At 49.7% G+C, this 126,887-nt stretch overlaps 5 protein-coding genes across 9 annotated transcripts; 3 read left to right on the top strand and 2 right to left on the bottom strand.

The window, feature by feature from the left end:
• Positions 1-48,011: 48,011 nt before the first annotated feature.
• SHF (Src homology 2 domain containing F) lies at positions 48,012-67,786 on the top strand (the record flags this gene model as incomplete). 4 transcript variants are annotated; one of them, XM_082648439.1, is made up of 7 exons in its annotated part: positions 48,012-48,512; positions 57,243-57,384; positions 59,979-60,188; positions 61,608-61,748; positions 62,997-63,168; positions 63,312-63,431; positions 67,090-67,786. In XM_082648439.1, 7 exons carry the CDS (start codon positions 48,012-48,014, stop codon positions 67,274-67,276), a joined length of 1,473 nt encoding a protein of 490 aa, XP_082504565.1. In that variant the 3' UTR covers positions 67,277-67,786. The 4 variants fall into 4 exon arrangements, with proteins under 4 accessions (XP_082504565.1, XP_082504566.1, XP_082504567.1 ...); XM_082648440.1 differs by having other exon boundaries at positions 48,012-48,516; positions 57,247-57,384; XM_082648441.1 differs by lacking the exon at positions 61,608-61,748.
• Positions 67,787-70,118: 2,332 nt separating this feature from the next.
• On the bottom strand, positions 70,119-88,310 carry LOC309818499 (dual oxidase 1-like; the record flags this gene model as incomplete). Its single annotated transcript, XM_082648242.1, is given in 24 exon segments — positions 70,119-70,241; positions 70,915-70,962; positions 70,968-71,039; positions 71,186-71,341; positions 72,480-72,516; positions 72,518-72,630; positions 72,879-73,111; positions 73,506-73,551; positions 73,553-73,660; positions 77,424-77,551; positions 79,005-79,054; positions 79,321-79,412; positions 80,445-80,649; positions 80,893-80,957; positions 81,988-82,055; positions 82,058-82,077; positions 83,482-83,578; positions 83,726-83,786; positions 84,167-84,333; positions 84,432-84,633; positions 84,788-84,975; positions 85,722-85,919; positions 86,114-86,197; positions 88,253-88,310. Coding segments are annotated over 24 exon segments (2,619 nt in total).
• A 3,776-nt stretch (positions 88,311-92,086) lies between these two features.
• DUOXA1 (dual oxidase maturation factor 1) lies at positions 92,087-101,728 on the top strand (the record flags this gene model as incomplete). Its single annotated transcript, XM_082648241.1, is given in 10 exon segments — positions 92,087-92,194; positions 97,237-97,415; positions 97,735-97,792; positions 98,461-98,598; positions 98,853-98,875; positions 98,877-99,067; positions 99,316-99,533; positions 100,255-100,318; positions 100,320-100,492; positions 101,655-101,728. Coding segments are annotated over 9 exon segments (1,086 nt in total). The 5' UTR covers positions 92,087-92,194; positions 97,237-97,268.
• LOC309818221 (dual oxidase maturation factor 2-like) lies at positions 101,641-105,046 on the bottom strand (the record flags this gene model as incomplete). Its single annotated transcript, XM_082647759.1, has 6 exons — positions 101,641-101,943; positions 102,300-102,514; positions 102,873-103,086; positions 103,346-103,480; positions 103,775-103,832; positions 104,900-105,046. The coding sequence occupies 6 exons, from the start codon at positions 105,044-105,046 to the stop codon at positions 101,750-101,752; spliced, it is 963 nt and encodes a 320-aa protein (XP_082503885.1). The 3' UTR covers positions 101,641-101,749.
• Positions 105,047-106,165: 1,119 nt separating this feature from the next.
• On the top strand, positions 106,166-123,496 carry LOC309839790 (dual oxidase 2; the record flags this gene model as incomplete). 2 transcript variants are annotated; one of them, XM_082681717.1, is made up of 33 exons in its annotated part: positions 106,166-106,238; positions 106,526-106,615; positions 106,867-107,031; positions 107,630-107,817; positions 107,972-108,173; positions 108,272-108,438; positions 108,819-108,879; positions 109,027-109,123; positions 109,567-109,657; positions 109,932-110,034; positions 110,521-110,684; positions 111,219-111,394; positions 111,596-111,714; positions 112,076-112,213; positions 112,436-112,549; positions 112,747-112,949; positions 113,245-113,430; positions 114,206-114,431; positions 114,511-114,604; positions 116,203-116,390; positions 116,912-116,981; positions 117,406-117,489; positions 118,025-118,203; positions 118,361-118,591; positions 118,752-118,851; positions 119,558-119,607; positions 119,899-120,026; positions 120,278-120,431; positions 121,708-121,940; positions 122,166-122,324; positions 122,648-122,803; positions 122,954-123,082; positions 123,360-123,496. In XM_082681717.1, 33 exons carry the CDS (start codon positions 106,169-106,171, stop codon positions 123,480-123,482), a joined length of 4,638 nt encoding a protein of 1,545 aa, XP_082537843.1. In that variant the 3' UTR covers positions 123,483-123,496. The 2 variants fall into 2 exon arrangements, with proteins under 2 accessions (XP_082537843.1, XP_082537842.1); XM_082681716.1 differs by having other exon boundaries at positions 106,169-106,238; positions 116,203-116,394; positions 116,895-116,981.
• Positions 123,497-126,887: the final 3,391 nt, after the last annotated feature.

Here is a 126,887-nt window from a genome sequence, read left to right as displayed (position 1 = left end):
CTAGCACACACTTTATCTCTGTTTTCATTTTTACCTTAGAAAATTGCCAGTTCTGGGGTCAAGCCCAGGTATAGTTATAGGCACAGAGCCTAGCGTTCAGTCCAGGTGAAATGATGCCAGTGATCACACCTGTCTTCTCTTGCCCTTCCTCTTCCCTCTTTCTTTTTCCTCTAGAAGGCGTGAAAAATCCATGTTCATCTTCTAAATGCAGGCTACAGCACTCATCTCACTTGTCCAGCAGATCCAAGTTTCCTTTAAATGCAGGTACAATTGATAACACCCAACTGCGGAGAGGAAGAGAATTAATCCGGCTGATACCTCCCCTTGAGTAACTGCTGGCTCACAGGCTTGGGCTTCATTGTTTAAATGTTTTCTTTTTCTCTTATCATTTACAGTTTGATAAATTCTCAAAGTACAGATCAGGAAGAATGAAATGATTTACCCAGAGTCAACAGCTAGTTAGTGGCTAAGCCAAACCAATATCCTGGGATCCTCACTCTTGGTTCTGTGCTATTTCTGGGCTGTAGGGTGAAACATAAGAGATGCTCTGTCTCTGCAGACTTTTACAGTTTTTCAAAAGATTTTCCTGTACTTTCACTGCTCATCCTCATAATATTCCTGTAAGCAAGTCAACTACTAATCCTATTTTAGGTACAGAGAAAATTATATTCAAAGAAAACGAGCAATTTGTCTAAAGTCATACAGCTGGTTAGGGCAGAGTCAGGACTGGAGGCTAGCTATGGTCATTTCCATGGAAGCTTGGCCTCAGAGCTCTCCTAAAGTCTAGGGGTTGCTCCTGGAAAACCAGGTGGCCTGCCACAAACCCATCTGGGAAATAAGTAGGGTATAAATAATAAATGATTTTATCCTTCCTGCTTTGCCCTCTCCTTGATTACTAGTACAAGCAAGGGAACTAGAGAGCATATAGAAACTTCCAGTTTTGGTCTTACTGAAGTAACTTACACTTAACTAACTCTCCTGCTGAGAACAACTAAAAAGGCTAGACAAATATATAAATCAACAGGTGAAAGCACTGCAGAGCAATCAATGGAAGCAGGACTTGGAGGTTTTTGATTCTTGAGAGAAGGGAAGCATACCAGTTGAGTTCCACATTCATCCTAGCTCTTTTCCTGAAGGCATTTTATTTTTCAAAATCACAATGCAGAGAAATAATGCTCAAGCAGTCTTTTTGAAGGAAAAAAGAAAAGAATAATGAAGAAAGAGCCTAAAAACCTGCAACCAAATTTCAAAGTCATTGGCCAACTCAAAAATTTTAGATGCTCAAAACAAGACACCAAGAAACTCAGTGAAAAACAGTATTTGGAGTGCTTAAAGACCTGAGCAGACGGACTTCCCTGGTGGCACAGTGGTTAAGAATCCGCCTGCCAATGCAGGGGACACGGGTTTGAGCCCTGGTCAGGAAAGATCCCATATGCCATGGAGCAACTAAGCCCATGTGCCACCACTACTGAGCCTGTGCTCTAGAGCCCACAAGCCACAGCTACTGAGCCCACGTGCCACAACTACTGAAGCCCATGAGCTTAGAGCCCATGCTCCCCAACAAAGAGAAGCCAGCTCAATGAGAAGCCCGGGCACCGCAACGAAGAGTAGCCCCCGCTCGCTGCAACTAGAGAAAGCCCACGCGCAGCAACGAAGACCAAACACAGCCAAAAATAAATAAATAAAATAAATATACTAAAAAAAAAAAGACCTGAGCAGAGATTTCAGCAACTATGTGGTACTGGAGAGACAAATGTTTGTTTTCGACCTTGGTAAACACATCAGGCTTTCTATTGAGACCCTAAAGGGGCCATAGCCTAGTAATAAGAAACATGCCTTAAGAATAAACACTGTGCCCTAGGGGAAAGACAAAGCCGAAATAACAAACATAAAACAAAGGCTCAACAGAAATAAGTCAGTCTATTTCTACCCTATCTTCCTGACAAAAGAAATGCTAACCTTCTTTAAGCATATATAACATATCATCCAGAGCCTCTACAAAATGTTCAATTACAATGTCCAGCATCTAATTTAAAAGAACAACACATTCTTAAAAAAAAAAACAACACCAGATAATAGAAACAAATCCGTAAACGACTCAGATATTAGAAATATCAAACAGGGGCTTTAACATAACTATGATTAATCTTTTCAAGAAAATAAGGGGAAAGGTGGAGAAATAGATGAAAAGATGGAGATTTAGAAAAGACAATTAAAATTTGTAAAAAATAAATGCACATTCTAGGGATTAAAATTAAGAACTAACTGGGCTTCCCTGGTGGCACAGTGGTTAAGAATCCGCCTGCCAATGCAGGGGACAATGGTTCGAGCCCTGGTTTGGGAAGATCCCACATGCCGCGGAGCAACTAAGCCTGTGCGCCACAACTACTGAGCCTGCATGCCACAACTACTGAAGCCCGCGTGCCTAGAGCCCGTGCTCCACAACAAGAGAAGCCACTGCAATGAGAAGCCCGGGCACCGCAACGAAGAGTAGCCCCCACTCGCTGCAACTAGAGAAAGCCCACACGCAGCAACAAAGACCAAACACAGCCAAAAATAAAAAATAAAATAAAATAAAAAGAACTAACTAAAATGGTTTAACGAACTGGATAAAACAGAAGACAAGGTGAGTGAACTCAAGGAGTGGTCAACAGAAAATATCTGAACAGCACAGAGAGAAAAATTTAGGGGAAAAAAGCAGAATAAAACTTCTATGTTCCATTTAGGATGTAGAAAGCTGGAAAAGTCTTGCTCTCATCTTCATAACAATTTTAAAAATTCAGATAATCTGAAAATTTACAATTTTCTTTAACCCATCAGTGACCTGAGGTTGCAGGGCAACCAATTATCCCCAAATCTAAGGAAAGACAAGTTGACTGAAAAAAAAATACACAACCTAAAAGTTGAAAATTAGTTGAAATTAGTTGAAAATTTGGTGGGCCTACTGAGGACTTAAGTCCAGGATACAGCCTCTCAGATAACTCTGAGGGACTGTTGCAAAGAGGTAAGGGAGGTGCCAGGATATAGAGGAGTTTTTGCAAAAAAACAAACATAAAGAAAGAGGTAATCAGAACATCAAAAGATTACTGCTAATTAAAGAAAACCAGGCATTGCAAGCTAATGAATTTAGCCTTTTTCTGTGAATAGGAAGAGGCAAGAGTCTGGAGTTATTGAAATTATTCCTTTGATATGAACCTTAACAATCTAGGGTCAGCAACCTGTTTTTTTCTACATCCTGAATTCCCTCCAGGTGCGCCATCAGGAGCAGCTGCAGTGGCTGATGGCTTGATGGCCTCAACATCCTTTATTTACTATAATAAAATGGCTGGTGACATTCTTTGTCCACAGCACCCTCTCTTGGACATAAATCTGACCAACATTTGGTAGGCATTTCATGACCAATTTTGCCCCACTACCCTAGGAAGGCTCACTGCTGGATCAGGTGAGGATTCTGTTGATAGGCCACTCAATGTGCTGCGGTATTTTTTGGATTAGGCCCTGTTGGTAATCTGAAATTCTCTGGCTCTCTTTTCTTACTAGCCTCTTATAATCCAGGAAGTATTTTCCCTTGTTGCTTCTTCCCATGTCTAGAGTTGCTCTATTATAATTATTCTATGTAGAGATAAATATATGATCAACTGCCTCAACATGTTTAGCCAGTATATTTCAGAAAAAAGTCATAACATTATAAACCATATTTATCAGTTCATTCAGCCCCAGGTAATTAATTCCTATTGATCTGGATGAAGTCATCGTGTTTTTCATTAGAGTTTTGTAATTTCTTACCTAGTTCAGTGGTATTGTAAGCAGATAGGGGAGGGGGTCCCCGGAGAAAGAGAACCAGGTATGGCTTTCCTAACATAAGAGAAGCCATTGTGGGCCTAAGTCAATTTGTGGTCTAAGCCTGGCCACAGTGCTTGCCCTTAAACATGTCTCAGTAATTAATGATCTTAAGGGAAGTGAGAGAATACAGGAACAAAGGAAAAACAGTCAAGAAACGATAGTTCAGGGATAAAATAGATCCTAGTTCCTTCTCAAGGGATGTACATAACAATCTGATACATATCTTTGAGTTCTGCAGGAACTAAGGACCCCACCCAGATAGAGGATGGAATGATGATGTTGACCTTTTCTGATTTCAATCAACTGAAGCTTGGACTCTGTTGAACTTTGCCCCAATTCTATGCTGAATTCTCCTCTGCTCAAGCCCCTTCATGAATACGCATACACCACCCAAGCCCCTTCGTGAATATGCATGTACCCTTAGCTTAAAAATTCCCCAATTTTGCTGTTTGGGGAGACAGTGCTTTGGAAAAGATCCCTGATGTTCTCTCTACTTGCTGCAAGTAATAAATCCTTCCTTCTCCCAGTCTTTGGCTTGGTTGTATCTTTTGGCTCAAGAGGCAAACACGGTTTTTTGAGTAACAGTATTATCTAAAAGTTATCAGGGACTTCCCTGGTGGCGCAGTGGTTAAGAATCCGCCTGCCAATGCAGGGAACACGGATTCGAAGATCTCACATGCCGTGGAGCAACTAAGCTGGTGCGCCACAACTACTGAGCCTGCGTGCCGCAACTACTGAGCCCACGTGCTGCAACAACTGAAGCCCACGCGTCTAGAGCCCCATGCTCCGCAACAAGCACCATGAGAAGCCTGCTCACTGCAATGAAGAGTAGCCCCCACTCACTGCAACTAGAGAAAGCCCACGTGCAGCAATGAAGACCCAACACAGCCAAAAAAAAAAAAAAAAAATCTGCAGAAACTATTTTACGTAGACACACCCAAAACATAATTATTCCTAGAGTGTACATTGAAAATTCTTACCTCATTTATCTTTATTTTATAACTTATGAAAATATCATCATACCAAAGTTAATTTTTTTCTTTTTTCTGTTTTTTTTGCTGATAAACTCTGCAATAGAAATAACATGAACTTACTGACCTTCAGTATACCTAGGTACAATAAAAGTAAGACATGTCTATATTGATTAAATCAACAAGCTTAAGCTAGCTTTAATACCAGATATTAATTTAATATTAATATTTCCTAGATTATGTGAACCTGAAAGTCATTCTGGCCTGCTTCCTTTATATTTAGAAACATTTAATTTGTAAGCACTTACTTTTAAGTCAGTTAGATAGAACTCTTTTATAAATTCAGTTTTGATAATATTTTCTGTAGGTAGATACATCTCATATGTATAATGTACATACAGACATATAAACAGACAAAACTAGAGATCTCATAGCTTCACTTTAACACTTAGTTATGAATCAGGTATTACAATATAAACTTACCAGTTTGTAAATAACAGTTGGAATAAGTTAAATTTATTTACTCAGATGACTAAGGCTTTTACTATTTGTGGAAAAGACTTTTAAGATTTGTATTTGTCCTTGATAAACCATTAAGGAGGCTATGAATCAGATTTGGGCTGAGGGAGCCTTTCCAGTGGTTTGAGTTTAAAAAGGCCTTATTTCCCTTTTTTGTTCTCCCTTGGTTTCAGGTTCTATCTGATTGAGTGAATTAGGCTCAGTCTCAGGTCACTGTGGACTGTATTTACATTTCTGATTTGTAGAGATTTGCAAGACAAAAACAGTTACTTTTCATTCTCCAAAAAACTGGTCTGCCACCTAAATGATATTAAAAGATTGACTTGCCCAGCTATATTTTCTTTAATTTGTATCAGTGAGATGATCTCCAACTAAACTGAAAATTAAGAGTTCTGGGAATTCCCTGTTTAGAATCCCAGTCTATTCAACTGACTGCCAAATGTTTCTGAAGAGTTGTTTTATCAAGCCGGCTTTCTCTAACTTAACTGCAAACACAATAAAGAGCTCCATCTTAGTCATTTTCAGGGTGAGATTTCCTTTAATTCCCAATTAAGTAAGTACTTGTAAGTATAAGTTTTGTACGTACATAAACCTGGTTGGGATGTTAGTTGGAGGCTGACAATCTGTCGCTCCTTTTTCTTTTAGTTTGAAAGCTTTGTTCCCCATTCCAAAGTTGGTCTGTTGAGAAAAAATCACTAGTGAAGATCCTGCGGTGGGCCAACGTACTGTTTGTGACCTTAACTCCTCTAGGTTTCACTCTAGAGTCCTTTCAGCCTGCCATTTCAGTAAACAAAGGATGTTGAGGCCATCAAGACAACAGCCTCTGCAGCCACCCCAGCGGTGCACCCTGAGGGGATTCAGGATGGGAAAGAACAGGATACTGGCTCTAGATAGTTGACGTGCATAACAAAGGAATAATTTCAGTAAGCCCAGACTCTTGCATCTTCCCATACATAGAAAAGCGCTAAATTCAAAGTCTGGCTTTCTTTAATTAGCAGTAATCTTTTGATGTTCTGACTACCTGTTTTTTCTTTTTTTTTCTTTTTCAAAAACTCCTATACATCCTGGCTCTTCCCTTACCTCTTCAGAACAATCCCTCAAAGCTATCTGAGAAGCTGTATTATCCTGGGCTTATATCCTCAGTAAGTCTACCGAATAAAACATAATTTTCAACTTTTGGGTTGTGCTTTTTTTTTTCAGTCAACACATGTCAATAGTTATATAAATAGTTTAAACTCTGCAATAAACCAAAAAATACAGAGATTGTCAGATTGGATTAAAAAAAAAAGCAAGACCCAACTATATGCTGTCTATAGGAACCCATTTTAAATATAAAAACACAGAATAAAAGTAAAAAGATGGGAAAAGACATATCATGTTAACACCAAAAAAAAAGGCTGGAGTGTCTATATTAATATTAGAAAGGTAGACTTCAGAACAAAGAATATTGCCAGAGATAAAGAGGAACATTACATTAATGGAAAGGAGTCAGTTCACCAAGACTATATCACAATCCTAAATATGTATGTGAAACCACGCAACTCAGATTGGGCCTTGAACACACTGTCTTTTAATTGAGGTCACACAACTGGTCTCAGGACTTAACAAAGCTCAGATTCTTTATGTCTCATCACAGAAAGCATTCAGTGAAAGACTAAGTGGTAGGTAAGAAGTGGATTTATTTAGAGAGATACACATTCCATAGACAGAATACAGTCCCTCTAAAAAGGCAAGAATGGCTTTGGGAGAAACACACTCCAAAGACAGAGTGTGGGTCATCTCAGAAGGCAAGAGGCCCCAAAATATGGGGTGGTTAGTTTTTATGGGCTGGGTAATTTCATAGGCTAATGAGTGGGAGGATTATTCCAACTATTTTGGGGAAGGGGCGGATATTTCCAGGAATTGAGCCACCACCCACTTTTCAGCCTTTTATGGTCAGCCTTGGAACAGTCATGGTGCTGGTGGGTGTGTCATTTAGCATGTTAATATATTACAATGAGTGTATAATGAGGCTCAAGGTCCACTGGAAGTTGAATCTTCCACCATCTTGGACCTAGTTGGTTCTAACCAGTTTATGTCACATCTTCAACAGCTATGTCATTCTTTTAAAGGTTGTGCCCTGCCCCCTTCCCTACTGTTTCATATGGACTAAATAATGTAGCTTCAAAGGATACAAGGCAAAAATGGATAAAGCTGAAAGGAGAAATAGACAAGTACAAAACTATGGCTGGAGAGTTTAATACTCTTCTCTAAATAATTGATAGTATAAATAGAAAAAAATATGAGAAAACAGAAGATCTAAACAACATCATCAATTTACTTGACCTGACATATTTAAACATTTCACCTGACAAGTGCAGAATATACATTGACTTTAGGAGTATACAGAATATTCACCAAGGCAGACCATATTCTAGGGGAAAAAAAAAAACTTGGAATATTTAAAATAATTGAAATCATACAAAATATATTCTAAGGCAATTAAGGAGTTAAACTAGGAATGTTTAACAAAAAAATACCTTGAAAGTCCCCAAATATTTGGAAATTAGACAAGATAGTTGTAAATAACCCATGACTCAAGGAAGAACTCACAAGGGAAATTAGAAACATTTTAATTGATCAAAATTTTAAAATATCAAAATCCAGGACTTCCCTGGTGGGGCAGTGATTAAGACTCCATGCTCCTGATGCAGGGGGCCTTGCTTCGATCCCTAGTCAGGGAACGAGATCCCACATGCATGCCACAACTAAGAGTTCACATGACAAAACTAAGTAACCCTCATGCCACAACTAAGGAGCCCACTTGCCGCAACTAAGACCCAGCACAACCAAATAAATTTTAAAATAAATAAAATTAAAACCTATGGGGGGGACTTCCCTGGCAGTCCAGTGATTAAGACTTCGCCTTCCAATGCAGGGGGTACAGGTTTGATCCCTTGTCAGGGAGCTAGGATCCCACATGCCTCACAGCCAAAAAACCAAAACAGAAAACAGAAGCAATATTGTAACAAATTCAATAAACACTTTAAAAATAGTCCACATCAAAAAAAAATCTTAAATCAAAATCTATGGGATGCAACTGAAGCAGTACTTATATTAGAAAACAAACCCACAGCAAGGTCTAAAATCAATTATCTAAAACGTCACCTCAAGAAACTGGAAATAGAAGAGTAAATCAAACCCGACACAGACTGAAGGAAATAATTAAGAGCAGAAAACAAGGAAAGTGAGACCAGGAGAAAAAAAATATAAAGAAGATCAATGAAATGAAAAGCTTGATTCTTTGAAAAGATCAATTAAATTGATAAGCATCTAGCTAGAATGGTGAAGGAAAAAAAGAGAAGAAACAAGTTACAAATATCAGGAGTAAGAGGGGACACCACTATAGTTCCTACATACATTAAAAAGATAAGGGAATAATAAAAACGAGTCTATGCTCACAAATTCAAAAATTTAAATGAAACAAATTCCATGAGACTCAAAACTGCCAAAGTTCACTTCAGAAGAAATAGATTATTAGCATAGTCTTATATCTATTAAAGAATGTACACTTAAAAACCTTCCAACACAGAAAACTTAGGCCCAGATGTCTTCAAATATTAAAATTCTACCAAATATCTAAGTGAGAAATAAAATATTGCCTGCCATATCTGTAAACAAAGAAATGCACAGTCATCAGCGATTGCAGCCACCTCCAATGATGAGCTGGTAAGCCCTGAGGGAACTCAGGATGAGAACACACAGGATACTGGCCCCAGATAGCTGAGGTGCATATCAAAGGAATGATTTCAGAGAGCCAGGACTCTTGCATATTCCCATAGAAAAGCGCTAAATTCCTTAACTTGAGATATCTGGTTTTCCTTAATTAACAATAATCTATTGACTTCCGACTACCTGCCCTTTGCTGCAAAACTCCTACATATCCTAGCTCCCCCCTCGCCCTCTCGGAGTTTCTCAGGGTTAATTGAGATCCTGCCTCCTGGGCTTGAAGTCCTAAGAATGTCCGCCAAATAAAACATAACTCTCAACTTTTAGGTTGTGCATTTTTTTTCAGAGGACAGAAGGAAGAAATAATACCAGTTTTCATAACTCTTCCAGACTGTAAAAGAGGAGGGAACACTGATGACTCATTTAGGAGGCCAGCAATACCCTGATACAAAAACCAGATGGTAACATAAAAAAAAAAACTACAGATCAACATTCCACATGAACATAACATGAAGAAAATTCTCAACAAAACACTAGTAAATCAAATCTAGCAACGCATAAAAAGAATAATGTATAATAACAAAGTGGAATTTATCCCAGGAATGAAAGGCTATTCAACATTTGAAAATCAATCTAATTTACCACATCAACGGACTAAAGATGAAAAGCCACATTATTACCCCCGTAGATGCAGAAAAAGGATTTAACGAAGTTCTATATTTGTTTATGATAAAAACTTATAGCAAACTAGGAATAGAGGCAACTTTTTCAATCTGACAAAGAAGGTAAACAAAAAACCCTACAACTAGCATCATTTTTGATCATGAAAAACTAAATAAACGTTTTCTCCCTAAGATCAGGAACAAGAATGCTCTCACCACTCCCATTTAACAACATACTGGAGGTCTAGAGAGTACAATAAGACAAGAAAAGACCTAAAAGACATATGGATTGGAAAGAAGAAAGAAAATTATCTCTATTCACAGACAATATGCTTTTCTACATAGAAAATCTCAAAATATCTACAAACAAAACAAAAACAACCAGAACTTATAAGCGAGTTTAATTAGGCTACAGGATACAAGATCAATAAATAAAATCTACTGTATTTCTACATTCCAGCAATGAACAATTGGAAACTGAATTTTAAAAAGAGTACCATTTATAAGAGCACCAAAAAAACGTGAAATACTTAGGTTTATTTTATTTTATTTTTATTTATATTTTTATTGGAGTAAAATTGCTTTACAATGTTGTGTTAGTTTCTGCTGTACAATGAAGTGAATCAGCTATATGTATACCTATATCCCCTCCCTCTTGGACCTCCCTCCCACACCCATCCCCATCCTGTATGCTGAAAACTATAAAACCCTGGTGAACGAAATCAAAGAAAACAAATAATTGGAGACATATTCTATGTTCATGAATTAAAAGACTCAATACTGTTAAAATGTCAATTCTTCTCAAAGATTTTAAATAAAAATTGACAAACTGATTTTAAAAGTTATATGGAGAGTCAAAGGAACTAGCATAGTCAAAACAATTTTGAAAAAGAACAACAAGATGGGAAGATTCATAGTACTTGTTTTCAAGGTTGTTATGGACTGACTGTGTCCCTCCAAAATTCATATGTTGAAACCATAAGCTCCAATATGATGGTATTTGGAAATGGGGCCTTGGTGAAGTAGTTAGGGTTAGATTAGGTCATGAGAGTACTGTCTTCATGATGGGATTAGTGGTCTTATAAAACGAGGAAAAAAGAGAAGTATCTCTTTCTGTGTAAGCACAAAGGCCATGTGAGGATGCAGTAAGAACATGGCTGATTGCACGCCAGGTAGAAAACTATCACCAGAACCTGATCATGCTAGCATCCTGATCTCAAACTTCTAGCCTCCAGAACTATGAGAATATAAATTTCTTGTTTAAGCCACCCAGTCTATGGCATTTTGTTATGGCAGCCTGAGCAGATTAAGGCAAAGGCTTATTATAAATAGACAGTAATTAAGACAGTGTGGTATCAGAGAAAGCACTGACACAGTTCAATGGAATAAAGAGTCCAGAAATAGACCCACAAATATATGGTGAATTGATTTTCCACAATGTTGTAAAGGCAATGCAATGTAAAAAGGATAATGTTTTCAACAAATGGCACCAGGACAATTAGGTATCCATATGCAAAAAAGATAAATTAATGTCAATTCATAACTTGTGCCCTATTTTAAAAGCAACTCAAAATGGATCATAGACCGAAATCCAAAATCAGAAACTATAAAGCTTCTAGGAAAAAAAAAAATAAGAGCAAACCTTTGTGATCTTGGATTAGGCAAAAAATTTTTACATATAATGTCAAAAGCACAATCCATAAAAGAAAAATTAATAAGGTGGATTTCATCAAAATTAAGACCCTCTGTTCTTCAAAAGACACTATAAAGAGAATGAAAAGATACACCACAAATAGGTAGAAAACATTTGCAAATTACATATCTGATAATGAACTTATATCCAGCATATATTTAAAAGTCTCAAAACTGAATATTAAGAAAAAAACAACCAAACAACTTGATAAATGGGCAAAAGACTTAGATCTTTCACCAAAGAAAATATCAGATGGCAAAAAAGCTTATGGAAAGATGCTACATCATTAGTCATCAGGAAAAGGTAAATTAAAACCACAATGAGATACCAGTATACACCCATTAGAATGGCTAAAACCAAAAAAGAGAGAGAGAGAGAGAGAGAGAGAGAGAGGAAAAGGAAAAGAAAGAAAGTAAAGAAAAAAATGGGGCTTCCCTGGTGTCGCAGTGGTTAAGAATCCATCTGCCAATAAAGGGGACACGGGTTCAAGTCCTGGTCCGGGATGATCCCACATGTCGCAGAGCAACTAAGCCCGTGCGCCACAACTACTGAGCCTGCGCTCTAGAACCCACAAGCCACAACTACTGAAGCCTGTGCACCTAGAGCCCGTGCTCTGCAACAAGAGAGGCCACCGCAATGAGAAGCCCGCATACCGCAACAAAGAGTAGCCCTGGCTCACCACAACTAGAGAAAGTCCGTGTGCAGCTACGAAGACCCAACGCAGCCAAAATTAAAATAAATTAAAAAAATAAATTTTTTTTAAAAAGAAAAAAATGACAATACCAAGTACTGATGAGTTTGCAGAGCAACTGGAATTCTCATACACTGCTGGTGGGAATGATCTCCACAAGAGTATGCAAAAACAAAATACAAAAATCAACTATATTTCTATGTACCAAAAAAATGAATTTTAATGAAAGATACTTTACCATACAATTTTTAAAACAGTGTATCTTCAAATACTTTTCTGTCTCCACCATCTATTCTCTCTTTCTGGGACTCCAATTAGATATATATCAGGCCCTTGAAGATATTCCACAGATCTCTAATACAGTGTTCTCTCTCTCTCTCTCCTCTATGTTTCATTTCAGATAGTTTCTATTGCTATGTCTTCAAGTTCACTAATCTTTTCATCCTCAGTGTGCAAACTGCTATTAATCCCATCCAGGGTACTTTTCATTTCAGATAGTGTATTTTTTTAATCTCTAGAGGCTTAATTTCAAACATATCTTTTTTATAATTTCTATTTTTTTAATATCTTCTCTTTCTCTACTCATTAAGCTCATTACTTTCTCCACCTTCTTGAACATATTTTAATACATGTGGGATGTATTAAAATACTTGTTTTAATGATTTTGTCCTCTAAATCTATCATGGGTCATTTCTGTGTTTTTTCTATTGATTGATTTTCCCCCTTGTTATGAGCCTTATTTTTATGCTTCATTACATAAAGTAAATTAAATTTTTTTTAAAGTAAGATGGTACTTTAAAGTCAGATGACAGTTAATATGAGTTTTACATAGTTGGGTGCTGTATTTTCTGTATTCCTTTAAATATTTTTGGACTTCATTCTAGGCTGTAGCTAAGTTATTACTTGGAAACAGCTTGAATCTAGCAAGTCTTGTCTTTTTCTGGGTTGTTATATAGGTCCAAAACAGCCTTTAAAGGGACTTCTCTGGCAGTTAAGACTCTGCATGTCCACTGCAGGGGGTGTGGGTTCAATCCCTGGTCAGGGAACTAAGAACCCACATGGAACTAAGATCCCACATGCCACGTGGCCAAAACAGCCTTCAAACTAGGACTAATTTGGCTCTACTATGAGGCAGTCCTTTTCTGAGAACTTTACTCAGTGCCCTAAGAATTAGGAGGTCTTTCCACTTGGGTTAATAGTTTCCCAGTTCTACGTGAGCTCTGAGGATTTTTCTGCCTGCTCTTTTCCAGTTCATCTTTCTCAGGCCTCATTGGTTTCCTCACATGCATGTCCTTATCAGCTTTCTATTACTCTCTCCTCCTCAGTACTCTGCCCTGTGAATTCCAGCCACCTTGAACTGAACTCTGAACTCCACGAGATCACTGGGCCCTTTTGCACTTCTCTGAGCTACGGCCTGGAAACGCTCTCCAGGCAGTAAGCTGAGACAATCATAGGGTTCATTTTATCACCCTTCTTTCAAGGATCACCATCCTGTGCTGCCTGCTGTCCAACAGCTGAAAATCATTGTTCCATATATTTGGTCAGGACTTTTTAGTTGTTTAGAATGAGAGAGTAAGTCTGGTCCCTGTTACTCCATCTTGGCCAGAAGTGGAACCCTCTAAGTAATACCTGAGTGCCTACTAATTGTGCTGGATGCAGCCTTAGATGCTGAGCATACAGTAGTGACCCACACAGACAAGGGTCCTGTCCTCTGGGAAGAGGCATTTTAACAAAGGCCTGTGAAGACAAGTATTGGGTTCTAGAGCAGGAATGGATACAATTGAAAGGTCTTCACTTCTACCTTCCAGACTTCCAGATCTAAAGCTGTAGCTGAAAACAATAGCAGATTACACTGGAGGGCTGAGCGGAGGGGTAGAGCTGGAGCAGACATCTATATAAAAAAATGTTGCCTGTCATTTTGTAAATAGAATGGTAGTTGGCCGAAACAAAATAGCATTAGTTTAAGAGCTAACATGGGTAACTATAGTGCCCATTCAATAGAATCCTAAATTGAGTTAATTCATGTGAAGTACTTACTTAGCTCAATGCTCGATGGGGGCTGCTCTTCTACTCACTTCAACTCAATTTGTCAAATAATTATGCACAAAACCACAGCTCAGAGTAGTGTTTGGTGCCTTTTCTCCCACTCCTATGCAACTTCTATTATTATTCCTACAGTCTTCTGTCCCCAGATGCAGAATTCTCTCCAGAAAAATCTACCTTATTCAAGACCAGCTACATAATTTGTGGGGCCCAGTGTGCAATGAAAATGTGGCCCTCCTTGTTCAGAAATATTAAGAATATCCAGATGTTGACAGCAGAGTATTAAACCAAGCACAGGACCCTTCTCAGAGTGGGCCTTATGTGACTGCCTAGGTCACACACCCATGAAACCATTCCTGCTCCTGTCTCACCTGCAGACAAATTCCAGTCTCCTCTGTGACGCCCTCAACCACCTGTTAGACAGACAGAAAGGCTCTCCAGCAGCCCAGTAACACAGTTAGCACAAACAAGCAAACCAATCAACACACTCATCACTCCCAGCTCAAATGCACAGTGCTTCTCCTAGTGTTGTGACACAGCAGGCATTTAATAAACACTGTTGGATAATAAATAATGAAGAAGATGGAAGAAATCATGCCCTAAGGAAAGGAGCTAGAAAAGCTTTGATCACCAGGATTTTTCCGGCACCCATGCAATCTTCCCACGTGGGTTATCCCTTTTTGAGCTCTAAGGATAGGTCTGCCAGGGTTCATACTGTGCTAATGTCATTTAGCAACCTTTGGAGAAAATGCAGAAAAAAATTTGTTTAAAATGAAGAAATTGGGGCTTCCCTGGTGACGCAGTGGTTGAGAGTCCGCCTGCTGATGCAGGGGACATGGGTTCATGTCCCGGTCTGGGAAGATCCCACATGCCGCGGAGCGGATAGGCCCATGAGCCATGGCCGCTGAGCCTGCGCGTCCGGAGCCTGTACTCCGCAACAGGAGAGGCCACAACGGTAAGAGCCCCGCGTACCGCAAAAAAAAAAAAAAAAAAGAAGAAGAAGAAATTATATTTAGAGGAAAGGCAGAGAACCAACAAACTGAAAATTTCAACTTTCTAATCATTGGCTGAGCTAATGTTAAGAGGATATACTATTACCTTGTTACCACCTAATGAAGAGAACAGATTTGGAAATTATCCTGCTTCCAAGAGGGTGATTGAAGAAATCAAAGTTCCAAGGAGAAGAACTTCTAGGCCCTCCCATTCCTCCCTTGCTCAATTCCATCTGGACTTGGTGCCAGCCAGGGTCATAAAATAGCTGCTGTCTGGAGGGCTGGAGCAGGTTATCTTGTAGAATCTTATAGATTTTTAGAGCAAAATGGACCTTTAAGATCTTCCTATTAACCACAACTGAACTGACTGTGGGTAATGCCAGCCATCAAGCTGCAAGCAGCTGCCTGGTGAGCATGGTGTAAGGACCCTGTGCTCTGCTGGTGGTGTACTCAGGCCCTCAGTGAGCCCGACAGCCTATTACACACCTTCCACTTCATGGAGATGACATCCAGTCCCTCTCTCTAACGGTGACCTTGAGAAGTCTCCCCTCATTCTCCTGTCTTCCCCAAAACCTTTCCACTTAGATGATCCACTGATGTCTCAGCACTAATTGTTCTAAACACAAAATTACAGTTACAAAATTACAGTTATCTTCTCAGATGCCATCTCCTCCCAAATCCCCTCTGTTACCCACTAGGTAAAGCATTCCTTTTACTTACTTTTCTCCTTCTGTGCCCCCAGTGGTACTTTCCTCACTTGGCCCTGTGTAGAAGTAGTCATGTGTTAGAGCCAGGTATAGAGCTTGAGTTAGAGCTAGGGCCTTTGTTCCCTCTCACCAGAGAGAAGACCTTGTGAAGGAGAAAACAAGACATGGAGTAGGGTGCAAAGGAAAGCATTTAAAGATCCACTTCTTCAATGTCACAATTTTTAAAAGGGTTGACCCTGAACACCAGGCTACATGAATTACTGGGGACAGTTAAAACGGCAGGTTTAGGGACTTCCCTAGCAGTCCAGTGGTTAAGACTCCACGCTTCCAATGCAGGGGGCATGGGGTTTGATCCCTGGTTGGGGAACTAAGATCCCACGTGCCCTGCATTATGGCCAAAAAAAAAGGCAGGTTTAGGGACTTCCCTGGCGGTCCAGTGGTTAAGACCACGCTCCCAGTACAGGAGGTGGGGGTTCAATCCCTGGTTGGGTAACTAAGATCCCCCAGGCCGCACAGTATGACCAAAGGGGAAAAAAAAAAAAAAAAAAAAAGATCTTATTGGGACTTCCCTGGTGCCTGGTGGCTAAGTGGTTAAGATTCCGTGCTTCCATTGCAGGGGGTAGGGGTTCAATCCTCGGTCAGGGAACTAAGATCCTGCATGCTGTGTGACATGGCCAAAAAAAAATGTTGCTTTCAACAAGGACCTACTGTATAGCACAGGGAACTCTGCTCAGTGTTACGTGGCAGCCTGGATGGGAGGAGAGGCTGGATGGGACTCCCTGGTTGGGAGTTTGGGGGAGAATGGATACATGTATATGTATGGCTGAGTCGCTTTGCTGTGTACCTGAAACTATCACAACATTGCTAATCGGCTATACACCAATATAAAATTAAAAGTTAAAAAAAAAAGGCAGGTTTAAAGGGGTGGTGATGACTAGTGTTTTCCAAACACCCCCTTATTTTTTAATGTCTTATACATCCACCTATGATTTATTTTTTGAAATGTTTGCCATTTTTCATGGAATTCTGCTGCTTTTTAAAATTTTGCCTATGAGAAATTTAAGGTTTTTTTCTCTCTAGCTTTGTCTCCCACGCGGGTTCCTTTCAGCATAGTGAGACACTGACTGTGTGGAGGCTGTGGAAATAGAGGAGGGAGATGATAAATACCCTTCCGTTCCGCAGCACTAGTCTTGGCCAATTCAATGACCGAGTGCTGGATAACCTGCTTTTTCAGTAAAGAGTTTCTAGAAATACCTAATTGAAAGATCAACCAAATGTTATCTCACCACAGAAAGCAGAGTGAAAATATGGTTAAATCCTAAGGAATTATATAACCTCTCCGCCCTGGTGTTAAGGAATCCTATTCCTAAAGATTCTTTCCCAACATCCTGTTTGTAATTTCTCTATCTCTCTGACTCTACCTCCCTTCCTCTTTCATCTCTCTCTCTCTCAAACCCCTTCCTCTCTGTTTCCCACCTCTCCTACTTATACCTTGCAGTGCTTTGCCTGAGAAAGCTGTGATAGAGAGAACTCAAACAGCCTCAGGAATGCCTGCGGGGGCCTCCTCAGTCCTTGCAGAGTGGAGCTGGTGACTGAGGCAGACAGTGCTAAGGGCATGTTTGTCACGGAGCAGGTGGATGAGCAGTCAAGGCTTTATGACGGGAATGGATGATGCTTGTGGAGAACCCAGTGAGGCCCTGTGAGCACGCTCATGTGTTCTAGAGATTCAGCATTAACAACTACCTCCCACAATTAGCCTTACAGGACTGGGACTGGAATCTTTCTTCTCTATTTGCTGAACTTCTTGGGAGACTTTTAGCTTGGGTTTTGATTAGAAAAGTCTGACCTCTAGTATTCCTTATTGATTTATAGTTGGCTAATTATTTTCCATGGCTAAATTGTGAGGTGGCCAAAGTCTAGGAAAGTTGATGTTGGTTTCTCACTCGTGACCCTCCCCCTAGATGCTCTAACTATATCCCATTGGTAAAAGTCTATCCTTGTTTGGAAAACAAGTAATAAGAAAGTAATCCTTGGCCAAATTATTTGTTATTAACCACTTCAGAGTTTGTCTCTTTGGGTTTTTGTGTGTGTGTTTTGGTTTTTGTGTGGGGGGGGTTTTGTTTGTTTGTTTTGTTTTGTTTTACTTTTAAGGCAGGATTAGAAAGATTTGGAGTCAGAAGCTCCATGAGCAAAGTGACCTCATGCCTTTGGGGAAAGTATTTAACTTTCTTGAATCTTGATTCTGCAAAATGGAAGTGATGATAAGCACATCTGCCTACAAGATTTGGAAACTGCCTACTAAATGAACAAAAGGAAAAGGAAAAAAAACATTTGTATAAATGGTAAGATGATCCCAAAATTTTAATAGCTGACGTATAAAGATCCTAATATAGATCCTTTGCTTGTTTTTTAAAACCATTTTGTTCACTTATCATATTTCAGGCATTACTCCAAGCCTGAAATGCATTTCATGCATTTTCTCATTTAATCGTGACCACACACCTTTGAGGAAAGTACTGTTGCTAGCCCAGTTTTCCAGATGAGGAAACTCAGGCTTAGAGAGATGAAACAATCTGCCAAAGTCCCAGAGTAAGCAAATGACAGACCTGAGTTTGCGCCCAGAGTCCTTGCTCTTAAACATGACTCTCTACTGCTCATCCTGCCCTAGCCTCCCATGCCTTCCTCCTCTCTTCCTATTTTCTTTTTTTTTGGCCTTGCTGCATGGTGTGTGGGATCTTAATTCCCCAACCAGGGATTGAACCCGCGTCCCCTGCATTGGAAGCTCAGAGTCTTAGCCACTGGACCGCCAGGGAAGTCTCTCTCTTCCTATTTTCATGCCACCCATCCTTTAAGATCCAGCATAGATGACTCCCCCTTTTCCTGAAAGCCTTTGGACTCTATTTCAGTCCCCAATGAATTCACTGTCCTCTTTTACTGCCTGAGCTACTCATATGTCAATCACGTGGCATTGTTTATATTTTTCTCTAATATTGCTGTTTGTCATAATGTTGTCTTAAATTGTAGTCCAGAGGGAAAAAAGTTTGTATAAAAGTAGCAGTAGAATTCCTCATTGAGAATTGTGGGGGTTTTTTGGGGTTTTTTAGCAAATTATCTTGACTGGCTCTTTGGCTATGAAACTCCGTTAGAGCAAAGATCCCAGCACCTAGCACGTAAAAGTTGTGTAAAATTTATTTGTTGAAAAAAATAGAAGCTCCTAGGATATGTGCCTGGATTGTCTGGAGCAAAGGAAAGTGAGAAGGTATGTTATTTGAGAAATGTAAAAGCACTTAGCATAGTGCCTGGTACAAAGTAAGCATTCAGTAGGTGGTGTGTCTATTTTGTCCCACTTAATATAGCATGAATTATTGGATCAACCTAGGAGGAGCAAGTAGAAGAGGGCAGGAGAAGAAGGAAATGGAGCAATAGGGTGGTTGCTGGATCTCTATGTAAAAAGTGGGCCAGTGAGGTCTTTTCAGGGGCAGTTAGGGAAAGGGACATTTAACATTTGCTGTACTGAGCTACAACTTCACCTTCCTTCCCTCAAGTCTTCAGTAAAATCTGCTACACATACAGCTCGGTGCCAGTGATGCTTGGAGAATTCAGGAAGCCAGATGGTGTTCAGGGCTGCTGGGGTGGAGATGGGGGCAGGGATATGATATTGAAAAAAAAAAAAAAAAAAAAGGCAGCCCACCCAGCAAAGCTAGAAAATTCAGCAGAAGTGTGCAAACAGTGCCAGAGACAACAAGGAGAGAGGCCCCAAGAATTCTCAGAAATATTGGGAATGATGGTGATTATTCTCACTCTACAGGAGATGGGGGTTCAAGACAATTTTATTTAAATATTAAAGGATGGGGGTTCCCAGTAGGCCAGAGGGCTTTGGGGACATCCAAGTGGCTAACACTTCAATCACATGTATACTGTTATCACTTGGTTTAAGTTATATCCCCTTAGCTGTATTGGAACCTCATTGGAACCTCTCTGAGCATAAATCTTGAAGCATTTCAAGGTGACAAGGTGTTGCACTGAATCTGTATGGCTTTTTTTCCTTGCATGGATTACATTCCTGTACATTGACACACTGGATCCTGGCAATAACTCTTTGAAATAGTACGGCAAGTATCAGTGTATATCCCCTATCTTCATAATAGGAGAATGCAGCCTTAGTGGTGACTGCCTGAGAGGTCTTGCTGAAGCTAGGCACCCAGGCACCACAGGCCCAGTCCAGACACTGATGAGGTTTTGTCAAGCTCCACGTCAGAGCACTGAATGAGCTCAGTAGAACTTGACAGAGGCCTTTAGTGAGGAGAGAGAAAAGGCTCATACAAAGCATGTCCTAATGTGATTACCAAAAACTCAGTTATTATTATTAATAAAAATAGTTAACCTTTATGGAGAGCTTACTTGGTTCCAAGCTCTGAGCCAAGGACCTTTCATGCATTATCTCACTGAATCCTCCCAACCCCCTCCAAGATAATTACTGTCTTTTGTTTTTTTTAATAAATTTACTTATTTATTTTTGGCTGTGTTGGGTCTTCATTGCTGTGTGTGGGCTTTCTCCAGTTACCGTGAGCTGGGGGTGCTACTCTTCGTTGCAGTGCATGGGCTTGTCATTGCAGTGGCTTCTCTTGTTGTGGAGCACGGGCTCTAGGCACGCGGGCTTCAGTAGTTGTGGCGCACAGGCTTAGTTGCTCCATGGCATGAGGGATCTTCCCGGACCAGGGCTTGAACCTGTGTCCCCTGCATTGGCAGGCGGATTCTTAACCACTGTGCCACCAGGGAAGTCCGATAGTTACTGCTTTTTAAAACCCCTATTTTATAAAAACCAGGACTTAGAGAGGTTAAGCAACTTGCCCAACTTCTGTTAAGTGGAAATCTTTGTTTTGAATCCAGACAGTTGGGTATTTCTCAAGGAGAATCACAAACTCCCAATCGGTAGGTTCCAAAATTGCTTTGTCTCCCGTAATCAGAGGGTGCTGATAGGGGCATTGTAGCTGGAGCACTGATTCAACCCCTCAGTTCACATCTCCTCAGGAAGCTTCTCTAGTTACTGATAAAGCCTTCCACAAGCAGTGAAGCAATGACGATAAGTATAACGGCATTCTCCTGAAGGGAATTAAGGCAATTCTGACAGTAGGGAAGGGCAGGCGGGCTGAGCTAGCTTTGAAGTCTGCAAACTCTGCCTGTGATTTAGTCTGTACGTCAAGTTCTCAAGAACTTTTCCAGTCCTGTTGACTCCATGGCCTAAAAGAGTAGGACCTGCCTGTGAGAAAGATGGAACAGAGTGGTTGCTACCATCTCCTCGCTTCCCTCCTCTCCTCTCCACCTCCGCAAGGCTTTCCAAGGAAACCATTGTGCATATCACCTGAGAGAAGGAGAGGGAAATGGGGTCCAACCTGGGTCAGACGGGGGCGTAGAGAGGAGGGGCCATTTCTGAGACATGCACTAAGGACAGCACAGATAAACAGGAAGCCAGAAAAGAGAGTCTTTGGAGGTAAAGGCCCCTCTCTCTTTTTCCTTTTCTCCATCCTCTGTCTTCCTCCTCTCCAGCCTGATCAAAATCTGTCCTCAGGAAAAGACCTGAGATTGGCTGCTTCCCTGGGAACCAAAGTCAGGAAGTAATCATATAGTTTCTGTGCTCTGTAAAGGGCTTTGAAGAATGATGAGCAAATGAGGGAGGTAGACTTTGTCTGATTCAGGATTACTTCCTCAGTGCCTAGATCATTGCCTGGCTCTTTAGTTGTTGACTAAATGAATATTGGAGGCCAGGAAGTCCTTCTCAAGACCCTAAAACTGAACATCTATTGGCCCCAGGCTGTGGACCTGTGGGCCACAGTTGTTAGAGCTTCTGAGCAAATGAACTTCTGATGCTGAGAGAGAGGCAGCAGAATGTGTGAAGTGAACACTAAATACTGTATCACTACATGTACCCAGGGTGCCCTTTAGCTCCTAGCAGGGATTTATAAGCCTCACCCCTGCCTCTAATCCCTGCTTCCAAAATAGTAGAATGCTGGCCCTACCATTGGAGGACATGCCCCCAACTTTCTGGGCACAGGGCAAGGGGTCTGGATTAAGCCTTCCCTGCTGCTAATGTGCTGAATTGTGTCCCTCCCCCACACCCCACACCAAATTCATATGTTGAACCCCTAAACCTTAATGTGACTATATTTACAGTAAGGAAGTAATTAAGGTTTAATAAGGTCATAAGGGCAGGGCCCTAATCCAATAGGATTAGCGTTCTTATAAGAAGAGACACCAGAGTGGTCACTCTCTCTCCACCATGTGAGGACAAAGCAAAAAGGTGGCCATCTGCAAGTCAGGCATGGAGTTCTCGCCAGAAAATAAATTGGCCAGCACAAATTAATTTCTGTTGTTTAGCCACCCAGTCTATGGTATTTTGTTATGACAACCTGAGCAGAACAAGACACCTGCTTCCTCTATAATGCTTCAAGATTTATGCTCAGAGAGGTTCCAATGAGCAGACATACCTTCTAGGCCCCCTCTTACCCAAGCCAAATTTCTTCCTGTTATATATCTTTTATTTCACACAAATGGACACAACACTGCTTTTTCTCACACTCCATTTCTCCTTTGCCATGTCTTAAATATTAAGTCACAAATGAGGCAGATTCTGCATGACAAGAATGCTTTGAAGATCCAGGTATACTATGAAGCCCTGGTGGTACAGAGAGTCTTCTCTCTTAGTCTGTCTTTGTCTCAGGGTCTCAGCATCAAGGAGGTGGGCTGGGCTTAAGATGTCTCCACTAACTCTGGAGCTATACTTCCCGGTTTCAAACCCAGGCTCTGCTACTTACTGGCGATGAGGCAAAAGCATGTTTGAAATAAGGATGTTAACAGTATCTATCTGAAAGGGGTTTTGTGAGGATTAAATCTAAAAAAAAAAAAAAAAAAAGATGTCTCCATTAAAATGATCATGTTACTTTGGGGTAGGAGGATAATATTGTTAACACCCTTCAACAACTTAGTAGGTCACCTGGCTCCTTCTGAAGGGAACTGGATAAAGAGATATATTTAATTGGAGGAAAGAATGTTCAAGAGCCCTGGGAGGGAGAGCTTAGGAACAAGAGCTGGTGTCTACAAGAGTATGAAGCTAAAATCAGCAAACCAGGTTGTTGATTTGATAGTTTTTCCCCTATTTCCCAGAAGATAGAAAACTACAATAAAGTACTTGATGCTGGCAAAGCATAATCCTCAGCAAAGGTTAATAAACTATTATAAAGATAAGATATTTAAGATAAGACCTTAAATGATTAACTGATTATCTTAGAAATTAAAGAACAGGGCCCCAGGGTATGGGACCTGATTAGAAAGTTATACATATATATGTGAGGGGGGGGCCAGGGTAGGAAGATGGTAGCAGGAGGGCACTCTATTAGAATAGGCTGAAGGGGGAGGGGAGGAGTATGTAAGTTGGCCAGAGACAGGAGGTGGGAGAACTCTGTTGACTGACAACTGTACCTGTATCACTGCCATGTCTTGGGGTAGCCATAGTGCTGGACATTAATCACAAAGACTACTGCCCTTTCCACACTGATACACAACCAACTGCTTAGGAGGGGACCTAGAAAGAGACCACTGGAAACATAAGGGTTTTTCTATGAAATTGTTAGGAAGTGTTATCAGACTTATTTTCTGCATATTTTCCAATCCCAACCTTCTGCATCATTAAAATGTTGGGCCTTTGCAACCTTGGAAATGTCTTAGGGTGAGTCACCAGCTGTTCTGTAGAATTTCAAGATACTCTGTTGTCAGGAGGAACCAAGATGGTGGAGCAGAAGGACGTGCTCTCACTCCTTCTGGTGAGAACACCAGAATCACAACTAGCTGCTGGACAATCATCGACAGGAAGACAATGGAACTCACCAAAAAAGATACCCCACATCCAAAGACAAAGGAGAAGCCACAATGAGACAGTAGGAGGGGTGCAATCACAGTAAAATCAAATCCCATAACTGCTGGGTGGGTGACTCATAGACTGGAGAACACTTATACCACAGAAGTCTACCCACTGGAGTGAAGGTTCTGAGCCCCACATCAGGCTTCCCAACCTGGGGGTCCAGCAACTGGAGGAGGAATTCCTAGAGAATCAGACTTCAAAGGTTAGTGGGATTTGATAGCAGGACTTCGACAGGACTGGGGGAAACAGAGACTCCACTCTTGGAGGGCACACACAAAGTAGTGTGCGCATCGGGACCCAGGGGAAAGAGCAGTGACCCCATGGGAGACTGAACCAGACCTACCTGCTAGTATTGGAGGGTCTCCTGCAGAGGCGGGGTATGGCTGTGGCTCACCGTGGGGACAAGGACACTGGCAGCAGAAGTTCTGGGAATTACTCCTTGGCATGAGCCCTCCCAGAGTCTGTCATTAGCCCCACCAAAGAGCCCAGGTAGGCTCCAGTGTTGGGTTGCCTCAGGTCAAAAAACCAACAGGGAAGGAACCCAGCCCCACCCATCCACAGTCAAGTGGATTAAAGTTTTACTGAGCTCTGCCCACCAGAGCAACAGTCAGCTCTACACACCACCAGTCCTTCCCACCAGGAAACTTACACAAGCCTCGTAGATAGCCTCATCCACCAGAGGGTAGACAGCAGAAGCAAGAAGAACTACAATCCTGCAGCCTGTGGAACAAAAACCACATTCACAGAAAGATACACAAGATGAAAAGGCAGAGGGCTATGTACCAGATGAAGGAACAATATAAAACCCCAGAAAAACAACTAAATGAAGTGGAGATAGGCAACCTTCCAGAAAAAGAATTCAGAATAATGATGGTGAAGATGATCCAGGACCTTGGAAAAAGAATGGGGGCAAAGATCGAGAAGATGCAAGAAATGTTTAACAAAAACTTAGAAGAATTAAAGAACAAACAAACAGAGATGAACAATACAATAACTGAAATGAAAACTACACTAGAAGGAATCAATAGCAGAATAACTGAGGCAGAAGAATGGATAAGTGACCTGGAAGACAGAATGGTGGAATTCACTGCTGTGGAACAGAATAAAGAAAAAAGAATGAAAAGAAATGAAGACAGCCTAAGAGACCTCTGGGACAGCATTAAACACAACAACATTCGCATTATAGGGGTCCAAGAGGAGAAGAGAGAGAGAAAGGACCAGAGAAAATATCTGAAGAGATAGATTATAGTCAAAAGCTTCCCTAACATGGGAAAGAAAATAGCCACCCAAGTCCAGGAAGCGCAGAGAGTCCCATACAGGATAAACCCAAGGAGAAACACGCCAAGACACATAGTAATCAAATTGGCAAAAATTAAAGACACAGAAAAACATTGAAAGCAGCAAGGGAAAAACGACCAATACAAGGGAACTCCCAGAAGGTTAACAGCTGATTTCTCAGCAGAAACTCTACAAGCCAGAAAGGAGTGGTATGATATACTTAAAGTGATGAAAGGGAAGAACCTACAACCAAGATTACTCCACCCAGCAAGGATCTCATTCAGATTCAATGGAGAAATCAAAAGCTTTACAGACAAGCAAAAGCTAAGAGAATTCAGCACCACCAAACCAGCTCTACAACAAATGCTAAAGGAACTTCTCTAAATGGGAAACACAAGAGAAGAAAAGGACCTACAAAAACAAACCCAAAACAATTAAGAAAATAGTCATAAGAACATACATATCAACAATTACCTTAAACGTGAAAGGATTAAATGCTCCATCCAAAAGACACAGGCTTGCTGAATGGATACAAAAACAAGACCCATATATATATTGTCTACAAGAGACCCACTTCAGACCTAGAGACACATACAGACTGAAAGTGAGCAGATGGAAAAAGATATTCCATGCAAATGGAAATCAAAAGAAAGCTGGAATAGCAATACTTATATCAGATAAAATAGACTTTAAAATAAAGAAAGTTACAAGAGACAAAGAAGGACACTGCATAATGATCAAGGGATCAATCCAAGAAGAAGATATAACAATTATAAACATATATGCACCCAACATAGGAGTACCTCAATACATAGGGCAACGGCTTAAGAGGAAATCAACAGCAACACAATAATAGTAGGGGACTTTAACACCTCACTTACACCAATGGACAGATCATCCAAAATGAAAATAAATAAGGAAACAGAAGCTTTAAATGACACAATAGACCAGATAGATTTAATTGATATTTATAGGACACTTAATCCAAAAACAGCAGAATACACTTTCTTCTCAAGCGCACATGGAAAATTCTCCAGGATAGATCACATCTTGGGTAACAAATCAAGCCTCAGTAAATTTAAGAAAATTGAAATCATATCAAGTATCTTTTCTGACCACAACGCTATGAGATTAGAAATGAATTACGGGGAAAAAAACGTAAAAAACACAAACACATGGAGGCTAAACAATATGTTATTAAATAACCAAGAGATCAATGAAGAAATCAAACAGGAAATCAAAAAATACCTAGAGACAAATGATAATGAAAACATGACGATCCAAAACCTATGGGATGCAGCAAAAGCAGTTCTAAGAGGGAAGGGTACAGGTATACAAGCCTACCTCAAGAAACAAGAAAAATCTCAAATAAACAATCTAGCCTTACACCTAAAGGAACCAGAGAAAGAAGAACAAAGGAAACCCAAAGTTAGCAGAAGGAAAGAAATCATAAATATCAGAGCAAAAATAAATGAAATAGAAACAAAGAAAACAATAGCAAAGATCAATGAAACTAAAAGCTAGTTCTTTGAGAAGATAAACAAAATTGATAAACCATTAGCCAGACTCAGCAAGAAAAAGAGGGAGAGGACTCAAATCAATAAAATTAGAAAGGAAAAAGGAGAAGTTACAACAGACACCGCAGAAATACAAAGCATCCTAAGAGACTACTACAAGCAACTCTATGCCAACAAAATGGACAACCTGGAAGAAATGGACAAATTCTTAGAAAGGTATAATCTTCTAAGACTGAACCAGAAAGAAATAGAAAATACGAACAGACCAATCACAAGTAATGAAATGGAAACTGTGATTAAAAATCTTCCTACTGGGCACCCCTGGTGGCGCAGTGGTTGAGAGTCCGCCTGCCGATGCAGGGGACACAGGTTCGTGCCCTGGTCCGGGAAGATCCCACATGCCGCGGAGCGGCTGGGCCCGTGAGCCATGGCCGCTGAGCCTGCACGTCCAGAGCCTGTGCTCTGCAACGGGAGAGGCCACAGCAGTGAGAGGCCCGCGAACCACAAAAAAAAAAAAAAAAAAAAATTCTTCCTACAAACAAAAGTCCAGGACCAGATGGCTTCACAGGTGAATTCTATCAAACATTTAGAGAAGAGCTAACACCCATCCTTCTCAAACTCTTCCAAAAAATTGCAGAGGAAGGAACACTCCCAAATTCATTCTATGAGGCCACCATCACCCTGATACCAAAACCAGACAACGATACTACAAAAAAAGAAAATTACAGACCAATACCACTGATGAATATAGATGCAAAAATCCTCAACAAAATACTAGCAAACAGAATCCAACAACACATTAAAAGGATCATACACCATCAAGTGGGATTTATCCCAGTGATGCAAGGATTCTTCAATATATGCAAATCAATCAATGTAATACACCATATTAACAAATTGAAGAAGAAAAACCATATGATCATCTCAATAGATGCATAAAAAGCCTTTGACGAAATTCAACATCTATTTATGATAAAAACTCTCCAGAAAGTGGGCATAGAGGGAACCTACCTCAACATAATAAAGGCGATATAAGACAAACCCACAGCAAACATCATTCTCAATGGTGAAAAACTGAAAGCATTTCCTCTAAGATCAGGAACAACACAAGGATGTCCACTCTCACCACTATTATTCAACATAGTTTTGGAAGTCCTAGCCATGGCAATCAGAGAAGAAAAAGATATAAAAGGAATATAAATTGGAAAAGAAGAAGTAAAGCTGTCACTGTTTGCAGATAACATGACACTATACATAGAGAATCCTAAAAATGCCACCAGAAAACTACTAGAGCTAATCAATGAATTTGGTAAAGTTGCAGGATACAAAATTAATGCACAGAAATCTCTTGGATTCCTATACACTAATGATGAAAAATCTGAAAGAGAAATTATGGAAACACTCCCATTTACCATTGCAACAAAAAGAATAAAATACCTAGGAATAGGGCTTCCCTGGTGGCGCAGTGGTTGAGAGTCCACCTGCCGATGCAGGGGACAGGGGCTCGTGCCCCGGTCTGGGAAGATCCCACATGCCGCAGAGCAGCTGGGGCCGTGAGCCATGACTGCTGAGCCTGCACGTCCGGAGCCTGTGCTCCACAATGGGAGAGGCCACAACAGTGAGAGGCCCGTGTACCACAAAAAAACAAAAAAAAACAAAAAAAAAACACCTAGGAATAAACCTGCCTAGGGAGACAAAAGACCTGTATGCAGAAAATTATAAGACACTGATGAAAGAAATTAAAGATGATACCAACAAATGGAGAGATATACCATGTTCTTGGATTGGAAGAATCAATATCATGAAAATGACTATACTACCCAAAGCAATCTACAGATTCAATGCAATCCCTATCAAATTACCAATGGCATTTTTTACAGAACTAGAACAAAAAATCTTAAAATTTGTATGGAGACACAAAGGACCCGGAATAGCCAAAGCAGTCTTGAGGGAACAAAATGGAGCTAGAGGAATCAGACTCCCTGACTTCAGACTATACTACAAAGCTACAGTAATCAAGACAATATGGTACTGGCACAAAAACAGAAACATAGATCAATGTAACAAGATAGAAAGCCTTTGGGCTTCCCTGGTGGCGCAGTGGTTGAGAGTCTGCCTGCCGATGCAGGGGACACGGGTTCGTGCCCCGGTCCGGGAAGATCCCACATTCCGTGGAGCGGCTGGGACCATGAGCCATGGCCGTTGAGCCTGCACGTCTGGAGCCTGTGCTCCACAACGGGAGAGACCACAACAGTGAGAGGCCCACATACCGCAAAAAAAAAAAAAAAAAAAAAGATAGAAAGTCCAGAGATAAACCCACGCACCTATGGTCAACTAATCTATGATAAAGGGGGCAAGGATATACAATAGAGAAAAGACAGTCTCTTCAATAAGTGGTGCTGGGAAAACTGGACAGCTACATGTAAAAGAATGAAATTAGAACACTCCCTAACACCATATACAAAAATAAACTCAAAATGGATTTGAGACCTAAATGTAAGACCAGACACTATAAAACTCTTAGAGGGAAACATAGGAAGAACACTCTTTGACATATATTACAGCAAGATCTTTTTTGATCCATCTCCTAGAGTAATGGAAATAAAAACAAAAATAAACAAATGGGACCTAATGAAACTTCAAAGCTTTTGCACAGCAAAGGAAACCATAAACAAGATGAAAAGACAACCCTCAGAATGGGAGAAAATATTTGCAAACGAATCAACGGACAAAGGATTAATCTCCAAAATATATAAGCAGCTCATGCAGCTCAATATTAAAGAAACAAACAACCCAATCCAAAAACGGGCAGAAGACCTAAATAGGCATTTCTCCAAAGAAGACATACAGATGGCCAAGAAGCACATGAAAAGCTGCTCAACATCACTAATTATTAGAGAAATGCAAATCAAAACTACAATGAGGTATCACCTCACACTGGTCAGGATGGCCATCATCAGAAAATCTACAAACAACAAATGCTGGAGAGGGTGTGGAATAAAAGGAACCCTCTTGCACTGTTGGTGGGAATGTAAATTGATACAGCCTCTAATGAGAACAGTATGGAGGTCGCTTAAAAAACTAAAAACAGAATTACCATATGATCCAGCAATCCCACTACCGGGCATATACCCAGAGAAAACTATAATTCAAAGAGACACATGCACCCCAATGTTCACTGCAGCACTATTTACAATAGCCAGGTCATGGAAGCAACCTAGATGCTCATCGACAGATGAATGGATAAAGAAAATGTGGTACATATATACAATGGAATATTACTCAGCCATAAAAAGGAACGAAATTGGGTCATTTGTTGAGACATGCATGGATCTAGAGACTGTCATACAGAGTGAAGTCAGTCAGAAAGAGAAAAACAAATATCGTATATTAACGCATATATGTAGAACCTAGAAAAATGGTACAGATAAACCGGTTTGCAGGGCAGTAATTGAGACACAGATGTAGAGAACAAATGTATGGACACCAAGCGGGGAAAGCGATGGGGGGGTGGTGGTGGTGGTGTGATGAATTGGGCAATTGGGATTGACATGTATACACTGATGTGTATAAAATTGATGACTAATAAGAACCTGCTGTATAAAAAAATAAAATAAAATTCAAAAATAAAAAAACAACTAATACTAAACTTTCTTTTCATGTTATTTGTATGGAAATATGTTAATATAAATGTTTCAGACATTGCATGAAATTCCTAAAAATCTTATATGTTCTGGTATAATGTTATAAGTCATAATTTTAGTTATTACTTTAAAATGTATATCTCAGAAATAACTAAATTTCCTTGTCAATTGCATTATTATGAACTTTCATCACATCTTTAACCATGGTCATTTTTAAGTCTTTTGTCATTTACAGACAGTTCTGGGTGCACTCTGATGCTTTTGCAAAAATGTTCCTATAAAAGGGTTTCATCTTCAAGGAATTCATGGAAAAGACTCTGACAAGTACAGGTTTCTGGTAACTGACTATACTGCTGAACTGAATAAATAAGCATTTTCAGAACTCTAATGGAAAACTGATGAATTCATAAAAGTGCTAACAGAAGATCAAGATGAAAAATAAATTACATGGGACTGAGTGAACTGATGAGGATGATTATAATTTTTGTGACCTTCTGTTTGAATTAAAAAAAAATGTGATGTTAAAAAAAAAAAAAAAAGATACTCTGTTGTCTAGTGGCTGAGCCTTCATTGCCTTGCTGGTTTCCAGGAAAGCAGGCCCCTAAATCGCTCAGCACAGACCCAACAATTGTTTCTTTAGGGCCCATTAAAAATTGCTGGGGTTTGCCCTGCCAAAATAGCCATTCATATATATCTGAATAACTTATGAATATGGTTTATATATAAATAAAGCATTCCAACAATTTTCTTTTCAAGAGTCATGAAATCTGTACTAAGGCATTCTGAGACCCAAGCAAATTAATGATAGTATTGTTAAGGAAACTGTCCACCCTGGCCAGGCACAACAATAAAAGATTTGCTTAAGTCTCCCACCTCAGGATGCTTGAAAAGAACACACAACCAGTGAAGGGTCCAAAATCAACCCAGGGAAAACCCACGAGGGGCCAAGAAGGGGAGGAGACACGAGTCCATAATATGTCTCGCCAACCTCCCAGAAACCCTCACGATGAAAACCATTGTGACTGAGAGATGCGCGCACCACCAGGAAGGGCCCTGAGCTGGACCAAATGAAGGCACAAGCAAGATGATTGGCCAGAAACGACGTGGAAAGCTAACCCCGCCACCATAAAACCTGAGACTGCAAGTCACAAGGCAGAGCAGTTCTCCTGGGTTCCCTTACCCTGCTGCTCTCCACTTGAGCGCCCCTTTTCAATAAAATCTCTTGCTTTGTCAGTACGTGTGTCTTCTTGGACAATTCATTTCTGAGTGTTGGACAAGAGCCCACTCTTGGGCCCCTGAAGGTGTCCCATCCAGTGACAGGATGACACTAGCAATATATACAAGGACAGAGATTTGTAAAATTCAGTGGTAAGAAGAAGAACAATTTTATTCTGGACCTTTTAGTTAAATCATTGAGGTGAAGAACGAATATAAAGAACCTTCATCTTTAACAAAGGACCAGCCTTTGTTAAAGAATCAGAAACCCCTACTCCTTTTGGGGCATGTGGTTGTGAGCTGTTGAAGCAACCTGTTAAAGGTAGAGCCAGCTTCAGTTTCCTGAGATTAAACCAGGCTGAAACTAGGTTTACAGACAGCACAAAAGTCAGGTGCAGGGCCTCTTGTCTCTGTTGTGGAGCTATGCCTTGGGGAATTATGCCTTGGGTCAGTTATTAGCTGTCTTCTATAACTACTTTGTTTAGGGTAATATTATTTATAGAACCTTGATTAGATAAAGATTAAGAGAATTATAAAATATTTAGGTATTCATCCAGCCCAACTCCTTCATTTTACAGATGGGGAGACTGAGGAAGCTAGTCTCTTCAAGGCTATTTGGACTTATACTAACACTCTCCTCAAAGTTTTTCCAGTGTCTGCCGAGTTCTAAAGCCACTTTCACGTTCTGGGTTTTTGTTATGGCAGCGCCCCACCTCTGGTAACAAAATCTGTATTAATTACCTATCACAGTGTAACAATTACCCGAAAATTTAGCAGCTTAAAATGACAAACATTGGTTATCTCACAGTTACTTAACTCAGGAATTTGGAAATGACTTAGATGAGTGGTTTTGGTTCAGGGTTTCTCATGAAATTGCAGTCAAGATGTCAGCCAGGGCTGCAGTCATCTGAAGGTCTGGCTGAGGCTGGAGGATCTGCTCTCAAGGTGGCTCACTCACATGGCTATTGGCCAAAAATCTCATTTCTTTGATGACTGTTGTGGCAGAAGGCCTCAGTTCCTCACCTCCTGGGTCTCTCCATGGGATTGCTTGAGTGTCCTCTTGACATGGCGGCTGGCTTCCTTCAGAGCTAGTGATCTGAGAGAGAGCAAAAAGGAAGCGACATGCACTTTATGACCTCATCTAGGAAGTGAAACACCAACACTTCTACTTCATTCTATTTGTTTGAAGGAGTCACTGAGTCCAGCCCTCAGTCCAGGGAGGGAAATAAAGCTCTACCTCTGGAAGAGAGGAGTATCAAAGAATTTGTGAACATATTTTAAAACCACAACAAGTTCTCTCAGAGCATTTGATCTAAAGAGAATTAAGTGGAAAAGGAGTTCTTAGTAGCTTTGATGATATGGTAAGAAAGGAATTCATCTAGACTCAGTCTGAGGCTACTGAACCAAAGAGCAGTCATGACACAGAAGTATTTTGACTCTGAAATTTATGAGGAAGTTGGGAAAAGTAAGGGTCAAGTCAGTTTGTTGCAACCTGTGCATGTGTTTCTCCCTCTTAACTTAAAGTTACATTTGAATTTGCATATCCACATCTCAATCCTAACAATATAGTATATATACATAAGGGTAACATGGATACATCTATTTTCATACTATTTGACTACTGTAATTCTAGAAAATATTCCACCCTTGATATTAGAGCTTTTCTCAAGCTTCACATTCATTCCCTTCATCCAACATGTCCATCCCCTTTACCTCTGAGCTCAAGAGGAAACACCTATGGGTGTGATGTGAGGGAAGAGCCTCTCCCCCTAGATTAGTCCCCAAGTCCCAACATCAACCACCAGACCAGGGGGCTGAGATCCTCTTCTATCTCTCCTTTGAATTAAGACTTTTGTCAATAATTACCCATTTACACCTCACCTTTCTAAAAGGAAGATGCGATTATGTCCCTCTTCTGCTTAGAACTGGAGATTTAAATGGTCCCACAATGCTTATAAGAGAGTCTCTGTGCATAGAACTATATCCAATCTCCTGGGATAAACCATAATGGAAAAGAATATTAAAAAAAAGCATGTCTCTATGTGTGTAACTGAGTCACTCTGCTGGACAGCAGAGACTGCCACAACATTGTAAATCAACTATGCTTCAATTAAAAAAAAAAAAGCCTCTATGAATTCCTGACACTCTATCATAGCTGCACTATTTTGGAGAACAAGCATATAACTTTCAAGGGATCCCCAAAGCAATAAGTTACCACAAAATGTCAAGATCCACCAGCCTCCAGGACAAAGGCCTGTCTCAATAGGGGCAAGAGATTCATCAATTTGGCTCCACCCTTGCTCTCTATTAAGAAAAAAAAATGTTGCCTGCCGTTCCAGTTCTACAAGGATCAGGCCATCAGCTACTGCAGTTGCCCACTGCCAGTGTGCCCTTAGGGGAATTCAGGATGAAGAAAAACAGGAAACATTCTATGCTTTGGGTACACTGGCCTTTAGATAGTTAAGATGCATATCTAAGAAAAATTTTCAAATGAATTCAGATGCTTGTATTTTCCCAGACACAGAAAAGCACTAAAATCGCTAACTTGAGATACCTGTTTGTTGTAATTAGCAGTAATCTTTTGATGCTTGACTACGTTTTCCCAGCAAAAAAGTTTATATATATCCTGGCTCCTCCCTTACCTCTTTGGAGCAGTTCCTCAGAGCTATCTGAAAGGCTGTTTCCTGGGCTATAGTCCTCAGTAAGGTCCTCAGATAAAAATTAATTCACAACTTACATTGTGTGTTTTTCTCTCAGTCCACATCTCCATCCACTCTCCCCTCCATATCTTATGTCACAGCTTTATCTTTCCTATGCTGTTTGTTCACACTTCCTGGCCTTTGTTTCTGCCTTTCTCTCTGCCTAGAATACCCTTTCCCCTTCTCTGCCAGGAAAACTACTCTGCATGCCTTGGAACCCAGCTCAAATGTCATATCCTGGAGGAATGAATAATTTAAGTTCCAATATACTTTGTATGTATATAGCTGTAATTACTTCTTCACTCATCTGATTAACCCTGCACTGACATGATCTCTAAGAATGTTTTATTCGAATTTGTATCTCCAAGGCCTAGCACAGATCATACTAGGGACTACTATTTGTTAGGTGGGTGGATAGGGGTTAGCCTGGACCATTGCCTGACAGAACAGGGACCCTTCTCCCTCGGAGCATTTCTCTGCAGAACCACTACAAACTGAGGACCATCTCTTCTCAGTCTGATGTTTTGCTCTCCAGGCTCTGTAGTGAGCTTTGTACTTTTAGATTTCACTGACCAGTAAAATTTCAAAAGTAATTTTGGAGACGAAAATAGGATTGCCAGTTTTTAATTTTTTCAAATTTAAAGACTTTAAAAAAATTATCATCTACTTTTTAAAAAGTCACTATAACACCTCAAAAGTAGGAAGACCATAACCTTAGCCTAGAGAATAGTTCTTTGAATTAAACACATTCAGCCTTTTGAAAAGCCTACCACATCAACCTTATTTTTTCTCATTCCATGATGAAAAATTCATCCCTGTTTTATCAGCTGTAGAATAATGTTTGGAAACCACTGATTTTGACCTTTGCTTCTGAGAGGTGGCTCCTGCAATCTTCTTGACTCAAGAATGAGTTTTAGGCCTCATGACAGGAATAGTCCTGTAGGATCTTCCCATGGCTTTTTCTTTTGTGGGTGTAGAGAGAAGTACCTGGGAACAAGAGACCAACTAACGTATATTGAGCACCTCTATGCTAGTCACTTGGCACGTATATGAGGTGCACATCTCAGTTAACAAACTCAAGAATGCAAAAAAAATGCAATTTTACTTCTTTGCTTACCAAATTTATTATCTATCCAAGTATGTTCGACCTAGTGACAGAAATACACCTTAATTCAGGGTCCCCTCCTCCCTTTCTTTCCCTAGGGGTTGCATCTCTGATCCAGGGGACTGATTTAGTGTGTCAACGGGGCTGGATTAAACTTCCCAAGGTCTTAAGCACTGAAAAAATTATGTTGCCTCATATGTAACTGAAAGTTTTTTAAATAATTATTTTATAGTTTATTTTATCCCAACAAGTTCTGGGGTTTTTTTCCTCCTGAAATTGATCACTTCACTGCTTTTTATTCATTCAAAAAATTTACTTACTTCTTGGGTGGATGTTTTGTTTTCCTTGTGCCCTTGGCAAGTTCTTGACCTACCTATGGGGTCATCTGGTCCTGCTCATTGGCCCTCAGCATCCACCTGCTTGTATTGGATTATATTGCAGGTCCACGCAGGTCACCACGGAGTCTTCCTCACGCTGTCCACACAAGACTGCCTCCCATCTGAAGGCTCTTTATGACACATGTGGGCCACTCTGGGTGAGAGTTTATCTTTTTAGTGTAAAACTTCCATCCCTATTAAAAGGTAACACTTATTATTATCAGTCATCTTACTTTGTACAGACAAAGGAGCTGAGGGGGTACATGGGTAGATAATAGGCAGGGAACAGCAGGACACTATATCACGTTATTTTCCATTGGCACACGTTCTTTTGTTTATTTTTTATTTAACATTCCTTTCTGATTCCTGCACTAGACTATAGGTCTATGAGAAAACCCATCTGTCTTATTCATTACTATAACCCCAGAACCCAGAACAGTGCCTAACACATAGTAGGCTGTTAGTAAATACTGTTGATCAAATGAACGAGAATGAATGAGATAAGGACAACACAAAGAGGTAGAAGGGGATCAGAATGAGGGTGCTGGAAGTGCTGAAAATAAACTTCAATTATTTTACAATTCTGGAAGTTTATGTTAGCTCTTCCTTGGAGAGTTTCCTTCCACTGCGGCAAGAGATGTCTCTTCTACAGCATTCCTTGTGTTGTTTTCTGACTGTTGCCTGTGGACTAGCATTTTCTTTCAGCTGGAAAATAAACTATTTTGGGCAAAAAGGATCATATACAGCTTTGTAGCTCCCCATGAGGTACAGCACTTTAAGAGCTAAAATATGCTAGTTTACTGAATGAATGAATGACTGGAACTTGAGTCCTAAATATCCAGAGAATCCCTGAGGAATGGGCTCAGTGTTATAGGGGGCTAAATCCAAAGTGGTATCTTCTAGACTAAGTTTTATCCAGCCTCAGCATTCTACATCCACTTCCTGGGGTGCAGTACCTCCTAGTGGAAATCCAGGGCTGCTGCCTCCTTCCTAGATGCTCCCAAACATGGGCCCTCGGTGTCTCCCTCCCAGAATTCCATCTTCTCCTCCTCAAAAACCTCAATGTCACCCTCATCAATGAAGCCCAGTAGACGATGAGGCCCAGCAGACTCAGGCAGGTCCTTCCTAGTAACCCCAAGTACTCACAAGGTAAATAATGAAGGGCTGCATCAGAGCCAGATAGTTCTCTAGAGCAGACCAGCACCTCAAAATTTAAGGTGCAAATGAATAATCTGGAGAGAATCTTGTTAAAATGAAGGTTCTGATGCAGTAGTTCTGGGTTGTGGACCAAGATTCTGAATCTGAACTAGCTTCCGGGTGACACCAAAGGATGCTGGTCCGGTCTATACTGCACCCTTGTGGTGACTGGCAGCTATAGCAGTAGCAGCTCCCAGATGTACCAAGTCTGACCAGCAAGCCATGGGGTTGATCATTTAAGTAAACACTCTGAAGCTTATGAAGTACTTTTCTCCCCTTCAAGGTTTGTCCCTTGAAGGTTTGCCTGCCTCTTTCCTGGTGCTGAAACCCTAGAGAAAAGCTCCGACCTCCAGCTGGAAGGGGTAGGGGAAAGGACACATTCCCTGAATCAGAAACTGCAAAACGTGGTTTAAATCAAGAGGTCAAGGGCAGGGAGCTGACTGACTGCTCAGAGGGTGTCCCAGAGCAGCAGTCTCTCATCCCAGGCCAGAGTCTCTAGCTCTCAGCTATGTCAGCCTGGAAACTCCATTTTGTCAGTACACCCAGAGATAAGCAGACTCAAGGGAAATGAATCATACCAGCCAGACTCTTAAGAGTCTAAACCAAATGCCAACAGTAAGAAGAACAAACGCCAACTAATCAGAAACTTGTTCAGAGCAATACTTTCCCGGCAGGAATGTCTACGTGGGCTGGCAAATCATTACCAAAAGTCTGTTTGGGGTCCTGAAATCAGAGCAAGGGGAATCAAGTGAGCGACCTGAAAAGAGGATATTATGACATTTTGATAGCTGGATGCACCCATCTCCATGGATAATTGCATACCTGCCAAGCAGAAGTTAGGAGAGCACCTTCCCCTTCTGCTACTCTTCCTGCAACTGGGAACTTTCTGTTCAGATTTCTTTAGTGCATTCCTGCCCTCAAATATACTTCAGTTGCCTTGGATGGGTGTGGATGGCTAGAGTGGGTTACCTCCATTGATGTATGTTTGTAGTTTTTATTTTCTTGGTTGACTGTTTTTACTCAAAATACTCTTAGGAAGTGATTGCCCCAGAATTTCTCCCCAGATTCTGAGAGCAGCTCATTGCCCAGCACTGAAGCACCAGCAGGAGAGGAATGGGGGTTGGAGGGAGGGCCATCAGAGAAAAAGCTGGATCCTTTCCTTGCTTCCCACCCTGACATCTTATTCTAGGCTACAGATTTTAAAAAACTTCAGTACAGTTATTTGGTAAGCAGTCAGAGGAACAGAAGTTGTCACATTTCTGTTGGCTGGTTCTTTTTTTGCTGGTGATGTTGATTTTCTATACATATAACACTTAAATCAGTGTCCAAAGTCTGGCAAGTTCTCAGGCTCAGCTTCCTTCATTCTATTCTCTCATGGTCTGAGCTGTCCTGCTGGGTGGTTTTAAAGTCATCAAACTTATGGAAGTGGGAGTGGGGAGACCTGGAAAATTACAGCCCTCCAGTTTCTTGCTTTTACAGGCTGTTCAGTAAGCCTTTGTTGAGAGACTGTCAGTAAACGGAGCACAACCCCACTGCAATGTCCATCTCTCCCAGGAATGCTTCCTGACTTGCTGTGCCACCCCCAGGTTCCCTGGGAGAAGCTGGAGAGGCTCATTGCTCACTGAGTCCTATCTCATTCCCTCCTTGACAGTGATACAGCCGCTGCCAGCCACCTGAGAGCCAAATCCAAAACATATTTCCATTTTTGCCTAATGCCTAAATGACAGACCTAAATTTGTTGAGTCTAGATTTTTAAAGTGCTCATAAAACAAAGTAACAAATAAAATTTGCTTTAAACCTGAGGCAGATTAGGAAAAATCCTCAACGAGAATATCCTTCTCACCCAGGAGGCTGTGGAGATGGAGGCCACAAAGTCCTCTTTCGCACCGTCATAGTGGCTACGGGAACCAGCACCTCCAGAGCAGTCAGAGTTTTCTCTCGTCACACTGTATTGTCTACTCTGCACTCTTCTAACGCTTAATAAATGTTTGCACAGTATTCCTATAATCCCTGCACTCCAAAGTATTGAAGTTTTAGCGAGTGTGAGGGCTTTTTAGAAAACCCAGTAGATGACTTCACCATTGACAGGGGCCAAATGAGGAAAGATAATGAGTACAACACGGAATAACCTCCCCCAAATTAAACAATCATATAGGAAGGAAGATGACGATTGGCTGATTCACTGAAGACCCCGCGTTCACCCTTTGCCGCGTTATAATTTCGGCCCCGACCTAACGTCAAGCAGCAGCTGGGGCCTAATCGCCGAAGAATGTGGCTTCCGGAATCTAAAAAGGCGGCCCTGCCGTGCCATTGTTCCCACAATGCCGTGACTCGGATTCGAACCGAGGTTGCTGCGGCCACAACGCAGAGTACTAACCACTATACGATCACGGCGAGCTACTGGGACGCCACGAGGAGCGCATCATTGAGTGTCGTCCTCGTCTAGGTGGCTGCCGCTCTCGCCTTCCCAAGCCGCTCACTGTCGACCAGGCCCCTCTGGCCCTGGCGCCCAGCCCGAAGTGGAGTAGGGGCGCCGTGGACGCCTGGCCGAAGTCTCTGCTGGTCGTCCGCACGGCCCGTGAAAGAGAGGACATGAAAGTCCTCTGCAAACTAAAGGACTCCTAGGAGGCCAGGCCTACGTCCGGGACTCTCACGCAGCCTGTACGAATGTGAGGCCCGGGGGTCGCCCGAATGGCGGCGCTGGGCCCCTATCACACCCACCGTGCCCTGGCGCTCACGCTATCTGAACGGGCTCTTGCTAGGAATGGGGCCGCCTCTCAAATCCCACAAGAAGGAAAATCAGTTCGGACCCAGCCGCACAACTTCCTTCGAGATGCGGAGTAAGGGTAACTCGCAGAAAACACACGCCTCGGTAATGAAGCAGTGGGATCTGGCGGTCCGGTGAGTGCTTACGGATATCTAGAAAGCAAGCGAGCAGTGCGCCTGCGTCCCTTCAGGGAGAGGCGAGGTTAGAGATGGGCGGGAACCAGCAGTGACATGGCAAAGGGGCGGGGCCTTAAACAGAGAAGAGCTTAGGCTAGAAAAAAAACGCACGAGTCCCCAGTAGCGCGCCGTGATCGTATAGTGGTTAGTACTCTGCGTTGTGGCCGCAGCAACCTCGGTTCGAATCCGAGTCACGGCATTGCGAGAGCAGTGGCACGGCAAGGGGTCGGCTTTTTAACGCTCTCCTCCATTTTTATCTTCAGTTTGTAATAACTTCCTTGAAAATGGATCCCAATCCCCTTGTGACAGTTGGAAACAATGTTTACGCCAGGTCTCGCTAAATTGGACTTAGGAAGCATACAGGCTTCCGCTTACCCTGGCCTACGCACGTTATCCTGCCCAGCCCAGACAAAGCACAGAACACTCACAAGGCCAAGAAGTGTTATAATTGACATATGTACCAATGTCCATGGCAACACTAAAAACGGGCTCCCAATGATAGGAAGAGAACGCTTCTTAGAGGAGGTGACCTTTGAAGTAGCTCTTAAAGGCAGAAAGGGAATTTGTCAAACAGCCAGGATTGTCAAGCAACCAGGATTATCTCGTGTGCTAAGGGCTCCAAGAGAAACAATCATAATTCCTCTTTGTAAGTCTTCTCTCTTCCCCACCCCCACTACGCCCACAGGCCCTGGTCTGACAGGTAGCAGGCGCCTCTCAAGGACTTGTTGAGTGAATGAAAGCAAGTAACTAGGGAATGGGAAACGACACTGAGGGAAGGCCACAGGATGAGCTGGAAAAGGTGGACAAATTTTCCGCAGTCTCCGGGGTGGGGATGAGAGGCGGAGGAGTGAGAGGATTCTATTCGTGTTTAGCAAGATCCCTCTGGCGGCTCTGAAGGGGGGCAGTGATTAGAGCACACAACACTGAAGAAACCGGTGGTCTCTCTGCATTCACTTGTTAGAACCAGGGGTATGTTCTCATTTTAGCAAAAAGCCACTGCCTACTGTGGACTCGGCCTGGTTCTAGGCGCCATGGAGACGAGAGCACTGATGTACAAGAAGAAAAATCAGACCCAGTCCCTGCTGCGCCCAGGGACGCAACAGAGGAGGGCACCGGGTCCGGCGGGAGCCCTGCGGAGGGACGAGTCAGGGCCGTCGTGGGAATAAGAGAAACAAGGAAGCGGGTGCTGGAGGCGGGGAGAATGGCAGGGTGTGTTCACTGAGTCCTTTCTAAGTGGACAGCCCAGTTCTGCGGGCATCTACATTATCCGTAGAGAGAAGCCCTGAGGAGCGCACCCCGGCAGGTTTGGGGTCGCTGGAAGGGTCTCCGGGACAGAGGAGATGGGCGTCCTCCAAGGAATGAGAGTTACACAGCTCGTGAACACTCAGCTCCGGCCAGTCCCGTCTCTGGATGCCCAAGTGGTACCCCCTAAACTCTTACATGGAACCCACCTTTTCCCACTGCATCATCCCCACCTCCCGTGGCTAATGGGCCAAAACAGGAGAGAACCAGACCAACTGACAAGACAGCAATGCGCCTGCGCATTCTCAGACCCGGCCTTAGGCCGGAACCCGCCCCATAGGTGGACCTTTTGGTGACGTGCAGAATGGGAAGGCCTTTAACTGTTGAAGAAGACAATCAGAAAGGGCCGCTGACAGGTCCCCGGTAGCTCGCCGTGATCGTATAGTGGTTAGTACTCTGCGTTGTGGCCGCAGCAACCTCGGTTCGAATCCGAGTCACGGCATTGTGGGAACAATGGCACGGCAAGGGGCTTGTCTTTTCTAATTCCTTTTTTTTCCCCCCAGCCCATAACACTTTGTATAAATCGTGACTCATTTTTTAAAAATGAAACGCTGCATCTCTCTCCTCTGAAAACTGAAACACCTCTATGATCACCACCTTCAGTAATTCTCATTTAATTATCTGAATACAGCTTTAGATCAAACAGTTGTAACCCCTTACCTCCTGAAAATAAATGGAAAATCAGTGTCTAAATCATTCTCCTACACCAACAAAACAGCGCCCCTGTGGCCTTGCGATTTTTTTCCTTTTAATACATTTATTTTAAAAAATGGTGTATTCATTATCAAATAGAGAATACACATGCACAAGCCAGTGAAAAGTGTCTCCCTCTCATTGTTCACCCTACCAATTATTGCCAGTTTCCAATATATTTTTCTGTGGCAGTCTTTGTATAAATAAATATTTATATATGTATATATGTATGCAAATATATTCCCCCCTTGCTTCTTGCATAACACAGGTGACCTCTTCCCTTCCTCCTCCTCACCCTCAGAAGTCAGGCCTGAAGTGTTAGATTTGCATTGGTAGACAATCTCCCTTTACAGGAAAGAGTATACATACCCAGGGGAATCTCCACCTGATCCAGTCCTTTTTCTCCCCAGGCACTGGCTCGCAGCTAGGGAGGGTGGACACTATTTGGGGTGATAAGATAAGGGAAAGGAATTCCTTACTGTGCTTGTAAAAAACTTTTGGGAGCCTGGGCTCTGCTGGGAATCAGCCCTATTTTTATTTCAGGTTGGAAAGTCAGGGAAGCCTCCTGGGTTTGGAGTTGGGAAGAGGGACTAGACTTGATAGTTCATTTGGAGACCCTCCACTTCCATCTCTTATCTTATTGTCAGGATCCAACTTAAATCACAAACCACTAAAGTTAGAAAATTCAAGTTCATTGAAGGCAGAACTGAATCCTACTATACTTGTGTTCCAAGAATACAGCCTCTCCATAAATATTTGAAAAGAGATTGCTTGAGTCCATAAATGAGAGAAGTGGCCCCGTTTTCTTTATGGTTGCATCTTAAGTTGTACTCTTGCAACACGGAACCATGTTTTTTTTGTTTTGTTTTTTTATAAATTTATTTATTTATTTTTGGCTGCGTTGGGTCTTCGTTGCTGCGCGTGGGCTTTCTCTAGTTGCGGCGAGCGGGGGCTACTCTTCGTTGCGGTGTGCAGGCTTTCCATTGCAGTGGCTTCCCTTGTTGCGGAGCACGGGCTCTAGGCGTGAGGGCTTCAGTACTTGTGGCTCACAGGCTTAGTTGCTCCGTGGCATGTGGGATCTTCCCGGACCAGGGCTCGAACCCGTGTTCCCTGCATTGGCAGGCGGATTCTTAACCACTGCGCCACCAGGGAAGTCCCCTATGTTATTTTTAATTTTTTAAAAATATATATTTTTAATTAATTTATTTGGCTGCATCAGGTCTCAGTCGCGGCACGCGGGCTCTAGAGCGCAGGTTCAGTTGCCCCACAGCATGTGGGATCCCAGCTTCCCGACCAGGGCTCGAACCCTCATCCCCTGCACTGGAAGGTGAACTCTCAACCACCGGACCACCGGGGAAGTCCCCCCCCCCCCCGCCCCATGTTATTTTATATCAGACAAATAGAAAACACGGCCCAAATGAAGCTCCATTTACATGCAGAATCTCTAAGAACAGAGTGCATATGTGAGTATACTGGGATATGTTTGTCCTCTCAAGGTTGTGGACAGAGATGGACCCAAGGCAAGGCTGGAGAGCAAAGCCAAGGGCCAGACTTAGAAGACAAAACCAGAAGGAATGGGAGCTCAGGATGGGACTGGGCATTCAAAGTCAAGCAAATAGAAGGGAGGGACACCCCACTTAGTACCCAGTAAGAAAAGTGAGCTCTAAGGTCTAGGTGTTGGAACATGCGAAAATTTAGGAGGTTAAGGGAGGAAGAGAGGATTTGCCTTAAGAGAAAGGAGAACAGTGTCATTTTAAGGAAAGGAAAGTTTGGGAGAAGACAGTTGCAAGCACAGAGGAGGTCAGCAGACTCAGGTGCTGCAAAGGAGAAAGAGGAATGAGACAAAATAACTGGGCTTAACATTTAGAAGTCGTTGTCGACTTTTAAAACTTTCTATGAGAGCAGATGGATAACGTGTATCAAGAGTAAGGAAAAAATGTACACTCTTTGCCCCAACAACTCCACTTTTGGGAATCTTGTCAAAGGAAATAATCCTAAACTTGGAAAAGTTATCCACATAAAGATGTTTGTTACAGTTATTTAGAAGGGAGGAGAATGGAAATAGCCTAAATGCTCAACAAATAAAGTGATGAGATAAACTGAGGTATGCTCATTTGATGAGATATTAAATTGCCATTTTTAAAGTACAAAGTCAATTTTAAAGCACTATTTCCAACTAAAAGGAGTAAGACTCCCTTTAAAAAATGACTGGTTACATTTTGCAGCAGGGTAAGTACAAGTTGAGTCTGGAACATCTCGTGTGAGAATGCAAGTAAGTGTTTAAAGATTGGCGAGACCAAGTCAAAAGAATGCAGAAGCCTCTTGAAAGGGCTCCTGCTGGCCCAATTTGGGACAGTTTTGAGCATCAAACAGAATGATGATGGTAATGGATTATATCACATTGAATTTTTTTTAAAAAAAAGAGTTTTTGAGACCATGGGGATGGGGGGAGGGGGAAGGAGGAGGAAGAGGAGAAACTCTTCTTTACAGAAATGAATGCCAGATAACAAATGCAGGGACTTTCCTGGTGATGCAGTGGTTAAGAATCCGCCTGCCAATGTAGGGGACGTGGGTTCGAGCCCTGGTCTGGGAAGATCCCCCATGCCGCGGAGCAACTAAGCCCGTGCACCACAACTACTGAGCCCGTGCTCTAGAGCCCACGAGCCACAACTACTGAGCCGGTGTGCCACAACTACTGAAGGCTGTGCGCCTAGAGCCCATGCTCCACAACAAGAGATGCCACCGCGAAGCCACCACAATGAGAAGCCTGTGCACCACAAGGAAGAGTAGCCCCCGCTCCCCACAACTAGATAAAGCCCGCGCACAGCAACAAAGACCCAACACAGCCAAAAATAAATAAATAAATAAAAATTTTTAAAAACCCACAAATACAGAATGACAGAGTCATCATTTTGTGATTCCCAGTGTAATAACAAATGTAAGCATAGATCACCAATGGAAGCTAAAACCACTGGATAAAACATGTTGGGAGCTAATAGTCTTAGGTTATCGCACCACAACTTACTTTGTGAAATTGTGAAATGGAGAGATCTGATGGACTCCAACTTAACCAAGTGATCAAGCCTAGCATCACCAATGAAGGACAAATGTGCACTACTGGCTGGCCCGCCAGTGTAACACACTAGAAAGTCCACAACATCCCTCATGTAATGGTCTTTTAAAAACTGTCTAACCTGAATCTAATCATGAGGAAACTATGGAAAAATCCAAAATGTGCGACATTCTACATGACAACTGCCCTGGACATTTCAGAATGATCAATGTCATGAAAAACAAACTAGCAAGAAAAAAATGGGGAACAGTTCAAGATTTAAAGAGATTAAAGAAACAAACAAGTGCAACAGGGGAAGGAACCTTGATAAATCCTGAATCAGGACAAAAAATAAACAAACAAACAAAAACCCCAACTATATATATATGACATGTGGGGGGAAATGGAAAAAAATTAATGTAGACTGCATAATAGACAATACTATTATGGTAATGGTCTAATGGCCCCATGCAAGAATTCCTTATTCTTAGGGAATGGCTGCTGAAGTATTTAGAGCTGAAGTATCATGATACCTGAAACTTGCATCAAATGGTTAAGGGGAAAAAAGTGTGGGGGGATAGAACAAATGTGGCAAAATGTTAAAAAGTAGTGAATCTAGGTGAAGGCTATACAGATTTCCACTGTACTTTCTTTGAATTTTTCTGTAGGTTTGAAATATTTTGAAAAAAAATTGGAAGAAAATAAAGCTTACATAATAAAAATGGGGAAAATATGCAATGTTAAGTGGAAAAAATAAGGACATAAAATTGTGTATACCACAATTATAGCTATATAAAAATATGAACAAGAGGAATGATCTTTATTCATGTCAACATTTGTTAAGCTCCTGCCACATGACAGGCTCTGCACTAAGTGATGGGAACACCCCCGGCTCCCTTTCAGAATCCTGAGTCTGTGGTACAATGCTTAACTGCAAGACTTTGGATATGGCAAACTCCACCCAGGTCTTAGAGGAGGCTTGCCGAGAGGGCCTCACCTCTGTATCCTTGGTTCCTAGCAAGCTTCCTGGCCCCATGAGGTGCTCAACAATGCCTGATTCCAGGAGCACACACTCTGGTGGGGGAGGAAAGTGCATTAACAGATAGTTTAAAACAAGAGTAAGTTCATGGTGCACATAAGGTACTAACAGCTTTTTAATTATCATTTAAACTCTACCCTTATGATCTCCTCCCCACTCTTCATGTGACTTTACTTCCTACCCTTCCTCACTATGAACCCACCCCTTCTTTATGGTAGGCTGGTTCCCACCTCAATCCCTTCACTCAACTCATGCTGACCTCCTGGCTTGGAATGATCTTTCACTCCTTTGTTTCATCTGTCCAAATCCTACCCAGCTCAGGTCTACCCCCTCCATGAAGCCTAACTATCTTTTGTGTAGACTTGATTGATTCCATTCCTCTGAGCTGTCAGCAGCTTAACTCCATATTTCTTAAACATATGTGGCTTCATTTGACATCTACCATGGTAAGCACTTTACAGTTTTTAAATCCTGTTCCATCATTTCCATCATTTCATATCTATCATTTTCCCTAATTCTCACACAACAGTCATCATGCCCTTTGCAGATATAAGGCAAGTGAAAATCAGTGGCACTGAGTATCTTGCCACTGATCCTCAGAGATCTGGCTACAGCCCATAATTATTGTTGTCAGACACCTGGTGATTGAGGAGACCCTCCAATATGCATCAACTGGACAATTCTTCTAGAATTATTATCTCTATGTCCAGCTTTGATTTGTTAGTCAATTTTTTAAGCTGCACAGTTTTACGATGTGCACGTTATTTTCTCTATTATACCTCATGAAACCAGACACAATATCAGATATTTCAGTATCTCCTACAGTCCTGCTACTCAAAGTGTGGTGGGAGGGCCAGCTGCATCTGTATCACCTGGGAGCCTATTGGAACTACACCGGGACCCCATCCCAGCTAGACCTACAGAATCAGAAACTTCAATTTAACAAATTCCCCAGGAGATTCGTGTGCATATCGCAGTTTGGAAAGCACTGTCCTGTAACACCAAAGAATATGCACAAAGCAGAAACTCAACAAATATTTTGAGACCTGGGGCCCTGGGAATCCTAGGGTATTCTCAGTTTTGCCATCACATCTTACGCTGCTCCAGCTTTGAGCTCCCTTCCCTGTGGGGCCTCACGTGGCTCTTCGCTCCCCCACAAGACAGATATGAGCCTAAGAGTGAGGGAGACACTGAGGTAGTGCTCAGAGGGATGCTGGTGAGGTGAAGCTGCTACCTTTCCATCAGAGTCAAAAGCAAATGTTGGCGTTGGCCTCAGGGCTACAACATTCCTGGGGAGAAATTGGTTTTATTTCTAAGACAAAAATGCTTGAGCATCCGAGCCTCTGGAGGATAAGGGGTTTATGATAGACAACACTGGAACTGTTTCTAGACTTGATTTATTGACTTGTCTGTTTCTATTCTGTCACTAAGCTGATTGGCAACGCAACCTGGGACTTGAAGGGATTCCTGTGTATATGCTTGCGCTGCCATCAGGGCCGGGTGGGAGGCGTTTGTGCAAGGGCCGTTTGCCTGTGAGGAGGGCGTGTGTGGAAACCACTCGGGAGAAGTGGGTGCCTCTAGGGAGATGATTGTCTGTGATGTGAGATGTCTACCTGGAGTGGGTTCGAGTATGTGCACAGAGAGCAGTTGGATGGGAGGAGGTAGGTGGGGCCCCGAAGGCAGCACGCCGGAGCCGGTAGTTCCAGACACATCTTACAGAACAGCCCCTGTCTCGCCCCCACCCCACCCCAGTTTTTCCTCCCAGGATATTATTTCCCAGTTGGGAGGCCTTGGGGAGGGTAAAGGAGGGGCGGAAGGCGCCGGAGGGCCAGGAACCCCGGAGTCCGAAGACTCCCCTCTTGGCGTCTCGCGCGAGGTGGGAGCTGGGGAGGGGGAACAGACGTGCACAGGTGCGTCCCCAGGGGGGCGCGCGTGGCGACACATGGAGGATTCATCCTCAGTGCATCCTCAAGAGTCGCATTCCCTGCCCTAGGGTCGCCACTTCACTTCTCCGTCCACACAGGCTGGAAGCCCCCGCCCGCTCCTCTCCGCCGGGCGGAGGGAGGTCGCCTCCTTTAGGTAGCGGAACCCCGCCCCTCCCTTGTTACTGACGAGCCCCGCCCCCTCTCGCCGCCCCGCCGAGCTCCGCCCCCGCCCCGCCCCCTGCCCGGCCACAGAGCTCCCCACGTTCAGTCTGGCTGGCCTCATGTTACTGAGCGGAGCTTCTCCTGCCGGCTCCGGCCCGGGGCCGCGGGCGCAGGGGAGCGCGGGGGGCGGCCCGGCTGGATCGCGCCGGGGCGCCGGAGGTGCGGGAACCGGCCCAGGAGGGGGCGGCAGCGGCGGAGTGGCCAAGTGGCTCCGGGAGCACCTGGGCTTCCGCGGGGGGGGCGGCGGCGGCGGAGGTGGGGGCAAGCCGGCGCCCCCGGAGCCGGACTACCGCCCCCCCGCACCTTCCCCGGCCGCGCCCCCCGCACCTCCCCCGGACATCTTGGCCGCCTACCGACTGCAGAGGGAGCGCGACTTTGAAGACCCTTACTCCGGGGGGCCGTCCGGCTCCGCTGCTCTAGCCACCCCTGCCGTTCCCGGCCCCACGCCGCCCCCGCGCCACGGCTCGCCACCCCACCGCCTTATTCGGGTCGAGACCCCTGGCCCCCCAGCGCCTCCTCCCGAGGAACGGATCTCTGGACCACCCGCCAGCAGCGACAGGGTGAGTGCCACGCCGGTCGGGGGGCTGCAAGGAGGAGAGGTGGTCGGAGGTCTGGGGCTTTCGAGAGGGACAAAGGTGGCCTGACCGGGGCCGGGCCCCTTGGCGTCACGGTTCCTGGCAGACACGATCTTAGTCCCTGACCCCGGGGCTCGGAGCCTTCATCCACCTTTGTTCAGATTCTCGACCTTCTAATTTGGGACGTGCGCCCCAAACTCTGCCTCTTTCCCTTATTATAGCCCCTGAACTAGTGACCCTCCCCCTCCCAATCTCTGCTCTCCTCATCGCAGACCCCGGAGCCTAATCGGGGAGCCTTTTTTCTAACGGGATTTGAGCCCGTTTCTCCCCAGTTTATGGCCTTTCAATCCTCTGGGAGCAGCAGCTCACTGCCCTTTGATCTCTGACCCCTCCCCCTCAGGGCAGAGCCAGCACCAAGCTCCACTCCTTCTCCTGTTAAAAAAGACCAAGCATCCTTGGAGGTGCTGAAGCCCCAGGAAGGAGGTGAAGGCTGGGTTTCTCCCTGTGGACACGGCAAGAGCTGGCCTTTGCCTTACCCAGTGGGACTGGAGCCGGGTGGACTGTTGTTCTCAGGAAGCCAGAACAGGCAGTATGCAGCTCTTCACCAAGGATGCTAACCACTGAGGTCCAGGCAGGCCCACTCCTGCACTCCTTCCCTTATCCCCCCAGGTATGCGGACAGTCAGTGCTCAGAACCTGTTGCCCAGAAGGGGCTAAGCAACTGAACCCACACCTCCTCTCCTCTTGGCCTCCTGCTCCCCGGGTCCACTCTGAGGGTGGCTAGAGCTTTTTGTGGATCTGAAGGCTTGGGGTAGAGAGGCGGGCTGGGCATTCACTGTTTCCAAGAACATCCACTGTGGCTCAAAGGCCCCTGGTAGAGAAGACACCCCCTGCCCAACCTCAGTGCGGCCTTATCCCTCCCTGACAGCTGAAAGTCATCCCCAGGTCCCTGTAGTCCTAAATTCTAGGACGATGACTTGGTGGGCTGCCCTAGCTCTATTGTCCCTCTTCACTTACCCCTGGGAGCTTGCTCTGGGGCTGACTCCCCTCTCCTCAGCAGAGAACACAGTTTTCTTTGATTGGAGAGCAAAGTTGCTGTCTGAATCTGTTGGCTCCAGGGCTGAGGCTTTCAGCTGAGAGTGCGCCACTGTTCTGCCTGATTCTTGGGTAAGAGAGATGTGTCAGGGTCAGAGCAGAAGCCTCAGGAATGTGAATTATTTTTCCCCTAGTTCCTGCCATGGGGCATGGCTACCCATCCTGGGCCAGGACTGTTCGCCTGCAGAAGGAGCCTATGCTTTCTTCACATGTCCTTAGGCTCCTCTTCCTAATTTTCCCCGATGGTGGTGGTGGCAGTGAGGCAGAGGGAGCATTAGGCTTTGTTCTTACTATTGATCAGTTAGTCTCCTCCTCCCTGACCACTGCCTGCTGGCATGTGGGCCTGAACTGTCCCTGGCCCTCCTCCTCTCTGTATTGTCTTGGAATGGCCTAACAGGCTGCCCACCAAGCCGTGGGCTCCTCCAGGACAAGGGCCTTGTCCTCATATTGTGTCTCCCAAGTGCCTGACACACTGTTTGGCATAAAGAGGGGTGGTGCATAACTATCAATAAGTCCTGAGTGGTGACTCTCCATTGCTAGGGTGACCTGAGGGTCAGAGACTCCCCTAACTAAAGTTCCCCTTGTACACTTCCCCACAGAGACCCCAAGGAAGGGGCTGTGCCCACAGAACCATGCAGAAGCCCACAGCCTCTTCTCACCAAGGGCATCCATGCCTCTCCCTGGGTCGTCTCTGTGATCTGTGGGCTACTCAGACCTTGGGGGCTAAGAGGTATCTGACTCCTTTGTCAGCTGCAGGGACAGGAATGAAATCTAGCAGGATTTCCTAGGAGCCACACAATCTGTGGTTTAATGAGTGTGTGAGAAAGACTCAGTATGCCATCTGAGCTGGCCCAAGGGCAGGGATGCTGACCTGGGGGCTCCCACCATTCAGAGAGAGCAGCTCCACCTCTTCAGGAGCGGAGTTTGGATCTTCTCAGGAAGAGCCCAGACTGGGTACCTGAGCCCCTTAGCCTAAACCCAAGGGTCAGCACCTGCCTGCAGAGCTCACACAGGATTGTGCCTGCTGGATGGTGAGCCGGCCTGGCCCCCGAGGCCCTGCTGAGCTGGTGTTCCTGTCCTGTGTGGCTGCTTTCTCCTTAGTCTCAGTTCCCCCTCCGCTTAGCCCTGCAGGTCCTCTTGGCTTGCTGCTTTTGAGTCTCTTCCTGAGGTGAGATGAGGCTGGGGACCAGGTTTTGCCTTGGGCTGGCTCACTTCTCTCCTTCTGCAGTCCAGCAGCTGGTGCTGGGTGGGTCAGAACCCTCTGAGAGGAGCTGGATCATGAGGTTTGATGAAATGGGTGCAAATGCTTCTGTGATGAGCCAGAGAAATTGAAGGGGAATGAGCCCAGTGGATGTAGGGGCTGGAGAGAATAGGCCTCAGACAGGACCCTGAGAGGCCTGGGGGCTCAGGACCATTAGCCTTCTCCCCATGCAGGGCTCTGGCTGCTGGCCCACCCTGAGACCCACGGCTGCAGTTGGCAGGGGTGCAAGGGTGGCCATCTGGGCAGGCCTGGCAGGGCAGGTGTGGGAGCAGCAGGCAGGCAGAGCCTCGCCATCTGGCTGCAGGAAGACTCCCTCTTGGTACTGGGCCCTGTCTGGCCATCAGGCTATGCTCTGGCAGAGGGGCTAGAGAGCTGTGCCTTCCCTTGCTTTGCTCCCTTTTCTCAGACCTTCAACAGGAAAAACCTGATCTAATTAGGAAAAGGGGATGGGGATGGGAGAGGGGCCCTGGTTGGATGAAGCTTTGAGTTGCCTCTGACCATCTGCACAGTGTGTCCTTTGCCTCCATCATGCCAAGATACGTGTGTGAGAGAAAGAGACAGAGAATGAGAGAGTGAGAGAGCAAAACAGAGAGACAGAGGTGATGTGAACACTAAGACAGTCAGGCACCCTGTATGAATTGAAACTAGGGTTCTTGTTCTTAGCTCACAGAGGGGCTTCTAGGGTTCAAGAACCTCCAGAAATACTGTGCACATATTTGGGGGCATGAGCATTTTTCTGGGAAAAGGCTCACAGCTCTCAGATTCTCACTGGTGTTCACAGGGCCCGAAATATTAAGAACTTTGAAGAATAGATACTGTACCTCATAGATGGTTTTCACATGGACTTGGATCCTCTGGGCCCAAGTTTGGAAACGAGTGAACAGATAGGCGGGAAGAAGAAAGTGAAGGATACATTCCGGATGTCAGAAGATGAACAAGACATGCCTGCCCTGGGATTAGGAGGGCAGGTAGGGGCCCTCCCTGGCCAGTGTTCATTGAGTGTTTTGAGTATCATTAAGTGACACTGGCCTAGGCGCTGAAAGAGACTCACCACCTAGAAGACCGAGTCCTTACCTTTTTTGAGTTTGTTTCCTTCTTTGCTTTAATTTTCTTTCACATGACTTGCGCAGAGTCTAGAGGTCTGGTTCGTTTATCTCACACGTGTCCTTGGGTCCCCTGATGGAGGAAAGGAGGAGGGTTCCGGTCAAGGGATCTGAACTTTGTGGCCTATGCTGTTGTTGGTGCCACTGCCACTGGTGCTTCGAGGAGGGCTGAGGCCCGCAGGCCTGTCCACCCTATCCACTGCTGCCCCCTCGTGCTGCAGCACTCCCTCCCTCTGGAAGACAACTGCAGCTTGTTGGCTTGGGCAGTGACTCAGTGACACCGCAGCCCTGGTGCTCCACCCTTTGGGAGCCAGGAACAGCTGGGACCCTGTGACCCTGGATGGAGCAGCTGGCTGGGGCCCGGGACTTGGAGGGCTACCTGCAGCCTACTGCCGTTGCCCTGGAGAACCAGTGTGATATGATATGAGAGTGGAGGTGGGGCCCAAACCCCGCACACAGTGAGCCTGTAGGGCTTGCAGAGCCTGGGGCTCAGCCGTGTGGCTTCATAGCACCTCAAGGTGCTTCACTCTTTGGGAACTTGTTTTGTGTCTGTCACTGTGAGCTCTTGGAGGATCCAGGAATTTGTCCTTTGTATTTAATAATACAATCGTGGACATTTACTGAGCCTCCACCTTGTATCTAGTACAATTTGAAGCAGCTGATGTGTATTAGACCAGTTGATCCTTACAACAACCCTATGACAAGTCTAGGGTTGTTGTAACAACAACCCTATGACAACCCTATGACAAGTCTATGACAAGTTATTATTCCAGCATTACGAAAAGGGAGACTGAAGCACAGCAATGTTGAGTCACGCTTGCAAGGTTTCACAGCTAGTTAGAGAGCTGAGGTTCCCAGCTGGGCAGCCTGACTCCAGACTGGCTGCCAGCTCATGTATGGGACCTTTGCACAGGACCTTTGCACCTGCTGAGAGGAGGCCTGCAGAGAGAGGAAGTATCCACTGAGCATTTGCTAATGAACCAGGGGAAGGAGGCTCTTAAGGAAGGAATGAGGATTGCATTCTGTGCTGAGTTCACCATTTCCTGAATGCTGAAGGCCAGCACTTGCCACCCAATCCCAAAGTGGCTTCGGACATGCCTTATAAGGGTCTTAAAAGGTTTGGTAGCATCAATTGCATGTCTGTGATGAATGTTTTACAAGCATGGCATTGCTTTGTTATTAGAAAAGGATAATAACAAATTTGTTTCACGTGAAGGAGTTTCCCTGGCAGATAAAATTGGAAAGGGCATTCTAGTAAGTGGGAACAGAAAGTGCAAAAAGTTCAATCTTGAGGAAGGTAAATATCAATAGTACACCATTTCCCAGACTGACAGACTTTCAGTGGAAAAGGGATTTCATGGTTAAATAGTTTGGAGAAATGCTGAATTAAACAAAATTAAGTTAGTCTTTTGGTTGCAGGACTTCTCAGAGCCTTTAACATGCTAAGGTGTATTTTAAATCTACGAATAGAGGAGAGAAGATGCTACATTTCCCAGTTTTTCTAGAAAATCTGTGGCAAGGCAATGAGACTCAAGAGACCTGGGTCAAAAAAAAAAAAAGAGACCTGGGTCTCTGTCTTTCTTGTCTCTGCTACTGCAAGCTGTGCACCCTGGACAAGCACCTGAAATCTGGGGTCTTAATGCCTGAATAAAAGAGATTATCATCACGGCAAACATTTATTGAGCACTGACTCCTCCTTGCCAGCCTCTGGGCCAAGGACTTTTTACATTCATTGTCCTCTACCCAGTCCTATGAGGTAGGTGCTAATACCATCCCCATTCTACAGATTAAAAAACCAGAGGCTTCCAGACATTAAATATAAACTAAAGAAATGGAGAAAAGGGACAGTGGTAGACTTCGGGTACTTTGCAGAGCCCAAATCCCGTGACATGTGTCTCCTTTGCTCCCCTGGCCTCAAAAGCCCCACAGGTGGGGTCAGAAACTCGTAGCAGGGCCCAGCTGCAGAGTGGAGGGTTCAACCAGATGGTGGGCCTGCCAGCTACCTCAGGAGAGGCCTGGGCAGGAAGGAGAGGCAAGGCCTGACAGCTGCTTTGGGAGGAGCACTGCCCCATTGAACAGGTGCAAGACCAGGGTCCTGGAGGCACCCTGCCACCCTCCTGCAGGAGTGGAGGGAGCCATGGGGCCCTCTGGGCAGAGCTACTTACCTACTAGTTTGGAAGTATTTCAGCATTTCAACAGCGTACCAGAGGATGTGCCTAAATATCAGCCCTGGCTTTAGGTGCCTTCCCTGCCAGTTCCTTCCTTCTGCCCTTGAGCCAAAGGCTTTGATCCCTATCAAATGTGGATTCTCCTGACAGGCTGCTCCTACAGCCCCTACTGGTCGGTCAGGTCAGAGTTAGGATGAATGGGGATCTGAGAGTCTGTGTCACTCCAGAAGATGGAGTCTGGGTAGAAGGAGGCCTTTCGAGCATCCAGTAAATGCGCACTGAGCACCTACTGTGTGCCAGGCCCTGTGATGGATGCCGTATACAACAGTGAGCACGGCAGAGTCAGGTAGAGGGCCCATAAACAAAGTAAATCATGATAGAGCAAAGGTGTCAGAAGCCTACAGGGGCAGCTTCCCCACACGGAGCAGTTTTGCCTCTTCACGTGACCTAGAAGCCACTGGGAAAGCAGGTCTGGTCTCTGACACGTCCTCTATGTCCAGGTCGGGTGCCCGTCTTTCCCAGCAGGTGTCTCTGCTGCTACTCCCGACCCGGCCCCGTGGGTGGCTTCTCTAGGCGCCCCAGCCCAGGGCGGAGGCCAGGGCTTCCTGGAGCAGGGTGTGGAGCCAGGAATGGAACAGAGGAGCCATTGAGCTGCCCACAGAGCTGCCACCTGGGTGCCCATGGGCCCCGAGCTGCCACGACTGGCCCAGGACTCCAGTGGGAAGGGCGCTGCCTGCAGCTCTGACTGGGCTTGCTAAGGGAAGGCAAGGGGGGCTCTGTGGAGTTGGGGAGGGGGGGGGCCTGGGGCTTGGGCCAGGTGCTTCTACTTATTGAGCAGCTTCCAGGGATCATACCCCATGTTTGACTCCCCAGCCAGATTCATGCTTCCTCCTCTCCTGAATGAACAAGGAAAAGTGCTTCCTTTGTCCATTCTTCCTTCCTCTTTTATATGAACTGATTTAACAAATATTTACTGAGCACTTTTAGGTATTGGGAATTTAGCAATGAACGTGGTTCCTGCCCTCAGGAAGTTCACAGTCTGCAGGAAGACAGATAATAAAACAAGTATTTACTACACAGTGTGCTGATAGCCCAGCACAGAGGCCCTAACCAGACCTGGAGGGAGAGTGGAAGGCTTTCTAAAGAAAAATAATCTGATCCAGGTAAAGGGAAAGCCTTTGAGAGAAGAAAGAGATTATAGAGCTTTCAGGTAACAAAGTAACCTAGGGTGGGTAGAGAGAACCCAAAGAGCAAAGTGGAATCTTTAAATCCCTTTAACTTTGGACTTGTTCTTTTGGCACTGGAGAGCCATTGCAAGGTTTAAGGATAGCACATTTGTTGATTCAGTTACTGTTAAGTAGCTGCCACTTATGAGTGTAAGGCTGGGTGCCGACCTGGGTGGGTACCCAATGGGCTGGCTCCAGAGCCCCTTGGTCAGGTGGGTGAGACTGTGGGTGCCCGTTGGCCTGGGGTGAAGCAGCTCGGGGTAGGAGTGGATTCCTTTTCTGCACTTCCTGCAGGAAGGGGGACTCGCAGAGCGGGGGGTGGGGGGCGCTGTAATGGGAAATAGGCAGTGATCTAGCAGTAACATTTTTCTAGTGCCCACTGTGAACCAGGTGCTTACTGGAGCTGGAGGGACAGAAGTGACAAGGAGCCCCAGGCCAGTGGATGCTCTGGTGGAGGTGATGGGATGATCTGAGATGGTGGTCTTCTCAGAAGCAGGCAGAGATTCGAGGGAGGTAAAGGAGCTGGGGGTCTTGACTGGAACAAGGTGAAACGAGTAGGAGCTGAAGAACCGATGCATGAGATGGTAGGAGCTGTTGGGACACTCTTGAGACCCCTAGAGGGGCCAGTGGGGGTTCAAGGAACATGCAGAAGGGGGCTCTGAGGTGGGAAGTTTTCTTTCTCCATTTCCGCCTTGGTAGGGGTCCCAGGTCCTGTAACCCAGGACAGGTGGTCATCCCCACAGCCTCCCTGCCCAACTGTCTCCCAACTGGTCCTGATCTGGACCAGAACCAAAGCCTAGACCGAGAATAGGGGAAAGGCAGGAGTGGCCCCTTCCCTATGCCGCAGGCCCCAGAGCTACCTCTTGTCAACGCCTGGCAACCGGGTGTGCAGTGTTCTCCTGCCCCAAGGTGCAGTTAGCGTGCAGCGGGCTGTGCTCTGTCTCTGCCTCAGCAGGTCCCCCCAAGCCTGTGCCCAGCTTGGAGAAAGGCTTTCTTGTCCTCAGCTGTGCCCCACCCCGAGCACCTTAAGCTCCTCTGCAGGGTGTGCGGCTTGCAGCCTGGGATGAGGAGGGCCAAGACCATACCTTTCCTGTCCCTGTCCTCCAAGAGCCTGGGGGATTTCAGCAGAGCCCAAACCCTGGCTTTCTCAGGGCTATCCTAAGGTGGTCTCTCTCCCAGGACAGCCAAGATGCCCAGTGGTAGCAGGCTGGCAGCATGATTTTGCACAAAGGGCACAGGTTCCAATCCTGGTTTCTCCACTTATGTGGAATGGACTTGGGCGTGTTGTTCCCTACCTGCCCTGAGCCTCCATTTCCTTAAAATGGGGATAATAATTCCCACATGACATTGTGAAGGATGTTGTGAGGATAAACCAGTGAAATGTGGCATAAACTCAGTATCTTCCTTGAAGGTCAGCAAATACTTATTTGTTTAGCATCTGGGAATGCAATGCTAGGCATGGACCAAGCTAATCCCCCAGTTGCCTACTGTTCCCTGCTTATTCTTTGAACTCCAGCACCTTTATAACCAGGTCTCTGAATTAATTCCCTCTGTTAGGCCACCTGGTATAGGCTCTGGTCCTGCCTGGACCCTGAATGAGGCAGGCCTTAAAGCCCAGAGCCTCATCCTGTCCATTTAGCCTAGGGAATGGGCCAGAGGCACAAAATTAACAGAAAAGAAAGATGTACCATTCTGTTGGCAGCCTAGTGGGGACCCCTGCAAAGGAACAGCCAGAGCTTCTCCCCATCCAAGCTCCTGGGCAGCCTGCCCAGGACTCTTGCTCCCATGGACAGAGCATCCTGGGGAGAAGCAGAGCTGTCTCTCAGACGTCTGAAGCTTGCTCCCCTCACTCTCTTCCCAAAGCTAGCAATTCTAGAAGACTATGCGGATCCGTTTGATGTTCAGGAGACTGGTGAAGGCCCAATAGGAGCTTCAGGAGCCCCAGAGAAGGTCCCCGAGAATGACGGTTACATGGAGCCCTATGAGGCCCAAAAGATGATGGCCGGTGAGTGATGGAGTTTGGGGTGGGGGTGGGGTTGGGGGTTGCTCCCTGAGGCTTGAGTATCTGCAGAACAGGCTCTGGGACCCACAAGTCTAAGGACTGATTCCTTGGTCCCTAGAAAATATGGAGAAAGCCTTTGCTGGGTCTTTGGGGAGGGTGGCCATTGTCTTCAAGATAGTCATTTTGGAGAAGAAGCTGGGACTTGTGGTGCCTGAGACGTGAGGTGCTAGAGAAGGCCATACAACCAAAGGGCAGACAACAGAAGCATTTGGGATAGTCACGAATGACAAGCTAGTGGTGTGGGCTGGGGGTCATTGATCCCAAGAAGAGAATCACTAGCTTTAGGGAAGGTGATGGGTCTGAAATGATCGGACCTCGAAGCAAACATCTATGGCAATTGGAAACACATGACTAGAAATGCAGATGCAATGCACATGAGATTGAGCAAGTAGTTCAAGGAGTGAGGGCAGGGAGAAGTGAATGAGACCTGGCCCTGGGGAACAGAGGTCAAGAAAGCATCCAGGGAAAGGGAACAATGTGGGTGATCAGAGAGGAGGACAGGGGTGAATCAGTGTAAGCCAAGGCCCCAGGGAAGGATGAGAGGAAGGTTTGTTCAGGGGCAAATAATCTTAGTGCTGGGCATACAGGAGAGCTAAAATGAGAGAGGCCAAGAGGGGGTAGTGCAGGTCTTGAAGGCTCAAATGAGGCATTTGGACTTGCTCCAAACATGGGAAGGGAGCCATTATGGATTCTTGAGCAAGAAAGGAACAGGATGAATGTGGCATTTTTAGAGGATTACTGAGGCTTTGGTGTACAGAACACACTAGAAGAACTGGGCATCAGAAAGATGAGTTAGGGGGCTTCCCTGGTGGCGCAGTGGTTAAGAATCCGCCTGCCAATTCAGGGGACACAGGTTCAAGCCCTCGTCTGGGAAGATCCACATGCTGCGGAGCAACTAAGCCCGCGCACCACAACTACTGAGCCTGCGCTCTAGAGCCCGTGAGCCACAACTACTGAAGCCCACGCACCTAGAGCCTGTGCTCTGCAACAAGAGAAGCCACTGCAATGAGAAGCCCGCACACTGCAACGAAGAGTAGCCACCACTCGCCGCAACTAGAGAAAGCTCGCGTACATAGACCCAACTCAGCCAATAAATAAATTAATTAATTAAAAAATAAGAAAGATGAGTTAGTAGGCTATCGTGGAAATTGTTGAGGCTTTAAGGGACCAATAATTAACACCCCTTTCTGCCCCTCTGAGCTTGGAAATAACTGAGGAATAGGATTAAGGAAACAGATGGAGATAGCAATGCCAGCTTTATTACTGATAAAGTTGACTGGAGAACATTACTTAGCTATGTCACCAGAACGACATAGCTAAGAATACTTCACCACAGAATTAAACTTGCCTACTCAGGCTTGGGCAACTCAGGACAGCTATAGGCCCCTGCACGGAGGCAGGAGGAGAAAGAACCAGAATGTTCTCTCTCTGCAAGTAGGCAAATCTGGGAAAGAAAGGAAGCTTCCACTGGCCAATCAGATAAGCTGTTCTCCCTCCCTGGGAGAGGTGGGTGAGGGAGCAGAGAGCAGTAGGGAGTGTCATTCCATGGAGCCCCTGAAACATGAGCCTGTAGATTGGAGGTTCACCCTAGCAGTAATCTAGACGTGGAGAGTTGAGGGGGAGAGTCATCAGGTATTGGCACTGAACACATGGGATTCAGAGAATGAAGGAGGGCCAGGACCAAGGAGAGCAGTGTAGTAGACAGAAATGGAGAAAGTGAGAGGGCGGCTAGTGTATTTAGATGAGAAGGGTGTAGACCCCCAGGAGGTCCATGAGTGTCGTGGAATTGTATGTGAAAATTCGCACATTTTTCTGGGGAGTAGCTCCATAGCTTTTATCAGATTTTCACTGGGTCAGTGATCCCCAAAAGAGGATCACAGAACAGACTAGAAGAATTTTGGGGGAAAGCAGTGAGTTTGAAACATCAAAGTGAAACATTTTTATGGCAGTTGGAAACATATAGATGCAAAGGGTGCCATGAGACTGGAGAGTGAGAGCAGGGAGAGATGAATAAGATTTGGCCCTGGCGGACAGAGACCAAGAGAGGATCCAGGGAAAGAGACCAAACGGGGGTGATGGGAGAGGAGGACAGTCCATGAAAATGACTTGTCCAAAGGGGACAGTTTCAAGGAGGGGGTGGTCAGCAGTACCTGAGCAACAAAGAAGGATTTTCTGATTGCAAAATGACATAACTTGGGACACAAGGAAATAAATGGATCTGAGTAGCAAGGAGATGGAGATGGACCCTGCCTCAGTTTCCTAAATGTGTAAGCCTCAGCTCCCCAGCCCTTGTTGGCCATTGCAGGATCTTTTTTCTGTCTTTCACTCTGGTGCTTCTCTGCCCCTGCCTCTGTTGGGTCCCATGCTTTTGGAACCCTAGAGGTGTTCTGAGGGTGAGGGACCCCAGATGTGTGGTCACTGGGCTCCCCCCACAGCCAGCATCTCCTCTGAAGGCTTGTAGCTGGGGAGTGCTACTGGGGGCGCTGAGCCAGGCAGCCAGGACTGCTCACACCTTCCCTCCTGCCTTGCCCTGGCAGAGATCCGGGGCTCCAAGGAAACAGCAGCTCAGCCCTTGCCTCTGTATGACACGCCCTATGAGCCAGAGGAGGAGGAGGGGGCCACCCCGGAAGGTGAGGGGGCCTCCTGGCCCCGGGAGTCCCGCCTGCCAGAGGATGATGAGAGGCCCCCTGAGGAGTATGACCAGCCCTGGGAGTGGAAGAAGGAGCGGATTTCCAAAGCCTTTGCAGGTGAGTCCTGGGTGGAGAGGGCAGGTCTGCTGAGGCCTCTGAGCAGCTTTCCAGGCTCAGGGGGATGGGAGGAGTGGACTTGGGGTGGGGGTGGGGGTGGGGGGCAGGAGCTGGGCTCAAGGGAAGTGCAGTTGAGTTGCACCATGGAGAGTGGTGAGCTGGGCGGTGTGGACACAGAACTGTGTGCAGGGTCGGGGATGACTCCCTGCATCACCACCTCTCAGAGGCCAAGAGGCTTGAGCCACTTCCATCTTTTGGGAGGCGGTGTATACTTAAAAATAAAGAAATTCCAAACAAAATGATAAAACTTGTGGCATATGTTAAATACGTACACGTAACAAAGGAAAGCACTGACACTCCGGACAGTGAAAACCCACTGTGTGTATAGCCTAGCCCCAAGGGTATTTCTCAGGAGCAGGAACCAGTGGGGAGAGGGAGAAATCATCAGGTTTCTCCTGTACCAAGCACCCCAGTGTCCATCCCAGGCCCGGAGTCCAACATAGAGAGGGCCTGAGTGGGTGATACAAGAGCCTGGTACAAGAGCCTTGTTCAGTGAGAACATAAAGGACTTCAGTGCCGTTAGACCTCATTCCTACTCCCATGTCTTCCTCAGCCCTCCTTGGGCAAGGAGCTCATCCTGGAGCTGGACCCGGCTCTCCACTCTGTCCTCCCCACCCCGGCAGCCAGACTGGGAAACCACAGGTTCCTAATTTGTTTCCCGTAAAGCGTGCACCATTGAGGATGGGCCGTTTATCTCCCGAAGTCTCCTTGGAGAATCAATACTGTTTGAGTTGCTTAATGGGAAAATCTATGCTCCTCATTAGGAAACCTGTTAGCAGTCCTGCAGCCGCCAGTGGCATGGCTCTCCTAATTGTCAAGGCTCAGGATTGAGGGTGTGGTGGGTAAATTTCAATAAAACATCTGCTCTGGCTTCTGAGTTTTCCTGACAGCCTGAGGCTGGGCTGTCTCGGTCTCGCTGCCCATGAGTTCCCAGGCTGCAGGCGAAAGGGGGAAGGGAGGCAAGGTGGGGCGTGCCAGGATGCTGTGTGGGTGTCCAGGTATGATGCTGGGGAGTACGGGCAGCTCCTGGTCATGCTTTTCCCTCCCTTCCTGGGCCCTTTGGGCCCTGGAGGCTTGTGAGAGGTCAAATAAAGGGGACCTGTGGGGCTGGCAGAGCAAGACCCTGTGTCTGGCTGTTTGCTCCTGGAGCCTCCCACCTGCCATGGTGCGGTCAGTGTGGCTCCGCCCAGTCCTCTGAGAGTCCTGTTCTTCCCTCAGAAGCTGCCCCTGCCTCTGCTCTGACCCTCCTCCTTTCTAGGCTGTCCTGTGTCCTGGCTCTGGGTTATGGTGTCTCAATCTCTGCCTCTCTCTGTCTCTGTCCCTGTCTGTCTCTCTTCTCCCTGCTGCTACTGGCTCCAGTTGACATTAAGGTCATCAAAGACCTACCTTGGCCTCCACCGGTGGGACAGCTGGACAGCAGCCCCTCCCTTCCCGACGGGGACAGGGACATCTCCGGTCCAGCCTCACCCCTCCCTGAGTCCAGCCTGGAGGATGGCAGCGGTGGGTCCTTTGGGGGCTTCTGGCCAGGGTGATGTGTCCTCTCAGCCCTCAGGCCCTGTGGATTGGGTTGGAGAAGCAGAGAGGTGGGGCAGAGTTCAGAGAACCCAGGAGGAATCCCTCTCGCCCTGGAGGAAGATGGAAGGGACAAAGTACACGTTCCTCCCTCCCCTAAAGGGGTGGGGAAGGTATCTCCTGAGGGAGGCCCCTTCCAAATATCTTTCCCCCCCATGCCATAAAAATCCATTATTCTAAATTCAGTCTTTTGGGCAGAGCTCTGCCTGACCAGATCCCTCAGCAGTGCAAATAACGCCTGAGGCAGGGGTGATGCTAGCACAGGAAGTTAAAGGAAAGGTTTGATCTTTGTATCTGGTGACTGGAAGGACAATGAGGGCTTGAAAGTGCTAGGCGGAGAAAAAAGACACTCAACACTTCATCTACTTTCAGTTTTACCCAGAATGCGCAGCCAGGGATGTGCTTGCATCTGTGCATACGCACACCTGCATGAGCACCTGTTTGTACATTTGTGCGTGGGTGTGAGTGGGTATTTTGTAAATACAGGCTGAAGGAGGGTCTCTGTCATCTGTGCATGTGTGCTCGTGCCCATTTGGCTCACTGGCTTCAGCCCTCCCTGGGCAGGCTCAGCGGTCATGCCTGTCCCAGTCTGGGAGGCCAGAGCTGCCTCTGCTGGGCTTCTGTGGGTGGGGGAGGGGAGCCTGTGGGCCGCGACCTTGGGAGCGGGGGAGGGGCGGGCTGGCTGGCGGCTTTGGGCAGGATTAGCCTGTCAGGATGGCACCAAGGGGAGTCAGATAATTGTTCTCAGATCGATAAGTCATTTCTACAGAACGGCTTGGCAGGGTGATTTGGAGAACGGTAATGAACTCTTGAGGAGGAGAAAGAAACAATATTATCAGCACTGAAGCCACCCTGAGGGGGATGGAATAAGGGAAGGCAGTCAGCTCCTCCAGAGGGAGGAGCTTAAGTGGTTTCTCATGTTGCTGTCTTCCCTCTCCTGCCATGGTGTGGGTACTGGGAGGCCCTGTGGCACAGGAGAGCTGAGCCCGCCCCCGCCCCACCCAGGGATGGACCTAGGATACTGTCCCTAGAGCTGGTCAGGCTCATGAGCACGCCCCACCCTTCCAGAGCATTCCTTTGCCCCCTTTTGGCTGGAAATGGGGATGGAGCACTGGCTAGTCTATAGGGCTCTATCTCTAGGGTCCTCAGAGTCTATGACTGGTATGTCCCCCACAGCCCAGTTTGAAGGATCTGAGAAGAGCTGCCTGTCACCTGGCCGGGAGGAGAAGGGGCGGCTCCCTCCCCGACTCTCTGCAGGGAACCCCAAGTCAGCCAAGTCCCTAAGCGTGGAGCCCAGCAGCCCCCTGGGGGAGTGGACAGACCCAGCACTGCCTCTGGAAAACCAGGTGTGAGTGTCTGTGTCCAGCTGGGGACTCACCCCTCCCTTCCCCTCCTGGCACCGGCTTGCCTGCAGGGGACACCCAGAATGGGTGGGCCTGGACAGTGAGGGACCCAGCAGAGATGCCCCCCCTTCCTCTCTCTTGTCCTCAGCTGGTACCACGGGGCCATCAGTCGAACAGATGCCGAGAACCTGCTCCGGCTGTGCAAAGAGGCCAGCTACCTGGTGCGCAACAGTGAGACCAGCAAGAACGACTTCTCCCTGTCCCTCAAGTGAGTGGGGCCTGCTGGCTGGTGGCTTCAGGCAGAGTGAGCCTGTCAGGATGACTCCAAGGGGAATCGGTGGGAGGATAACCAGCAGGACAGGAGGAGCCGCCAGTATCTCTCCCATGCCCAGCCAGGCTGGGGAGAACTTCATCCCCTGTGAACATGTGCCGACTCTGTGCCAAGCCCTGGGCATCTGGAGAGGTCTGAGGCTCAGCCCCGGCTCCCAGGGAGCGCAGAGTCCATTGGGGGAAGCAGTCAAGCTATAGAGTGCAGCTTAGAAGGGTTCTGTCACTTTCTAGCTCTGTGGCCTGGGGCCCCCTTAACCTCTCTGGGCCTCAGTTTCCTTATAAAATGGGGGAATAATCATATCTGACTTACAGGGAAGGATTAAATGAAATAAGCACTTAGCATAGTGCCAAGTGCTTAATGAATTATCACTATCATCATTATTAACAGAAGCCCAAGATGTTCTACAAGTACAGGCAAGGAGATAGGAACTTTGCCTGTGGGACTCAACAGGGTGAGATGGAGGCTGGGTGCTGGGAGGAGGATGGAGCAGTGGACACAAAGCTGTTCTTGTTCACTCTGAAGAAGAGGGCAGAAGGTCTGGGTGCTAGCGGCTGACAACTGGGCTTTAAAGGGTCCTGGAAGAGGCAGGGGAGGCAGGGCTCCTCCTCCTCCTCCTTAGCCTTCCACTCTGGGCACAGATACAGAGACCAGCATCAGCCTCCCAGGTTCTACTGGCAGGATGGCTAGTCCTCTCCTCAGTACCTAGGAGCTCTGCCTGGTAGAACCTGCATCCCACATAGCAGCCTGTCAGAGTGCTGTGTCCATTCACATGCCCCATCATTACTGGGGCATCTGTACCACTTCCTGTCACATCTTCTAGGGGGCATTAGAGTACAGGTACACCCCCACTTCAGACATATCCAATATATGGAAATTTGGGAGTATTAGATACACTGGAGGATAATTATTCAACTTCACTGCAAGATAATGGAAAAAATGCTAGACTATAGTCAGATAACCTGAATTTCATTCTTGGTTTTAGTAAAACTAGCTGTGTGGGGCTTCCCTGGTGGCACAGTGGTTGAGAGTCCGCCTGCTGATGCAGGGGACACGGGTTCGTGCCCCGCTCCGGGAAGATCCCACATGCCGCGGAGCGGCTAGGCCCGTGAGCCATGGCCACTGAGCCTGCGCGTCCGGAGCCTGTGCTCCGCAACGGGAGAGGCCACAACAGTGAGAGGCCCATGTACCGCAAAAAAAAAAAACTAGCTGTGTGACCTTAGCCAAATCACTTAACCTCTCTGGACCTCGGTTTCTACCTTTGCAAAATATGTCAATGGATACCTCTTAGGTTTCTTCCACCTCTTATACTGGGGGAGTCTGCAAATTATAACATCAAAGGAGCATTTAGGAAAAATTCATTTGTCAAAAATTTGATGTACATAACTTCAGAATGTGTATTGCTTTAAAAATTATAGTTAAGATTCATAGAGCATCTACTATGTGCCAAGCAGCATACATACCATCTCCAAACCAGCTACCGTCCTGCAAGATCAATCTCTTTATAGAAAGAAAATCGATTTAAAGAGGTATGTGACTTGCTCAAGGCCACCAGCTAATAAAGTGCCCAGAGCAGGATCTGAACCCAGCTCAGGCCAACTCCAAGAATCACACTGTTCCATTACACAGCTCCACCCCCCATCAAGTCTGGTATGGTCCAAGGCAAGAAGAGACACGAGCAGAGCAGAGCAGAGCCTGGGCCCTGCCTTATCCTGAGGAGTGAAAGGGGGAGGCCGGCCTGGACACCGCTCCAGCCCAGGCTGATCAGGCCCTGCCAGCATCTGTCTGCCAGGGCCTCGTTTACATATAAATGGCTTCTCTGAAATACAATTATGGTTTCTCTTCTCTCTGTAATGGAAGGGCTTTCACTGGTAATTAAACAGCTTCCTCCAAAAGCCATGCCAGCCCTAGCCCTGCTGCCCAGCTAGTCCCACCTCAGTTCCCTGAGGGTCAGGCAAGGGCTCTGCTGTGTCTTAATGGACCCTTGGGACTTCGTCCCAGGAGGTCAGTTATCCAGGTGTGGAGGCTGAGCGCTCAGCTGCCAACTCAGTTCTCTGGCCACTTGTTGCCCTTCTTGGCCAGATCTGTCCCTGAAGGAGAAGATACAATGTACAGTTTTCAGGAGAGGGGATTCTGTCAAGTGGACTGTGGGGAGGAGCTGTCCCCAAACTGCGGAAGCACAGGGCCTACCCTGATGCCCATAGCCTTGGGTCTGGATTTTGGCATAGGGCAGACAGGGAAGGGCAACCACTCACTGCCTCCCCTCTCTACTGCCCCAGGGGCTGTATGTGTTCCTCAGGCCCTTTGCTCTTTTCCCCAGGGCCTGCGTGGTCACTGTCAACTTCAGCCGTTATCTCAGCCCTGCAGATGAAGGATGGTCCCACACCCTGACACACATGCCCAGGCTTTAGGGAACTGTACCCTGCGGGCGGGGGAGGGAAGGATGGTGTTAAGGGCCTGTTTTTTTCCTCCCATCCCTTTCCTCTTTAGTCTCCCCACGCTCTGTGCTTTCTCACTTGTGGCCCTAGTGAAATGGGACCAGTCAGAGCCCTCTTTGTATACAGACAGGGGAAGCAAGTGAGGGGGTTTGCCAGCCTCACCTCTCAAGGGTGGCAAACCTCACGAGGAGGCAGCCCCCTCCCCAGTCCTACCTCCCACACCAGCTTCTGAGCCCGGCTCTTGTCCCCAGGTAAGCTCTGACCAGCAGAAACAAGTACTCGGGCTTCAGGGCTCTCCCAAGCATGGTTTCCCCATTGCCTGTTTGGAGTTTCAGACCTGGGGCCTGGCCGATGAGGCCTGTGGTAGTTTGAACAAACGTTCTTGCTGGGAGCTGGCCAGAGCTCTGAGCAGCAGGGTCCTTGTCTTGTGGGCAGAGCTGGGCACTGATGCTGATTTCCTGGATTGTGGTGGGGAGATGGGAGAGGCAGTGGAGTATGTCCTCTCTGAGGGAGGGGATGGAGCTGCAGCCTCACAGATGATGTCATCCCAGGCAGAAGAGCTGGATAGATGAGCTGGGGGATTGGCCCAAGGCCCAGTTAGCAGGAGGGTGAAGGGCTGTCCCCAGGACAAGGCAGCTGAGTATTCCCAGATTTGGGGGTGATGTCCAGCTCCCTCTCTCCCCTAGTCTCTGCAAGAGAGCCCCAACCAAGATTCGCCTGGTTGGTTGTCGCATGTGTCCACCCACTGTCCTGCCAAGGGTGTCTGTGTTCACGAGGCACCAAGAGCTCCCCCCACACAGATGTCCTCCCCCACAGCTCAAGGAGGGGGAGGGTAAACTGGCCCTGGTCACATAGGCTGGGGGAGGTGCATAGGCTGAGGCAGGAGCGACTGGATCCCTGGGTTGGGGGGTGGTGCTGATAGCTTGTTTCCACCTGCATATTCTTGGCACACCCAGTGCCCTCACCACAAAGCCAGTACCTACTGCTGCCTACTTACAAAATCCCCTACATCCCCTCCCTGCTTGCTGGACTGACCTCCACCTTCCCTAGTTGCCTCCACTCTCAGCTGGCTTGGAACAACCATGTTTGCAGCGGGTGGTGGGGTGGTAACGATGACCGGAGAGGGCCCCACTCACCAGGGTCTCCCCTCCTCTTCCCAGGAGCAGTCAGGGCTTCATGCACATGAAGCTGTCCCGGACCAAGGAACACAAGTATGTGCTGGGCCAGAACAGCCCGCCCTTCAGCAGCGTCCCTGAAATCGTGCACCACTACGCCAGCCGCAAGCTGCCCATTAAGGGGGCCGAGCACATGTCCCTGCTCTACCCCGTGGCCATCCGGACTCTGTAGGTGTGAGGCCTGGGCATTGTGACAGATCTGGACCCAGCCCTGTGCTCATCCCCTGGCTGAGGGCTGTGGCCCTTCCTGGGCCACATGATCTCTCAAACCTTTCTTGGCCCTCTCCCTGGAATCGAGTGGCAGCTGGAGATTCCTTAATTTATTCTAAAGGGAAGGACTACTGGAGCCTTGGAATAAGAGGTGGTCTGGAGCTGAGGATAGAGGACTCCCTGGGGAGAAAGGATAGCCCCTGGAGGAAGGGATTTCAGAATCGCTGATCTCCTGAGGAGTTTAAGATAGACAGCTCCAGCCTCTTTCTTCCCCTAGGGCAGAGGTGGCGACCTCCACCCTCTTTACCCAGGGGTGGAGGGGTGGATTGGGAATGGAGCTGGACGCGGGCCTTCGGGGTGCTCTAACCACCTCTCCGCCTACACCCCCAAACCACCGGCGGGCTCCGCCGGAGTCTGGTGCGGGGCTTCGGGGAGACGGCATTGGGGGTGGGGAAGGAGGGGAAGGGCTCGGCCGGAGGGAACTTGTACAGGCCCGGGGCCGCCCCGGCTCTGGGCCAGAGGCAATAAATAAACCCAGTCCTGCCAGGCACAGCCGCTTCCGCGCCTCCAGCGCCGCAGCTCCCTCCTGCCCCCTCCTCCATCCCCCCCCGCCCCCCCCCACGCCCCGGGCTGACGGGGGAGGGAGTTGAGCGAGCACAGATTCTGTTTATAAATCAGCTCTGGAGCGGACACAGGCGGCTGTGAAAAGCACTTTCGAAGCATCAAGTTCCTTCCTTTGACGAGATGTCAAAACATCCCCCCTCGCCCCCTCCCCGGCTTGGGGCACCAGAGCCGGCCTGCCGCGCGGCGCCCCCTCCCCGCCGCCCCGACGAGCGCGGCTCCCACAGAGCGCATCTAATTTCCTGCCAACAGCCATTTGTCTGGGAGGAGGGGAGCCACGGAGAGACAAAGAGGCAGCGCGCCAGGCGGGAGGGAGCGGGGCGCCCCTGCCACGCGGAAGCCGCACGCCGGCGGAGGCGGGAAAGCTGGCGGGCCGACTGCGTTTCCTTTCCAGAGGAAGCGGGGGCCTGCCGCGCCTCCCGCGGCCCCGGGCCGATGGGTCCGACCCCGAGACCTGAAGCCGGCCAGCCCGGGCCCGGATCTCCCTCGTGGCTGTGGCGCCTGGCGGGGCCGTCCGCGCGCGCCCCCTGATGGCCGCGCCTCTACCGGAGGGGCCACACCGCCCGCGGCCCTGGCGGCCCCCCAGCCCGCGCCCGCAGCTGGAACCCGCCGAGGCCTGGGGCCCAGTCCCTGGGGAATACCACCGGGCCGCCAGGCGGAGCTGCTTTCAAACCACTCCAGGCCCGCCCTCCCGCTCCCATGAGCAAGCTGAACAGAAGCTCCCAATGACCGATGACCCACTGAACTAACACCCTCGGGACGGCTGCCCAGCCTGAGAGCCTCCTCCAGAACGGATACCTGCAACTCCCAAGCGTGGTGTGAAGCACGGGAATTTGGATTTTCTAATCCAGTGGCTAGTTTCTCGAAATCGAGGATATGTGATCTGACGAATGCAAGAATTCTGTGGGGACAGTGGAAAGGATCACTTGAAATTGAGTCCTGCTTCAAACATTCCATCATAGAGGTTGCCCTATGCTTAAGTAGACTTGGAGGGCATTCGGTTATTTTGCAGATGAGAAAACAGAGGCCCAAAGAGGTTAGGTGATGTGCTCATCAGTCTCCTTGCTGTCATCTCACTACACAGAAGACTCATACAGGCACTCATACAGGTGCTCCACCCTCCCATGGCTCAGAGGACCAGGAGTAACTGAGGTCCTGGGGCAAGCCAGTGAGCTCTGGCTCCCTGTAGACTCCTGCTGTGTCTTGCTACACTGCTCCCTTCTTTGTGCCCAGCCCACCGTCACCAGAAGCCCTCACACCTCCCTCTGCCCCTCCTGACCAGGCCTCAGGAGCCCCACACTAGCCACCCTGAGAGGCCCTCTGTCAGGAAAGGTGCCCCTGAGCAGGGGAAGGGGTCTCTAGCTGGGGCGCTTGGCCTTGGAGGGGTTCCCTTAGTCAGTGGGTACAGGCAAGCTCAAAGAGAACGTGTGGACCAGCCTCGGTGAGCTGGCTGCGTGAGGACCCCACCCTAAGGCTTAGGGTGCCTTAGCCACCCTAAGGCAGGAAAGTGGCTTATTTATAAAAGGCTATTAGAGCAGGAAGAGGAGAGAAGAGCTGAGGAGCACTGAGGCCTGTTGGGGCAGGTTTTGACTACAGTACACGTTTAAAAAGTTGGCAGAAAAGATCAACTGTGCTGTTAGAATGGGGTGCTGAGGGGGTCCTGTAAATTGCTCTCTGTGGGTCTACCCTGTACCCTCTCTAAGGCATTTGCCAGCCCTTTTGACAGTGGGGAGCTCAGAGGAGGGGAGATTTGGGGGAAGGGGTTTTAGGATGCCAGCATCTGTGCTCCCACTTCATCCTTAGGCTCACAGTCCCCTAAACACACACACACACACACACACACACACACACACACACACAAACACCATTTTTCTGCTCCAGTTTTTTGATTTTTTTTCTTATTTTGGAAGAAGAGGTGTCACTTTGCCCCAAAGCAATACTAGCTCTCCAACTTCCCAACCTCTAGTCCCCACACAGTGCCTTGCATTTCTCCAGGCTGAGAGCTTCCGGGCCTGGGAGTCCCTGAACCCGCATGAGGTGACTAACCATGGCCACCTGGACCAAGGTTGGGAGGTGCGAATGGGGAGACGGCTGAGGGAGCCAGAAACAGGAAAGCTAGAGGTGAGGTATGGGGCCAAACCTCTGCTCAGCTGGGCAGTGGGCAGAGGCCCTGGGCAGGAGGCCTAGAAGTTCTCATGATGGTAGGAGAAATGAATCCCGTCCTGCCTGTTGATGAGCTGACAGGCCTTTTCCACATTCTTGGTCATGCCATGGGGGTCACAGCTAAACACCCCGATCTTCTGGACCTGTTGGAGGAAGAAGTGAAGGCTAGCTCAGTGTTCAGAGGGAGGGCTAGCTCCATGTTCATGTTAAAGACCAGCAAGAGTCCTTGGTGAGGACCATTCCGTGTTCCTGATGAAGGTTTGCTTTGTACCATGCGTGGTGAGGGCTGCCTCAATGTTTATAAAACTCACTCAATTTTGGTAGACTTGCTCTCTGTGCGTCCAGCCTTTACCGTTTTCCAACGCATTTGCTAGCTTCAGGTGCAAGATCAGTGTTTCCAATAGGGGCCAGGTTAATCAATGTCCAAGTTGAGGACAGTTTAGTGTCTCATTGAGGGCTAGCCCAGTTTTTATGAGAGTGTGGCTAGCATAGTGTTCGTGGTGAAGGTTAGCTTGGTGTCCAGGGTGAGGGCTGGACAGCATTAGTGGTAAGGATAATTCTGAGTCTGTGGTGAGGACCAGCCCAACCACCAAGCCTTTCCTTCTGGACAAGACATCACGGCTTCAGAGGTGGCAAGTCCCTGCTGCCTGATTCCTCCCTTTGCCCCTCAGGGTGACCCATACCTCTCCCCTTCCATTCCATTACCCCACCAATATCCCTGGGGGTGGATTCTCCTTCCCCTATGGAGCAGGTTTGGGAGCTTTGCTCAGACCCCAAACAAAGGTGAAGAAAACCTGAATATGGGGTGGGACTGACCTTTGGGTGGACCTCCTGCAGAGAGTCGAAGAAGGGTTCGAAGGGGGGTCAAAGTGGGTGATGGAGCGCAAGCCCGTTAACAGACTCCGGTTCAGCACCTTCTGGAAGTGCCGCTCACAGATGTACTGGGGGAGGGAGTAGAGGAGGAAGGTCACAGCCAGGCAGAGCCAGGGTCAGCTCCTAGTCCAAATGGGGTCCACCCACCTGCCTTGGCCATCCTTACCCTCAACCCACATCACTGAGCTGCTCTGCCTGGCCGGCCCTGATGTACCAGCATGGTGGTCCTGAGGTCAAACTTCTCAGCCAGCTGGGTGGTGTAGATGTGCACGGACACCAGGTCCTGGTGGTCATTCTCCTCCACCCCCCAGATGATGTCAGCCAGCCACTCAAACTGCCGCTGGGTCCGTGTCACCCAGATGAAGTAGATCTGGGGACAGGGCTAGAGCTTGGGACCCAGCTCATCTCAGGCTCCCTACACCCCAGGAATCATCACACCAATAGAAGTCTTCTGGTCTCTAGCAGCTTGTGCCTCTCCCCAGATAGCCTGGGGAGGTGGAAATGTATGGGGCCACAGGGCCATGCTCTGAGGCAGAAGATGGTGTTGCCCCAGGGCACAGAGCAGTGGAAGTGAGCAATAGCCTGGGGCCATGATAAAGGAGTCTGTCAAGTGAGCTGAAGGTCTGCTGGGGTGGGAAGCAGCTTTCTCTTGCCGAGCCTGACCTTCCACTCCCTCCAGTGGGCCCTTCTCAGGCTGCTAGGCTCCCAACCTACAGGCTGCCCAGAGGCAGAGGGTCCCGCTAAGGGGTATGTCACAGAACAGCCTCTGGAAAGACCCAGCTGGCTGCCTGGAGTGGATGGGCATGGGCTCAAAGAGAGACCAGGGGAATGGAAGCTGCCCCGGGGGGTACCCACCTCCAGCTTCTGATGGGGAGAAACGGGGCTGTGTGAGTTAAGAGGCAGAGACAGAGCTGGTACGGACAGAGGGGCAGGGGAGCTGTCACCCTCTGAGTGCTGACAGCATACAGGCTGGGCCTCTGCCCGCTGCATTCCTGTGGCCCTGACTCACCTGCCAGGCCCAGAGAGACAAGCAGGGGCCTGCCACCAGGGCCAGGGTGAGGCGAAGGGGCCTGGTGTGGAGGGGCCTCAGGGCCTGGGCTGTGCTCCTAGAGCCATCCAGGCCCGCCAGCCCTGCCTTGCTGCCTCCCCTCCTCTTCCTCTTGAGAGCAGAGCCAGTTTCACTTGTGCCCCACCCCAAGTATGCCCTTCCCTCTCCCGACCGGACCGGACAGTGCTTCAAGTGCTGGCTTCCTCTCCAACGCTGCCTGGAGGGACTCTCAGAAGCACATCCTACGTGGGGCACCCCCTAACTGAGGGAAGAGCCTGGAAGGCATCAGCAAAACAACTCTGTCCCTTAGGGTCCAGGAATACCCCAAGTCCCTTGGGGTCAGGCCAACTCAGCCTTTCCCAGACCAGGGAGGCCAAGGACAGAGGCAGGAGACAGGTTCAGATGGACACGGTGATAGGGAGCAGGGGGCCAGGGGCTGGTGGGAGGAGGGGACACTCACCTTCCTACAGAACACTTGGCAGCTGACCGATGACTTGGTCTTTGAGGATGGAGGCAAAGGGGGTGACCCCAATGCCCCCTCCCACCAGCACGGACACCTCAAACTTACGCCACTCCTGGTGGCCCTCTCCAAATGGTCCATCGAGGCACAGCTGCAGGGAGGGGAGTGTGTTTGAGTTAAGTTCGGCTACCACCATAGTTCTGAAGCCAGAAATGGGAGGCAGGGAAATGCAGGTAGGTGTATGGAGTGGGGAGTAGTGGGGGGCTTGTAGCATCATCTGGAAGAATCGGTCTCTGGATAGGGGAAGGGAGGAACGCAGTGGGGAGTCTGGGGCAGCAGGACCGAGGCCTGCTAAGGGACTGTGGGAGCATGTGGTGCATCCGGCCTGGGTCTGGGCACCTTTGGATGTTTGGCACAGCTGTCACCCGTCGGGGGTGAGTAGATCTCCCTGAGGCGGGTGGTCCAGGGCCCTGCTGCCCGGATGTGCAGGCTAAGCGTGTCCTCGTGGGGCGCAGAAGTCAGGGTGAAAGGGTGGCACTCTGTGGTCCCCAGAGCCAGGCAGGCGATCCGCACCCACTGTCCTGACTTGTACTCAAAGTCTTGGGGCCGCTGGAACTCGAGGTGGGTCACTCCTGAGGAGGGAAGGTGGGTGGGAGGTGGCTGTCCTGAACCCAGCAACAATGTGACCCCTAGAGAGTTCCCCAACCTGCAGCCTCAGCTCTGCTTTTGGAATATGACAGAGGAGGCCTCCCGCGATCAGAGATCATTACTCCCCTCAGGCCACGTCTACCCTGAGGGGGTGCTGGGCAGCACTGGGGTTGGTGGTCAGCCTGGCCTGGGCTCCTCCTCTCTCTGTTGTGAGAGAGGCTCAGGTCCCCTGGCAAAGAGCCTCTCTTACCAGCTCCCTCATCCCTACCACCTCAAGGACCCTGCTAACTCCACTGGGCCAGGCCAGGAGATTTCAAGGTCCAGGCTCTGCCCCTGGCCTGTCAGCTTCCTCAGTACCACCAGCCTCTATGTTGGCACCTGAAGGCAGCAGCTCCGCCCTCACCACACTGATCTCCACCTTCTTTCCGGCTCAGGCTCACCAGCTTGTCCCCCATGTAGGTAAGTACTGGGACCAGGTAGAAGATGTGGAAACGGGGCAGCTGGATCAGAGGGAAGCTGCCATGGATGATGAGCTGGATAGAGCAAAGAGTATAGCTGAGATCCAAGCCACACTCACAACAGGGTCTGACCCCTGCATCCCTTCCCAATTGGCCCATCCAATTCTCACCTCACCAGGTGCCATGTTCCTTCCAGGCTCCAAAACTTAACCTCTCCCAACCCATCCTCCAAAGCACTTATGTTAATGAGACTATTTGCATCTTCCTGACACCATCCTAGACCAAGCCACCTGCATTCATGCGGTAGCCTCCTACTTGGTCTTCCACTGGGTTGCCCCACTGTGATCCATTCTCTCCAAGACAGCCAGTGTGACATTTTAAAGTTTGTTTTATCACGTCATTCCCAGCTCAAAAGGCCTTAGATGATTTCCCATTGCACCACAAGGCCTTGCAATGTTCTGGCCTCTACCTGCCAGCATTTCCCCCTCCCTGTTCTTCAAACACGGCAAGTCCTTTCTGCTTCAGGACTTTGCACCTGCTGCTCCCTCTGCTGGGAATGCCTTTCCCCTACTTCTTCCCATCCATCTCACTTTTCAGGTCTCAGCAGAAATGCCACCTCCTCAGGCCTTCACCCAGCCCTCTCTATCCCTTCTCCCTGTTAACTCCCTTCAGAGCATTGTCGTCATCCACGATACTTGTGTTCCTTCATCCATGGACATGTTTACTGTTGTTCTCCCCACTGGACTAGAGGAGTAGGGACTGTGTCCATTTCATTTGCCATGACACTCTCAGCTCCAATCAGTTTCTGCCTGGCACATGGTAGGTGCTCAGTAATTACTGAGTTAATGGAAGGAGTTTCCCCAATTTACCCTGTCCCTTTGGAGACTAAGAACACCTAACCAGTCCTCCTTTTCCATGAAATAACTGACAGGTATTGTCCAGCTCCGGTCCTTTCCCCAACAAGCTGGTCTAATGTGGTCAGACACGACTTGCCCCCTTCTTCCCACTTGCTTGGTCCTGAGTATGGTCAGCCTGGCTCCCGCCTCCACGTCTTCTCAGGACCTGCTCACAGAGGGCTCACAAGTGACCAAACCCCGAGGTCTCCCTTCAGACTGCATTCGCTCCCGTGCTTGGCAGCCTGTGGCCCTAGTGACCACCCCCGCCTTGCCACTTCTGCAACAGTGCTCTACTGGTTCTCCCTCTTTCCCTCTCTGGCTGTTTACTTTCTATCTCCTGCACTGGCTCTGCTCCTTCTCCCACCCCCAATCCTGTGTGTTGCCCAAGCCTGATTTCCTCACCCTCTGCTCTTCTCTTTCTATGATCTCCCACCTGGCGCAGCCTCTCAGCTGAGCCACAGCCCTTCAGCTGCAGCTGCAGCCTGCACAGGTCCACCATGTCCTGCCACCACCTACTGCCCTGTTGGCCACTCATAGCCAGGCCCATCTCCTCTGTGCCCCGAATATTCCACCATCATTCCCACCTCTGCACCACTGTTCGTGCCTTTCTCCTTCTTCTTCTTTTTTTTTTTTTTGGCCCAACCAGGGATTGAACCTCGACCCTTGGCAGTGAAAGCACAGAGTCCTAACCACTGGACCTCCAGGGAAGTCCCTCATGCCCTTCCTTCCACCTGGAATGCTCTTCAGTTTCCACTCTGCCCTGTCAAACCTTAGCTTATCTCTCCTTAAGCTTAGCACAAGTTCCACCTTCTCCCCAAAGTCTTCTCTAACCAGTTTGGCCCAAACGAAACTCCCTTCAATGAGCTCTTCTAACTGACTGACTGGAACACTCAGCTCAGCAATTAATCCTGTATTATCTGTTCATTTTGATCATTTCACATGCATGGCACTTATCTCTGCAGCAAATCCTCAGTTCCTGAGGGCAGAGCTTAGAGTCTCCCCCTCCTCTGCTGGGCCTAGCACAGAGCAAGTATATACTAGACCCTCAACACATAACAGTTAAAGTGAACTCTGGTTCCTCATTCAGCTCTCCATTCCTCCAGCTGAGTGTTACCCTATTCTTGAAACTTTCTCCACAGAGCTAACTCAAACCTCCTTGGGCTCTTCTCTCAATTGGCTCCAGTTTTCCCAAGTTCCTCTTTCATTAAGGAGCCCACGCCCACCCCCAAGGCTTTCTGAGAATCCAACCAGGCTGAGAACAATGTCAAGGTGACTTCATACTCCTTTGTTTATACATCTTGCTTGGTGTTGGCTCTACCTTTAAACCACAAAGCTGCTGCAGGGTCATGGTTGACTGAGGAGCCTGGGGAACAGCCTGCCAGCTCAGTTTCTGCTGTGCTAACTCCACCCTCTACAGCCTGGATCAGGAGCCTGGACACCCTTCCCCAGGGTCTGCTCCACACTGGGGTCGTTTACTTGTAACTTCTCTTTCTGCCAGAGGTCAAGTGGCCATACCTGAGATAAACAGGAAGGCAGCAGGTGCTTTGGCTCTGATCTCCCCCCAGATGAGATGCTCCCAAGCTGCAGGGGCTAGGACTTCCCAGCAGAGTGGCCTGCACCTTTCTGAGCTGCTAACTTCCCTTCTGGATCCCCCAGTGATCCCCACAACCGGGGATAAATCAGAAACCGGTCTTGGTCTCAGGGTACCAGGCTGGCCACTCTTCTGGGTCTCCCGTCTAGTTCAAAAAAGCTGCTTTATCACCAGAAACAAGACCATCATTTCCACCCCTAACAGAAACAGTAACCCAGATGCTAGGGCTGTACCCATTATCAGGAACGTTGGGAGGGAGGCATAAATTAGCCACAATTTCCAGAGAAACTAACGTCATCGGTTCTAGGAAACATCCTAAGCCCAGGCTGGATAGTCATCTTCAGAACCATGAAGTGCTGAGCAGGTTGGAAGCAGACCCTCCTACCTACCAGTGAAGACGGACTGCACCCCAGCACCAGCCTGACCCAGGCAATGATGACCTTTCTCCCTTGTCTCAGGACAAAGGAGACCCCTGTGTGCAGTTCTGCCTGGAGCCAGGTGATAGGGCAGCCATCTGGGCTCTGCACTTCTTGAATGCTGGCAGCCAAGCTATCATCAATGGGGACATCAGAGCATTGGGACTTGGTTTAACTTCTCAGCAAGGCCCTCAGGGTGCCCTTCGGGGAAATGCCTGTGTCTGTGAGAAAGGCAGGCCAAGTAGAGCCATGACATAGGGGCACAGATCAGAGTCATCTCTGGAAATAGCCAGCTGAAGCAGCTGAGGACAAAGCCAGGGAAAGGTGAAAAGGGAACAGGAGAGAAGAAGGGAGGGAATGTGAAGGAAGGGAGGCAGGGGCCCAGGTTAAGAAGGAAAGGGGAGAGGTGGAGTCTTAAAAATCCATTTTATCAACAGTCCAATGAAGACATTTTGAGCAAGTTCATTAACTTTACAGGTGGCATTTAGCTAGCTGGATGGATGTAGCTAACACCCCAGAAAACAGGATCAGAACAAAAGTGGCAGAACCTATTTAAGGTAAGTTTCTCTTTAAGAAGGTGACGCTCCCTTCAATGCAGACAGTCCACCCAAGAACCCAAACCACCACCCAAAGGTAGGGAAAGACTGACTGGGCAGAAATGATGTGGGGTGTCTGGAAGGAATGCAGATCAGCCAGGTAAGGTTGCTACTACAAATCCCATGCCAGGGAGTCAGTCTTCCAAGTGCCGCATATTGGGTCAGCCTACCTGAGAGCCCCATACTATATAAGCTCCACCTTTTGAGAGAGATACGGAGAAGTGAAGAGGATACTTGAAATAACTAAGGGGATGGAGAACTGATGTCTCAGGCATCACTGCCTCCCTGGGAACATCTGCCCAGACTCCGCTGGCCTGGTTCACAGCAAAAAGCCCTCACCAGCACGTAGAGCAGGATGTAGAGGTGGTGGGTCAGCCAGAAGCCCCGGAAGCTGCGGCGCTGGAAGTGGTGGGAGGCGAAGACGTACATGACGGCGAGAACCAGGAGCAGCATGACCCCCGTGAGACCTGCAAATGAACATGGGGTGAAGGGCAGAGGCGCAGGGCCTCACAGAGGGGGCTGTTCTGAGGCTGCCAGGGTCCCCTCTCCACTCCACAGCTCCAGGCAGGGGGCGGAAAGCCCAGCATCCTTCCCTCTTCCTCTCTCCGACACCACTGATCACAGGTACCTTTCATCTCAACAGATCCTACTTGTCCTTCGCGGACCTTGTCATGATGGTTATTTTTCAAGCACCTGTGTCATTACTTGTTTTACGTCTGTCACTTTCTTGACTCTCAGGTCCACAAGAACAGGGACCAGGCTAGGCTAGTTCACCACTGCACCTGAGTGCCTAGTGCAGGGCCTGGCACACCATGGGCCTTATGGACATGTGTGCTGAATGAATGAATGTACAGGGCAGCTGCTCTGAGCCCTCTGTGGAACTCTGGACATCGTAGGCCCGGCCATCAGGGAGTCGAGGCTTGGCCAGCATTCCAGCTGCACTGTACCTGGCAGCCACAGCACCAAGCATGAGCACTGGCACTGTTAGTGAGCGAGTGGGACCACACTGTCGCTGCTCATCACCAGAGCCCCCATGGATCTGGCCCAGACCTGGTGGGAGATCCCTCCTCTCAAAGGGGATCCCAGGCTAGGGGTGCACAGGAGGGCAATACTGGAGCCATTCCAGATAACGGCCCCTCAAGTGATCAAGGAGAGAGGCAGAAGTGAAGAAGATTAGAGCCCTGTAGTGTGGAAAAGCAGAGGTTAAGAAGGGATCTAGCCAAAGCCTGTAAAGTCCTGAATGGAGAGAAGGGCATAAACGCGGCCTGATCCAGTAAACCCCAGTGTGCAGGAGTTAGCAAGCATTCCCTGAAGTTCAAAGCCGATCGTTTCAGGATTTAAAGAAAAATGAAAAACAACACGCTGTGTTTCACAGAAAGGAGTGCAGAAAACATCTTACCCCAAGGAGGGAACAGAGTGAAAATATAAATAGCTTCAAGAAGCATTTGAATAGATTCACAGCTAATAGCTCTAAAATGGGTGATTATGGGGAGTTAGGAATATGCCCCTAAACAGCTCTTGTCAAGACAGACTACAGAATGGAGGGGGAGAAGGGGAGGGGGCGTCCACCAGGCTCCACAAAGAGCCTGGTCCCTCCCGCATGCAGCTGGGGCATAGCATTCCTCAAAGTCACTGTCATGGTAGGTGTGTGTGTCGGGGCTGGAGGGGTGCACTCCCATTCCTCAGAGGGAGGGACTAGCTCAGAACCAGGGCAGAAGCCCAGCTAAGCTCCTGAGAGAAGGCCTGGAATGCAGAGTCTCCTACTGCCCAGGAGAGCGCTCGGGGCAAGGGCAGAGCCTGGCTCACCGTGAAGACTGTGAGGGCTGAGTGAGAGCGACTGGGCTGCCCGTGGCAGACAGAACCCAGAGCCTGGAACTCAGAGGCAGGCCCAGAAATTCACAGAGCAGAGAGGGCTCTCACCTGGCATGGTCTGGAAGAACCACCAGTAACACTTCTGGGGGAACTCAGACCTGAGGGTTAGGGAAAGCAAGGACGGATCCTGTGAGGAGATGTCTGGGACCTCCAGAAAGGATCCTCCAGAGGAAGCACCCCACACCAGTCACCAGTCTCCCTTTCTGTGACTTGGGATTGGGGACTCAGGCTGGTCATTGTCCTGTAACTTGGAGGGTGACACACTCCTCTGAACCAAGAGAATTTCTGCAAAGGATTCCACCCCCTTCACCCCCGAGCCAGGCCACACACACGCACACACACACACATATACACACTCACTCACCCGTTGTCATGGAAGAGGCCAGGTAAGAGGCAGGAAAGGATGCTGAGTGGGCTGATGGAGAAGAGGTAGACATTCACCACACGGCCTGCACTGTGTTAAGGCTAAGGAAGACCAGACAGGGTGGGGTTGAGCCTGGGACCAGCCCACTGGGGGTGCTCAACCCATTCAGCCCAAGCTCTAGGACTCCAGCCAGCCAGAGTTGGGGGACTGAAAAAGGACCCTAGGGATCTGGACTTCTATTCTTTAATAAACCTCCTGTTCCTCCCCTGCCCCATATACACACCATCCATGAAAATAGCCACACGCGTCTGAAATTATACCATTAGAAGTTCATTCCTTTGGTTTCTCTCATAGAATTACGTGTTTTTGTTTGGCTCACCAAGAGGCTTGTGGGATCTTAGTTCCCCGACTAGGGATAGAACCCGGGGCCCTGGCAGTGAGAGCATCCAGTCCTAACCACTGGACCACCAGGGAAGTCCAAAGTTAAAGATTTGCTACCTTTGGCATAGCTGGTGATTCCTATCTACCTACTGATTTTATAAAAGGTTACAAGTCTCATGTACATATCACTTCTTTATAGCCTTTCAATTTTCTACTTTCCAACAATGTTATAAAATAGTAAGGGCAAACACAATAAAATAGGCACCAACTTGTAGAAACAATGCTGTGCCAAGATGTTAAGGCAGCCAAAACTGGTCTGTTGGCTGGCAGGCAATGCCATTTGTCCAGCGGGTAGCTCAGGGTATGACAGCTGACTCCTCAAAAGCAGCTCAAATATTGGTGCATGAAAGTATAGCTTGTTCCTGAGTCAAGGACCTTCTAAACCCATTTAGGGAGTTGTTGGGAAGAGTAAATGAGATGAACCCTATTAAGTGCCTGGCATGCAACAAATGCTCAATAAACATTCGCTGGATCTGCACAGTCACAGAGTCTAAAGCCTAATCCTGCTGGTCTGGTAACCTCCATCCTGGTGTGTGATACTGGGAAAAGCGACCTGTGTGAGCCCTGCCCCTCTCACCAGGTGCTTGTCTCTGATGCATGTGTTTCGCCGCCCATCTTCCATGTCTCAAGCCAGTGTGCCCTGGACCTCCCACCCTGCCCTCTGGGTCCTGACCCCTCCTCACAGTGCCATCACTCCGGAAGAGTGCAGGGTTGACGTCCTGCCATCTGGTAACTGGAGGCAGGCCCACTGTTGCCCTGGCCTTTGTGTAAGAGGGCAGGCCCAGATCCCGGCCTGGCTGCAGGCAACTGGCCAGGTGGTCTGTGCGGAAAAACTTCAGTGGCCCAGGCAAGAAATCGGGATGAGATACCAAGTCTGAGGGAGCTCCTCTGGCCCATGCCCCAGGCTCCAATCAGCCCCAGAGGGACCTGAGCCATACAGAGGGAGCCATGGTCAGCAGGTCAGAAGCTCTCTTAGCAGCGAGAGAGTGCAGGCTCCCAGCCCTGGGCACCCCTCCCTGCCCAACTCTGGAGCTCCAGCTGAACTTCTTCCCAGGGGCCAGGCATACACAGCCTGCAGGGACAGCCTCAGCCTCACCTCATGCATCCTCAACCACCACATGGTCCTCTCACTCAGCGATCTGGGAGGCCATGCCCAGCAGCGGGTCCACATCTTCAGCTCTTTGTAGGTTTGGGTGCTTTGGGGGTGGGGAGAAGAGAGAGGCATGGCTAATGAGGCCAGCGGTTGGGCAGCCAGGCTCCCTCAACCCCACAGTTCATGTCCTGGGCCCACCCAGTCCTGCTATTTGCTCCCAAACTGCGGGGCCATTGCTTCTCTACAGGTTGATTCCCCACTCAGGGTGCGCAATGTCCCCATCCAAAGCTCATGCTGCTAGGACACAGGTCTCCACAAGCACAAGGAACCGAAAACTTTGCTTCTATTTCAGGAAACTCGACGGTATGGTTGACAAAGGCACTAGATCTAGGTCTTGGTCCTTGCTCGGTTAGTAACCAGCTGTGTGACAGGACCTCTCTGAACTCAGTGTCCTGCCCTTAATAAAAAGGGCCTTAGGGATTAATAAATAAAATAATAAACAGGTATTAGCAGGACACTGAGGTCTCTTTCAGCTCAGCTCCATGACTCTGATTCTATGCTTGCCTCTTTCCTCTTTCCTCCCACCGCCTTCCCCCTTTATGAACACTCTACACAAAGTATCTGATTTTGCTTTAAATTAATGGTCAATGGTCTTTACCCATACTGGCCTGGACAGATGATGCCTGGTAATCTCTCAGAATTCCTTTCTCCACCTTGCCCTCCCCACATGTTCACATTCACACACTGCCCTGGTGTGTCTAACTGGGAAATTTCCTTGGGGGCTGGGATGGCTGGGGTACTCCATTGCCTACAGGGGACCTGGAGTTGTCAAGGGAGAAGGAAAACCTGGAAGGAAGTGATAGATGTAGAGCCACATCTGCACAGGCCCCTGCTGTGCCTCACACAGCCCTGAGGTGGGCATGGAGGACTGACGTTTGACGGTGTATAGCTACCTGGTCATCTCAGACAGTTGGTAGGGGAGATGGCTGGGGTGCCCCAGGCTGCTTCCTCTACCCCAGCCCATCCCAGCTGGCTGCCTCAGTCCTACTGCCCCCCTTCACCACACACCCTCAGACACACACACACACACACCACAACACACACACACCCACATATGTGCCCCCAGCCCTGACCTCTCGGCTCCAGTAGCTATCGCAGACCCGGAGAGCTCTGGAGACACTTGAGTTCCTATTGATGACCCCTGGAAGTGGCAGCTGGCATTTCTGAAATGCAAGGAGGTTAGTGGTGACCGAGGCTATGAAGCCCCAATGTCAGGCATCAGCTCTAGTCTCCAAGGCTAGAGCCAAGGGTCCAGGCTATTGCTTCCTTGAGGTGGTGTGTGGTCAGGGTAGGTCCTGAACAACCTGAATTTTTGGAAGCAATAAAAAATAAAAATAAAGAAAACATCAGACCAAACGTCTAAAAGTGTATCCCTTATTTCACCATGTTTCATTCTCTCTCTCTTCTTCTCTCTCTCAATAGAGAAAGAGACAGAGACAGATAAACTGTCAACTGAAAGAAAAAATGCACAACATAGGAGTTGTGAGTTTCAATTTTATTCAGGAAACTTACTGAGGACTATAGGCCAGGAAACAGCCTCTTAGTAGCTCTGAGGGGACTGCTCCAAAGAGGGAGGGGGAGAACCCAGTATATATAGGATTTGGGCTAGGGAATGGGTGCAGTCAAACATACATTTCTGTAAAAGGTTACTGCTAGTCACAAGGATCAGATACCTCAGTAAATGGTTTTTGTGTTTTTCTGTGTATGGGAAGGTGCAACAATCTGGGTCCATTAAAATTTTTTCCTGAGATACCTCTAACTATCTAAGGGGTTTGTTTTCCCAAAGCACTGAGTGTCTTATCCTGTTTTTTGTCCCGAATTCCTTTTCAGGGTGTACTGTTAGAAGGCGACTGCAGCGGCTAATGACCTGATCCTTGTAGAGCTGGATGGTGGGCAACATTCTTTATATATCTTTTTATATATGTAAATTAAAACATTTAAAAAAGGATTATTAATCGTTCTTTTGAAATTACTTGTCTATGTATAACTCAATTACTATGATTTCTTGGCCATCATAAGCCATATCCAGAAATTGGTCCAGAGTAAAAATAATCTAATCCATGAACTGTTTTAACTTATAACGCAATTGTAAAAAAATAGACTGCATGCTTTATTTTATATACTTTTAATTTAATATGTATATTTTTAAGTTTATTTTTCATTATTTTGGAGTCAATACTTTTCTTCAGCTCTCACACATTTTTATTGTAATTCCCTCCAAAGGCTTATAAGCCCCACTTCCTGTCCTTATAGCTAAAAATATCCCCAGTGTAGTGTCAACACCTGCGGGCTTTGTGACTCACCCTCTGAACCTCAGTTAGCCCGTCTTTAATTGGAGGATTAATATCTAAACCAGCTGCAGAAAAATGGACATTAAGGTGCTCAAAAACCACAATGATGTATCTTTTTAAACAACTGTTGTTCTTCTTTCCCTCCATATTCACTGTTCCCTGGGGAATGGGCACAATTCTGATTGATAAGCCTGTCCTGAGGTCTCCTGAGGCAGATTTTTCTCAATATACACCTCCACCCCTCCAAACACACAAACATCTGAGCCCCTCCCTCACCTCATGTAGACGCCAGGGGGCACCATGGTGGAGAAGAACTGCTCAGAGGCCACCAGGAACTCCGGAGAGATGCTGGGGTCCAGGAAAGGGCGGTACTCTGTCCACAGGGGTAAGAAGAGAAATAGGCTCTTTACCCTCACACACTCGTCACACGAACCCACCTGTCTTCTTTGTCCTATGTATCCTGACCCCCTCCCCCTCCCCAAACCCCTCCTCAGCCCAGGTGTTCCCCAAACTCCCTCACCTGTGTAATTCGGCGGTGCTTGCTGCAGGAAGCTGGGCAGCCACTCATACATCGCGATGTTCTGAGGGTCAAGAGAGGGGGAAATGGGAGGCCAGCGCTGGAGCAGCCAGGCCAGGAAGGATCTGAGCTCAAGGAAGGCTTAGGTGTGAGACGAGGACCAGGCAGGGCAGTCACGGGAGAGACACTCAAACAGGAGAGGGGAGGAGGTTCCCGTTGCCCACGAGGAACGAGGGCAGGGGGGAGGGGCAGCTAAATAACAATCACGAGAAAACCTCTGGTATAACTAGCGCTTTGCCTCCTTATCACTCTCAGGGACTTTCCCTAGACGGTAGCTGTCTGGGGAGGGGTGTTTCTGGGTGGGCTTGTCCAAGGATGGAGGGCTCTGCGGGGCAGCGGAGTCTCCCGGGGACAAGGACGTGGGGGCAGGGCCGCGCGACCGACCTGGTAGGTGGCGATGACCCTCTTGCGCGCGTGCTGGAACAGCTCCTCGTCCCCCCAGAGCCGGTGCTGGCGGGCCAGCCTCTGCGCCCACAGGTTGTGGTAGCGGAACCAGAGCAGGCCCAGCGCCTGCAGGAAGGGCTCGCGGTTCCCTCGCTCCGCCCCGAAGGCTGCCCGCGCGGTGGGGACACAGGGGAGGAGTTGAGCGCGGGTGGGCCCGAGGAGGGCGCACCTCGTCGGCCCCCCGCCCGCGCCCCCGCCGCCTCACCGTACAGCCCCCGGGGCCCGCGCCGTCCCGTGGCGGGGTCGGGCGCAGTCCACATGCGCAGCGGGTCCTGCGCGTTCCGGGGAAAGGCGGGGTCGGGCCCCGACGCCAGCTGCCCACCGGAGAAGCTGCGCAGCTCGTCGCTCCAGGAGTGCGAGGAGCCATAGATGGCGCTGCCGTCCAGCCAGCCCGTCGCCTCGTTGGTCTGCGGGGACAGCGGGAGGCTGAGCCGGGGGTCGGGTGGCCGAGGCGGCTCAGGGCGGGCGAGGGCCGGGCGGCCGTTGCGGGTGGTGGGAGCCTCTCCACAGCTGCCTCAGGTCCCGCCCCACCCCACCCCCCCAGCCGCCTGCCCCGCCCACCAGGTCCCGGGGGTTGCTGGGGCTCTGTCCGGTCTCGGGGTCCCAGCGGCTCCTCTGGAAGAGCAGCACCACGTCCCCGCTCTGGTCGCGATCGAACACGGGGTCTCCGGGCGGGATGTGGATGTTGAGGAACTCGGCTGGGCAGCCAGGCTTTTCCACGCTCACCGGGTCCGAGAGCACGTGGTAGCCTGCCCGCAATGGGGGAAGGCGTGGGAGGGCCAGCTGAGGGCCGCTAAGCAGTCTATCTAGACCCCCCACCCGCTTCCCCTGAAGCTTCAAAAGACTCAGAAGCCATTACGGTCAAGTGTAAGCCTTGACCTCCCCACCCCTTCCCAAGCCTTCATCCAAACTGTTTTCCTTGTAAGTTTGGTCTTCTCCTTGGTAACTGGGAGGTGCCCAGTGAATGTGCCTAAGCAGTAGGGCTGGCAGCACCAGCTCCAAAATGCAGCTGGGAGCCTGCTGCCCAAAGGGCCTGCCAGACTCAGTGGGACACTGGACACTGGATAGCAAGTGTGGGCACCATGGATGGCCAGCAGGAGCTGAGCATTCCTGCTGGGAGCCAACAACCCACAGGCACTGCAGTCAGGCCCACTTGGCACCCCCATTTTGCTGGCCCACCCCCCAGCCCTCTTACCAGAATCAGAACCCTGCCCTGAACCTGTCCTAGGAGCCACAGGGGCAGAGTGAGAACAGAGTCCCCCCAAGAGTACCTACCAGATTATTTCCATGCTCCTCTAACCCCACTCCCATCAACAACTCAAGGGGACGCAGATTTATGCCTCCCCCAAGCAGACGTTCTCCCCCTGCTCCGACCCCTACCCCACCCCATTGCCTCCTCTTCCATCTCTCACCCCCTCTCTCAGACCCTCCATCACTCTCTCCCTTCATTCCCTGACTCCCCGCCTCAGACACAGAGGTGTCCAGCTGACCCCACTGGCTTCCCTTCCCCAGAGGTTGAGGCTCTCGTGGAAGAACACTCCCAGCACTGTGCGGTTTCGCAGGGAGGCCTGCCCTGCGGGGCCCCTTATGGCTGTGTTGCTAAGTGCCCAGGGGTTGGGCAAATGAGGCTCTCGGAAGGGCTGGTACACACCAACTGCATAGCTGGCTGGGATGAGGCGCTGCAGCCGGGAGCCTAGAGTAGGAGGGGTAGGGGCAAGGATGAATCCTCAGGGGGCTCCCTGACCTCTCTGCCAGGCTCCCTTCCACACCACAGATCCTAAAACCTTAGGAATGGGTGAGCCTTCGCTGGTACCTGCCAGCCCTTGCCCCTTAGCGGTGGCTACCTCCCTGACCCTGGGGCTCCATCTCCACTTGGCTCTCACCTACCTTTGCTGCCCCATCTGTGCTCCATGAGGTTGTTGTACCACCCATCAAATCGCTGCACCTCCCATGAAATGGGGTTCTGAGCTCCTGTGTGAGAACAGAGGGAAGGGGCAGCTGAGCGAATCAGTGCATGAGAGGACAGGCCAGCAGCAGAAAGTGGATACCCAGCACAGTGCAGGAGGTAGGGTATGGAGGGAGTTTACCCAGGGTATGTCCAAACTCAAGCCCAGTCTTTAAGCGGCTCACTGGACAACTATGGCAGGGAGCACTAAAGTGGTGTAGCCAGTGTGTGCTGATAAATGGCCTCAGAGAGGAAGAGGAGGGTGAAAGAGAACAGTGGCGGTGGCGCAAGGGATGTAGGAGCCTTCTACTGCCCTCACACCCCAACTCCCTGGGGGACAGGACAGAAACTGTTCCCAGCCCTAAAACATCATACAGTGCAAGAGTCAGCCACTCTTCCACCCAGTGAAGGACATGTCATTCTGTGACTCACCCCTGGGCAGGGGAAATATGGAGAGGGGCTTGGCTCTCTCTCGTTGAGCCGCTCTCAGAGCAAGGGTATGGGCCATGGGGCTGTGGCTTTGGGGCCTATTGTTACCCCTATCTTTTCCCCAGTTTCTTCGGTGAGATCAGGGACTGACTGGTCATGTGGATAACCTTGCTGCCTCCTCTTCTGGGGCATCATGTTCCCCATATGATTCCTCTATTGACCCTATTTTATTCTCCAAAAACTAGGGTCTAGGAGGAAGCACTCAGCTGTTGAGGAAAGAACTCAGGCAGTGGGGGCAGAAGGAAGGGTCTAGAATCAGAAGTGGAGCAAGGATCCTTCTGGTCAGTAGATCAGATGACCAGCCAGAGTCCTTTCCCCAAACTAGGAGGCTACAGGGCTTAGGCTCCCTGTCTGCTCACCTCAGAGAACAGAGAAAAGAAAAGGACTCTCATCAGCCAGAGAGAGACCCATTCCTCCGGTTGTCTCTCCACTCAGACCAAGGACAGGATCTCAGAGCTACTTTCCTGCCCCATGCCCTGGGAGCACGCACGTCAGCACACATCATACGTACACTCGCCAGGGGGTCTGAGAAGGTAGATGACTCAGGCCCTGATGTTTGAGCAAAGAACTCAACTAAGGATCCAGGACATGGGGCAGGAACTAGGGCAGCCACATACATGTGGTCTCTAAAATAAGATGAACTGGTGGCAGAACAAGGAGGCCGCCTCTTGGGTAGGGTATGGGGGAGAATACCTCTGGGAATAAGAGTTAAAAGCCGGGGGAAAAAAGGAAAATCCAAGGCCAAGGCAAGGAGAGGACTGGGAGGAAAGGGAACGTGAGCAGCTTTGGCAAGGGAGAAACTGCTCGGGCTGCCTCACCATGCTATCGCCTCCAGCCAAGACCAATCACGCCACAGATTCTCTCTGCTTTCTCCTGGTGCATCCCCCACCCCTGATGATCAGAGACTTGCTCTTTTAACCTAATTTGTGGCACCTTAAGCTCACTTTTCTCCTCAGAGACCCAGACTACAGAGAATGGCCTCAGATTCTAATAAGAGACTGTCCAAAGCTGAAGTAACAAACGCTTATGGATATATTTTTTTTTCATTTTTATTTTTTTGCCATGCCATCAGGTCCCCGACCAGGGATTGAATTCAGGCCACGGCAGTGAAAGCCCAGAATTCTAACCACTAGGCCACCAGGAAACTCCCGGATCTTATTGATTTTTGTTTTTGTTTTTATCACATTGTGTTAAAACACTGGCGACTTCCCTTTAGCTTTGGGTCCAGTCCGATACCAAGATCCTTTATTGTTTTGTGTGTCTGATCAGTCTTTTCCTCTATGGGGTGTCAGGGGTCCTTACTGCGTGAAGAAAGAAGACAGAAGAGAGAGAAAGGGCCCCCAGTTTGTAAGGAATAAAACAGGAAGTGCTGACACAGCAGATGAAGGCTCCCTAATTCTGTGTATTTGGGGAAATTTTTCATTCCATTATCCATTCATCTAGTCAAGAAGCTTGAAATGAGCACTTACCATGTGCAGCGTGCTGGGTTAGCTAGGGACTAGGGATACAGAGGTGAATATGACACAGCTTCTGTCCTTGGAGGACCCCAGAGGATGCTGGGATGCTGTGCTTCTCCTCCAATCTGTACTCACCCATGGGCACCCATGGCCCAACCAGGAGTGTCCATGCCAGAGCCAAGCGGAAGCCCATGATGAAAATGTTAATAGGGCTCAGTTGTTAGAACACCCTAAAATGGAGACCCTAGAAAAAAGACAAAGGACAGAGAGAATGAGCTCCAGCAGTTCAGGAGAGTCAGGGCCTCTTGAGGCCCCTATGAATCAAGGCCTGGGGCTGGGCTAAGACCAGAGTGTGTAGCAAATGGCAGGAGACTGACTCTCTCCCAAGAATCTTTCATTCACTCAACAAACACTTGATAAGCACCCACTACATAGTGGGCACTGACCTAGGCACTGGAGATTAAGTGATAAACAAAGCAGACAGAAATCTCTGCTTTCCTGGACTTTACTTTCTCAGATTAATTGGAAACCTTGCTTTGACTCAGCTTCCTACCGTGTGTGTGTGTATGTGTGTGTGTGTGTGTGTGTGTGTGTGTGTGTGTGTTCCGTGGACAGAGTCTTGCTTGGGGGCCAGAACACTGGGTTGAGGCCAGGATACTGTGCGGCTGACAGTCCACTAGTGTGATCTTAGGCAGGTCACTTATCTGCTCTGGACCTTGGTTTCCTCTTCTGGCTATGGGAGTACACATGCCTGAACTGTCTACCTCCTAGCCTGGTTGCCAGAATCAAATGTGAGAATGAGGTTGAATTCCAAGCAAGAAAAGTGACAGATGTTATATAAATGTGATATAGAGAGGGTAGGCTGGAGCTTGGCTTCTCTGGGCAGACTCAGAAAGGATGCAGCCCCCGGTGCTTATGTGTTTGGGGCTGGCTTCCTGCTCTCTCTCCCAGGCCAACAAATCACCTAGGGATGACAGGGAAACAGAGGCAGCAGGGGACTCAGGCTGGGACTCCTGAGTGGCGCAAGGAGTGCCTAAGGCCAGTGAAGACCTCCTAAAGGCAAAATGGAGAAGGGGGTGGGGTGGGGCTGGGGAACTGTCTAGCAGAGGAAGGTAGGAGCTCAGGGAAAGCCTCATCCCTAGCCAAACCCTCAGGGCTCCTGGACAGGTTGTCGTCTAGTCACAGAGGAGGGAACCCAGAGGATGATCTCCTCCCCGACTTGACATCTCCCATTAAACAAATGAAAAAAATGTAGGCCCAGCATAATTCAAAAGCTCAGCATTCCACTCACTCCACCCCAGTGAAGGGCTTTGGATGGTTAAAGGCAAAAGGCTGGACATGCTGAAGTGGCCACAGTGGTTCTTCCCTGATCCAGGATGTCTTGCCCCTTCCCCCCACCACTATGTCTTCAGGAGTCTGGGCCCCAGCCAGGTGTACCACTCAACCAGTAAAAGCATGCGGTGAGCTTTCAGGCCAGGCTGTGGGGAGAAACTGAAGGGGAAGGTGGACATGCTTCATAACCACTCCTTTTGGGTGGGTAGCCACAACCATTTACGCAGCATCGCTGGTTCCGTAACTTCCCAACAGCCTTGAAAAGAAAGCACAGCCTCATGACAAGGCAGTGAAGCCCCTGGGGCTGTGATAGAACCAGGAGGGAACACAGGTTGCCTGGTTCTTTCCCCACATGGCTGCTTTCCAGGCCCAAAGCCCTAGTGTGGTGACCCTGGGCTAGGGAAAAGATGAGTCAGCTCCATAGGTAGTCCAACGTGGTCCCAAGGGAGGGCTGAAGGGGAAAGCCTGGACTCTAAATGCCCAAAGTTCCCTTTTTGGCATGATGTGCTGGAACCAGGAGGAGCTCCAGAGAGAGCCCCTAGGCCCAGGCAAACTAGGCCACCCAACATTCCCAGTTCCCAAAGAATCCAGTCTCTCCAAACAGTCGTTGAGGGGGGTGGGGGCGGAGGATAGGACCTCACAGGCTCATTTTAGCCTCAGGTTAAGAACGGAGGCGCAGGGGGGCCAAAGCTAGAATTCCCCTTCCCTCAAAAACGTGGCGGCGCTGGGGCACACGCCACCGCAGTCACCTTCCCTGGAGCGCCCGGGCCCGCGGGCGGGGGATGCCCTCCTGGGCCTGACCTGCGGCCGCGGCGTCTCTCGAGCGCGGACGGCGGATTGTCTCCCGCCGGGCTCACAGCTGGGCCCGCGACTTGCGCTCGGGTCCGTCTCCCTCTCCAGCTCTGCGCCGGGGCTGCCGGGGCTGCCGGGGCTGGGAGGTGAAGAAGGTACCACAAGTCCCAGTTCTCAGGCGGGGCGAGGCGGGGCGGGGCGGGGCTGGGCGAGGCGGGGCGGGGCGGGGTGGAGCGGAAAAAAGCGGGCGCGCCGGGAACCGCCGAGGGGCTCCGAGGGGACCCAGGCGCGCAAGGTGAGACCGCACGGGTTCGCAAGGCTCAGATGGGGTAGATGTCCAGTCCGTGGCGAGGCTCGGCTAATGCGGCCGAGTGAACGGCGAAAAGTGCAAGTCCGCCTCTACCGGTCTGCTGGGGCTGGGGAGAGGGCAGAAGAGGGGGAGAGGGTGCGAGGAGACGGGGGAGGCGTCCCCCAGATCCTCTCCACGCGGGCGGATCTGGGCTCTAAGACCAAGAGGATCGGTCAGCGCCTGCAGACCAGGCCACGCGTTCGAGCAAGGCATCCGTCCTAACACCCTTTAAGAGTCCGTGGTAACACCCACCCCCCGGAGGTCCTCGTGAGATCTCGGGGGTCTCACCGCCCTCGAGCGCCTCCCGCGCCCTGCCGGACCCCGGATTGCATCGCTAGGTTTGTACTAGAACTGCCCTGGGTTGTGGGCAAGGGGCGAGGAGAAGCAGGGGTCCGAGGGATGGCTGCGTAGGACACGGTTCTCGTGCACCCGTCCTTTTTCTATCCCAGGCTGGGTGGGGGCGGGCGCAGCGCCTCAGAGCCTCGGGTGCGGTCTGAGTAGGTTGAGGCTATTTGGAGTGGGGGGCTGGGGGAAGGGCGGGAAAGCATCCCGGACCTGGTTTGTCTGGTCATAGTCTAGTACTTAAGTGAGTTAGAAGAGTGGGGGGTGGAAGAGAGCCCCGCCAGGAGAAAGGGCGTGCGCTTTGGGCGACAGAACGTCCAGACCTAGTTCCTTCTCTATCCCATCCCTGGGGGCGCTGCGTGTGAGGTTCCACCACGAGGAGGAGAGCTGCGCGTGCTGCGAGGCACGCAGTGTTTAGAAGAGGCGAAGGTAGGAAACAGCGGTCCGGGTTTGAGTGGCGGGGATGCGCCTGCTGGGGTCTGTGCAGTCCGGGTGGGTTTTGGAGGGTACCTTGAAGTGTTGTCCCCGCCCCGGCCCCTAGAGGCGCACTTCCTGCATCCGCCCAGACCAAGTTCAGATCTAGTGGGAGTTCAAAAACAAAGTATGGTGAGAAACTAAGAACAGGCAAACAAACAAAACAACAACAACAAACTTAATAAGGTCCCAAGGTTTATCTCTGATTAACTGGAGTCTAGATAGTTTGACTGGCGTGATTCAGCACCCCAAGGCTCTTCACACACCACAGCCCTTATTAGGGATTCCTACCCCAACGTGCTTTTCAGATCATGTTCTCTTTCTCCACTTAACTCCCACTTTGGTGCAAAAGCACACATACACACGCCCACACACCTTCTTGAAGAAAAGAGACTGGGACAGGAGTTCTGGACAGGGTCCCCTTAGCCATCCAGAGCCGTAAACTTTGAATGGGGTCCACCCTAACCAGAGAAATAAACCATCACATTCTAGTAGGTTTGTATCACCAATAAGAGCTCTTGGCAACTCCAGGAATGTCACCCACTCCCCCTTTGTAGAGAATTAGTAGTCTTTATGGGTTCTAGAAGAAGGGGAAGGCAGTCAGGGGAAGACTTCAGGAAGAAATCCCTGTGAAGTTACCAGAGGCCACAGAGCATTAAGAAAGTACATAAGAACTTTGAATGCTGAAGTCTGGAGCTTGTACTAGGCTATATTTCCTTAAAAGATTGTAGCCTTATTTCTTGGTCATCCCTCATACACACACAGGAACCCCACTTCTCCTGTGGTAGGTAAGGAATGGGTAACTGTATCTGAAATGCAACTGAGTATGAGAAATGCTTTAGTATTTCAAGGGAGTTCAGTAAGGGAAAAGGTGTCCCTTACCTCTCCAGGCCAGGTGAGAAAGGAGAACCCCCAAAGTGTAGGGATTGGCCCACCCTGTGAGAAAGCACCTCAGTTTTGTCACAGGAGCCTCTGATGCAGCGTTTTTGTGTCTAGAGGTCTGTTACTGGGAACTCCTTCCTTCTTGTGTCTGTATTTCTGTTTATATGAACCTGCAGGTGTATGTCTGACTATATTCTGTGCTTATTTATATTAGTATATATTTATATCAATATAACAATCATGGTAGTCAGCTAGGGGAGAAGTGGTGGAGTGAAGATTGACATGAGATTTCTCTCAGATTAGAAAAATTCTACTGTCAGACCCTCCTTGGCAAGCCAGGGAGGAAGATGTTCCCAAGGGAAACTACAAGCTTTGTAGGAAAAGCAGGATTATTGGGTGTGGGAACTTTTCATTTCAGTCCCACCTCTTCATGCAGGAGGCCTCTTAGCTTAATAATTAAAACCAAATTAGGATCAGGGTCAATAAAAATTAACTTTAAATTGGGCAATGTAGATTAAAGAAGACCTAATTCATTAAACTGAACAAGAAGGAATTAAGGTAAATTTTATTCACCAACTGTCTTTTTGCTTTAGTCAATTTTAATGTTTTGGAGAATTGGAGATAAGTTAACATGTTCTTCTGTGCTTAAGATACAGAAACCCTTTTGTTAGTGTTTCTTTGAATCATCATGTTAATAGAGATGAGCCATTCTTATAAAATATTTTATAACCTCTCTTTGAAATAAATGCAGGAATAATGCTAATACATGACCCTGATCAAAATACATTGCACCTTTATTATTTGCCTATGTTGCAAATATTTGTTTTTGAAATTCCAGCATATAACATTTACTCTTACTTGAATACTATGTATTCAGACTTGCTTTATCTTCCTATATTAACCAAGATATTCTACATTTTATAGCCTTTCCTAAATCATATAGCCTTCCATCAAAATTGTAACGGCTTCAGTCTAGGTGTCATAAATAAAAAATTCTTAGACCAATAAATATCTGCTTTAAAATAAGTATCATTGGGACTTCCTTGGTGGTCCAGGGGTTAAGACTCCACGTTCCCAATGCAGGGGGCCCGGGTTTGATGCCTGGTCAGGGAACTAGATCCCACATGCATGCCGCAACTAAGAGCCTGCATGCTGCAACTAAAAAGATCCCACATGCCGCAACTAAGACCCGGCGCAGACAAATAAATAAATAAACAATAAAATAAAATAAATATTAAAAAGATAAGTATCACTATCACATATTTTACAAAATAATTTAATCCTCAGATTCTTACTTATCTTCAGCTGGAGTTGAAATTTATGTTTCAGATTCAATTACACATGAACATTCATGCTTTGGAGACTCCAGCTGTTGGAAGAGGCTTTCTGAAAATTTTGTGAAAGCACTAAAAATTGACAGGGTTGGTCAAATCCCTTCCTGTCCAGTCCTTAGCCCTATGTTGGTGATAGTTAATGTTGAATGATTATGATAGAGGGCAGTGAGGGAGCACAGCTCCCTCTTGTGTGCAAAACAGAAGATGCCTCTAGCAGGGATAGGGACCCGTTCGTTCATATATTCATCCATTCCATCCACAGACTGATTGGTAAGTATATGCTGCATGCAGGGGATGCAAAAATGGAAAGACAAAGTCGTCGCCCTTCAGGAGATTAGAAGCTAATGGGTTCTAAACGTTCAAACAGTTAGAGTGCAGTGTAATTATTGTGATTGTGAAGGTATGTTCAAAATGCAGTCAGAACATTAGAGGTGGGAACATCTACACTGGCCTGATGACGTCAGAGGAAACTTCACAGAGGTGGTAACACAAGCTGAGACTTGATGGGTGAAGAGTTTGCCATGGGAGTACGAGCATTCCAGACAGAGGAAATAGCATATACAAAGGCACGAAGGCTTGAAAGAGTGTGTCAGATTCAGGGAGAGGCCAGTAGTTTAGTATGGCTAGAGATTAGATTGCACAAAAGATGGAGATGGAAGTGCAGGTGGGACCAGATCACAAAGGACTTTGCATGTGATGGTGAGATTAGATTTAACCCAGAGCAAAGAAGTGAAATGATTATATTTGCTTGTTAGAAGAATTGTTGTGGCCCTGGGCCAGATAGGATGAGGCTGAATTAGGGCAGAGGCAGTAGGGAAGGAAATGCCTGGGTGGTTTCAAGAAATATTTAGGAGGTAAGATGGTTCAGCTCTCTGGCTTATTTGATTGGGGAGGTGGTGATGCCACCAAAGAGACAAATAAAACAGAAGAAAAAGCAGAGTGGAGACCGTGAATTCAGTTTGGGACCTGTTAAATCCAAGGCATCCTTGGAACAGCCAAGTGAAATGTCCAGAGGATAGCTGGCCCTTTTGTGTGTGGAGCCCAAGTAGGGGGTCTACGTGGAGACATAGATTTGAGAAGCATCAGCCATGGGAATGGATGAACTTGCCGAGGGAATCATGAAGAGTGCCGGAAGAAGAGCGTCAAGACAGAATCCTAGGGAGCATAAATGTTTAAGAGGGGAGAAAGAACTAGCAAAGGAGCCACAGAAGGGTTGGCCAAAGGCAGGAGACCCAGGAGAACATGGTGTCATTGAGGCCCGGGGAGGAAGCCTGAAGAAAGAGGAATTACTACAGAGAGATCAAGAATGATGAAAAGTGAAAATTTCCCTTTAGATTTAGCGCTTGGTAACCTAAAGGAGAGAAGTTGGGGATGGGAAGAAGCCAGATTCACTGAGGAAATAAGGCAGTGGACATACATAGACTATTCTTCTTCCCAAAAGCCTGGCTGTGAAAGGGAGAGAGTGGCATAAGATAGTAGCTGGAGGGCACCCAAAAGGTCCAGAGAAAGAGTTCCTTTTCTTTGTGTTCTTAAGATGGGAGAAATGTAAGCATATCCTTGAGAGAAAGAGCCAGCAGAGAAAGAGAAGCTGAAAAGTCACCAAGAGAAAGGGGGAGAAGTGATGAGAAAGGTGTGGTGAAGGCAGGCAGGATCGGAGTCAGAGCCCAAGGAGGAAGGAGATACACATTCCTCTGGAATGGGAGAGTTGAAGAGTTAAGGAAAAAAAGCAAAACTTCATGTTAAAACTGAGACAGCGTTTATTTCACTTGCCCCAAAGACAGAATAAACATTTAAACTGTCTCTTTGTCTTTGCCTGATACCATGCTACTCCCCAGAGACAGCACCAGGAGGTGGCCAGCCTAGAAGGAGAGAGAGAGGTTGGGAGCTCCGATGTGTCACAGAGAATCACAGAATTTAGAACTAGAATGGGTCCTGGAGATCATCATATCCAACTGTAGAGGAGGAAGCCAAGAAACAGGGAGGTTGTCATTTGCCTGTCCAGTTATAAAATCAGTCAGTGAATGGGACTTTCCTGTCGGTCCAATGGTTAAGACCCCAGGATTCCAATGCAGGGGTGCAGGTTCAATCCCTGGTCTGGGAACCTAGATCCCACACGCCGTGCAGTGTGGCCAAAAAAATTTTTAAATTAAAGAAAAAAAAATCAGTCAGTGAAGAACTGGAACTAGACCCAGAACTGATTCCTGCCCAGGGTTCCCATCAAGAAGGATTGGTGAAAGAGAGAAATGGAGTAATGAAATGTCCCCTCCTTCCCAATCTGGTAGCTTCCATTTATTAATATTATTCTGTTCCAGGTACTATTCTTAACACTTTACAGACACAATCTTGTTTCCTATTCACAATGACCCTATGAAGTAAACATTATCGTCATCATCCCTATTTTTAAAATACACCCAAGTCTCTGTAACTTGAAGAGGCAAAGGCAGAATTCAAACACAGAGCTGCTAAACTTCTAAGCTTATTCTTTCACTGTATCACTTAACAAGACACTACCTGGTCAGACTGTAACTTACAGAGCCTCCTGGGTACCAAGGCCCCAGTACAGATTATACACAGGGAAATGAGCAGAGCTGGGTTCGTTGATTGTAAGATGCATTTTTTTTTTTCACATTTTGACATCTCTGAAATTGAGGTGTGTTTTACCAGCGATGGCTGTCATTGTTTAATTGGCAGTGTTTTTTCCTCTTTCTTTCTTTGTGGTACTTAAAATAATGGCATGTCTTGCAATCATTCTGTCTGGATTTAACAAAGCACAGTAAATTTAGGTGCCATTTCCCCAATATCCTGTCTGCAAAGAGACAAACTAGAGCCAAAATAGCTCTGAGATCAAGGGACAGACAGAAAAGAGCTAAGCCAGGGTTTGACCTGAAATGAAGCCTAGGAACTTAAATCAAGGAGGAAGGCTACTGTTGATGATGTGTGGGGTAGAAGGACATCTGGCCCCAGCACTGTGCCCTAGTGGAGGGCAGGCTCCTTCAGTGCCTATTGAGGTGAGCTCAGTTCAGCTCGATTGCTCTCGAGCTGCCAGAACAGGAGCCAGGGTGCCCAAGAAAGCTTGTCAGACCAGCCTGGGCAGTGCCAGGTCTGGGAATCAGCCCTCTGATGATGTAGTTGGATTATATACTTAGCAGAGCTATCTTGCCTTTGTTCTTTGGGGAGTGAGGAGGAAAGCCAACCTTTTTGTATCTGTACCATCTTTCAGCCTTATGCCTTCTCTTGACAGAAAATATAGCTCTTTCTATGTTCTGTGATCCGTCTGCTTGTGCTGGAGGCCTGAGGGAGATAAAAGAGAATTACATTTCTTAAGACAGTCCCAGAGGAAGCAGAGAAGCCTGGAGGGTAGTGTGGCACGGGTTTAGGGGACCTGGGGGTTAGCAAGGGAGCATGGAGTGACAGAGACTGATTGCCAAGGTCCTTATTCTCTCACAGCTAAAAACACGTGGAGATGGATGGCTGAGGGGTAGCGGAAATGGCAGTAACAGTGGCGTCTGGTGAGCACCAGAGAAGAAGGGTGTGGTTTATTCTCTACTGGATCTCTGGCCCCAAGAACAGTGTGTGGCACATAGAGGGCACTCAGTAAACACCTGTTGTTGTAGAGCATCCGCCTCCCCTGAACAACCCCACCAGAATGGCTGCTTTGGGACACACATTCCCCTTCTACGCTGGCCCCACGCTGAACTTCCCAATGGTCACCACCTTGGCCATCATCATCACCATCTTTATGACTTCACTGGTCACCTTCATCATCATCCTGCCAGGCATTCGGGGCAAGATGGTGAGAAACAAAACCAGCCCTGGAGACCCCAGCCCCAGAGAGACCTCGGCCTCGAGGTGAGGGGGCCAGACTTTCTGATTACAATCAGATTCAGGAAAGAGATTCTAGTCCCGAGAAAGCGTCACCCACCCTCCCAGCAGAGAGCTCCCTACTCATTGATTCAACAGATAATTACTGAGTATCTATTATGGGCCGGGCACTTTGATCTCTGGTGACCAAGGGACCTCAGTTCTAGAACACCCTTCCCGAGTCTGGAAAGAGAAAGGGTGGATTTGGAAGGAGGGTGCTCCATCCTAAACCTGCCCACCCTGTGATGCAGAGGCTGTTCCGGATGCTGCGAGTAGTGACCAGCTTATTCATTGGAGCTGTGATCCTGGGTGAGTGTGGAGTGTAGCTGACTTGGGCAGCTGCCTGCATCCCATCTCTTCTATCCTGGCTCCCTCACAGAGGCTCTGCTTCAGGGTGGGCTTCTAGACCTCCCTGCCCGCACGCCTCCCTCACCCTGGCCTTATCCCCTCACATCTACCTTTGCCCTGACAGGTGCAAGCCTCCTGGATGCATCGCTCCAACCTTCCTAACATATTTATTCAGAGGAAAGCAGGTCAAAATGAATGCCTTTGGGGACAGGGTCTGCGGAGGCAGGAGGGAGAGAACGGTGGAGGGCTGCTTGCTTTGCTTTGGGGATTAGGCGATAGGAAACACAGAAAGTCTCTATGTTGAAGCTCTCTGTGTTTGCCCAGCATGGTTTATTATGTTAATGTTTCCTGCCCCAGCTGCTTGAGTAGTTCTCCCTATATGGGGGCAGGAAGGGAGGACAGGGGGAAGAGGATTATGACCAGGGGAGATATTAGATTCTGACCCATTTATTCATTTATTCATCCCATACCTATTGTTGGCAAACTTACCATGAGCCAGGTCCTAGGCGGGTTAATGGATACACAACTATGAGCAAAACTGACATGGTCCCCTTGCAGCTCTCCCTCTGACTAACCCAGCAATGCCCAGACCTCCCTGAGTTCCTGAACATCAAACTCCCCAACCCCAGCCATGAATTTCAGTTCTGAGTGGTCTGTGGGCCAGGTCAGCACCAACACATCATACAAGGCCTTCAGTTCGGAATGCATCAGCACCGCTGTTGGGCTGCTGCAGATTGGGCTGGGAGGAGTCAACATCACGCTCACAGGTGAGGGGGGGCTCTTGCCTGGGAGGAAGGGAAAGCCTCTGCTCTGCGGCTTTGGGATCTATGTTGGGTGTGGTCTAAAGAGCTCTAGGATCCGGGCTGGGGGAGGTAGGAAGGGAAGTTCTCAGGCCTCAGAAGCTGCCTTCTCTCACTTGAGACCAGAGCCTGGTCCTCTTCCAGTGTGATAAGCCTCTGCCCAGGTAAATACCCACTCTGGCCCTCGGGTCCCTGCTGGGCACAGCTGCTCCATTCCCCAGGGACCCCAATGCAGCAGCTGAACGGAGACCGGCTATTACAACAAGGAGTCCACCTGGCGCCTGGGGGAGAACTACGCCGAGGAGTATGCCAAGGCACTGGAGAAGGGGCTGCCAGACCCCGTGCTCTACCTGGCCGAGAAGTTCACCCCACACAGCCCGTGTGGCCTGCATGGCCAGTACCGCCTGGCGGGACACTACACCCCGGCCACACTGTGGTGAGGGTGGGACGGAGGCCCTGCTGGCCTAGACCCAGGAGTGGGGTTCCTACCCATCTCTCCCCCACTCATGTGGAGACCCCTAGTGGGACAGTCTGGCACCAGTCACCACGGTGCTTGGTTGGGAAGCCCACAGGCAGGAATCCCTACCTCACCTCTTTGGGTGTCCTCCACCTGGGCCCCTCCAGGTAGAAGTTCACCCCAAACAAGGTAGAGGTGCCTGGGCCAGCCTTCCCCTGGCTCTCCAGGGTGGCATTCCTCTGCTGGCTGCTGGCGGATGTGATGCTGTCCATGCCTGTGCTGGTCTACGGTGGCCACGTGCTGCTGGCCATGGGTGTCTTCCAGCTGTTGGGACTGCTCTTCTTCTCCACGGCCATGTCACTCACCCTGCCCTGTCCCCTACGCTTGGGCACTGCCACACTGCACACTCACCGTGGGCCTGCCTACTGGATCACATTGACCACAGGTGAGGCCCAATCCTGAAGGCAGGGATGGGAGGACTCAGGGCTGGGGCCCATCAGGTCCGTGGGGTTGAGCGTCTGCCTCCAGGGACCGAGAGGCACTTCTGGGGACCTTTCCCCTCTTTAGAGCCCCCTCCGTCTTAGATCCCTCATCGCTGGGTTTCCCCTTCTCAGACCCACAGCCCCTCCCTCCTCATATGTCCCTACTCCCCTGTGTCTTATCTCTGTCTCTGTTATGTCCCTCATCCCTTAACTCTCTGTTCACCCAGCTCTTCCCCAGATCTTATGATCTCATGTCCCCCCTTCCCCCAAACACTCTTCTCTGTGTCCCCCATTCCTAGAACACTTCTCTGTGCCTATTTCACATAGCCTTAAATTGCCCTGCAGTTTTATTGTCCTCTCCTGTCCCACTGTGTCCTGCCCTCCCCCCAGGGTTTCTCTGTTTTCAGAGTTCTCTCTCTCTCTCTCTCTCTCTCTCTCTCTCTCTCTCTCTCTCTCTCTCTCCTGGGATGTAATTGAAGGAGCACTGGGTTTAGAGTCCAAAAACTCAGAGCAACAGAGCCACACCAGCCATATGACCCTATGCCAGTCACTTCTCGGAGCCTAAGTTGCCCTGAAGCAGGGACGATATAGGCTTCCCTTAAGAGGGGTTCTAATGCTCTTAGCAGATGTCCTTGGGAAGGTGTTACTATCACTAAGGCGGGATACTTGTTGCCTCATCCCCAGGCCTGCTCTGTGTGCTGCTGGGCCTGGCCATGGTGGTGGCCCACAGGCTGCAGGCTTTCTTCAGCCACTGTGGGAGAGGACCCTGTCCTGGAGTGGGATCCTGAGGAAGGAGGACTCCTGAGCCCTCGCTACAGGTCCACAGCTGAGAGTCTCGAGCCCCAGGACATTCCTCTGTCAGAGGCTTCCTCTGAGGTGCCCTGTGAGGAGTCTGACTTGCCCTGGAAAGTTCATCTCCCTGGTGGCCACCCGGACTTCCAATCTGGCTCCAGACTTCACTGGAACCCCCCCTCCAAAACACCACCAGAACTGCCTGCAGGATGGGTTGTATCAGGTTCCCAGCCCCAATGTGTAGGTGGAGTAGGAAAAGAGGCTCTACCTATTGATGATAAAACATGAAACAAAACAAAAAGCCCTAAAGCAGATGTTGGGGCTGCCATAAACCCTGCTGCCATGCGTGATGAGACCAAGCAGGGGCTGCCCCTCCTTCTGCCCAGCTACCCTGCCCTCCCTTGGGGCTTTGCCTCTTCGAGGTGCCATTTACTGAAACCCAGCTCCACCCACATGATGACAAACGTGTACGGGGGGCTTACAGTGCGATTCTCCCATGTTCCCTCTCATCCCTCTGCATCTCTTGTTTTCCTTTTTCCTGGCTCCCTTTTGTTCTCCCTTCACTTCCCCAGCTTGTGTGATCTCTTGGTGCAATGAACGTACTGCGAGGGAGGAGAGACCAAACTTCTTGTTCTAGATCTAATATTAACCGATTGTGCCCCATTCTCTCTGAGCTTCAGTTCTCAAATCTGCCAAATAAGACTGTAGGACTTGCCAAGCACCTAAAACAAACAAACAAAAAATCCCGGGGTTTACAGCTTTATGCCTTGCTGACATTTACCTCGGCCCTCAGACACCACCCCTTTAATGAATAAAGTGAAGCTAGTGAATAAATTCCAAAATGCCATTTCTTCTTAGCCCCCCTCAGCTGGGCCAGCGGAGGGGGATCCCACAGGGCCAGCGGGGGTGGAGGTGTGGGGGAATGACCTGCCTGGTCACTGCTACCATCCACTTGGGGTAGCTCAGGAAGATGCAGGCTCTGATTGTTCTTCTCTGGGCTCACTAGAGGGCACCCTCTCCCAGACCCTTTCCCGGGTTACTCTGCATTCTTCAGACACAGAGAATCCGGTGTCTGTGGCAAAGCAGAGAAAGAGTGTACTAGGCTGCCTCCAACCCAGGGAAGTCTCCCCAGAGCTCGTATCCCGAAAAGCCTTGAAAAGCCATGGAAAATAATGGGAGAAAGTTTAAAAAAAAAAAAGAAGAAAGTTTATTTACAGCTCACGCTGGGAGACTCTTTCCCGGGTGCAGGCGGCACATCTGAGGCCACTGGCCCTTTCCCCCCGCGCCCCCAGCGCAGTGCCCTCCCGGAGCTCCCCAGGCCCGGTGGGCACTGCTCCCCGGCCTGCGGGGGACCAAGGCAGAGTAGGAGTCCGAGGTTGAGTCCCTTTCACAGGTTAGTACTGATGGTTAAGTCTGAGCCCCAGAACTGCTTATGCAGTGGGTTGTTGAGGGTGAGAGAAGAGCTCCCTTTCGCCTGACTTTCGAGGCCCTTGACGCTTCCATCCAAGAAGGTGCGAAGAGCGCTGGTCCGAGCGTAGTGGAGACTCAGCACCGCAACTCCGAGGAGGAGGCACAGGATGCCTGTGTTAGCGCAGTCGCGGGTAAAGAGGGCGGTCAGGGCTCCAGAACCCGGCCGCCCGACTCCATCTATTGGAGGTATTTGCGTTTCTTCCCCAGACACACGCACCACGGAAAGACCTCTAATATGGCATACATGATACACGGGTTCGCACGCCACTGGGGCAAGATACCGAACCCTTCCGAACTCCCTTCCCCTCCTCTGTAAAATAGGCACAACAGTGCCTGCCTCTACGAACTACTGAGAGGGGCAAATTAGATAATATATGTGAACTCATTATGCAAACCGGAAAGCGCACGCTGGGATAAATCTCGTCTCTGCCCCCAGACACCCGGGGGCCGGTTCCCTCGGTCCTCACCCGTGGCCAGTGTGATCCAAAAGGCGGCACCGTAGTGAGTGGTGAGCTCGGAGGAGCCAAGGCGGAGCTGGCAGAGAGACACGCTGGAGATGGAGGCGAAGGCGAAGACGGAGAAGAGTACGAAGGCGCCGGTGATCAGGAGAGCCAGGCCTCCGTAGTGCGGGGCCGGCATGGAGAGCAGCACGTTGGAGAGGAGCCAGAAGCAGAACGCCACCCTGCGGGGAGGGGACCAGTGGAGCTGTGAGCCGGATTCCCCCAGCCCGCTCGGGTTCCCACGGGCTCGCCTCCCCTACCTCCCGGCCCCAGAACAAAAGCCCGGGGCTGGGATGGCGGAGGCGCAGGGAAACACTGGAGGGGAGTAGCCGGCGCCCAGCCATTGCTGGGTCTCTTCGGATTCCCACGGTCTGTACGGACCTCGTGACCATCTGCTCGCAAGGCGGCAACTCTCACCCCAAGCGCGTCGGTCTGTAACTGTAGCTCACATCCTCCGGCTCACATGCCCCCACCCCGACCCCCGCCACACACACGCACGCGCGCGCGCAAGTACGCAAAGTGTCTTCTTTCCGCGCTCACCACAGCGTGGCCGAGGCGTAGTGTCCCGCCAAGCGGTATTGGCGGTAAACCCCGCAGGGGCTGCTCGGAGTGAACTTCTCCGCCAGATAGAGAACTGGATCCGGCAGCCCCTTCTGCAATGCCTCCGTGTACGCCCCAGCATAGTTTTCGCCGATCCGCCAAATGAACTGCTCGTTGTAGTCGATGGTCTCGTTCAACTGCTGCACTGGGTTCCCTGCGGAGGGCGGCGTCGTCACCCGGCTGCGTACAGCGAGGACCGGGCAACTAAGCGGATTCGGATAGGAGAGTGAGAATCTTGAGAGAAATAGGTTTGGCAGCGGTTGGGGAAAACACAAATCAATGAGAGCCAAAAGCTATTCTATATGAGCTTGTGGGAGCTGTCCTCACAGGTCCTCCAACTGCCCCTGCCTGCCACACACCCCCAACCATGGTGTCTGTCAACCTCAGGAGTTCACTTCGCCGCAGCTCCTCACCTGTGAGTGTAACATTAACGCCCGCCAGGCCCACCTGCAGACCGACGTGGGCTCGGACGCGTGCCGCACTGAAGGCCTTGTAGGATGTATTGGTGCTAACTCTGCCCACTGACCATTCTGTGCTGAAGCGTACCGCTGTGGGGAGAGGCAAACCGTGGGGGAGGGGAAAGGTTAGGGAGAAGATTGGGGAGATGGGATTGGGAGGGTGGTGATGGGAGTTGGGACACTGCACAGAGATGGGGGGGTCTAGGAGTCCAAAGGGATATACACGGTAAGGGTGGAAAAGTGGGCACTAGAAGGAGCCCACTAGAAAGAGAATGGGAAGAGGGAGCGGGAACTCATCCCCAGTTCTCCATTTTCCCAGGTGCCCTCAGGCCACCTCCTTCCTCACCCCAGGTCCTCTCCCCCTCCGCTGCATCACACACTCACCCACAATTTCTGCTCCTATGAACAGGCTGAGGAGAACTCTCACCAACCAGAACCAGCGCTGCAGGAACAGGAACCGGGTCAGGCCTGGGTACTGCCCAACCAGAGTCCCCAAGCTCTCCATTGACCCCATGCCACCCGGGCCTTTAGTGCTTCTGCAACTTCCCTCTCTTGCCCACTTTTCCCAGTTACATTCCTGACCTTTAAAGGCTGAAGGCAAGTCATGCAAGTCCCTCTGAGCCACTGGCATTTTCTAATGTTTTCTGGCTGCATGATTCTGCCTCCCAGCCCCATTTTCCAGTCTACCCTGCAACTGGGCTGTCTCTATCTGCTGCTCTCCCACCACCTTCATCCCCTTTCCTCTTCAGCCCTGGTCCCACCTCCTGCTTGGGTCACTGCCATGATGAGGCTCAGTGAGTCCAGAAGTGCTAGGCAGGCAGCGGTCACCTCCCTCAGGAGAGGGAGGCCTCAAGGTCTGGTCACCAAGTAGAGGAGGTGCGAACACAACCTCTCAGATATTACTAGGTGTGCCAGTTTCCCAGAAAACAAACACAAGACTCAGGGAGGCTAGGTCCTCCTAGACTTGAAAAACAGACAACTTAGGCTCTGGGAGAGGAGGGAATCTAAGAAAAAGTGCCCAGTCTGCTACAACTTCGAAGAAATTTCTGTGGAGATATCTCTGTCCCACACACATGACTCAACCCAGTGCACAGGTGAAACACAGCAGTATGAGTTGCTGGTTTCTGTCCTCTTGGCCAGAAGGTCATCACCTGAGGTCAGGATGGGAGTGGGATGGGAGTGGAGGTGCAGCCTGAGGAGAGGCAGGAGACCCCTGCAGCATGTGAAGACTAGAATTGGCCCCAGGATTACTGGACTGGGCACCCACTCTCTGCAGCAGCCTCCTGAATGTTCCAGCTGGGGTCAGCCTCCGGATGTCTTGTATGGGACCTCTCCCTAACCTTGGGAAGGGGTGCTTGCTGGGCCAGACTTCTGCCTATGCTCCACCTGTCTGGTTCAGTGCTTCAGTGCATGGAAGATCTTGCCGCCGTCTTAACTGTCCTATCCTCCAGAGACATGCTATCCTTGACGCCCTCCACCCCCAGACCTAAACTTCTAGTACCCCCTTACCGAGTGGCCACGAATCCCGGGTAAGATGAGTAGGAAGCTGGCAGCCAAGGCCAAGAACACCAGAATGACAATGAGTAGCGGGACGCTGATGCCGGCGGCATGCCGGGGCTGAGGGTAGAAGGGCAGCACACCGTTCCACAGAGTCATGCTGCAACCCGGCCGAGCTGGGTCTGTTCCAACGGGGAGAGCGGTCACTGGCGTCCGAGCCCGGATCCCACTTCCCTTTACCCCGTTCCCTGCGTGCGAGGACTGGACTCAATAGACAAGTCAAGTCTGAGCGCCTCGGCTTGCCCCTAAGGAAGCGCAGAAGCTAGCTGCCCTCAGACGCTCTGGGTTGGCCGGGACGGAGTTAGGTAGGTGGGAAGGCCAGCTCTGCGTGTTCACTCTGCGTTTGGAAGTCGCACAAGACCTGAAATCCTTTTTATAGCAGCCTGGGCAGCGTGCCGAGCCATGTCGGGGCTTTGCAGCCAGGTCCCAGAGGGATAAGGTCATGCAAATGAGAGGCGGAGGTTGCTATGCAAATGAGAGGAGCCCCACCTGCATAGCAAGAGGGTGAATTCCAGTCCAGATGCTCACATCTGGTGCTGGTCTGGCCTGAGTGGACACCTGCACAGCTGGCCTCAGAGGACCCAGAGAGGAGGGTGAGAATGAAGCCGGGGAGGCTGAGGATCTGCGGAGCTGGGGAGGAGTGGTGGGGGAGAGGCAGAGAGCAGAGCAGAGAAGCAAAGATTCCAAGAAAAAGAAGACTTCTGACCCCGATGGGGGCCCTAAGCCAGAGGTCTGAGTGGGACTTGGGACCTGATCTTCCCATCCCTCATGTCCATGCACAGGCATTCACTGAGGGGTACGAGGGACTGCAGGTTCCAGATTCCCAGCTCACTAGCCACGTTCCTTTCCCTGCCTCCTCTAGGAGAAGCAGTTCTTGAGGGGTAGGACTCGAGGCTTTGTTCGGGACCTGGGAGGCTGGAGGTAAAGTCCTGCCAGGGACTGACAAGCCCCAAAGGATTTGTGCCTCCCGGGTTCCTGTGTGTGATCGGGGTTAGTTCTTCCACGGGGTGGAGGGTGGGGACCAGTGTCACTGCCTTGAGGGCTGCTTATGCGTTTAAAAAAGTGCCCCGCAGGTGCGGGTACTTGGTGACGTTTCTAAAAGCTTCGATCCAGAAGTGGACACGGCTGGTGCCTCCTCCTCCTGTGCCAACTGTCGGTGTGGGGGACGCCTGCTCCGTGTCTCTATGTACCACCTCCCACCCTTTTGGCCACAGGGTCAGCATGGTCCGTGCAAGGCCAGAGGCCCTGGTGCTCCTGGGAGCTCTGCTGACTGCACTCCTGGACCCAGCGGGTAAGTACCAGGCGCCCCTAGTTCGGGATGTCTCCCAGTTTCCCTTGGGAGTTGGGGAAGGGAGACGTGCAGGCAAGCGGCTTCCTGAGGCTGGAAGATCGGGTGAGATGGCTGAGCGGCTCAGCCAGATGGGAAACTTCCTGGCGCAGCCTAGACGCCGGGCGAGTATCGCCACTTGGGTCGGGTTGGGGGCGCTCGGCGGTCTGGAGAAGCACGGGCCGAGGCCGTCGGGTCCCAGAGGGGTCGCAGGGAGGCTAGCACTGAGTGGACCACCCTCTGACCCACAGGAGGCCAGAACTCAGTCTCGCTGACCTGGGAAGTGCAGCGCTATGACGGCTGGTTCAACAACCTGAGGCACCACGAGCGTGGCGCTGCCGGTGCGTCCCGTGGTCTGGGGTGGAGAACGGCTAGTGAAGGGCAGGGTCGCGGGAGACCCGGCGCGGAGAAGCCGAGAGAGCGAGCCGCCAGCCGCCCGGCTGCCTGCGCCGCGAATTCCTGTACACCCCTGGGGACAGAAGAAGGGGTCTCGTCAGTGGGAGTGGGGAGTTGGAGGGAGGAGTAGAGCGAGTTTCGTGGGCTTGTTGGAGACGGAGTGCTCAGACAGAGCCCGGCTCCCTGCTTCCCACAGGCTCCCGACTGCGGCGCCTTGTACCTGCTAATTACGCGGACGGCGTGTATCAGGCTCTGGGGGAGCCGCTGCTGCCCAACCCGCGCCGACTCAGCAACGCCGCCATGCGGGGCAAAGCTGGGCTGTCATCCAGCCGCAATCGCACAGTGCTGGGGGTCTTCTTCGGTGAGAGCAAAGTGGGAGAACGCGTCTTCGGTGAGGGTTGACCTGGCGCTCAGCTCAGAGCCTGGGGAGAGGGGCCCTGAGGCCTCTCTGCAAGTCCACAGGAGACCGATACAAGACCCTGAACCACTTCCTCTCCCCACCAAGCCTCACTTCAAGCCTTTCTTCCTCTTGGAGGGATTTGGGGGTGTTGATTCGGGGGTATTTGCTCTCCTAATCTTTCTCTTATCACTGACTACAAACCCAGTAGTGCCACTAACCCTCATTATAGCTCTTAGAAGCTGATTCCACTACCGCCCCTCTCCTGTTGTGATTATATCTTCTTTCCCCCGAAGAGGGAGGGAGAGGCAGGATCTGTTAGGAGAGGGGGACTGGCTTGGGGGAGCCCTTACATTAATTCTATTATTTTGATTCTCCCAACAACATTATAGGGTGGGCGAGGAGGGTACTATAACCCCACTTTGCAAATTAGAAAAATGTTTTAGAGCTGGTGGCGCGGAATTTGCCTTGGAACATCTGCCTTTAGGCTCTTCAGAAATTGGCGTCAGCCTTGGCGGTGGGGAGTAGCAATTCTCACCAGTTTGCCCCCCGACGCCCGCAGGCTACCACGTGCTCTCGGACCTGGTGAGCGTGGAAAAGCCTGGCTGCCCAGCCGAGTTCCTCAACATCCACATCCCGCCCGGAGACCCCGTGTTCGATCGCGACCAGAGCGGGGACGTGGTGCTGCCCTTCCAGAGGAGTCGCTGGGACCCCGAGACCGGACAGAGCCCCAGCAACCCCCGGGACCTGGTGGGCAGGGCAGGCGGCTGGGGGGGTGGGGTGGGGCGGGACCTGAGGCAGCTGTGGAGAGGCTCCCACCACCCGCAACGGCCGCCCGGCCCTCGCCCGCCCTGAGCCGCCTCGGCCACCCGACCCCCGGCTCAGCCTCCCGCTGTCCCCGCAGACCAACGAGGCGACGGGCTGGCTGGACGGCAGCGCCATCTATGGCTCCTCGCACTCCTGGAGCGACGAGCTGCGCAGCTTCTCCGGTGGGCAGCTGGCGTCGGGGCCCGACCCCGCCTTTCCCCGGAACGCGCAGGACCCGCTGCGCATGTGGACTGCGCCCGACCCCGCCACGGGACGGCGCGGGCCCCGGGGGCTGTACGGTGAGGCGGCGGGGGCGCGGGCTTGGGGCCGGCGAGGTGCGCCCCCCTCGGGCCCACCCGCGCTCAACTCCTCCCCTGTGTCCCCACCGCGCGGGCAGCCTTCGGGGCGGAGCGAGGGAACCGCGAGCCCTTCCTGCAGGCGCTGGGCCTGCTCTGGTTCCGCTACCACAACCTGTGGGCGCAGAAGCTGGCCCGCCAGCACCGGCTCTGGGGGGACGAGGAGCTGTTCCAGCACGCGCGCAAGAGGGTCATCGCCACCTACCAGGTCGGTCGCGCGGCCCTGCCCCCACGTCCTTGTCCCCGGGAGACTCCGCTGCCCCGCAGAGCCCTCCATCCTTGGACAAGCCCACCCAGAAACACCCCTCCCCAGACAGCTACCGTCTAGGGAAAGTCCCTGAGAGTGATAAGGAGGCAAAGCGCTAGTTATACCAGAGGTTTTCTCGTGATTGTTATTTAGCTGCCCCTCCCCCCTGCCCTCGTTCCTCGTGGGCAACGGGAACCTCCTCCCCTCTCCTGTTTGAGTGTCTCTCCCGTGACTGCCCTGCCTGGTCCTCGTCTCACACCTAAGCCTTCCTTGAGCTCAGATCCTTCCTGGCCTGGCTGCTCCAGCGCTGGCCTCCCATTTCCCCCTCTCTTGACCCTCAGAACATCGCGATGTATGAGTGGCTGCCCAGCTTCCTGCAGCAAGCACCGCCGAATTACACAGGTGAGGGAGTTTGGGGAACACCTGGGCTGAGGCGGGGTTTGGGGAGGGGGAGGGGGTCAGGATCCATAGGACAAAGAAGACAGGTGGGTTCGTGTGACGAGTGTGTGAGGGTAAAGAGCCTATTTCTCTTCTTACCCCTGTGGACAGAGTACCGCCCTTTCCTGGACCCCAGCATCTCTCCGGAGTTCCTGGTGGCCTCTGAGCAGTTCTTCTCCACCATGGTGCCCCCTGGCGTCTACATGAGGTGAGGGAGGGTCTGGCTGAGCATCACACTGGCAGAGGTGAAGAATTAGTGGTCTTGTGGGCCTGGGGCCTTTTTTACACCCCTACAGTTTCATGGGGGAAAAGAAGCAGAATTTGGTGCCCTGAAACAGCACCCTGGGGTAGGAAGTTCAGTCTTAACAGGAAAATCTCCCCATTTCCTCCTAATGGCTGAACTTCAGTTGTTGAGAGCAGGATTTGTCCAGCAGCTGGGTCGCTCTCTTCCCTCCTTCCCTTCCTACCCTGTGTGGACAAAGAGCAACCTCTACCTTCAATCCGCACTCGTTGCCAAACCCCTGCCATGTTCAAGGAAGTTCCGAGGACACCTCTTAGTACTGGCCAGGCCCCCTCTGAATCCCTCGCCCCACTCAACCCCACCTCAACTTCTCTGAATTCTCTTACTGCATCCTTGATTCCCCATTTCAGAAACACCAGCTGTCATTTCCAGATGGTCCTGAATGAGGGTTTTGGCAGCTCCCCAGCTCTCAGAGTCTGCAACAGCTACTGGATTCGGGAGGTCAGCCTGGGGTCAGGGGCAAGGGGAGGTGGGTCAAGGTCAGTCTTATCACACAGGCTGGGAAAAGCAACAATTCCAGTTCTTAGGTGTTGCAGCTCCAGGGTGGTGGGAGTTGAAGGGTAGAGTGATCAGAAAATTATCTGGGGACAACAGCTCAAGAGAGTCTAGGACTGGCCAAGGGCCCTTTATCCTGAGGTGCTGCAGTGGTCCTGAGAAGGACCTGGCTTTAGGGAGGGGCCTGAGAACCTACCTTGAGTGTGTTGTTTTATTCCAGAACCCCAATCTGAACAGTGCCGAGGCAGTGAATCATCTCCTGCTGGGAATGGCCTCCCAGATTTCGGAGCGGGAGGACAACATAGTGGTTGAAGATCTGAGGGGTAAGCACTGGAGGCAGAGGGGATGAGGGCCCAGAGGTCCGGGAGCCTGGGGACCCTTCTGGGTTAAGCATCAGGCAGACCTAGGGTACCTATAAAGCAGGAACATAGATAAACACACAGCAAACAGCCATTAGAAGAAAACAAGCTTTATTCTAAATTACTAACATCTGAGGGTGTGGGGGAAGGGTGGCACCACAATCTCTGGTGCTTAGGTCGCTAAAGGTTTTTGTCCAGCCCTATGCTGAGGTTAAGTAGGTGGGACGGGGAATTTACTGCTTGGTGACTAGAACAGTCCTGAGTCTTAGGGGAAGAGTTTTGCCAGAAAAATTGCCCCTGGTCACACATGATGACAGTGACCCTGCACCAAGGCAGGGCACATGTCGAGGAGTGCTGAGTGTGGGTAATGCCAACAGCCCAATTCAAGGCTGCTGGGCGAAGAAGGGTTAGAGGGACTGAGCCTAGAGCCTGGTCCTCTCTCCTCCTCAGATTACTGGCCTGGCCCTGGCAAGTTCTCCCGCACTGACTATGTGGCCAGCAGCATCCAACGTGGCCGAGATATGGGGCTGCCCAGCTATAGCCAAGCCCGACAGGCCTTGGGGCTGGAGACCCCAGGGAACTGGAGTGACCTCAACACCACCGTGGACCGTCAGGTCAGGAATAGTGATGATGATAATGGCAGCTAAAGCTTTCTTGTGGTGATACTGTTCTAAGTCCTTTACACATGTAACACATTTAATCTATGTCAAGAACGTTACAGAGTAGAGACCATAATTATCGCCATTTTACTGATGACATAATTGGTAAGTCAGTCTTGGAAGCAGGATTTAAATTCAGCCATCTGATTCCAGAGTATCCTCACCACTGCATTGTACCATTACTGCAGAGTGGCCCCTGGGTTGGGTGCCATTGTCCTATTCCTGCAGGATCTCGCCCCATGAGTTGGGTGACCCTGAAGCTGCTGATCACTGGGGATAGGCGGTCTGGGTAGTGACGCACTGGTCCTCCCACCAGACTTGTCACCACCTGAGGAGCGCTGCCTAGATAGAGGACACTTCCTCAGGCCTGAGCAGCAAGCCAGGCAGCTGATGGGGTCCTGTGTTTGAGGGATGGGGCAATAGTGGCTGCCCTCCCAACACAAAACCGTATCCACGCTCACACGCTCCTCACTTCCTGTGTGGCCCCAGATGCTGGAGGCCATAGCCGCCCTGTACAACCAGGACGTGTCCCGGCTGGAGCTACTCCCCGGGGGGCTCCTGGAGAGTCATGGGGGCCCTGGACCCCTCTTCAGCACCATCGTCCTCGATCAGTTTGTGCGACTGCGAGATGGCGACCGCTACTGGTTTGAGAACAGCAGGAATGGGTGAGGCCTGCCTGGGTTCCCACCTCAGACTCTACCTCGGCCTGGGCCCCAGACCCTCTGCCTGTAAACAGCACCCGGATGTCCCAGCACCCCTCCCCAACCCCTCTCGATCTCTTTTCTCATCTGGGTCCCTGGGCCTGAGTTTGCTGGAGACCTGTGTCCCCTTCCCATCCCAACAATTCCTGGCTTTCTCTAACTTAGGCTATTCTCCACGGAGGAAATTGCAGAAATCAGAAACACCACTCTTCGGGACGTGCTGGTGGCTGTCACCAGCGTGAACCATAGTGCCCTGCAGCCCAATGTCTTTATTTGGCAACAAGGTGGGTGGCCTGGGAGAACACAAGCAATGGTGGCAGAGAAGAGACAGAGGTTGTGTGGGGATCACTTGGTGCTGTCCAGGGAGCTGGGCACCGGCAGCTCCTTCTGTGTTGGTCTGGGAGGCCTGCATTAGGCCACCTCCCCCAGTAGAGACTAGACTGGTTTGCAGGCTGAACCTTGTGGTCAAGTTGGGATAGATGCTGAGAGATGGGATGTGGAAGAGGAATTTTTGACGGGAACAAGTTCCAGGGAGGAGGGTTTGGGAGGGAGTGGGTACCTGGTCCTTTATAGGACAGAAGGGAAGGCTGCCTGGCCAAGGAGTGGGATCCTCAGGCCCTGAGATCTTCTGTGTCTTTCCCTCAGGTGCACCCTGCCCTCAGCCCCGGCAGCTCACAAGTGAAGGCTTGCCCCCCTGTGTGCCCCTGACTGTGACTCATTTCTTCAAGGGCAGTGGTCCTGGTTTTGGCATCACCATCGTGGCTCTGTGCTGTCTCCCCCTAGGTGAGCCCTTTACCCCTTCGCCCATTTCTCTTCTGGCTCCCCTCCTCCTCACAGACTGTCCCTGCCCCTCATTATCTGCTGGCCTGTAAGGCTAGCTCCTAGGTACATTTGAAGCCAGGCTCAAGGGGCCTTGGGAAGGGAGGGGCGGCAGCCAAAGCCTCAGTGAAGCTGTAGGCGAGGCCGCGCCCCCCCCACCCAGTGTCTCCTTCTGACCCCCTTCAGTGAGCCTGCTTATCTCTGGGGTGGTGGCCTATTTCCGGGGCCAAGAGCTCAAGAAGCTACAAAAGAAAGGCAGAGAGAGTGTGAAGAAAGAAGCAGCCAAAGATGGAATGTCAGGTGAGATGGGGCCAAGGGACGGGAAGAAGGAAGGGGACAGATGGGGGGGCGGTGCTGGGAGAAAGAACCAGGTTACAGATGTGGGGAGAGAGCCAGGCTTTGGGGGTGCCTGCTCAGACTGGCAGAGTGGAGCTAGCCTGAGGGCAGGGGCCTGGGGAACTCTGCTGAACCACTCTGCCCCATTGTCCCTTCCCTAGCGATGGAGTGGCCGGGACCCAGGGAGAGGAGCTATCCCATCACCATCCAGCTGCTCCCAGACAGGCGTCTGCAGGTCCTGGACAGGCGTCTCTCTGTGCTCCGCACCATCCAGCTGAGGCCCCCGCAGCAGGTCCACCTCATCCTGTCCAGCAACAGCGGACGCCGCACCCTGCTGCTCAAGATCCCCAAGGAGTATGACCTGGTATGGCCCATCCTGCCTCCCCAGCTTGGGCTGCCCTCGCACATCTCCCCTCTCACGGCGAGTCCTCTCCGGCCACCCCGTCCTCAGCTACAGAGCTCAGTTGTGAAGGCTGATGCTGGGAGGATCCACTCCTTTCAGAGGTCCCCAGCCCCACCACACTCTCCCTCTGATCCCCTTTGAGCCTCTCACCTGGCCCCAGCCGGGATGGAATGGGGGACAGCTTTTTTCTCCATCCCCCAACCCAAGACCCTCTGAGGGGAGGCTGAACCAGAAGCTTGAGCCTTCCTCCCACCAGGTGATGCTGTTTAACTCCGAGGAAGAGCGAGGCACCTTCGTGCAGCAGCTGCAGGGCTTCTGTGAGAGCTGGACTCTGGGCCTTGATGTGGCTGAGATGAGTGAGAACGAGCTGTTCAGGAAGGCTGTGACCAAGCAGCAGCGGGGCCGCATCCTGGAGGTCTTCTTCAGACACCTCTTTGCCCAGGTGCCTGACTGTGCCTTTTGGAGGCAGGACCGGGCCCAGGGGTTGAAGGGACCCTGGGCTGGACAGGACCCTATGTGGGGTGATCTAAGCTTCTGCTCTGCGGGCTGGAGATTTCAGTTTCCTCATCTATGAAACAGTGATTAAAATAGGATCCATCCCTCTAGGTTGCTGTGAGGATTCAGGGAGATGGTCTACATCAGTGGTTCTCAAAGTGTGGCCCCTGGACCAGCAGCAGCAGGCTCATCTGGGAATTTGTTAGAAATTCAAGTCCTCAGGCCCTTCCCCAAGACCTAGGAAATCAGGAACTCTGGGGTTGGGGCCCACAAGCCCACCAGAGGCTTCTGATTCACTCTAAAGTTTGATAAACACTGTTCTATGTGTGCTTGCTTCGTTATAGGCATTTAACAAATGGTAGTTACATGTATATGACTTTTAAAATCAGGCACATGACAGCCCTGTCTGAATTGACAAGAGAATGTATCTTTAGCCCCTTCCTCCCTGTCCACTTAATGTCTGCTGCAGCTTCTGTCCCCAGTGTAGGCTCTCTCACTTTGCATTCCCAAACCGTGCCCCTCCCCATTCCCACCCCATCCCCTGCTACAGTCACCCCCTCTGCAGGAAAGCAGAAGCCCAAGTCAGAAGTTTATCTAATGACCGTGAGCAGCCACCAGGACTCACCCTTTCTGAGCTGGACTTTGGGGAGATGTGAGAGGTCACTGAACTGCTTCCAGCCTCACCTCCTTCTCTCCTTCCCTCTGCTGCTGCCCGAGTGCAGGTGCTGGACATCGACCAGGCAGACGCCGGGACCCTGCCCCTGGATTCGTCACAGAAGGTGCGGGAGGCCCTGACGTGTGAGCTGAGCCGGGCCGAGTTTGCCGAGTCCCTGGGCCTCAAGCCCCAGCACATGTTTGTGGAGTCCATGTTTTCTCTGGCCGACAAGGACGGCAATGGCTACCTGTCCTTCCGGGAGTTCCTGGACGTCCTGGTGGTCTTCATGAAAGGTAGGGGGATGGTGGACCATCCCAGGAGTCAGGTGTCTTTCAGCAGAGAGTTGACGGGCATCCCCCTATGTCTTGCCAGGCTCCCCAGAGGACAAGTCCCGCTTGATGTTCACCATGTATGACCTTGATGGGAATGGCTTCCTCTCCAAGGACGAGTTCTTTACCATGATGCGGTATGGGGTGGGCCCCTCCAGTCCTGAGACTTCCTGATATTTTAAACAGGAAAACAGGTCAGGTCAGAGGAGGGTAGGCGAGGAGGTTATGAGTCCATCTACATTGAGAGGTGGCCTAGGTACTATATCCTAGACGCTCAGAGCATCCAGCTTCAGAAGTTTATCTGGCCAGGCCCCTGCCTCCAGGAGAGTCTGTATTTGCAGTGCCAACACCACCAGAAAATTCTCCCTAGTTACAAAAGACAACCAACATCAAGATGACCAGTAACAAAGCCCACTAACCCCTTCTGGATGCCTTTGGGTCTTTGCTAACTCTTCAAATGCTGTGCTTTACACAGTGAGATAATGAATCATGGAGGACGGATGCCCTGGGTTACTGCCAGTATTAATCACCATGACAGGCAGGAGGAGAAACATGGAAAGTTCTTCTATATTCCAACCCTTCTCTCCTCCTGCTTCTTAAGCCATTTCTGGTTGTGGTGTGCCGATAAAGACCAGTTTTGAGCTCACAGGCTTATTCCTGAAGACCGTGCTCCACAGCTGCCTACAGCTCTATAAGGACAGGGTTCATATCTCTCTTTGTTCCCTGCTGAATCCCCTCCTCCGCACTGTGATTGGCACATAGCAGGCATTCAATACATAGTTAACTGAATCAGATGAAACAAATAAGTAAATGAATAAACAGAGTGCGTAGAACAGCCCAGACCCTTTTAACTCTTCTACCCCTGTAAGCCTCCTCATTGCTTTCAGCTTTCACCTTAACTGCCACATTCTTTACAGTCCAGATACCACAACTGGACATGGGCTTCTGAAAGGGCTAGGGCGAGGCGCATTGCAGTTGTCCCTCGCTGGGCGTGCTGCTGCAGGACCCTCTAGGAGACGGTCTCTGCCCCCAGGGGCTGAGGTCCACCTCCTTGACCTGTACTCAGTGTGGCTCTTGCTCAGTCTCACCCTGAGCCAGTGGGATGATGTGTTTTTTAATGTGATGGCAGTGCTTGCTGTGCCGTGCACACAAAGGTCTTTTTCTGCTGGACTCGCACAAACTTGCATGTTTGTTTGCTTTTGTCCCAAAGCACAGTCTAAGAAAAGAGTTATGGCCCCTGTAGCTGCCACTGTGGGTGCTGTCACATTGGGTGTGGAGATACTCCTGCCTATGCCCCAGGCTGTTGGCACAGGAAGCAGCAGCCAGTGCAGCTACATCTCCTCTCCCAACCCCCCGCTGGACCACGAACGGGGTGCCCAGCGGTGGTGTGGGAGGTATCAACATAAGAGCCTGCCACGTGAGAGAGCCATGGCACACCTGGACAAGTCCCTACACTAAGTGGACATTCATCCCAGCTGTAGGTGCCCCCCAGTTTGGGGACTGCTTTCTTTAACTGGTCAAGGTCACTTTGAATTTTGTTCTGCCTTTTGAGCCCTTGGCCACCCCACCCAGCTTAGCGTCAGCAGCAGGCTGGATGAACACCTTCTCAGTGCCATTTCCTGGGTCACTGGTAACCACATTAGATAGGCCGGGACCCACCCCACCCAGCACCTGCCTGAACCTGACCTTGCCAGGTGACAGGCTGCGTTCGTCTCTCCTCCCTCCCCCTGCCCAGGTCCTTCATCGAGATCTCCAACAACTGCCTGTCCAAGGCCCAGCTGGCTGAGGTGGTGGAGTCCATGTTCCGGGAGTCGGGCTTCCAGGACAAGCAGGAGCTGACGTGGGAGGACTTCCACTTCATGCTGCGGGACCATGACAACGAGCTCCGCGGCACCCAGCTCTGTGTCAAGGGTGGAGGTGGAGGTGTGTGAGTTTGGAAGGCGTCAGGAATGGACGTGTCTTCAAAATGAGAGTTCCTGGTGCATAGCACTCAGGTCTTATTTCTCTTTTAGTCCTTGGTGCCTGGTAGAGAGCCAGGCACGTGTAATCAAGGGCATCACATACACCTGCGCAATTTATGCACAAAGATACCCACTGAGGGGTCAGGGCAGGCTGAAGTCCAGCCTACATTCTACACACCAACCATGTGCATTGGTCTGGGGTGTGTCTGGCCAGAGGAAGAGGCCCTATTTTCTCTACACAAAGGACCTGCAGGGTTGCATCCGCCTGGAGGGGGGCCCCTTTTCTAATTGCACTCAGTTGCCACATTGTCTAGCAGTGGCCGCCGCCCTGTGTACAGTGGGTGCTAGGTGTGGGCAGTGAGGGGAGCAAGGCTGGGGAAAGAGATGGGGACACGACCAAGTCACTGGCAAGTGCCACGGCAGCCTTCCTTGGACAGTCTCCTCCCTCGTGGGGAAGCCCGTCCAGCTTCTTGTTCTCCCCAGGTACTGGAGACATTCTTAAACCAAACGTCAGCTGTCGAGTGTCATTCATCACTCGGACTTCTGGGGAACGGTGAGTGGGAATGGGGCACTGGGAGGTGCCCCGGCTGGGTCCCCTGCAGAGAAATGAAGGAGTAGGGCTGGTGGAATCAGCCCCTGGGCCAGACATTTGCTCTGAAAGTAGCTTTCAGCGCACGGTTGTTCTAGCCCAAGTTCCAGCTGCCTCACACACATAACCCCTTACTGCTCAGGAGTCTGGCTCTCTCCCTGCCCCTCCAGGACAGAATCATTCTACAGAACATGTGATCAGATCATGTTCATTCCTTCTGTCTTGCCTTCTGCCTGGCTTCTTTCTGACCGGTTTTATGGGCAGGTTCTGTGGACAGAAATGAGTCCCAGGATCTATCCCCTCCCACACCAGCCCCAACTCTGACTTGGCAGTTCTTCTCCTGGCTGCAAAGACAAGGGGAGAATGAAACCCATTTTTCTCTTCTCAGTTCTTACCCTCAGGGAGTGGGGCTCCCTGTCTCAGAAGCCCCAGAGTTGGGAGGCCCTGGGTTGAAGAAGAGGTTTGGCAAAAAGTAAGTGTTTCCCAGACCCTTGACCCGAGGAGACATGGGGAGAAGTCTCAGGGTCTCTGGTCTGCGCACACCCCCACACACAAGGAACCATCCTGAGACTCATTCCAGGTGTCCCTGACCGGATTGGCAGGCTATTGAGTTAATGACTCTTCAACCTCTTCCAACCTCTGCACCCTAATCTTCAGGCAGGGGGCCTGGCACTCGGATGCAACACCAGGCAGTGAGGGGTCTCCTGGCTCCTGCCTGCTTTGGGCACAGCAGTGAGGCCTGTGCAGGGAGCAGGAAGAAGGAAGCACAGAACAGAGAGGAGGAGGTGGAGATGGAGTCGTGGGGAGACGGAGGAGTGGGTGGAGAGGGCAAATAAAGCTGAGAGGTAAAGGCTTGGCAGAGTGGATTCTACCCCCCAAAAGCTTTTTCTTTCATCTGTTGTGGCCCATCCTGACCGCTACCAGATCACCAGGTCTCCTTCATAGGGTGGCATTTAGGGGAGGACAGGGTGCCCTGATCTCAGGCCACCTGCCTCCCATTGCTGCAGGGCAGTGGTGCCCCCTCCCCGGCTATACACAGAGGCGCTGCAGGAGAAGATGCAGCGGGGCTTCCTGGCCCAGAAGCTGCAGCAGTACAAGCGCTTTGTGGAGAACTACCGGCGGCACATCGTGGTCGTGGCAATCTTCTCAGCCATCTGTGCCGGACTGTTTGTGGAGCGTGCTTACTGTAAGGAGAGTTCCAGGTTGTGGGCAGTGGGAGGGGAGACGTGAGAGCCTTCTGGTTGTTATTCTTGATCCTCAGGCATCTGGATAGGGGAGCCCAGCTGTTCTGACTGGGGTCCAGGCTTCTGTGCTGTGCTGATCCACCCCCACTGTGCCCCCAGACTATGCCTTTGTCTCGCCACCCTCGGGCATTGCAGAGACCACCCTCGTGGGCATCATCCTGTCGCGGGGCACGGCGGCCAGCGTCTCCTTCATGTTCTCCTACATCCTGCTCACCATGTGCCGCAACCTCATCACCTTCCTGAGAGAGACCTTCCTCAACCGCTACGTGCCCTTCGATGCCGCCGTGGACTTCCATCGCTGGATCGCCATGGCTGCTGTCGTCCTGGCCAGTATGTGGCTCCTGGGCACGCTCGCCACTGCTGCAGTCCCCTGGGTCGAGCTGTGGGGGAGGCAGTGGGGAGACTGGAGCTACTTATACTTCCTGTTCTCCTCGGGGCTGGAGGTAGAGTTGGCCCTGGAGGCGTCTCTAACAGGATGTGTCTCTTTCAGTTTTGCACAGTGCTGGCCACGTGGTGAATGTCTACATCTTCTCAGTCAGCCCCCTCAGCCTGCTGGCCTGCATCTTCCCCAGCGTCTTTGTGAATGATGGGTCAGTTTTGGGGAGGGTCCCCCTTGGGAATCCTGGGGCAGGCCTCAGGGTACAAGAGAAAAGAGGTAGATGGCCCTAGACCCTCCACTCTCTCACTAAGTGAGGGCGAGAAGGTAGCATCCTTGGGGAAGCTGAGAGATGACTTCCTTGCCCTCAGGAAGGAAGCAGGCCGTAATTGGCCAGGAAAGGAGTTTGGGAGATGAAGTCGGAGCCTCTTTCTCACGTGTACCTGACACATAGCTTGCTATCTCAGCCTACTGTCCATTCACTGGGCAAATATTTGTGGAATACGTCCTGTGTGTCCATCCAGGAGCCAAAGAGTAGGGATGCCAAGATACATGCAGTCGTTCAACAAATATTTATTGAGCATTTACTCTGTGCTGGGCATTGTTTGAGCATAGGGATAGAGCATGGAGGTAAGCTCCCTGCCCTCATGGAGCTTACAGAATATGAACCAAGCACTTCAAGGAAGCAAAGGTCAGCTGCAGTAGGAGAATTCAAGATAACACAGGAGGAAGAATTGCTTTGAGATCAGAGGGTGGAACTGCAGGAGGCTGGGTGCCATGTTCTTTGGAAGGACCCTTGGCCATCTGGGTTGAGGCCCAGTAACCTCCGCATTCAAGGCCGTCAGGAAGAGAGTCACATTGCAACAGTGGTGGAGCCCCTCCTGCCCCAGCCTGAGGCTCTGGGTGTCTTTGTCCTACAGGTCCAAGCTTCCCCAGAAGTTCTACTGGTGGTTCTTCCAGACAGTCCCAGGTAAAGAGTAGACTGTATGTGGAGTCTGGGGTTTCTGTCTGAGGACTTTTGCTTTTGTCCTCCCTCATCTTCCCATGAATACACACTTGTCTATAGTGGTCATAGGATCCCTTTGCAGCCTCCAGCACAAGCCTCAGCTCCAGCTTCTTTGGGCAAGCTGTTCTGGGAGCCAGGGAGGGATGAGAGAGGTCAGGGAAGAAGAGCGGAATGGGGAAATGCCCTCTGGCATTCTCAGCCCAGGCTGAGGTCCCGAGGCCAGGGGCTCTCTGACCCTGTCCCCGCTGCCCCCAGGTATGACAGGGGTGCTCCTGCTCCTGGTTCTCGCCATCATGTACGTCTTCGCCTCCCACCACTTCCGGCGCCGCAGCTTCCGGGGCTTCTGGCTGACCCACCACCTCTACATTCTGCTCTACGTGCTGGTGAGGGACTTCTCTGGGCAGGGCCAGGCCACAAGGCAGAGATGAGCACTCATAATGTGGGGAGGGAGCAGGGTGAATTGGACGCAAGATCTCAGACCGAGACCCCAGACCCGAGATCACAGCCTATGGAGCCTATGCCAGCCCCACCTACCCTGCCCAGGCCCAGGGCCCAGGCAGGAAGTATCTGGGTAGGGTGGGTGCAGGAAGGGAGCCAGCTGGGCCTGAGCTATACTAACTGGCCATGTCTCCAGCTCATCATTCACGGCAGCTTCGCTCTGATCCAACTGCCCCGTTTCCACATCTACTTCCTGGTGCCAGCACTTATCTATGTGGGGGACAAGCTGGTGAGCCTGAGCCGGAAGAAGGTGGAGATAGGCGTGGTGAAAGCAGAACTGCTGCCTTCAGGTACCAGGCCTGGCCTGACCCTCGGTGGGCAGCATTGGAGGTCAACTCATGGGACGTGGGAAGACAGCTCCCCAGGCCTCCTCATCCCATTGCTGCCTCCGTTAGCCTCTCAGGGACCCCTGCAGCTTTCCTGATGGAACTACAGCCCCCAAAAGAGCTGTGTTTAGTTCCCAGGAGGACTTACAGACAGTGAGAAGTGACTATGAGAAGAGGAGGCTGAAAGTGCATTCAGAGGTGTTTAAGGACAAGAAAGACCCACGCTTGTGTGGCCTGGGTGCAGGGTGGGGAACCATACACCCCTCTCCCATTCCGTCCCTCAGAATAACCTCTCTTCAGAGACAGATAAATGGCCCAGACTGCAAGAGTCTGTTGTTGATAGTCAATGTTGGCCAGAGTGGGGATTCACATCAATGTAAAGGGTGGTAGAAGATAACTTAAGTGACAAGGGGCCAGCTAACCTTCAGGACTCACATAGTAAGAAAATTAAACCTCACTTCAACTGTATTTCAATCAAGATTATTTAAGAACAAAGTCTCAGCATGGTATTAGCATGCCTTCTGCATCCTCCAGTACTTGCGAATCTCCTTTTTCCACAAAGAGAGAACAAGCCTGAGGCTCAGCTATGGTCAGGCAACAAACAGTATCCAGCTAAAATTTGATAAAACATGGTACCTTCTGTTTAGACCACATGATACTTAGGCAAGGCAATGTAGGGTATTGGTTAAGAGCTTGGACTCTGGAGCTAGATAGAGCACGGCCTCTGGAGCTAGATAGAGCACATGATGCTGGTTTTCTACTCACCTTAGGGACCTAAATGTTCTTCTCAAGGTAAATTGAATTGAAAAAGTAAGTCAATTTAAAGAAAAATGTTAGATAAATGATAGTGCAGCAGGTGTGCTGATATGGCCCACCATAAAGGTAACCCTCATATGGTGGAGGTTTGGCAAACACTGAGATGGTACCTGGGGAGCCTGAGGTCCCCTGACCTAGTAGGCTGGTATCCAGGACAGTGGTATCAGGCCTGGGCCCTTAGTGGGAAGAAGCAGCAAAGAGGAGGGGAGGGGCTGGAACAGGAGAGCAGAGAAGCCCAGCTCTTGAGTTACCCAGGAAACAGAGAAGGGCGCCCTCCAACTCCCAGCCCCAGAAGCCATACTCGCTCAGATCATGTTACTACTCCCTGTGCCTCAGGTGTGTGGAGAGGACAGGGTACCTGCCAGTCCTCAGGTACCAGGAGCAAGCCCTCTGATCCCTGCCCCTCCCTGCCCATGACCCCCAGGAGTGACCCACCTTGAGTTCCAGCGGCCCCAAGACTTTGAGTACAAGTCAGGACAGTGGGTGCGGATCGCCTGCCTGGCTCTGGGGACCAACGAGTACCACCCCTTCACCCTGACTTCTGCACCCCACGAGGACACGCTTAGCCTGCACATCCGGGCAGCAGGGCCCTGGACCACCCGCCTCAGGGAGATCTACTCACCCCCGACGGGTGACAGCTGTGCCAAACATCCAAAGGTGCCCATCACTGGGAACCACTTTTGGGGTTCTGGCATTGATAGAAGGTCCCCACCCTCCCCGACCTTGGGATAAGATGCTCCAGCCACCCCAAAGCCAGACTGGGAGAGGGCTGGGGTGCCTCAAAGAAACTAGTTCTCCCTGTCCTCCCTGCCCCCCCCCCCATTTCTAACCTCAGAGCTGGGGAAGGGCCAGGCTCATCTCATCTTCCTCTTCTGTTGGCAGCTGTACCTCGATGGACCATTTGGAGAGGGCCACCAGGAGTGGCATAAGTTTGAGGTGTCCGTGCTGGTGGGAGGGGGCATTGGGGTCACCCCCTTTGCCTCCATCCTCAAAGACCTGGTCTTCAAATCATCCTTAGGCAGCCAAATGCTCTGTAAAAAGGTGAGTGTCCCTCTCCCATTCTTCAAAGAAATGGGGACAGACAGCCTGATTGTGTCCCCACATCCCAGCAGAGTAGCATGATAAAAAGTCCCTGGCTCCTAGGCAACTGGTTCTGCTGGGACCATTCATACCCAGTTGCCCAGATGGCAAACATTTGAGGGAGGGTAGGAGGTGTAGCCAGAAGAGCCTCTGCTGGGATCTGTGGCTAAGAAGCCTTGGATCAGGCCTGTGGGGGTCCAGGGCTTCCCACCATCTCAGTATAAGCATCTGGGTAGAGGAATCTTGAGCTGAGCTGAGTCAGAGCTTTAGTTGTGTGTCCCCAGATCTACTTCATCTGGGTGACACGGACCCAGCGGCAGTTTGAGTGGCTGGCTGACATCATCCGGGAGGTGGAGGAGAATGACCACCAGGACCTGGTGTCCGTGCACATCTACATCACCCAGCTGGCTGAGAAGTTTGACCTCAGGACCACCATGCTGGTACGTCAGGGCCGGCCAGGCAGGGCAGCTCAGTGGGTATGTGGGTTGAGGGTAAGGATGGCCAAGGCAGGTGGGTGGACCGCCATCTGGACTAGGAGCTGACCCTGGCTCTGCCTGGCTGTGACCTTCCTCCTCTACTCCCTCCCCCAGTACATCTGTGAGCGGCACTTCCAGAAGGTGCTGAACCGGAGTCTGTTCACGGGCTTGCGCTCCATCACCCACTTTGGCCGACCCCCCTTCGAACCCTTCTTCGACTCTCTGCAGGAGGTCCACCCAAAGGTCAGTCCCACCCCGACCCATCCTTCCCCTGCCAGGACTTCCTGGCCCTCAAGCAGCCTGCAGCTGGGTACTGAGCAGAGGACCTCAGGATGGGGTCAAGCATTGGAGAAGGGCTTCAAACCCCACCCCCTGCCTCCCCAACTCAAGCTGCCTTCTCAGGGCCTGGGGTCAATGGCCTGGTCATTCCAGCCAGGCTTGAGAAGCAGCTCCCTCCTGGGGAGGAAGCCCACAGGCCTCTGCTTCTCTGCAACCACTGCCCCCCCCACACACTTGACAGGTGAGGAAGATTGGGGTGTTTAGCTGCGGCCCTCCAGGAATGACCAAGAATGTAGAGAAGGCCTGTCAGCTCATCAACAGGAAGGACCAGGCCCACTTTGTGCACCACTATGAGAACTTCTGAGCCCTCCCTCCCTGGTTCCTGATCCCTCCGTGGACCAGCCCTGCCAGCAGTTTCTGTCAGAATTCACCTCAGGCCTCAGCTGGAGAGCTGGAAGAGCCTCTCCCTCATTGCCCCATCTGTCCCAGGCTCTGAGAAGATAGAGGAGACCCTTCTAGCTTAAGCCACAGCAGGCTGTGGCAGACAAAGTGGGGAGGGGACAGTCCCTGCCTTGTGACAACTATGGAGGTGAAGAGATACAACCGCATTTTCCTCTGATAGGTCCCCATGTCTGTTTTCCTCCCAGAAAATCAATGTATTGCTTTGGTATTTTCTTGGCCTAGGCATTTGAGGGAGGACAGGGTGGGGATACCTGGTGTGAAGAGAGGGTTCAGAGTGAGAATCTCCTCAGAGCCCAGCTCAGAAGTTGCGACGCTAGACCTGGATGGCCTGCCTGCCTCAATTCAGTCTCCGAGGCCTTTTCCCTCCAGCTCTACCCCCCAACCCATTCCTGCTCTGAGAGGATCAGGAACCCTGAGGAGCAACCAGCAACACCCGCTGCCCTCACCTCTTGGCTGGCCCTTCTCTTAGCCTGCTGGAGCAGCCCCTCAGCTCTGGTACCAAGGGAGTCCAGCCTCTCTGCCAATCATCCAGAGTTCCCACTCAGCTCCCCTCCTCCACAGGACTTGGATGACCAACTGTCCCAGTTTGCCCAGGACTCTCCCAGTCTTGGCACTGAAAGTCTCTTGTCCTAGGAAACCCCTCAGTCCCAGGCAAATCAGGGCAGTTGGTCACCTTCCACAGGAGCCAATCTGGGACATCACCTCCATACTCTTTAAGACCCTTCCTTTTCCTTCTTCAACTGGCTCTTTCCTCAAAAGCTAAGCTGTAATTTAAAAAAACAAAAGGTATAATTTGCATAAAGTGTACAAATCTTAAAGTTACCATGTACTACATATGTTACTACTACCCAAATCAAGATATAGAACATTTCCATCACCCCAGAAACTTCCCTTGTACCCCTTCCAGTCAGTCTCCCCAAGCCTTAGAAGCAACCACAGATGTGATTTTTTGTTATTACTCCAGATTCATTTGGTCATACTGAATGTACTCTTTTGAAACTGGCTTGTCTTACTTAGCACAATGTCTCTGTGATTCATCCATGTTGTATATATCACTAGTTTGTTCCTTTTTATTGATGTGTCGTATTCCATTGTAGAGATTACCACAGTTTATCCAATCTTCTGTTAATAGACATTTAGATTGTTTCTGGTTTTTGATAATTATGAATAAAGCTGCTATGAACTTTCTTAGGACTTATCTTTTGGTGAACATAATGCACTCATTCCTCTTGGGTATGTATCTAGGAGTAAAATTGCTGGGTAATAGCGTCCTCCAGCCAATAGGATCTGTGGCAGGGAGAGTTTCAGGCCATCTCCACATTCCTGCCCCAGGCTTCTGTCCTCATTGGTCATACTCTGCCTCTTCTGACAGGTCAGATGCCTTTAGCTCCCTACCCTCTGTACTGAAGGAATCTCTCTGACAGAACTGGAAGAGCACCAGATCAGGAGCTAAGAGACCTGGATACGAGTGCCACCTTTGCCTATATGTAGCTACCGAGGAAAATCCCTCAACTTCTCTGAGCCTGTTTTCTCATGTATTAAAATGTCTGTGTGGGTATTAGGAAGACAGTGATACTGGCCCAGAAAATTATACAGATGAGAAAATTTATGAGAATATATTATACAATTGCAATGTATTTTGATTATTAATCTACCTATTTCCTAACAGCATCAGACCTCCAGGCCTCCAGCCCTCCTGCCCCTCACTGGGTCTACAACCAGTCACTAATCCCAAACTCCAGCCCCTTAAGTCTCAGCCTTAGCTGTATTCCCAACTCTGGCCCATCAATTCCTTCCTTGTTCCTTTCTAAAGACCACTCAAAATATTTATCTGTCTCATCCTAATTCATCTACCCTTGCTAGATCAGATGATATTGTTAACATGGCTGTCATGATTGTCCATAATATTCTCTACTCAGCCCTATCCTCCCTACCATTCCTGAGCCTGAGTGAGGGTCTCCTGAAGACTCCATGATCACTTTTTCCCAAAGCCCAGACAATGTCAATTGCCTGTCCAGCTGGACAGAAGGATGTGCCATCATGATCCTGAGTAGCCTCGGGTGGCTCTTAGGCTGCCTGGCGTTGACTCCAAACCCCAGCCAAGTTCTAGATATCAGCTATAAGCATGCATTCATATGATCTGACTGCTATCCAATCTTGCTCAATTTCCAGAATCCCACTTGTTGCTGTGATAAAAGTCAAGGACTTGCAGAGAGGATAGAAGTGTTTTCAGCCTGGTCATTCACCAAAACCTCAGTGGGCCCCACCCTTCCTGGAACTTTGTAGCCAAGTTTTCTTGGGAAGTGGATCGAAAGGGAAGATCAGGCAGCCAGCAGGTGATATGCCTTTGGACTGAGAAAATGAAGTCACTGCACAAATGGGTACAGGGGAGAGGTTAGACTCTGGAAAATATGTAAACGTGGGAGGCCACAAAATGTCTCATAAAAAGAGGACTAGGGAAAGGTGACTCAGAAAAACTTCACGGAAACTGTTATGTTGACAGTGAGAAAGAAAGCAAACCTTTTCTGCTCCAGGTCACAGATATAGGTCTCAGGCCCTAGGACAGAGCCCAACCCAAGCCCTGCCTCATAGACATAGGAACGCGGATGAGAATGGAACAGGGATGGAAAAGGAATCCGGTGGGATTAGATGGAGATAGGATTGGAGATGGAGAAGATGAGGATGAGACTGGATGGAAGGGCTTCAGGGTCTGGTGGGAAGGGAGTGCACAAGGATGGGGAGGTGCTGAGACCAAGCTGTAGAAGAAAGAAGTGAAGGCTAGCTCTTTGTCTTTTTTTTCAAACTTTCCAGATCCAGCACCATTTGAGAGGGGAGAAAGTTGATAAGATGTGGCAACCTTCCCACCCACTTGCTAAGAATTTTTGAGTAAGAGGAGCCAATCTAGCATAATCATTAAGAGTGAGGGCTCTTGACAACACAGCCAGAAATAATAAATAAATATATATATATAAAAAGAGTGAGGGCTCTTGAGTCAAACTGGGTTTGACCTGAGTCAAACTGGGCCACCAGCTGGGTGACCCTGAGCAAACAAAGGAGCTCTCAGTGCCTCATGTTGCTTCTTCATAAAGGGGGGAATAACAGGAGTATCTGCTTCCAGGAGTTTGGAAAGACCCCAATGATATAATTCAATTCAATTCAACAAATGTGTGCTGAGCGTCTATTCGATCCCAGGTGAGGTCCTGCTCCCATGAAACTTAGCTGTTAGTGGGAGCAAACAGACAAGAAACAAGTAAAAGAAAAAAAGGAAGATAATTCCAGATCATGATAAAGAACTTGGAAAATAATA

The sequence above is a fragment of the Grampus griseus genome (genome assembly GCF_964374135.1).
Source record: "Grampus griseus genome assembly, chromosome: 2".
Taxonomy (NCBI): Eukaryota; Metazoa; Chordata; class Mammalia; order Artiodactyla; family Delphinidae; genus Grampus; species Grampus griseus.
The sequence above is the reverse complement of the archived record's forward strand: the minus strand, read 5'-3'. Positions and strand labels throughout refer to the sequence as shown.